The sequence below is a fragment of the Danio aesculapii genome, chromosome 10 (assembly GCF_903798145.1).
Source record: "Danio aesculapii chromosome 10, fDanAes4.1, whole genome shotgun sequence".
Taxonomy (NCBI): Eukaryota; Metazoa; Chordata; class Actinopteri; order Cypriniformes; family Danionidae; genus Danio; species Danio aesculapii.
Genome location: NC_079444.1, coordinates 33,455,793 through 33,598,912, shown reverse-complemented (window position 1 = coordinate 33,598,912; position 143,120 = coordinate 33,455,793). Strand labels below are relative to the sequence as shown.

General features: G+C 35.6%; 6 protein-coding genes across 9 annotated transcripts in view; 3 read left to right on the top strand and 3 right to left on the bottom strand.

Annotated features, from left to right (window-relative positions):
• Nucleotides 1-21,784: 21,784 nt before the first annotated feature.
• b3glctb (beta 3-glucosyltransferase b) lies at nucleotides 21,785-87,678 on the bottom strand. Its single transcript, XM_056466625.1, has 15 exons — nucleotides 87,556-87,678; nucleotides 87,269-87,306; nucleotides 83,873-83,915; nucleotides 82,057-82,166; nucleotides 71,100-71,176; nucleotides 70,878-70,989; nucleotides 60,774-60,910; nucleotides 60,625-60,688; nucleotides 54,305-54,436; nucleotides 53,748-53,817; nucleotides 49,155-49,268; nucleotides 38,068-38,167; nucleotides 29,541-29,660; nucleotides 25,755-25,899; nucleotides 21,785-22,342 (listed from the first exon to the last, which is right to left on the bottom strand). The coding sequence occupies exons 1-15, from the start codon at nucleotides 87,614-87,616 to the stop codon at nucleotides 22,184-22,186; spliced, it is 1,482 nt and encodes a 493-aa protein (XP_056322600.1). The 5' UTR covers nucleotides 87,617-87,678; the 3' UTR covers nucleotides 21,785-22,183.
• Nucleotides 87,679-91,518: 3,840 nt separating this feature from the next.
• hunk (hormonally up-regulated Neu-associated kinase) lies at nucleotides 91,519-100,950 on the top strand. The gene is made up of 9 exons (XM_056466624.1): nucleotides 91,519-92,076; nucleotides 94,915-95,207; nucleotides 95,379-95,434; nucleotides 95,763-95,898; nucleotides 95,983-96,110; nucleotides 97,014-97,140; nucleotides 97,219-97,387; nucleotides 97,466-97,622; nucleotides 98,774-100,950. Exons 1-9 carry the CDS (start codon nucleotides 91,855-91,857, stop codon nucleotides 99,415-99,417), a joined length of 1,932 nt encoding a protein of 643 aa, XP_056322599.1. The 5' UTR covers nucleotides 91,519-91,854; the 3' UTR covers nucleotides 99,418-100,950.
• Nucleotides 100,951-118,532: 17,582 nt separating this feature from the next.
• Nucleotides 118,533-123,194, bottom strand: mis18a (MIS18 kinetochore protein A). Its single transcript, XM_056466815.1, has 5 exons — nucleotides 122,534-123,194; nucleotides 122,168-122,234; nucleotides 120,894-121,016; nucleotides 120,682-120,784; nucleotides 118,533-119,151 (listed from the first exon to the last, which is right to left on the bottom strand). The coding sequence occupies exons 1-5, from the start codon at nucleotides 122,739-122,741 to the stop codon at nucleotides 119,074-119,076; spliced, it is 579 nt and encodes a 192-aa protein (XP_056322790.1). The 5' UTR covers nucleotides 122,742-123,194; the 3' UTR covers nucleotides 118,533-119,073.
• A 25-nt stretch (nucleotides 123,195-123,219) lies between these two features.
• Nucleotides 123,220-130,110, top strand: eva1c (eva-1 homolog C (C. elegans)). Of its 4 annotated transcripts, none has more exons than XM_056466809.1 (9): nucleotides 123,221-123,322; nucleotides 123,440-123,748; nucleotides 124,443-124,639; nucleotides 125,505-125,628; nucleotides 125,717-125,866; nucleotides 127,171-127,314; nucleotides 127,726-127,803; nucleotides 127,886-127,969; nucleotides 129,098-130,110. In XM_056466809.1, the coding sequence occupies exons 2-9, from the start codon at nucleotides 123,634-123,636 to the stop codon at nucleotides 129,523-129,525; spliced, it is 1,320 nt and encodes a 439-aa protein (XP_056322784.1). In that variant the 5' UTR covers nucleotides 123,221-123,322; nucleotides 123,440-123,633; the 3' UTR covers nucleotides 129,526-130,110. The 4 variants fall into 4 exon arrangements, with proteins under 4 accessions (XP_056322785.1, XP_056322784.1, XP_056322783.1 ...); XM_056466808.1 differs by having other exon boundaries at nucleotides 127,883-127,969; XM_056466810.1 differs by lacking the exon at nucleotides 127,171-127,314 and having other exon boundaries at nucleotides 123,220-123,322; nucleotides 127,883-127,969.
• A 247-nt stretch (nucleotides 130,111-130,357) lies between these two features.
• Nucleotides 130,358-135,985, bottom strand: cfap298 (cilia and flagella associated protein 298). Its single transcript, XM_056466814.1, has 8 exons — nucleotides 135,899-135,985; nucleotides 135,453-135,613; nucleotides 133,325-133,492; nucleotides 132,773-132,840; nucleotides 132,527-132,685; nucleotides 132,079-132,210; nucleotides 131,852-131,947; nucleotides 130,358-131,359 (listed from the first exon to the last, which is right to left on the bottom strand). Exons 2-8 carry the CDS (start codon nucleotides 135,589-135,591, stop codon nucleotides 131,249-131,251), a joined length of 873 nt encoding a protein of 290 aa, XP_056322789.1. The 5' UTR covers nucleotides 135,592-135,613; nucleotides 135,899-135,985; the 3' UTR covers nucleotides 130,358-131,248.
• Nucleotides 135,986-137,424: 1,439 nt separating this feature from the next.
• The window catches only part of si:dkey-18a10.3 (heat shock factor protein), an 11,674-nt gene continuing 5,978 nt past the window's right edge, over nucleotides 137,425-143,120 (top strand). Inside the window, exons 1-5 of the mRNA XM_056467299.1 lie at nucleotides 137,425-137,588; nucleotides 140,095-140,203; nucleotides 140,863-140,993; nucleotides 141,122-141,237; nucleotides 142,738-142,813. Of these exons, the coding sequence (XP_056323274.1) occupies nucleotides 137,505-137,588; nucleotides 140,095-140,203; nucleotides 140,863-140,993; nucleotides 141,122-141,237; nucleotides 142,738-142,813 (516 nt within the window). The 5' untranslated portion in view covers nucleotides 137,425-137,504. The remainder of the gene's footprint in view (nucleotides 137,589-140,094; nucleotides 140,204-140,862; nucleotides 140,994-141,121; nucleotides 141,238-142,737; nucleotides 142,814-143,120) is intronic.

Below are 143,120 nucleotides of genomic sequence, written 5' to 3'. Positions count from 1 at the left end.
TTTTGCTTACATGAATAATTGAATATTAATCAGATGATGTCATGACGCTACTGTGCTGTCAGCCAATAGTTGCATTGCTGATCATGAATCGATAGTTCTGTCCTTCACAACACGTGCAGCGATCTCAGATCAGTTCATCCAGACATCAGTTATCAAGAATAAAAAATGCAGGATCTGCCAAAATCATCTTAGATCATTTAAGCAAGGTACGAAGAACAGACCCCAGGGCACATTTTCCAATGAGCCTGGGTTGGAATTTTCTGTAAGGTATCATAGATAATGAAAGATTTATTTAGTTATTTCCTCTATAGCAAATAACTAATCCAAGGTCTTAAGGAAATGATTTTAAGGAAACCAATACTTAAAGGTATAGTTCACCCAAAAAAGAAAGTTCTGTCATCATTTATTCACCCTCTTTTAAAATCTTGAGGTTCTTTATTTTGTTTAAAACAAAAGAAGATATTTCGAAAAATGCTGGAACCTGTAACCATTGTATTTTTATTTGTTTTTCCTATGGAAGTCAATGCTACAGGTTTCAGCTTTCTTCAAAAAAATCTTATTTTGTCTTCAACAGAAGAAAGAAACTCAAAAAGTTTTGGAACCACTTGGGTGTGAGTAAATAGCAAGTAAATTTTCATTTTGGAGTGAACCATCACAGAGCTAGACATTAATCAGTTTTATGAGTTAAAATCAGAAAGACCTCTATTCCCCAAATATGCTTCAGCACATACGGGATTTATTCTCGGTAACAGAATCTTCCAGTACTTACAGACACATAACATCTGTAAAAGATAAAACTGAATAATAAAGACTGGCATCCTGAACCAAACTTACTCTACTGAAAACACCAAATTAGCCCCGTATTTCCATGCTGGAACTGGTTATTGCTGGATTTGTGCAGGTATAGTTTTTTCTGATGAGTGTAGCACAGCATATGGGTTGACATAGCGTTGCATTTTCACTGTCACACATGACAACAAGTAATATAATAATAGTCATCATTTAAAATGCAGTAAACGGTTAATCATTTGTCTTCCATGGACCTCTTGTTATAAGACCTGCTGTTTTAATTATATTTTTTACATATTACTGAGCAAAATCTTAAAACTCTCCTGTGGTGTGATGGTCTCAAGCATAGTTCAATTAATTACAGCTCTTATAAATTAAACAGAAAATCATCAAATCATTAAGAATTTTTTCCACCCATGTATTTGTGAAGAGATAGGAATTTGATCAATTTTGTCATTGAAACCCATGTTTTTCTCAGTTTAAATTGCACTAATTAAAACTAATTAGTTGAAAGAGGAAATTCGAGATCATGTGACTGAAGCCCCCTGGGAAGTTTATGATGTGCACCTGTTAAGCTTTTACCTCAGAAATTGTTCACATATTTATAAAATTAAGTTTTGTTGTCCTATTTGTTTAAAAATGTCATGGAGAAATGATTATATTATTCATAATTTCATATAAAATAAATAGAACCATATGAAGAGAAGTGTCCAACAATGAACATGCATATCACAGTCTGAGAGTGCAGGTAAACAAAAGATAACAGAGGATCTAAACGCAGCTATAATAATAGTCCCAACACAAAAACAAATCCAAAGACAGGAAGCACGCGGATATCAAAGAACGAGGCGTATAACCACTGACAATGAAAACTAAATATAACTGAATATACGAAGGGGAGCAAACAATTAACTTAATAAGATAATATAGAAAACAAGAGGAAGGAGAAAATAAAAACCACGGCAACCAATGAACTAATAAGGGCAACCAAGGTGACAGGGTAAAACTATTAAACAATGATAAACAAAACACAGGAACACAGACAGGGACTCATTCATTCATTTTCTTAGTGCCTTTATTAATCTGGGGTCACCACAGCGGAATGAACCGCCAACTTTTCCAGCATATGTTTTACGCAGCGGCTGACCTTTCCAGCCGCAACCCAGCACTGGGAAACACCCATACACTCTTGCATTCTCATACACTACAGCCAATTTAGCTTATTCAATTCACCTATAGCGCATGTCTTTGGACTGTGGGGGAAAGAGACAGGAACTGTTACAACACACTTCTCTCTTGCTCTTTGTATATTATAAAGTGCGAATTCACTGATATCCTTTCAACGACAGCTACAAATCTTTTCTGAGAGCACCTAAACTCTTGTGAATAAAACCAAGATCCTCTTCTGTCCCCACACGTTTTCTTAAATTGCAACATGTTAAGCTCTCGCTGTCACCGTACAGTTCAGTGTAAATGAAAGAATTATAAAAAGCTAAAAGATAAAGTGACCCCTTATATAGACTTCAAACTACATAAATATATAAATTATTTCTTCGAAAATTATGTTTTACCAAAAAAAAAACAGCCTATCAACTACCCAAATACTGATGAATGGATAAACTAGTTCACAGCACAAACCAAAATCCAAACACAACATTTACTTACTCATTTACTTCCAGAAGTAAATGAAGAACAGCTCAGTAAAAATACATGAATTATATAGAGTTAAGAGATAAAGTGACCCCTTATATAGACTTTAAAACACAAAAACATATAAATTATTACTTCAAAAAGTAAGTTTTACCAAAAAAAAAAAAAAGCTTGGATAAACTAGCTCACAGCACAAACCAGAATCCAAACACAACATTGATTTACTCATTTACTCCCAGAAGTAAATGCAGAACAGTTCAGTAAACATGCATGAATTATATAAATTTAAGAGATAAAGTGACCCCTTATATAGACTTTAAAACACAAAAATATATCAATTATTACTTACTTGGTAAGTTTTACAAAAAAAAAAAAAAGCTTGGATAAACTAGCTCACAGCACAAACCAATCCAAACACAACATTGATTTACTCATTTACTTCCAGAAGTAAATGTTCAGTAAAAATGCAAAAACTACAGTATATAAAGTTAAGGGATGAAGTGACTCCTTATATAGACTTTAAACTACAGAAATACATCAATTATTTCTTCAAGAATGACGTTTTACCAAAAAAAAGCTTATTTGTCAACAAATACTGATGAATGGATAAACTAGCTCACAGCCCAAACCAGCACGCAACACAACATTTATTTAGTCATTAACTTCCAGAAGTTCTGACAGTGAAGGTCTTGTTCTCGATTTTGTTGCATGTGTTGAGTTTCTACTGTATATCATACTCTATATCAAATATTCCAACCTTGAATCACGAATAGGAAAGAAATACTAAATCACTTTTTCTTTTAAACGCTCAGCCAGAAGCTGGCAGCAAACTTGAACCGCTTTTGTGGCTTCACTGACACTGGTTTAGTCAGGTCTAGTGAACAAAGTGCACTGCATCAATAGCTCTTTAGCCATCCAACTCAATAAAAATTCACATTAAAAGACTGGTAATGAGATTTTCACCTTGTCACTCCTGAACCTTTCACGGCACCTCATTAAACGCCACTTATTACTATGTCTTAATGAAGTGCATTAGCTTATGCATTTAGCCTGCATAGCAGAAGATGTAAATTCAAACCTGTGTTGTTTAGCAATATTGATCGTGCCCTCCACTTTAACTTGTGCCATGTTTAAGCACAGAGGGCATAAGTAATAAACCAACGACCACATAAAAATTCATTAATGGATCTTACGTCGCTTGAAACATGCCACAGATGCATGAGTCTGCCAATGTAATTAAAACTTCACCTGTAAACTGAGCACAGTAATGCTCAGCAAACCATTCAGAAGATGAATATGAAGCTACAGTACACAAATGTCATTTAGTAATAAGATTTTGCATTTAATAGACACTGATTTCTCTTCTCATTAAAGCCACAGCATATTAAAGGGAGAGTCTACTTTAAAATCAAAGTGTGCTGTTAATTTACCTACCCTAAAGACATTCACGATGTATTGAATCTGACTTTTTTTGCCCAGTTGAAGATTAAAGTATATTTTTAGCTGTTGTCAAGTGTGATAAAAATGCAAGGCAACAGCTACCAGTGCTGTTTTTTTATGAAAATACTTAGATGCCAAATAAAATTAATATCCATGGCTTCTGATGATTCATTGAGGTTTTATGAACTTAAGATTAAAATACCACTCGGCCCTTCTGGCATTTAGTTTTTTTTATTAGACTCCCCTGTTCAGGTTCAGTAATTTTACTTAAATGGCACGTTATTAGTCAGTTCTTGAAATGCCTTATTTTCAGTTATGCATTAAAGTCAAATTACTGAACCTAAATATTGGAGACTGATAAAAAAAAAAAATACATTTAAAAAGAAAAAAGAACAAGAGACAGAGAAAAAGAGATAACAATAATGATAATAGTAATAAAATAATAAAAAATACATCAACAATGTTTATAATCAAAAGAAAAACTTGTGCTGAAATAAGCAAGTTCAAGAAATTGTGCCAGAATAACAACTGCCAGAAGCAATTTTGTTCAGAAAATTGTTTGTTAAAAAGCTGTGCATATTTACCATACTCTTTGTTTTTATGTTAATGTATTTCTGTACGTTTTTGCGTTTTATAAATTTTAATTTTTATTATTAATATTTTTCAGCATACAATGTAAAATGCATAAATAAAATAAGTCTAAATAAAAGTAAAAAAATAAGTCTAATAAAATAATTAAACTAACAATTTCCCTGCAGAAAACTACCAGAACATTTTTTGTATATATATGAGCAATATCACACGAGTAGCAGTGCGATATGGCTGTAAATTGGCACTGGTGGGAGGCATGCGTTGTCCCTTAGTGTCCCACCAGTGACGATATACAGCCATATCGCACTGCTACGAGTGTGATAGTGCGTTTATACAATGGCATAATCTTGTGTATAAAAAGAAAATCAAACACGGAAAGTCTCAAAATCCTTTTTGTAAGAGGAACTACTTTCTTCCACCATTCATTCACATCTGCAGCTGAGATCAGAACAGCAGAAACCGATACTAATTCACCAACATCACTTTAGAGCTAGTATTTAAATGATTCTCAAGCGTAATTTCTAAAGTGATGACAAAACAGGTGATTTTGCTCACATTTTAAGATTATACAGCTGAACAGCATGAAATGCCATCAGTCTACAGAGATTTCCTAGTATTTCTCTGTTGCAATTGAGACATCACAAAAATTAACCCCGAAAAAATCCAAAGTAGTGCCAACACTACCAGATAACTGTTGTGTTTGCGATAAGCAAAAAAATGCCAAACACATGCAAGCATTTCTTCTTTCTTTCTGTTTACCGAACTAGTCTGCAGTAACGAAAACAGGAGACTCATTAGAAACAAACAGACGACCAACCAAAAAGTAACTCAGGGTTATACAAAAAGTGGCCAACACAATATACATACATTCCTGATATGCGAGTTCCATCTCACATTCAATACACTACGATTACAACTTTATAAATGCAGCACTACAATATACAGAGAGATCGACTTGGAATGTCATTTACCTGTTTAATAACGATTTGATCAGCTGTAGTTGGAAATTAAGCTGTATTTTTCCTCCTCTAAGGGCTTATTATGCGGTCTCTATCGCCATCTTGTGGATGAACAATGTCAACTGTCTTTGCTCTGCACAAAGACAGGCTAATGGCCACTGACGAGCTGTTTGTCAGAAATTATGATTGTTTAAAATAGGCACTATCTTTCTAAATAAACTGCATATTTGCAATCTAAATAACAACATTCTCGCCTAAAAAAAGCCTCAAAAGTACATTATGTTGCCCAACAGCAGCAATGTTTGTCAGATTGTAGAGTGTCCTCTGCTTGTTGCTGTACAGTATGTGGGTGGAGTAATACACAGTGGTGAAGGGTGAAGAGGCTAGAGGAGTGCTGATATATGCAGAATATTGCACGGCTATTAGTCAATAAGATTCAAGAACCAGACAGAACTGTTGTAGAAATGTATATATACACACTGTTTTGCAGTTTAGTAAATGTTTCTTTTGAAGTGTACTGTCAATCAATCAAATAATAAAACATCTCTTCATTAAGATCATTTGTTAATCAAGTTAATTTTTAAGATAAAATGTACAGGTTGTTTGTTTGGTAAATTGTTCACAATTATTTTATCAGTAGCACTTTACAATAAGGTTTCATTAGTTAATGTATTTACTAACATGAACTAAGAATGAACAATACTTGTACAGCATTCATTACTTACAACATTTAGCATTGCATTATTAAATCCAAATTAATGCTTGTTAACATTAGTTAATGCACCACGAGTAAACATGAACTATGAACAACTTCATTTCCATTAACTAACATGAACAAATACTCAAATATAATAAATGTATTGCTCATTTATGCTAGTAAATGCATTAAAATACAACCTTATTTTAATGTGTTACCATGTTATTTTACTCTTAAAGTTCTACTTATCATTGACTTGCATTTTATGCAACCACACATTGAGCTAAAAAGAATGTTAATGTTCTCCTAAAGAAAACTCGCATTTTGGAGTGCCTGAGGGTGACTAAATTAACAGCAAACTTAATTTTTTGGGATGAACCATCATTTAATGGCAGCTCACAGTGGTGGAGAATCGAGAAAGCATGACAAGGACTAAAATGGCATCTTAATTCCCTATAATTGGTGCTCTACTGTTTCCCGCAGTACAGCACATGACCAAGAAAGAGCTTGTTTTTGAAAGAATCATCATTTTTTATAAATGCAAAGACTGTAGATTTGCCATAGTGGAGGAAAATACCATTTTCCGATATTCATTTACACCTATGCAGGCTATTCCCGAGATTACACAGTGACAGACAGCAGGAGCACCTGCCAGGAACGTCCTCGTGAATTTTGCTCTAATGAACACTTCACAAATATCACCTGCTAACTGACGTAATTCACACCGGCTGAGAAACTTCACCAAAGAGGAAAAATGAATCAAAGCTGAACAACTGCTTTGATGTCAAGCCTACAAATTACAGGATAGAGGAGGATGAGATTCCACCCGCATCCAAGGCCAAAAATCAATATGAAACTGTTGACATCTCTGAGGTAAAAACAGCGTAAACCATACTCGTCCCAATGAGCTTCAGAGTAACTGCTGCAGTCCTGAATGACTCATCTGCCTGTCTTTTCGAGATGTTCTTTTAAAATGTGGCCATCTACAAAGTCAGCCGAGAAATCTGTTGATTTAGATGGGATTTAATCCCTCTGAAGAATAATAACTTTCGAGAAACTTAAAATGTATTCCCTCTTCAACTTTTGGGAGCAACTTGAATCTCTGTTTTTGAGATAACAAAGCTTACATTTATAGATAGCACAAAGCCATTTATCTGATACGGCTAAAGCACTTTAATCCTACAGGTATTAAATACAGGTATTTTCTATAAGTTATACTAATAGGAGTAAAGACTGCTGTTTAAATCGTATTCGCTGAGTTACATATATTCTGGAGCAGAGTAAAAGAAACAAATGAGATATCTGAAACAGTAGTTGTGATTTCTGGGACATTGCATCACTGACTCGTCCCCCCACAAAGGCTGATCGTCCACAAAAGACAAATACACGAGAGGACAGAATAATGCGGAGAATCTCAATCAGAAATCAGTTCAACACTGCAGCTGGAATTGATCATCCTGCTCTTTCTCACAAGCTTTAACTATTTTATGTGAGAAAATTCCAAATTAATACAATTTAATGGATCCTTTTCACATTTTCGGGTTTCTCTGTAGTGGACGTCATCATCGTCATCATAGAGCAATAAATGGGAGAGTACAACAAATACATTTTTTACAATACTATTTGCCATAATAATAAAAGAAAAACTCCACAATGGTGTTATTGAGACTTTCAGAAATATGAAAACAATTGTGTGAGACTGATAAAGGCAGCCAGAAGAGAGAATAAAGTCAAATTTACTGTCCTGCCCACAGTTCCTGGAGGGCCGGAGTTCCAAGCATAATTAAACACAACTGAACGAACTAATTGAGTCCTTCAGGCTTGTTTGAAACCTACAGGTGTTTTGAAGCAGGGTTGGAACTTAACTGTTCGGGGCTGCGGCCCTCTAGGAACTGAGTTTAACACCCCTGCCATAGACACTGCAGTAGAAGCGCCTTGCACAAGCGGTAATTTCTTTTTTGTAATTTATTTCAAAGATGATATAATACATACATAAATACATATAAATAAATCAACATAAAAAAAACTTTCAAGGATTTTAGGTGCTGATGACCGTCTTGTGAAAAGGGCTTATTTGTATGAAAAGTACAACTTTTTAAGTGTTCCCAAAACCCCAACCCTAATTCAGAGATGAACAAATCATACTAAAATGTACGAATGAGATCCTACAACGAATATGAAATAGCCACTGTATCAAAAAGTTACAAATTCCAGTCAGATTGCATTGGATCATTAGATCAGCTATGAACAAGTTAAAAATCTGTATCTCAGCATACAGCGTTTTCAGCTCATTCTATATTAACCAAATGTTCAGTAGCAATCAACAGAAAGAACAAGACAAGTGCTCTAAAGTTCACTTTAACAAAAGTTTGATGTATTTAGGTCTGATCCCCAAATGAACCTTCTAATCTTTTACTAGCCTGCTGTAGCTTTAATTTCTTTGCACAACTAAAAATTCCTTCAAATATTGAACAATGAACAATTACATTAATTAATATATATATATATATATATATATATATATATATATATATATATATATATATATATATATATATATATATATATATATATATATATTTGAAGTGAATAAACAAAGCAACAACTTGCAACAATACTTGGCTCAGCTCTCACATGTAGTATGACGCCTACAACTTATGTTCCTTTTTACAGGGGACATATTTTGGCCAAATATAGAATTACTTTGTGCTGTTCTTTGCACAACACCAAGTAAATAATACAAAACAACTTAATGGTGTCTTATTTGTAATGCAATCCATTTGCCTTATTTATTTCCATATGGACAACTTGTCTGGTATAATAATAATAATAATAATAATAATAATAATAATAATAATAATAATAATAATAATAATAATTCCTTACATTTATATTGCACTTTTCTAGACACTCAAAGTGCTTTACACATTTTTGAGGGGAATCTCCTCATCCACCACCAGTGTGCAGAATCCACCTGGATGATGCGACGGCAGCCATTTCGCACCAGATCTCATCCCACATACCAGCTCATTGGTAGAGAGGAGATGAAGCCAATTATGATATGGGATGGTTAGGAGACCATGATGAACAGAGGCCAGTGGGCAAATTTGGCCAGGATGCCAGGGTTAAACCCCCACTCTTTTTGAAGGACATCCTGGGATTTTTAACAACCACAGAGAGTCAGGACCTCGGTTAAACATCTCATCCAAAAGACGGCGCTCACTGAGCAGTAAAGAGTCCCCATCAATATACTGGGGCGTTAGGACCCACACAGACCGCAGGTTGAGCACCCCTGCTGGTCTCACTAACACCATTTCCGGCAGCAACCAAGCTTTCCCATGTGGTCTCCTATCCAGGTATCGACTGGGAGCAGCCCTGCTTAGCGTCAGTGTGTGACCATGTGAGAGTTGCAAGGAGTTGTACTCGTAATGCTGAGCACTCAGGTTCAGTGAAGCATGGTTCCACAAAAGGAATGTTATGTAATATCAAGGTAAAGCTACATGGTCGCAGTGCACTTTTTTTTCTAACATTTGCTTTTTAAAACATCTGGTTGGGTTTAGAGAAATGTTTAGGTCAGTGATTCGCTAGGTGATGTGTACAACAAGTGCTGCCTTCTTTTAGATGTGTACAATAACAACGTATATCTAAAACATACAACAAAATACCTAAGTACTGTATTTCAGATATGCAAAAATGTAAACACCACCCTCTAGTGGATTTGTCATCTAAAAGTGTAACAAAACGTACTCTAAGTAACACAGTTCAGATGTGTAAAAATGTAAACGGCGACCTCAAGTAGATTTGTCATCTAAAACACACAACAAAATGTACCCTAAGTAACGCATTTCAGACTCGCAAATACGTAAACAGCACCCTCTAGTGGATTTGTCATCTGAAACGTGCAACAAAATGTACTCCAAGCAACGTATTTAACTTTTCTCAAAAATGTACACTGTAAAAAATAAATCCGTAAAATGAACGGTAAAAAAACGGCAGCTGTGGTTGCCAGTATTTCACCATTAAAAATACGGTACAAACCGTAAAAGTAATTTCTCCTTTTTACAGTAAACTAACATATTTCATTAATTTATAGATGTAATATGTCTTTATTTTGAATTACCAACATCTACACAACTTTTGTTACACAGTTAGACACGTTAACACATCCATATGCAGGTAGTGATGAGGAAGTTACATAATGAACCAATGCTCATCACTAACAACTTTTCCCACAAGCAGAAAAGTGCATCAGTGTACAGAAGGTGCTCAGTGTCATTCACGCAGCTACTAAACACCAGTATGGTAACACGCATAAAATTAAAGTCACGAAATAAACATTGTTAATCAACATTAGATGTAGCATAAATCTCTAATGTACATAACTGATGGGGAAACAACTAAAAAGATCCATAGTAATGTCAACAAAAAAACCTAAAAAGTGATGAGAAAAGCAAATTCTGGGAAAGTCAATTAATGGTTATTCACTGTATATATTAAGGAAACTCACTGTTGAGCAGGTTACGTAATTTTACTGTAGCATTTTTGCTGATTTTTACCGTTGAAATCACTGCCATTTTTTACAGTATAGACCGAGGCACGTATTACCTGGGCTGAAATAAAAGTTCCATCAATCCTTCAAATATTGAACCATGAATGATTACATTTCAGACAAAGCATATAAAGTGGATAAAGGAAACTCCACATTAGACTATATTAGCACAGCGCACTGCAATAACTGATATCATCGCTTTATTAGTCAGGGTTTAATTGGAGCATTGAAAACTCTTTGAAAAGAACTTCTAAAGCACACATTAATTTTTTAAATGTATAAAAAACAGCCTAAAGGATTAGAAAACATTTTATGTCTTCAACTTAACAATGTTTAATCAGACATGTAAGGCCATTTAGTGAATTTAAGAACCCAAATATGCCTTTGTACCATACAAAAGCCAGGGATTAAACTTAAATAAAAACACATGAAAAGATTTGCTCTTTAAACGATAGGACTGATTCAATTACGCCAAGTTAAAACAGTTAAATCCTTGGGCCTTCTATTCGTGACAGTAAATCTACTCTGAAAATTTAAGTATTATCTATAGACAGCAGCAAGCGAGGAATGCAAAACATTTGAAAACAGGCAAAATCCCAAAGAGCCACTTGAACTAAATCAGCATTAGCATCTCAGCGAGAGCGCAGTTCTGCGAGTTATGCCTTGTAGTAAATGTTGTCATCTATCATACGATGGAAATGGAGTTCAGAACTCTTGCTGTGAGTCATTTTACACGTACAAGCTCAAATCTTGAATGATGCCCAAAACACAGCCTGTTTTCTTTACGCTTTTTTGTCCTATCTGAATGAATGGCTAAATAAAAATCCATTCCCAGAAGAAAAATGCTAAAACATCTACCCCCATCTCTTCTCAATTTCAAAACAAGCTGAATGCATGTATACAATATGCAATCAATGGGTAACACAATGTTCAACGAAAAGAAAAAGACACTGTCAACCCTTCTAAAGAGCATATCGAATCCTGCCAAGATATCTTTTGTCTTCAGGGGAAAGAGGAAAAAAGCGGCAATTGTTTAAATTTCCCTTCAACAAAATAACGCATATGCCATTCCTTGACAATTTAGCACCATGTTCCACAAAAACACAGATGGGGCATGCATTAAAGACATCACTGCATAAACGTTTGGTATGTTTGTGATGGGAATATAAATTAATGATCAGAGAATGAATTGCACTTAAATTAATCAAAATGCTGGTCTAGAATTCAGGAGTTGCTTTCTGCAGTATCAATTCTGTATGTGTGACGTGTTTCAAATGTGTTTGGTAATGTTCCAGCAGATTTTAATTTGATGATTACAAATCTATAACGCCCTAGGACATCTGTTTTATTCTCCCCTCAGTGTTTGCTTTCATCGGTTTTTCTTCTGTGTTTTCTATTATTTAATGGTTTAAATAATACTTAAATATTTTTGTGATGTTTTTTAAAAAACAAACATTCCTATTTTTATTACAATTAAGAGTTTAAACTTTAGAATTCATCTTAAGTAAAAGAGCAAGCAAAATAAGTATTGAATACGTCACAATTTTTCCTCAAAAAAAATTATTTCTAAAGGTGCTGTTGACTTGAAATTTTTCCAGATGTTGATTGCAACCAAAGAAATTCATATAAGCAAAGAAAACAAATCGAATTAGTTTACAAATGAAGATATGTGTAAAAAAAATGAAATGACACAGGGAACAAGTATTAAACACATGAAGAAAGAGAGGTGTAGAAAGGCAGTGAACGCCCAGACAGCAGCTGAAATCTCTCAGTAATTCTTCAGCAACCCTCTGCCCTTTATGATTGTAAATTAATATTCAATGTTTCAGTCCAATATTTACATTAGCAGGATGATGAAGATGAAATCAGGGTGGACATTTCAGCAAGACAATGATCCAAAACACAGCTAAGGAAACTCTCAAATGCTTTCAGAGAATGAAAATCAAGCTGTAGAATGGCCCAGCCCAGGGGCGTCGCTAGACCCAATTTACCGGGGCACGTGCCCCGCCAAAAAAAACTTGCTGCTCATGCGTTGTAAACCCTTTTTTTGTTTTGCAAGTCAACAAAACTAAAGTTTAAACAATATGATGTATGCTGGTGATCTTACTAAGCATGCCTCCTGATAGATTTTTTTGTATGAAGCAAAAAGGAGGGATGAGGAGTCAGGGAGGTAAGACTTAATAAACCTAATTATCTGCCATGTCTCAAGTCTAAGAGAACAAATAATTCTATGAAACATCTTTTATTGTATTCTATTGAATTGTCTATAGAATTTCATTCAAATGAAATTAATATTTATGCAAAAGCTTTTTTAATTGATCTTAGCATCACTCCAGTTGTGTCTTAATATTGTTTTCCAGTTACATTTAAAATTATTTTGAAAATAATTGTATAATAACAATAATACTTTTATTTATAAGAAATATTTGTTTGTATTTATAATGTATATACAATCTAAAAAAAGTTGGGTTATTTATTTAACCCAATGATTGAGTTAAAAATATTTGGTGCTTTTTAACTCTGCTAGATATAAAGCTCTACCAGGGCACGCACCATATATATATATATATATATATATATATATATATATATATATTTTATTTTTATTTTTATTTTTTTTGAGGGGGGTGGGGGGGAGGGGGTGCATGCCCCAGTAGAGCTTTATGTTTAGCAACGCCGCTGGCTCAGCCAATCACCTGACCTGAATCCAATAGAAAGTACAAATGAAAGATCAGATTTGCATATAGTCTTTAAGCTGCCATTACCAAAAAAGTCTTTTTTATAATGTATTGAATACGTTTCGGCAGTTCAGCACTTTTTCCTTGTGTAATTTATTGTTATTACACATAACTAGTTTTAGATTTGTTTGTTTTGTTTTAATGTTTGTATTGTTTGGGTTTTTACCAAAATCTGGTTCAATTCCATAACAACAGCTTCTTTACAAATATTATTCCCATTTCAGTACTTACAAGAGCATGTCTGATGCAATTCAACTTTATGTTCACATTTTTAGTTGTGAGCCCACCACACTAAAAAACAAAACAAACAAACAAACAAACAAACAAAAATATATATATACATTTTTTATGACAACAAATGTTTTTTAAGTTACTGTAACTTATTTTAATAAATTTATCAGGTTTCAATTTTTTTATGCTAACTTATAAACTTAATTTTAACTAAATATTTTAGTCAGTTTGATATAAGCTGAGATAACTAGAAAAGTCCAGAACCAAAATTAGAATTTGTCTTTATTTTAAAAAATAAAATAAAATAAAATAATAATAATAACGGAGAACACTGTATTGTCTGCAATGAAATACACATCAAAGTAAATTTAGAAATCACTTCTTTCTTTTTTTATTTGTGTATTCCATGCAGTCTCAACTTTTTCTGATTTGGCGTTGTATTATTTTAACAGTGTATAAGCTTTAAATCGATCATTTAGATGCTGAATTTTGTTCTTGCCCCTAATGAAAGTAGACTTAATTTTGGAGCAAAGCTTGTGTCTCTTCGACTCCAGAGCTTGTTAGCAGTCCAGGTGGGACATACATCATGCTTTAACAATAATAAATTCCAGAAGAAAAAAAAAATAGATGCGCCCTTAGAGGGTCTTTAAGCGTTTTACCAAGATATAATCTATTTCTTTTTGTTCTCCATCGTTTCCACAGGGCTTTAAAAGTTCACTATATTCTTCTCTTGATTGAAGCTGGCACTGACAAACACAACGAGGAGGATTTTATGTTGAGAAATTCTCCCTGACCAGCCAAATGATGATCTCTGAGCTATAAGACATCTTATTCAGCCCAGATGGAAGGTTCAGGATTAGCCTTAACATGCCTGACTTGGTTCTGGAAAGCAACATCATGTTGTCCTCCATCAGCTTAGTGGGTGATATAAAAGGTTTAAAAAGATGGACATGTGGGACAAAACATAAGATTCATTCCTACACAAATGATGGTTTAAATCCCTGACTCTGTCAATGTGTGCTCTTGAGTAAAAACCAGAAATAAAGTGAACCGCAAGCAAACAGAATGGCAAAAGTTATTAAGTTGCAAAATCTTGAAAGTTTAAATCATTCGACAGAGAAGCATGACCTAAAAAACAGGTTCAGAACGAACTCGTGCTTTTTCTGATGTCTATTCCAAATATTTAGGACAGGGCTATTCAATTAGTTTGCTATGGGAGCTAGTTCATGAAAAGCATCCCAAATGAGGGGGCGGAGAGATATGACTTGCAATATAAGTGATGACACAACAGCAATATAAGAGCCCATATGTTGTATTTTTGCTTCTTAGGACACCCACGTTGGCTTTTTCTACATTAAAACGGTAATATGCTCTATTTTTAAACAACATAACATCACTGCATTGTACAATGTGGCTTATTTACAAACATTCAAATGTTGTATTTCAAAGCACAACAAAACAAGTGCATTGATTGCACAAGTAGGCTTCTTCTACATTCGAACACATTCATATGTTATGTTTTATATTGCATAACAATTATGGATGCAACGATTATAGACTTTGGTGGTGCGATTATAGTCTGAGGAATAATCTTTCACGGTTATCACGATTATTATGCATTTATTAAATTCAAAACACTACTAATTTAGAAAATCACAAGAAAACTGCTTATATTTGTTATAAGTGTTGTTCATTGCTGCTCAGTAACCAAATACAGCACAAAATATTAATAAAAAACAAACAATAGTCCATTTCTCTCTTTAGACTTATGAATAAATGAAAAGATTTTGATTTAAATATGAGGGATAATTTCACAATGAAACTAAATGATAGAAAAATGAATAATAAATAAAAATAAGAATAAATAATTAGTATATGTCTAATGTTACTTTAAGCTATATATTGGCTAAGAATTTAAATGTATTGTTGTTGTTATCTGTGTTCATACATGCATACATAATCATTTTAATAATTTGTAATAATTCATCTAACTTATCTTTTATTTACATTGCACTGAAAGCCACGCAAAACTCTCACCACTACAGTTTGAGATCATTTCTACTCTGCACAGGCTTTAACTGCAGCTTGTGCTGTATTATTTGTAATTATTGTTCATTTGTAAGTCGCTTTGGATAAAAGCGTCTGCTAAATGACTAAATGTAAATGTAAATGTACTAAACTAAATATAAACTAAATTTATTTTTGATATATTGGTCACACTATTTGGAGGGGCGGGTACCAATTAAATAGCCCTGATTTAGGATAAAGAAAAAAAGTTAAAGTGGATATAGAGTTGGAAGTGCACATTTAGTGAATGTTTCTCATTTTTGAGCGCTTTTAATCACTTGTATTATGCATGCCAGGCAATGCCACTTAATTATTTTTGTAGATTACACAGAAACAATAACAGTATCAACGTCGTCTTGTAACCCATTTTAAAAAGCTAGCATTTTCAGCCCCCTAAGAGAATACATACACATTTGATGTTGAACATGAGCATGTGGTGTTAAATGTGTAATTAAAGGTGCAGTAGGTAAGTTTGACCCCCAGTGGTTGAACTAGGTATTGCATTTCAGGTTCAAAACAAACGTAAGCGCAGGTTGCCATCAGCTTGAGGACCAACAGGAGTGTGCCTGATGATCAAGCCGAAAGGCTGATTTAAATCATGCTCTAAATAATAGCAACAGCACACAATATAAGGAATATTCTCTATATTAAAAGGAGTTTTTGTTCTAACAAACACATGAAATGTATATTTTAGAAAAGGCTTCTATTTCTCACTGCTGAACAAGGGGATAATCTGACAATTTTTACTCCAGTTACACCTCATGTGCTTCATTCAGTCTTAAATGCTAATAATGTGAGTTTAAATGCCATTGTACATGACATTTATTGCCGTACTACTGAAAGCAGCAGCAGATAGTTCACCTCAGATCTTGAAAATAAAATAAACCATTTGAAATTGAAATTCAGAATTGTTGACTCAGTGCAAACCAACACACATCAGGGATTCAGCATGTACATGTAATAATGTTAAAGAGGTTTTTATATGTAATACTTGGATTATAAGCCCTACCATTTTGTTGAAGTGCAGTAAGTGCACTATTCTGTGCTTCTGAATGGCTGTATTTAAATTTGTGTTGCGTTTCATCTGGTGCAAACAACCAAACTGCTTGTCACTGCAAATCTCGTCACCTAGCGTGTTGTTAGTACACAGAGTTACAATGTAACCTGCTCACATAATGTTTATGTTTTTAATACTTGCTAATTAATAACCACCTCATGTGGAATTTCTGAATTTGCGTCTCATTTCGGAGGCTGCTACTGCTACCGGATGTCGCATTGTGGTCACAGACACATACTGTACTTTGAGAGCCTTCCTGACTGAATGAATGAAACCAACAAGGTTTTCAACAAGGCAACCCGGGCTACTGAAATATAATCGGCTAAACTGGCATTGGGCAGGTTAAAAGAACCAAAACAAAGATGTTCCGGCAAGAAAAGCACAATAACAGATTTTAGCATTGTTTTTTTTTTTAGAAAAACAAGAATGTTCACTTAGCATATTTCTAAAATATCTGCAAACATATTATGGTATTTTTATGCTTTAGAGAGGAGTCAAAACCTTACATACAGCACCTTTAAACATACTCTTAAAATTATTCCCTACATTGATTATACTCAGAATAAATGAGGAAAAGGTTTATTATTTTTTTTTTTTTTATTATTTCATTTTTTATTATTTCAATTTAATGAGGCTGTTTACACCTGGTCATTTCAGATGTTTTCTCGGATTAAATAGCTATCTGATTTGTGAAAACAGTTTCATTTACATTTTTCCACCTAAATGTGTCTCTGCTAAACGTGTATATATTCCAATCTTCAAACAGATATACAAATTTAACTATGCTATGTCAACTAAAGTGTTCGATATGTAGAAACATAAGCTATACTCAGCACACAAATGATTTTATATGTAGGCTCCAGTAAGCTTTGTACTTCAAGTGCACAAGGCAGGCTCGCGATTACGCAATTAATGACAAGATTACTGCCATTACAGGCTAAATTAAAGTATTATCTTATTATCTATTTTTGTCATACAGATACATGCAAGACATCATTCAAAACTGTAAAGAGATTAGATTAATTTGTGTATAACCTACTCTCCCAAATACAAAACACTACCTTTTTCAAATGAATTAATATTAAATATATATTTTTCTATACTTTTCTTGTCCATTCACATTTCTGTTGCTAAAGCTGCCATTTTAATTTAACATTCTAATTATGTCAAATAAAATTAAACAAAGGACACCTTATTGTCATCTGTGGCATTAATGATGAGTTTTGCATCAGTGCTGTAATATCTAACAACGTCAGATAGGCTACATTACACAGACATACAAAGGTCTCACGTGTTTATGAAAAATTTCATACTTCATGTAGTTTCAACACTGCAAAAAATGCATTTATTACTTACATTTTTGTATTGTTTCTATTTCAAATATCGAAAAATTCCTAAATCAAGAAGCATTTTCTAGACAAGGGAAACATATTATCTTGTCTTAAGAAATAATATGCCGAAATTAATGAGTTTATCCTTAAAGCACCTAAATAATCTGCCAATAGGGTAAGTAAAACAATCAAATTTTTGGGGTAAAAAATTAGAACAAGATTATTTTGAGTACCTCAAAGGCAGATTATTTAGCTTGTTTTAAGTGAAAAAACCCACTTTGTTTTGGCATTTTTTTTTTAAACAAGACGATTTTTTTTTTGCTTGTGTAGAAAACACTTAGAATTCTTAGATATTTGCACTTCACTCAAAAATAAGATTACTCCCCGTTTAAAATGAGCTGAAGCCAGACAATTCTTGTCATTTCTTTGGCAAATTTATTTGTTTTATGTAAAATCTACTTAAACATAAGGTTAAGGTTAACTTAAGCTCTTTGTGTTGGGTCAACATGAGGGAATTGTGTTGGTCCAACTACCTGGTTAGGAGATTAGTATTTTCCAGCATGCTTATAAGAGGGAAATGTTGACAATAAAAAGTAATCATAGGTGTTTAAAGTTAATAGAAAGCCTTGCTACAGTTTAATCTTCACTTTAGTTTGAAGATTAAGAAGAGTTTCATGTTATGCTTTAGGTTTTGAGATTAACACCTTGCAGATGCACCCATGCTTTGGGTGTTGGCAGCTTAATTAGCAAAAATGCAGTTTGTTGCTTTGCTCAGTGAGCAATAACTGTCCGAAAATGAGTTCTGAGATCAGTCTCAATCAACTGTATGTAACTCATGAAATATGCTTAAAATGGCTCTATTAGTTCATTTAAAACTTCAAATAAAACTAAGAAACTTTGAAATATAAAACACATTTAATAGACAAACATGATATTATCAGACATTTGAGTTTAAGTTAATAAAAAATATGAAAGTATTTAAACTTTTATTCAATAAAAAAATCATGCTGGACCAACTCAATTGCATTTAATTGTGTAAATACATATATTTTTAAGCTGGCGCTAAACAAATGTAATGGACGTAAATCCTGCCTTCAATTAAGTTCATTCAATGAGTTATTTGTTTGAGTGTAGAAACAAGACAATAAAATCTGTAAACATCCAGATGCCTTTAAATCTGTCCAGTTTCATCAGGAATCTTGAGGCTGTTTGAGCGATTGTATTATTTATCCATCTCAAATGCATTTTAAAGGACATTTAGACCTGTCCCTTTTACAGCTATCCGATCAGAAAAAAAATCGCATGAATTGACGAGGTGTAAACAGCCCCAATATGTAGAGACAACTATAAAAAAAAGTTCTAGACTCATTTCTTTCCAGCTGAAGAAAGACGACTGGAAAACCTGTTCAAAAACAAAACACTCAAAAACTTCAGCTTTAAATGATGAAACATTTGCTTATCGTTATACAAGTTTCATACATAAAGCCAATGGGAAAAAGAGATGAAAGGATAAAACCACAAAACAAAATCCCAAGATGCATAATTTGTCAAAACGGTATCTGTAATGCATCAAATAAAACTGACTGCTCTCCAAACCATGCATGGAAAATTGTGTCTCTGGGCATCCTGTTTATTGGATTGTGGCATGCCAATAAACGTTTTGTTCTGTCACAATAACACGCTGTCCAATAGGAGGTCACTTTTACTTTCAACTCCAACTTCCTTTAGTAGTTTTCACTTAGGATGAGGTTTTGTGAAATGTGCAGAGAGTTGGAATGTAAAACAGCTTCTTCTCTGCATGTACTGACAGCTACATCTCTGAGTTTTATTGTAGTCTAGATGGCCTGAAAGCCTAAACACAGGGTTGTTGAACATTTTAAATGTGAAATCTAAGGCTTTTAAAGACCTGTTTAATAAATGAAGAAGTAGAAATAAATACTAAACATAACAATTCTTCGATTTTTTCAAAGGTTTTGTTTTAATGTGCTTTTTTTTGTCACTACAATGCTTGCTGTGGAGAGCTGACTCACAAACATGCATATTCAATAATATTCACAATTCAAATTATTCAAATTGTATGCATGTTGTAGGGCTGCACGACATTGGAAATATCTAACATTGTGATATATTTCTATTTAGCGATATATATTGCAATATAATTTCATCGAATGACTTCATATCTCTATTTGGAAAGAATTTTTAATGCTAGATCAACTGGAATGATTCTGCAGTGGCAGTGCATCTCCATTAAATCGAATAAAAAATCTATACAATTTTTGACACAATTTCGTTGGGCTATTTGCACTGTATTTCTGTATTTGCATGTGTTGTGAGTATTTTCATGCACAACAATCTATAAATACATATAAATACAATCAAGAAAAAGATACAGTTGAAATAAAGTGTTTTATCATTTCCCGAGTCTAACAGTATTCAAGTACAGTAACTTAATTATAAAAATAAAAATAATTCAATAAAATTTAAATAGTTAAGGTCACAAATGTTACAATTTCTTATACCTGAATGCTTTTAAAATCATTATACAATCAAAAACACATGCAAATGATAAATTATAATAAAAACTCAACATTGCATATCCAGCGATGTGACAATTGCGAATGATCACATAGTGATATCGATGCTGAGATGATATATTGTGCAGCCCTAGTGTGTTGAGTTCATAGCAGTGATGTAAATGTACTTTTTTATAATGGTTAAACTGATTTGAGGAGCATTTTTACCTTCATAATTATTAGTATTTTATATACTTATTACATGCATGCACTTTTATGATTAATTCTGACATTTAAATTCAATTAATTTAGAACAGCATTTGGTTGTAATATATAGGGTATTTTCCAATGAGAATTTTAGAGTGCCTCATAGGCTTGATAAGAAGGTGCACATGTTATAAGCTGCTCTGATTCAATAATCAAATCAAAAACTAAATATTACATTACCTGCAATTATGAACTGAATTATAAAAACTCCCTCATGTTGTCTGAAATCCATAACGCTTCTTTTCACCCCAGGCTAATTTACTCTACATTTACTCTTTACTCTACATTTTTGCAAAAGTAACATTGATTGCTCTTGTTACGTTTTATTGTAGCTTCTGATGACACATCCATTAGAAGGCACTGTCTACATTTTTCAGAGTGCCCCACAGGCTTGATAAGAAAATGCACATGTTTTAAGCTGCTTTGATTCGATAATCAATTTAAAAAATGGGTGTAATACCAAAGTAAAAAGCACAGTAAAACAAAGTTAATTGAAGTTTTTCAAAATAAATTATTTTCTTTTATTCTAGTCTTTCTACTTAAAACTAAATCGTTATTAGCTCAAATTTTACAGGCAGTTTGGTGTAATTATTTGTGAAAATTACTATCAGTTTGTTAATGAAATTTCAAAGTAAATATAAAGTGTAAAAACTGATGGGTTGCAAACAATTCCTTCATGTTGCACCAACACTAATTGATTAAGTTAACCATTTTTACTAATTTAAGTGGATTGAACATAAAACAATTAAGCTGTACCCAAAAAGACCCTAAAAATTATGTTGCTTCAACTCATTTTAAGATAAGTAGTTTAAACAAGAAGCAAAAGTTATTTGAGTTTATTGAGTGTACACATTTCGGTGTAGAATATACTACACGGTGTAGAATATATGAACTACACTGTTCCTATGAACTACACTGTTCCTATTTACTATGACTTTTTATGCAAAGCTGCTTTGACACAATCTACATTGTATAAGCGCTATACAAATAAAGGTGAATTGAATTGAATAGAATATGAGTCAATCTAACCTAATTTACCCAATTTAACCTAATTTGCTCCAGAATAAAACATTCAACAGGAAAAACAAGGTCGAAAACATTTTTCATTATGAATGTTTTAAGAAACATAAACAAATATATAGCTGAAAGTAAGATAATGAATGTGTTGTAGTAAAATATACCAGGTACATTTTTATTTATGGTGCCTTTGAATTGAAGGATGTCAAATGAATGTTGAACACACACACACACACACACACACACACACACACACACACACACACACACTCACTCATATGCCTGGTCTACAGCTCTTCTCTGGTGTCTGTGAGCGAGTGTGGTCTCTGGTCAGGCTCTGAAAGCCAGCGCTGGTAAACGGCCACAGGCTTGATGTTCCAGTGTTTGTGGAAGGAGATTGGACTCTGCCGTGCCAGCAGCTCTTTCACATAATCATCTGGACGGGCCTGTGGTCAGAAAAGAACCCGTGTGATTATATCAACGGTTTCACACAGTTCAAAATACAGATGGGACCACATTTACCAAAGGCACGTGTGATCTTGTCCTAATTGTGAAAGTGTGAACATTATTCACGCCTCCCAAATGTTTTTCCAAAGCATTTACAGAACGGGGTGCATGCAAAATAATACATTACCTGTAATTACAAACTGAATTTTAAAAACTCCATGTTGTCTAAAATCCATAACACTTCTTTTCTGTGTGAAATACAAAAAGCAACCGAGGCTCATTGGAAATATGTGCCTTACTCTACATTGATTGCTCTGGTTACGTTTCGTTGTAGCTTCTGATGACAAATCCATCAGAGAGCGCTGTTTACATTTTTAAAAATCTGAAATGTGTTATTTAGGCCAGTGTTTCCCAACCCTGACTCCAAAACCTGAAATGAATGGTTCAGATAAGGGAGACATACAAAATATGTACTGTTGGTGTGCCTCTAGGAACAGGGTTGGGAAAAACCACCTTGAAACGCCTTATATATGTCATTTATACATCCTTCTTGTACATCTCCATTAAAAAGGTAGTGCTTGTCGTACATATCCCCTTATGATGAACTCACCTATGCCGACATATGCCGGAATAGTTAGCGATTCATTCCGCTGTGGCGACCCCTGATAATCAGGGACTATGCCAAATGAAAATAAATGAATGAATGTGACAGACCGGTGAGGCAAATGTATTCAATTACAAATCATACACACTTTTAAGTAGTTTTGTGGTATTCATCGGGTGTTGTGCAAAGGGCTGCACAAAAATAATCATTTATTTGTTGATAACATGTTCTTGTAAGTATAATTAGTGTAAAAACAAAAGTTGTTGCCGTCATATTGCCCCAAAGCGTTCATTTTACTTAGAAACTTGTGGTTTCACAAAAATGTAGGCTGAAGCACGAATTTCCTATGAGCCTGTGTTGACAAAAGGAGCAACTGGCAGAAAAAGCTGCTTTTTCCACATGGTGATTGACAGCTACACTGCAATTCAAAGACTTGGGGTCAGTAAAAATTAGTGTTTTTGAAAGAATGACAGTCAAGACATTTCTAATGTTACAAAAATATATACGGTCACCGGCCACTTTATTAGGAACACCTGTCTAACTGCTTGTTAACGAGAATTTCTTATCAGCCAATCACATGGCAGCAACTCAATGCATTTAGGCATGTAGACATGGCCAAGATGATCTGCTGCAGTTCAAACCAAGCACCAAAATGAGGAAGAAAGGGGATTTAAGTGACTTTGAACAAGGCATGGTTGTTGGTGCCAGACGGGTTGGTCTGAAAACTGCCAGAAACTGCCGATCTACTGGGATTTTCACGCACAACCATCTCTAGGGTTTACGGAGAATGGTGAGAAAAAGAGAGAATATCCAGTGATCTGTAGTTCTGTGGGCGCAAATGCCTTGTTGATGTCAGCAGTCAGAGGAGAAGGGCCAGACTGGTTCGAGCTAATAGAAAGGCAACAGTAACTCAAATAACCACTCTTACAACTGAGGTATCAGAATGAGTACAACAGAAAAGCATCTCTGAACACAAAACACGTCAGCGGACGTTGAGGCGGATGAGCTACAGCAGCAGAAGACCACACCGGGTGCCACTCCTGTCTGCTAAGAACAGGAAACTGAGGCTACAATTCACACAGGTTTACCAAAATTGGACAATAGAAGATTGGAAAAGCGTTGCCCGTTCTGATGAGTCTCGATTTATGCTGCGACATTTAGATGTTAGGGTCAGAATTTGGCGCCAACAACATGAAAGAATAGATCCATCCTGCCTTGTATCAACAGTTCAGGCTGCTGGTGGTGGTGTAATGGTGTGGGGGATATTTTCTTGGCACACTTTAGGTCCATAAGTACCACTTGAGCATCGTGTCAACGCCACAGCCTAGCTGAGTATTGTTGCTGACCATGTCCATCCCTTTTCGAGCACAGTGTACTCTTCTTCTGATGGTTACTTCCAGCAGGATAACGCACCATGTCATAAAGCGTGAATCATCTCAGACTGGTCTCTTAAACATGAGAATAAGTTCACTGCACACAAATGGCCTCCACAGTCACCAGAGCTCAATAGAGCACCTTTGGTATGTGGTGGAACGGAAGATTCCCATCATTGATGTGCAGCCGACAAATCTGCAGCAACTGCGAGATGGTATCAGGTATCATGTCAATATTGACCAAAATCTCTGAGGAATATTTATAGTACCTTGTTGAATCTATGTCATGAAGGATCAAGGCAGTTCTGATGGCAAAAGGGGGTCCAACCCCGTACTAGTAAGGTGTACCTAATAAAGTGGCCGGTGAGTGTTTTTCAAATAAACACTGCTACAATAAATTCCATATTTAAATACATAATCATTGTGCTTTGCATTCAACATAATTATTCCAATAAACATACTTTTCAAATAAAAAAAGAAAATATGCATGAAGGTTCAGAGTTTTTGCCCCTTATGTTGAATTTGTGAGGAATATTTGTTTGTTTTAACTTCTTTCTTCTATTTTTCTTTTTCTTTTGTTTTAACTTTTTCAATTTCCAACCATTGTGTATATAAAAAATGCTCTCTTATTCGCCACAAACTTTTGAATGAGATTGTAGGTCTGGCAGTACATACTGTTATTATTAAGTCAGTTATTAGTTTGAGTAAATTTTTCATATAAGCATTAATCATCCGGCTTCAAAAAACTTTGAATTTGTATGGAGATTTTAATAATGCTATCTATGGTGCTTTCTATGGTGGAGTTTATGATTTGAAACAGCATGAAGATGAGCAACTGATTACTCATTTCTTTAATAAGGGTGTAAACTATTCCTCAGATTTACGATCAAATCATACATAGATTTTATGAGTGAAGCTCCAAAAATGAAAATCGTCATCATTTACTCTCCCTCATATGGTTTAAAACCTTTATGAGTTTCTTCTGTTGAACACAAAAGAAGATATTTTGAAGAATGCTGATTAAAAACACATCAATTTTCATAGTAGGAAAAAAATTACCATGGAAGTCAATGTGTCCAAGCAACCGGCATTCTTCAAAACATCTCCTCAAATAGGTTTTAAACAAATGAATGGTGAGTAATTGTTTATTTTTGGAGTGAACTATCCCTTTAAATGCAAACTGAACCAGTATAAGGAGACAGATGAACCTGTAGCTCCCTGCACCCTCAATTCTGTTGTGAAATATACTCAAGATTGCTCTCTGCATTTGTACCAACAGGTTTCTGTTTATTTGTTGCTCTGCCTGGGTGCCAAAATATAGCAAACATGAAAAACCAGTCTCTGCCTCATTACTTGTGTTTTGGCTGCTGTAGAGCGGAACAGAAAAAGACAACATGTACTTTGAGGGTGTGTTTGTGTGTCTGAGTGTGTTACCTGATGGAAAAGTGGGCTGTGTGTGACTGGGAGCCCCAGTGTGGTCAGACACATCCCTAACACCATATCATCAGGGGCGTCTGAACTGCGGCAGCTGCAACCACCTGCCAGAATATTCTGAACAGCGACTCTACTGAACACCATCCTGTAGGAGTTTAGAAATAATAAAAGAGTTACCCAATGGAGCACGTTCTACAGCATTCGGCTCACACACACAGTCGCTGACAAGTTATCGACTAGCTTAAGGATTCAGGACAGCTAACAATGTGACAAAGTCCAGTCTAAAGTGGGAGTGGGAGATCCTAGCTTGTGTATATTGAATTATTTGTCCATAATCGAACTTTAATGTGCCCAAACATGAAAGATTGCTGTTAATGTTACGTTTGCTGGAATCTTAACATCTGTGTTCTTGGAAAAAACAAGACAGTCATATCAGTGGATAAAGGGTTTGACCTCTTGCCTTAGAAAAGATAATCTATTTGTTGAAAAACTAAATTAATATATTTTGGTCTATTTGGAAAGTATTCTTTGACTTTTTGGAGAGTCTAGATCAGAAATGGCCAAACTAGGGCCTGTTGATTTGGTCCACCATGCCATCTAAGAACAGATGGAGAATGATAGGGATTTGAGATTGTCAATTCAAATTTAATATAACCATTTGTTTGATTTATTGTTAAAAGCTAACTGAAATCAAATGTTTCAATTAAATGGTGTAAATTAATCAGATATGGTTTAAATGTACATACTGTCACCCGACAATGCAGAGACTTTGGTGAGTAAATCAAGTCAAAGGCAGTTTCTGCTTGACTAGTGTATTTAGTATTGAACTCCACTGTGTAATAAATGTGACTGTTTGTTTAAATTGCAAAAATGTATCATTTAAAATGTTATAATGCATTAGTTTATATGATTTAAAGCAGGGGTCACCAATCTTGTTCCTGGAGGGCCGGTGTCCTGCAGATTTTAGCTCCAACTTTAATCAAACACACCTGAACAAGCTAATCAAGGTCTTACTAGGAATCCTTGAAACAGCAGGCAGGTGTGTTGAGGCAAGTTAGAGGTAAACCCTGCAGGGACACCGGCCCTCCTGGACCGAGATTGGTGACCTCTGATTTAAAGTAATATTTTTTATTTACTTTGAAATACTATTAAATAAATTAGTAAATTACTTACGACAACTTTAATGTACTGTAGTTTGGTATATTTACCTTCGGCCCACGGCTCTCTGTATTTGGATTTTAGCCCTTCATATGAAAAAGTTTGGGCACCCCTGGTCTAGATGGTTACTCTATTGTTGACCTGATGGATATTGGAAGTATATAAATAAGACAAATATGTTATTATTTAATGTTATTATTATTTTATTTTTCTTTCTTTCAAAGTGTTGAGTAAAGTTATTATATAAGGATTTTGTACCTTCATTATATTTGTCCACTGAACTTTAAAGTTACTTTGAATTTATATATTATTCATGTTGTATTTTGTTTTATTTTGTGAAAAAGTGTGAAAGTCACCATTTTCCTCTCAGAAAGTACCAACATTTCAATGAGTAGTTACAGTAGCAGAGTTGGGTGTAACGCTTTCCACAGTAACGCATTACTGTATTCCAATTACATTTTTGGGGAATGCAGTAATGTAACAAATTACATTTTAAATTTATGTAATTTGATTACAGTTATTAAAGCCAATGTAATTGCATTACATGCATTACAAATAGAGTTTTTAGAAGAAAAACATATGCTTCTTTTATAATGTTTTCTACTGCAACGTCAGTTGATAAGCATGCGCTTTTAAATTTCTTGAGAACACAAGCTGAAATGGCTGCTGACAAGAGTGGTTGCTTCTTCAAGTGGAAATACAGACATTACTTTGATTTAATTGAGCGTAAAAACAAAAAATATTGCTGTAAAATGCAGTCTATGGTTAGTCTCTAAAGAATCTCCGACTGCTTTTAACCCAACCAGCAACTTGTTCATGCACTTGAATAGAGCATTCTAGTACAATACTCTTCACCAAATAGGACACCGGCGCCCAAAAACATGGTAGTCCAACTCAGCCAAAACAGGCTAAATTGAATTTTTGTGCAGGATCGAGGGTGAAGGTATCTTTTGAACATGAAGAGAAGCGTAGCAATTTCGTTATTTCCAATGGAGGAGCATGGCTTGCACACACATATTCGGAACGCATTTTGCGTGTGCTCGCATTTTCCAGGTGCACCAGTTGTAAAACGCGAGCCACACGACAAGAACTGACCAATCAGCTTCATGCTTTGTATGGAATATACACATTTCGGCAGACTATTACCTCAGCCAAACACAGAACACCCAAACACTGCAGTGCTTTTGCATATGATGTATGTCAATGGTTACAAGTAAAACAGGTTTGGAATAAGTGAACGACGAGAGAATTTTAGGTTTTGGGTAAACTCTTTAAGCCTTTTCAATCTGTGAAACTGCTGTGATCAACCCATTGTAACGTTTTTCAGTGAATATTAAATTACTGAAAGAGCTGCAGCTAATTTTGCATTTTTATAGGTGTATTTTACTTGTTTTAAAAGTAACCTCAAAGTAAAGTAATTAGTAATCTGATTACTTTTTACGTTACGTAATTAGTAATGTAATCAGATTACAATTTTCCAGTAATAGTCAGTAATCAGTAATCTATTACTTTTTTAAAGTAACTTACCCAACACTGGTAGTTAGTGTGTGCTAACTAGAAAGCTATAACAGAAACAACCCATGACCTACAGTCATGTGAAAAAGTTTGCACACCCTATGAATTGCATGCTTTTCAGTATATGGCCAGAACAAAGAAATAGAGCAGTTAACATTTAAGTGGTACAAAACTTTTCATCAAAGTTGTCCTCAAACTATTAAACAACACCCGTTTTGCCTTGGGACAATTTTGAAAAACATGTTTAATCCACTTGTTGGCTATACTGTAAATGGTACTTGGCAGGTCTTACAAATCAGAATATTAAAACCGCAGATGAACCAGTCATGTCATTATTTATTTATTTAACAACAATAAAGCCAAGATAGAAAAGCCACGGGTGACAAACATAGCAAACCCTCTGATTCAGAGGCTTGCGGTTCACCACTTTTAGCAGTAATTACTCAAAGTAACAATTTTCTGTATGACCTTCTCAGCCTTTCAGATCATTCTGGAGGAGTTTTAAAGTTATTTGCACAGTTTTCATCAACAGCATTTCAGCCATGATAAGATCTGGATTACTATTTTTCTTCAGCTGTTCTGTTGTAGATTTGCTGCTTTGCTGTGGGATCATTGTCTTGTTGTATGACACAATTTTGGCCACGCTTTAGCTGTTGGATAATCAGGAAGGATGTTAACCAATGACAGCAGTGAGTTTTATGTCAGTTTATGTTAAGTTTAGGCTTACGGTTAGGTTTATACTTCTATATGATTGTTTTCTAACTATAATTCCCTTCTGATTATGGAAATAATCTACAGTTATGGTTGGGTTTTGGGGTAGGGAATAGGTATTGATTGGATTTTTGACAAAAAATGATGTTCCAGGATCAACATAGATGTTAAACCAGGATCGCATCGTACTTGGTAAAATCATGATGTGGGGACATAAAGGGGAACTAAAACAGAAAATAGCCTATTACTCTGGAAATGCATTTTTTTATGTGAAAATCCTTATAACATTTGAAGTGGATTTCAGAAAACAGCAAAGAAATATGAAAAAGGCAGTTCCTGACTCCTACTGTATAAGCAATTATGAGCAATGGCAAATCTGAGCACACCGTATTCATAGCTTACCCTCCACCTCCTGTGATGTAGCTGTAGCCATCCCTGCTAAGCCCATAGCCGTAACGTTCTCCAACACTCACAGCTTCAGTTGGATCATAACAGCTCAGAAGCCTCCGCAGTCTGGGCAGACTGCAAATCAATGGTTATACAGGATTTTGTGAGAGAAATATGCATGTCATTCATGCCAAACAGGCATTGTCTGAATACTCTATAAACTGACAGCAGTAAATAGTAGAAGACAACATTTGCTGTGTTAATACAGACAAGCTTTCTGATCATATTAACAAAATCCAGTAATATATATTTTTTGCATTATCCTCAGACATGTTTTCCACTCTCCTTGTTGTGCCCAGCAAAACAATAAAATCTTATATATGAGCAATATCACACGAGTTGCAGTGCGATATGGCTGTATATCAGCACTGGTGGGAGGCGTGCATTGGCACAAGGCTGCAGGCTGAGTGTTGCGTTTATACAGTAGTTTGACGGCATAATTGTGAATCTAAAAAAGAAAATCAAACACGGAGAGTCTACAAACCCTTTCGTAAGAGGAACAACTTATTTTGCCATTCATTCACATCTGCAGAAACTGTTGCTACTTCACAAACGTCACTTTAGAGCTTGTATTTGAATGATTCTCCTGCATAATGTCTAAAGTGATGACAAAACAGGTTATTTTGCTTACATTTTAAGGTTATAAGGCTGAACAGCATGAAATGCCATCAGCCTACAGAGATTTCCCAGTATTTCTCAGCTGCAATCAGAATATTACAATAATTAACCCTGAAAAAGCCAAAGCAGCGCAAACACTACCAAATTACTATTGCGTTTGCAATAAGGAAAATTGTGGGCATTTCTTTCTTCTTTCTGTTTACTGAACTAGTATGCAGTAACGAAAACAGGAGACTCATTAGAAACAGATGACCAGCCAAAAAATCTCTGGGCTATACAAAGAGTGACCAACAGCAAATACATACATTCCTAATATGTGAGTCTCATCTCACACTCAACACACTACAATTACTATGGTATAATTACAGCACTACAACATACAAAAGAGAGATCTCGACGAGTTTTCACTTACGAGTTTTACAGTGATTTGATCAGCTCTAGTTTAAAATTACGCTGTGTTTTTCCTCCGCTAAGGGCTTATTATGCGGTCTCTGTCGTTCTCATGTGGATGGTACTGTATCTCCGAAACTATAAATATTTAAAATAGGCACTATCCTTTTAAAAAAACTGCATAGTTGCAATCTAATCGACTACATTCTTGCCTAAAAAAAGCCTCAAAAGTACATTATGTTGTCCAGAAGCTGCAATATATGTCAAACTGTAGTGAGTTTATTGATCTGCTGTCACTCTATGTGGGTGGAGTAAAACAGAAGGGTGAAGAGGCTGTAGGAGGTCTGATATTACAGAACTGTTGTATAAAAATGGTTATATAATATATAAATAAAAGCAATATATTTTTGTTGATTGTGTATTTTCTGAAAATGTGTAATCAAGTTTATCCATCAACCCAGCAACCATTATTTTATTTTCTAAATACTTTTCTACAAATCAAAAATGTCATGCTTTAAAAAGGTAAACGATGACACTCCTAACTTTGAAATTCAAATGATCCAAAGGATTCTTTGGCTATTAATCAGGACAAACAGAGCCAAGATCACTTCCCAAAGACACTGTAATCTGAAAGACATCTATGCTCATGTTAGGGCTCATAACACAGAATGTGTCTTTGCTTCTAAAAACGCAAGACGCTGAGCTCAGGAAAGGGTTTAAAAATAGCGTGAGGTCCACATGATGCGATCTTATGAGCATGATGTAATAACTGACGCATTAAAAAGGGAAACAATATGCCAATAATAAGCACTTTAGTATACATCCACATCACCCAGCTACAGCCATATCACCCTGCAGTCCAAGACCGGTTACTCACTGAAGCTAAGCAGTGTTGAGCCTGGTCAGTACCTGGATGGGAGACCACATGGGAAAACTAGGTTGATGTTGGAAGTGGTGTTAGTGAGACCAGCAGGGGGCGCTCAACCTGTGGTCTGTCCTGTGGAGTCCTAATGCCCTATTAAAGTGAAGGGGACACTATACTGTCAGTGGGCAGCATCTTTTGAATGAGACGTTAAACCGAGGTCCTGACTCAATGTGCCATTATAAATACCATGGTCTCGTAAAGAGTGTCCTGGCCATATTCCCTATCAAGCCTTAACCATCATGGCCTCCCAATCACCCCCATCTACCGAATTGGCTCTATCACTGTCTCTTCACTTCACCAATAGCTGGTGTGTGGTGAGGGCACTGGCGCAGTTGTTCTTTGGCTGACGTTGCATTCTCCAAGTGGATGCTGCACACTGGTGGTGGTGGTGTGGAGAACACCCGTCTCCATCATGATTGTGAAGCGCTTTGGGTGTTTGGCCATACACGATAAATGCGCTACTTAAAATACACACATTACATTACATCATATAACTCAGGATATCTGGACAAAGCCACAATGAGCACCTCCTCTGCCATGATATAACGTTAAATAAAACAGTTGTCGAGCCAACTTTCCACTATGAACAAAGTTTGCAACAGTTTCCTCTGAGTTATTCTGATTGGTCCACTGCTTTTGGACTTGACAGTGATGAGCTGCACTGCGTCTGAAAGTTTATGATCGTTCAACTTCACATGACATCTAAAAGTGGGCGACGCAGTGGCACAGTAGGTAGTGCTGTCGCCTCACAGCAAGAAGGTTGCTGGTTTGAGCCTCGGCTTGGTCAGTTGGCATTTCTGTGTAGAGTTTGCATGTTCTCCCTGCATTTGCGTTGGTTTCCTCTGGGTGCTCCGGTTTCCCCCACAGTCCAAAGACATGCGGTACAGGTGAATTGGGAAGGCTAAATTGTCCCTAGTGTATGAGTGTGGGTGAGTGAGTGTGTATGGATGTTTCCCAGTGATGGGTTGCGGCTGGAAGGGCATCCGCTGCTTAAAATGTGCTGGATAAGTTGGCGGTTCATTCCGCTGTGGTGACCCCGGATTAATAAAGGAACTAAGCCGAAAAGAAAATGAATGAATGAATGACATCTAAAAAACAGAGCACTTCAAAAGACATGTAACGATTACACACGTCTGTCCAGTGTATGTTTAAATTTAAAAAACAATAGAAATGTTGAGCGCTGAAGAGACAAAAATGCAATATGTGTGAATGGCCCCATTGTATGTTAATTTTACTTATCGCAAGTTTCACATAATCTTGGATCCGGACTGTATACAGGGCAGATGGTTATCATGGTTATTGAGGAGTCGAGAGATCAAGACTGATTCCTGCAAAGAATCAGTGATTCCCAGTGCCCTCCGTCAGCTATGCCCATTATATTTGTCCAGAGGAGAGCCTGGTCTCCTAAGGTTTGTTCTCCATTTCCATAAATTGGTGGAGTTTTTGTTCCTTGCCACTGTTGCCTCTGGCTTGCATGCTTGGGGCTGGCAAAGCTGTGCATCGGTGGAGCTGCCCTTCAGTGGATCAGTGATAGTTGTATTAAACTGAACTAAATTCAACTGAACTGAACTTCAGCTATTCTCCTGCCTGCCTGATATGCTAGAAAGTTACATAATCTGAAATATTGTTATGGCTTTTTTTCTTCATCCGATAAGCTGCTTTGACACAATCACGAAACTGCTTTTGACACATTGTAAAAAGTGACATGACAAGTTAAAGACTCGTTTTCAATACCTTTACATGATGTCACAGTAAAAACATCAACTCTTATTGTTAAGACGTTAACAATGTAAAACTGTCAACCCTGTTGCCATCCTGAAGTGTTTATTTAAGCTGAGGGGCTCAAATGCACATAACTGTGATATACACTGCAGATGCAAAACATTCTGACCAACTGCCTCATAAGCTGCTAGCCCTTTGCATGCTGCCAAAACTGATTCAGCAAGCAGCATGTGTCAAATTTATGTCTAGACCCAGGGTTTCCGACAGAGCATTTGCCTAGAGCTTCATACTTATTCCAATGGTTTGTTGTTACCTGACAGTAAATCCCAGTAGTATAAAATTATCAGGTAAATGAAGCACACTTACAGACCAAGACTGTCCATATGATGTAAAACAAAACAGTGACCTTCCTCATCTGCTACAAGGTCCAATTCTATTGTTTGCATGCCAATTTTAGGTGCTGATGGACATGACTCATCATAGGCAACATAGCAAAGTGTGATTAAAATTGCGTGACCTTCTGTCAGCTTGGCCCACACAAGATAGCCTTTGCTGCCCATGTGCATCGATGAGCCCTGGGCAGCCAACACCCTGTCACCGGTTTGTGATTCATCCCTTTTCCGACTGCCATCCCAAATTCTCGCCACTGCTGATTGGGAGTGACTGACAAGCCTCGCAGTTTCAGAGATGCTCTGACCCAGTCTGTCACCTTGCCATATTGTGGCACTTGTCAAAGTGGCTGAACTAATTACCCCTGCCTGTTTCCCTAGCATCTATCAAGTTGATTATGAGAACTGTTTGCTTACAATGACTATGTCTACATGGATATCAGTAATCAAATTATTTGCTTAATTAATTTGCTTAATTTTCTTAATTTGAATAAGACAATAATATGATTAAGGTGTTCATATGAGTTGCTTTTGGAATGTTCAGTTCATGATCCTGTTTGACATGTTATAGCACATAATTCGATTAACGTCATTGAATCACCAGGCTATCCACGTTTCCCTTAAATGTGGTTTAGTTTTGATATCGGTTGCTTATAAAAACTAATTATGGTTTTACTGTAGTAAAAGTATAGCAACCATGTTTTTGGCACATTAACTACCATTTATACAAATAAAGTAATCGTGAAGTGCTTTGAAATATGTTTGATGTAATCTCAAATAAAACACAAAGGGTCGATGCAACAGTGTAGCTCCTCCCCTTTTTAAAAACAGCCAATAGTGTTTTGTTTGAGTTCAAGAGGATCAAATGAAAAGCAAATAAGAAGCGTTTTGAAGGGGGCGGGCATGTCAGATGCTAAAGAGAATTTGATTGGTCAAGATTTGATGAGAAACTGAAGTTCACAGGTCTCATCCACTTGGATAATGCAATGGCAGCCACAGGACAACGGCGCCAGTGCGCTCACCACACACCAGCTATAGGTGGTGTGGAGATAGTGATGAAGCCAATTTGGTGGATGTGCATGATTGGGAGGCTATGATGGGTAAGGACTGATGAAGGGAATTTGGCCAGGGTTTTTCTTTATGAGAAGTGCTATGGGATTTTTTTAATGACCTCAGAGAGTCAGGACCTTGGGTTAATGTCTTTAAACCTTCTGTTTAATGCCCTGCTTAGCTTCAGTGAGTAACCAGTCTTGGGCTGCAGAGTGTATGGATGTGGCTAATTAGCCTAACGTAGTAAACATAGTAAAGCATTTTAATTGCACTACTCTAAATACCAGTAGCTTATGTATAATAATGAACATAAAAAACATTTACTCTGTTAAACATCATTTGGGAATATTTGGAGAAAAAAATTAAATGGCTAATAATTTTGCCTTCAACTAGAGTAGCAAAATCATGGTTGATTTGTAGTTGCCAAGGTTTAGCTACATTAACTGTGTTACCTGTTTGTTATTGTATTATTTGCAGTAAAACCAGGGTTATTTTAGGGTCACTGATAAAAAAAAACTCACCAGAGTAAATACAATAACCAAAAACAAATAAAAAGATGGATCCTGCCAAAAATAAGTATGTGATATGTGCTAGTCAGAACCAGATTAATGTTTTCGTTTTATGATTTATTGAAGTCTTTTAGAAATCTACACTACTATTAGGACTTCACAATATTGGAAAAATCGGACATTGTGATATTTAGTTTTGCTGCGATACATATTGTGATATGAAAACAATTTGATCAGCTGGCTTGAATAACTCAATTCGTGAAAAATCATACACTTACTTTGTTTGGGTTGATTTTGTGAGGGTATGAATCATGTATGAAAATAAAATTGCAAGAATAATTACAAAAGAGCAAAGAAAAAAGCAAAAAAAAAAAAAACAGTTCTTTATGATCTCCTGGAGAGTCAAATGATATTCAAATACAGAAATTTAGTAAAGTGAAATACCACTGTATAGTCTTCGTTGTATTAATGAATGAGTAATTTTTTCTTCATGAAAGTTACCATTTTTTTTATTTTATTGTGCCCGAATGCTTTACACTTTCTTGAATTGCCTTTAAAACTGATGCAAATGATAAAGTTTCACTCTGTTATGGTTATTCATTGCAATGACTCATCTCATGTATAATCATTTGTTGATCAATTATAATCCCAATTTAACATTGCATATATTGCGATGTGACAATTGCGAACACACATTGCAATATCAATGCCGAAACGAAGATTAATGCCATGAGCGAACCAGCTCGTATTTCTTAAGAGAAATTTCCCTTTTTATTCAAAAAAGGACACACCTGGATATTGACAAGCCTCTAAATTGCATGAAATGCCCCGATTTTCATCTCTTATTGAGGTCATATGAAGGCAGCAGTAATATCTAGGTGTGTAATTTGTAAAGGCATTTACCAGACTACACAGCCATGTGAATCCCAGTCCCAAATTTGCTCCGATTTCAGGAATGTGACCTTATGTGCTTTGCCACACAATGAGAGTATTTTCGTGTGGGTGTACCTATTTTTTTGGTCGGTGCCAGACTGCTGGATTATAATTCTGCAGATGCTACTAGAGATAGGGTCTTTTATATTCAAGATTACACGGGTTAGCGTATTTCCCATTAAGGATAAGCATCTTAATACTTTTTTCTCTGGCGTTTCTAATGCCTGAACGTGATTTGAAGTAGAGCATGATAAAAATACTAATCAAACAATCAGCTTTTAGCAATATTTTAGCAAAGTTGATGCCAAGTTTATACTCATAAGGAGAGTTTAGTTTTACACAATTATTATTCACCCTTTCAGTTTAGAATTAAAGCACGGTTGGGGTTAGGTCTGTCTATGGTTAAAGACAAGGTTCAAGGGATAGGTCACTCAAAAATAACACTTCTGTCATCATTTATTCACCCTTTACTTGTCACAAATCTGTTTAATCTACTCTCTAAACCACTCTCCATGATGTTTGTGAAAATATTATCTATCACTGTTGCACTGTGAGATGTGATTCTACTAGGTCTCGTAATAGTTATTGTATTAATATTGTATTGACGAAGTCTTCTGTTTTTTTGTGCCTTTTTGGATTAAGCAAATCAATATTGTAATCTCCACATACAAACATGTTTTTTGTGAGGATTTTGCAAACAATTTTTCCATCCATTCACTAAACAGTCCAACATCTGATCCAGGAGTTCTGTAAACACAACTCATTACAATATTCTTTGTCCTTTCCATACATATTTCCACAGTAATGCATTCCAATAGATCATCAATAGCAACAGTCATACTATCCAACACCTTATAATTCAGACTCTTATCCACATATATCATCACACCTCCTCCACTTCTGTTATCTCTATTTTTACAATTTAGTTCATACCCTTCTATCTCAAACTCTATGCCTTTATCATGAATCCATGTTTCTGATATCGCTATAATATTAAAATAATTCTTCAATTGTTTTACATATTCTTTTATACTATGGAAGTTGGCATATAAGCTTCTGCTATTAAAGTGGATAATTGAAATATTATTCTTTGATTGAAAAGTTGTGTTAAACTGTTGATCTGTATAATATTTACAATTATGTTTAATATTAATAAGAAAGTTATTATCTGGATCAATATTACCCTCCATGTCTTGCATTTTATGTTCTGTATATACAAAGTTATCTCTTTCTATCATAAACGACTGCTGGTGTTCAATAGGCATAATCGTAGTTGGCATACTGCATATTTGGTTGACATTTATATAATTTTTGTATTCTTATTGACTCATTACTAGTATTTGTCCAACTCCTCCAGGTCCCTGATAATAAGGATTTTAACTTGCTCTGGTGTTCCATTTAACTTGATAAATATTTTACAGTGTGCAGTTTATGTAGATTGAATCTTTTTCTCTCTTCTTAACATTCGTGCCTTCCTGGCAATGTCCGCATTTTTCTTAGTCAGGTGTTCATTCAAATACACATTGGTATCTTTCAATCGTCTGCCCTGCTTCAACAATTCTAATTTGCATCTTCCAATTGCGAAACGAATGATTATAGCTGGTTTGTGAATAAATGTTGAGAAAATCTTCATATTTTGGATGAACTATCCTTTTATGACTATATTTTTAGGAATGTTGTTTCAGGATCAAAAAAATATGTTGATTGAGAAACAGGGCTTACTTCAAGAGCACGGCAACTGTTTATAGTGGATATTGGTCATCGTTTAAGGACTTTCCATATGTCTATTGTATTCATTGTTTCTACGGGTTTCACCAAGTCAAATTTAAGACTTCTTAAGACCTTTTCAAGACGTATTGTTGGTGATTGAATGGGTGTTTGCCTGACTGCAAACTTTTTTTCACATCTAGTCAGGTCTGTATATAATATAAAGATATGATATTTACCTGATCAGTGTGTCGTCATCCACTATAAGCAGCCATGGTGCTTGTGTTACAGCTCCACTGGCAAACCTTCTCAGGATGGCAAATGTTTTTTCACAGTGCCCTGCAAATAAAGTGTAACAAGTCTGTAACTAATCTAGACAAGCCTCTGGACTGTGCTCCTGGAAAGGGAAAGAAAAATATTGGTAGAAAAATCAAAAGGAGCTACGCAATGAACTAATATGTCTTTTTCTTCCATCTAAGAATCCAAAATAGACATACAACAGACATACAAGCAGGCCAGGTGTCACTGCTTTTAATTCAGGGTGAAGAAATATCTAATAAAAGTAGGGAGGGGGGTCCTTATAAAACCTCATCATAATACTCATAATGAATATTAATAAAGATGATATAATGTTCACCCTATAGCACTAGCTGATTAAGCTGAATAATAGCCAGTAGGTATATTAGAATTACTCCTTACCACTTGGTGGTAATTCATTAGCCTTTAAGCATTATTTTTTGCATTTGCCAACAAGTTGTCATTCTTGATTTTGTAATATTCGCCTTATAGCAATGCGAATTTAGCAGAATAATAGCCGGTGGGTATGTCAGAATTACCACTTGGTAACACTTCAATAGACTTAAAGCAGTTTTGTGCATTCAACTACAGACCGGCACTAATACAGAGTTTAGATTTGACAGAAATAATGTTTAATCAAGGATGTTTCTTGATGATTTATAGTTTAGGGTCTGCAAAGTTTTTGTATTGTGGAATGTGTGTTAAATGTTTGTTACAGTTATGATGTGTGCAGATTAAACCCACAATTTGAATATTAATCCTAACTTCTCCAACTCAAAAAATTATAATAATAATTTGATATGTGAGGTTTTAACTATCTCCTGTGGGTATTACCATTTAAGGAGTGTTGGGTAAAGTTCCTTAATAAAATCTTTCTCTTAAAGGTGCAGTATGTAAGTTTGACACACAATAGTTTGACTAGGTATTGCACACCTGGATCAAAACACATGCAAGCACAGGTTGCCAGATTGACGACATCAACAGAAGTGTGCCTAACTATCGAGCCTAAAGGCTGATTTAAGTCATGTTATAAATAAAAGCAAAGGTACTGTATGCGATAGAAGAAATATTTTCCATATCAAATTGAGTTTTTGATCTAACCTACACCAGAAATTTATAATTTAAAAATGGTTTCTATTTCGTGCAGCTGAACAACAGAATAAACTGACAATTTTTACTTCAGGTACACCTCATGTGCTTTATTCAGTGTTAATGGCTAACTATGTGAATGTCAATTTACATGACATTTATTGCCATACTACTGAAAACAGCAGCAGATTCCATTTGAAATTAAACTTTAGAACTGTTCTCAGTGCAAGCCAACATATATCAGTGATTCAGCTTGTATATTTAATAATGTTAAAGAGGTTTAATGTGGATTAATTAGATTAGAAACCTTACCATTTTGTTTAAGTGCAGTAAGTGCACTATTCTGTGCTTCTGAATGGCTGTGTTTTGTCGTGTTTTGTATGGTGCGAACAGCCAAATTGCTTATCACTGCAAATCTCGTCACGTAGCTCACCTAATGTATACGTTTGTACTATTAGTGATGAACAATTTTATTGATTCTCAGACAAATTTCAGAATGGAATACAGAATACAACTCTGTAAAGAATTAACATTTCATCCTATTAACAAACCCAACCCAAACTAATCCCTAACTATGACTTTAATGTCCCAGCTTGACTTTCATTAAATACAGTTAAAACCTCCATCTTTATATAATGAACAGAAAATAAAAATAAAATACAATAAAAAAATTAGTAGGTAAGTTCAGTCAATAACATATCACATTAATACTGTCACAATCAGTATATTTCTCACACATTTGTTCCATTTCCAAACAGGATAAGTAGTTAGACCAACTATTTTAGTATAGGTTTAGCTTATTTGCTTATAAGACATTTTTTTCAAGTGTGGCCATTCTTGCAAGTTCTACTGCCCATTCTGAAAGCTAAGGGGCATCTTCTGATTACATTTGTACATTCGTACTATTGATATTGTTTGCTAATTAATAACCACCCCAGGTGGAACTCTGAATCTGTGCCTCATTTCGGAGGCTGCTACTGTCCACCGGAGGTCGTATTTCAGTCACAGACACATATTTTGAGAGCCTTCCTGACTGAATGAATGAAATATGCGACATGTAACGCCCATTTTTAAGCAGAATATCTGACTAGTTTTTCAGATAAACAAGAATGTCCACATGTTTTTTACATATCTGCAAACAAATTGTGGTATTTTTATGCTTTAGAAGAATAATTATGTACAGCACACTTGAAACAACACTTTTACGTTCACACATTTGGTTACTTTTAAAAAAAGGGACGTGAGATTTGAATGTATTAGTAGTACCTTTACACGACACTGCATTTAATCATTTAGCAGATACTTTTATCTAAAGGAATGTACACTTTTTTGCAGTGGTATGGTAATATTTAGCATGAAGTCAATCCCATGTTCTTGGTATTGCTGTCACCATGCTGTGCTGCTTGAGCTTCACGAAACACATGTGACAACTATTTTTACAATACTGTTTGTAATATTCATTTTTTTTATTAAAAAAAAGTTTTGTTCATAATATAATTTCTGGTGAAATGCATTGAATCCAATTGCCAATTTGACATGCACCACAAACCAGATCCAGAATTTGAACACCAAAGCATTCAAAGCAACAGCGAAACAAACTAATCATATGCAATGAATAAATAAAATTGATGAATTCTGGATGCAATCATAAACTTGGCCAACCCTGAGAGCCCTTAGGGACTATTAGAGCTTTAACCGGGCATGAACTACAAACGGCGGCAACAATACCAGTTTTGTAGTTCATTCCAAATATCTTCCTATAATTATACAGCTTTTTCCTGTTAAAAGATAAATGGTGGGAAACGACTAGGAGAACAGGGATGGTGGGGTGGGGACCTGTGCAAGATTCAAAACTCAAGTTGCCCACAATGCATCATGTCTGGCATTTCCGTCCCATCATGTGGCATTGGAACCATCTTGATCCCAAGGACTGAATATCAGCATAAAATTGCCAAGGAATGCATTGGAACACAAAAAACATCAATCATAATATCAATACAGAAGCTTCCATTAAACGTTTGCTGCTGTCAGTTGAAAACGTACCATTAAATAGCCACATTCCAGCATTCCTGTGGTCCATTAAAGGTTTAGAAGGGAACCACGGAGATTAGATTCAGTGTGGTTCATAAAGCCCTAACCTTCTGGCCATCACAAGGAGAGTGGCTACATCAGCAAAACTGCCTACGTGTACGATTTTCACCCAAGAACTAAGGAGGGAGATGATTCCCTCTGCTCAGGTTCAGGAGGTTAATAGTAGCTCAGTGGCACTGTGAGGATGAGAAAAAGAGCGGTATAACAGAGACAGAGGGAAAAAGAGGTGGCATAAAAGCTTTGCAGCAGCACCCATGAAGGGAAGCTCTTCTACAACAGCCCAATGAAAAGGTCAGCCAGCCACAGGCTGAGAGATGTGGAATGGACAGGAGAAAGATAGAACAAAACATACTGGGGAAAAAAATAGGCTCCAGAACACAGACTCTCTGGATCTGTGGGAGTAATGTCTGTTCAGAGCATTTCCACACCACAGCTGATAGAGCACTTCTCTCTCTCAAACGCGCACACACACACACACACACACACACACACACACACACACACGCGCACACACACACATGCACACGCACACGCACACACACACGCACACGCACACACACACACACACACACACACACACACACGCACACACGCACACACACACACACACACACACACACACACACACACACACACACACACACACACACACACACACACACACACACACACACACACTGATATTGGTGGTTTATGAGGCAGGGTTTCTGCAGGTTTCATCAAGTCAAATTTAAGACTTTTTAAGACATTTTTAAGACTTACACAGGGTTAAACAGTAAGGATTTTTTTTAATAGCCCGGTATTATCACGAGGAGTCATGTAATTGTTTTTATGCTGCTTTCTCTGATAGAAAATTTTATGGGGAATTTGTTGTAAAACTGTCTAACAGCTGTTGTGATTTGCATCTCTTACAAATAAAATTTTATTGAGATGTATTGTTGGTCGCTGGATGGTGTTGGGCTGATTGAGTAGCTTCACTTGGACAAAGCAAAATTAGGAGCTGTTTGAAATGATTCAGCGCCATATTTCAGTGAATTAAAGACTTTTTAAGGCCTAAAATTTAGTTTTTGAAATGAAGACATTTTAAGACCCAGCGGACACCCTGATAAGGACTCTCCATAGCTGAAAAGTACTCAGGGTTTCTACAGGTTTCACTAAGTCAAATTTAAGTCATTTTAAGACATTTTCAAGACCATTATGACTAAAATTTCAGACTTACATGGGGTTAAAGATTAAGAATTTTTTTCGAATGGCCCGGTATTATCATGAGGAATCATGTAATTGTTTTAGTTTGCTTTCCCTGATAGGAAATTTAATTGGGGAATTTGCTGTAAACCTGTCTAACAGCTGTTTTGGTTTCTATCTTTTTGCAATATAAAAACGTAAGTATTAAAAATGAGGTTTTATTGAGATTTATTGTTGGTCATAGGATGATGTCGGCCAGATTGAGTGGCTTTACTTGGTTAAAGCAAAATTAAACCCTGTTTAAAATTATTTAAGACATCCAACACCATATTTCAGTGATTTTAAGACTTTTTAAGACCCAGAGGACACCCTGATAAGGACTCTCCATAGATGTAACGCATTCAGGGTTTCAAGACTTTTTAAGCATTTTCAAGACCATTATGACTAAAATTTTAGACTTATACAGGGTTAAACACAATTTTTTTTTCTAACAGCCAGTGGAAAGGACCATTTTTAATGATCCCCTCCAAAAAAATCTAAATTTGTTATTTCTTAACCACGTATTTAAAAAAATGTGTCAAAACCAAGCAAAACTCCGGTTAAAATTAAGCTTAATAAAGTTAAATAAATGTAACTTTTGCTAAAGGTTTTATTGAGATGCATTGGATGAGAGTTTGCTTTATTGAAAAATAAAGACCTCTTTAATATAATTTAAGACCTAAAAAACAATATTTCAGTGAATTTAAGACTTTTTAAGAACCATCCTGTACAAGGACATCCTGTGTATTTTATACTGTAGAAAATGCTTGTTATATGGCCTTACCCTACTCCTAAACCCAACACTCTCAGGAAACCTGTTAAGACCTTGTTAAGTATGACTTTAAGTGAATTACAAGGAGACAAGGCATGTCCTCTTAAACACCTCAGTGTTTTACAAAAGGTGATATCCATGTCATGATACAAATTTCTGTCCTTGTAAACCACCAAAACCCTTACACACACACACGTTGGTTTTGGTGGTTTATCAGGATTTAGGGATTCCTAAATTTAATGTACAATCAAGCAAACGTCAGCCAATTTTGTTGATCTTACAAATTTTGCTGCAGCTTTTCAGCATATTTTGGGCAGCCAGGACACAAATACCTATGTTCAAGTTGCCCGTGCCACAGAGCGCCAATTGCATAAATTTATATTTAAAAAACATTGTAAAAAAGTGTTGCATGCAAAACTGTTGCAAACAATTTATTTGTGTTGAATTTAAACAAACAAATTAAAATTAATAATGTAACTTAATTTGTTTGTTTAAATTCAGCCCAAATAAATTGTTTACAACCACGTAACGTAAAAAAAATGAGTAAATCCAAGAAATCAACTTTGAATAATTTTTTTAGTGTAGTATTTGTGAATAAAATGTGCTTGTTTGGTATTCAGACCCTTGAGTTGTCAATATACACTTCTCGTCTGGTGGGTTATCAGCGTCATGTGTCATTATGCAAAATTGTTCCCTCGTAAACCACCAATACCAGTTCACACACATTCGCAGACTCAAGGCATGAATTTTCTTAGCTTCTCATTCTGGTGCAGAGACAAAAAAAGGGAGAGACAAAAAGGGGTGCAGAAGTCTAATTTGGGGCAAAGGTGTTGAGAGTCCTTCGAGACCACACTCGGCTCTTTCACCATTAGTGAAGATCCTGGAGATCGACACAGGATATATGAGGCTATTGAGTTTTATTCGCTAGCCTGAGGGGGTTGGGGAGTTTGTGAAGGGAGAAGAATGTCTCCAGACTGACACTGCAGCCAGGCACACTGTGTTTAAATCAGTGTCTTTAAGAATTAGGAATGTCCCGCTGTTAGAGAGTCGAGTATCTTGACAAACGGACACTCATTAAAACTACTGTAATGACTAACACAATGAGTTTAAATGTTCCTTGTAGACTTATTGCTAATAATAATGCACTGTCATGCTTCTACTAATTATGTCTGTCTCAGTCTAACTATCTAGCTATCTATACATCTATCCATCCATCCATCCATCCATCTGTCCATCCATCTAAAAATCCATCCATCCATCCATCCAACTATCTATCCATCCATTAACCTATCTATCGTCCTATCCATCGTCCACCCACCATCTATAGATCCATCTATTTATTGTTCTATCCATTCAACCATCCATTCATCTATGTAACAATCCATGCATCCTGCATACCTCCATCCAACTATCTATCCATCCATCTACCTATCTATTGTCCTATCCATCTATCCATCTATGGTTCTATCTATTTATTGTTCCATCCATCCAACCATCTATCTAACAATCCATGCATCATCCATCCATCCAACTACAGGTATATATCCATCCATTGATCAATCCATCAGTCCATCCATCCAACCATAATCCATCTATCTAACAGTCTATGCATCCATCTACCTATCTATTGCCTTGTCCTATCCATCCATCCATCCATCCATCAACAGTTCTATTTATTTTTTTATCCATCCAACCATCCATTCATCTGTGTAACAATACATGCATCCTGCATACATCCATCCATCTATCTATCTATTATCCTATCCATCTATAGTTCTATCTATTTATTGTTCCATCCATCCAACCATCTAACAATCCATGCATCATCCATCCATCCATCCATCCAACTACAGGTATATATCCATCCATTGATCAATCCATCAGTCCATCCATCTATAGTTCTTTCTTCCATCCAACCATCATCCATAACAGTCCATGCATCCATCTACCTATATATTGTCTTGTCCTATCCATCTAAAAATCCATGCCTCCATCCATTCAACTATCTTTCCATTCATCTACCTATCTATTGTCCTATCCATCCATCCATCTATCTATAGTTCTATCTAAATATTGTTTTATCCATCCAACCATCCATTCATCTAACAATCCATGCATCCTCCATCCTTCCATCTATACATCCATCCATCTATAGTTATATCTATTTATTGTTCCATCATCCATCAATCTACCTAACAATCCCTACATCATCCATCCATCCATCCATCCATCCAACTATCTATCCATCTATAGTTCTATTTATATGTTTCATCCATCCAACCATCCATCTATCTATCTAACAATCCATGCATCCATCCAACTATCTATCCATCCACCTATCTATTATCCAATCCATTCATGCATCCATCCATAGTTCTGTCTATTTATTGTTTCATCCATCCATCCAATCATCAATCCATCCATCTACCTATCTACTGTCCAATTCATCCATCATATTCATCTATCTATCCATCTACCTACCTATCATTTCACTCATCTATCTATCTATCTATCTATCTATCTATCTATCTATCTATCTATCTATCTATCTATCTATCTATCTATCTATCTATCTATCTATCACAAAAACCATACAAAATCAGCTTTTGCAGCAAAATTGTCGGTCAAAAATTGATGAACAAAGGTGTATAAACAGCAGATGAAAATGGCAAAGCATAAAAGAACATTTAACACGCCGACTAAACTCATGTCAGTCGACTAGAAGCAACCACTGCCCCATCCATTAAGCTTGCTGCAGTCAGGCCATGAATAAAACAAATTCTCAACCTTTGCAAAGTTTGACGTTGAACTGTTTTACATAAAAAAAAAACCTAGGCACATTTTGCACATCACAGCAAAACTGAAAAGACAAGTGGTAATATTCAGTCCATTTTAATGCCTGACATCAGAGACCTAGTTTTGCTTTGAGTCGCAGGTGTAGACTCAGAGGACACAGTTTGACTAAATAAAAAATATTTAAATAAACAATTAAATGTAAACAAATCTGTAAAAAAAAAACCTAATATAAATAACAACATTATATACTATATTATAATTTATTATTTACTTTTTATCCTTATTTTACAGTTTTTTCTCAGTCGCTTTGGTCCATTTCTCACAACACTATTTACATTTGCACAACAGTTAATGCATTTCTCAAAACAATTAGTAATTTCTCCACATCAGGGTAGCAGTTTCTCATTCCTTCCAACAAATTGTAAATGCTTTTGGACATGCATCAATTGCTTTCTTACAAAACTCTGCTCTTTAACAACATTATCATTTGCTTATGTCATGTCAGTCAAAATGAACTAAACTTGAGAATGCGGAATTGTCATTCCATATAAAACTAATAGTCCTCATTTCATTACTTGAGTCATTACATACAAAAATGTTGAACTAGTTGGCAAAATCTGTCAAGCAAATTTTATAAACTTAAAAAAAAAAGTTTTAATCTTTTTCTAAAATGAACAATTTTATGAATGATTTACAGACCTACAGTATGTATGATGTAGGTTCAGTTCCAATCTGTACTGCAATATTGTTTACAGTCATGCACAGCTCTACTCAAAGGGAATTTATGTTTGTTGTAAATAAGGGTGTATTTATTCTTTTGCAAAATGCTGTGAATAAATTAGAATTGCAAAGAGCATCTGCAGTAAAAATGTGAAACACACATGTTCAGGTGTCTTGTACTCAGATACCACACTAAATGCAGTGATGTCTAACTTTACTGTAGTTTTCAAATAGCTGTGCAAATAGTATCTAGTGGTGACTTGAGCATTTTCATGAAGTGTCATGAAAATCTGACTTTTTTTTGCAATGGAAAAAAATGTACAGAGTAAACTGTCATAATGAAAACATGACAAAGCCATTTGACTATCTTGTTCATAAACAATGGTGTCAGGACTTTTCATCTTGATGACACTGACTTTTTCATTGACATGAATACTTGCTTTTGAGGAATGAGCTATCCATTTTGAGCAAGTGACATGCTTTTGCAGGTTATCAACAAGGTTTTGCAGTTTGTACTAATTGTTTTGAGAAATGCATGAACTGTTGTGCAAATGTAAATAGTGTTGTGAGAAATGCACCAAAGTGACTGCGAAAAACTGTGTTATATATTTATTTACTTTTACATTTATTTATTTACCCTTTTATTGGTTTTCATTTATATATTTACATATTTCTTTCTTTCATTATTGTTTTTATATTTTCTTTGGTCATTTAACGTCATCTTTCCAACTAATAATAGTTTAATTAATGGCATGTAACTATGGAATGCCAAGTCTGACTAAATAAAAATTATATAAATAAATAGTTAAAAGTTCAAAGTAATGCCAAAAAAAAAAGTAAAAATTAATTTCAAAATATGTAAATAAATGCACAAAGAAAGGTTACAAATATATATTTGACATTTTATATCCATATTTATGTATTTCCCACCCACATTTATTAATTTTTCTTTTATTTGTTGCCTTCAGAACTGCCTAAATCCTTCGTGGCATAGATTCAACAAGATACTGCAAATATTCCTCAGAGATTTTGGTCCATATTGACATGATAGCATCACGCAGTTGATGCAGATGTCTCGGCTGCACAACTAAGATGCAAATCTCTCGTTCCACCACATCCCAAAGGTGCTCTGACTTCTGGTGACTGTGGAGGCCATTTGAGTACAGTGAAGTCATTGTTGTTTTTAAGAAAGCAGTCTGAGATGATTCACACTTTTTGTGTTATCCTGCTAGAAGTAGTTATCAGAAGATGGGTACACTGTGGTCATAAATGGATGGGCATGGTCAGCAACAATACTCAATTGGTGCTCAGTTGGCACTAATGGGTCCAAAGAATGCCAAGAAAATATCCCCCACACCATTACACCACAACCAGCAGCCTCAACCGTTGATACCAGGCAGAATGGATCCATGCTTTCACGTTGTTGACACCAAATTCTGACCCTAACATCTGAATGTCGCAGCAGAAATTGAGACTCATCAGACCAGGCAACGTTTTTTCATTTTTCTATTGTTCATTTTAGATGAGCCTGAGCGAATTGTAGCCTCAGTTTCCTGTTCTTATCTGACAAGAGTGGTACCCGGTGAGGTCTTCTGCTAATGTTGCCCATTTGTTTCAAGGTTCAATGTGTTGTGTGCTCAGAGATGCTCTTCTGCATTTTAAGGTTATGGTTATAACGAGTGGTTATTTGAGTTACTGTTGCCTTTCTATCAGCTTGAACCAATCTGGCCATTCTCCTCTGACCTATGGCATCAACAAGGCATTTGGCCCACAGAACTGCCACTCACTGGATATTTTGTCTTTTATGACCATCTCTGTAAACCCTAGAGATGGTTGTGTGTGAAAATCCTAGTAGATCAGCAGTTTCTGAAATAATCAGACCAGCCCGTCTGGCACCAACAACCATGCCATGTTCAAAGTCACTTAAATCACCTTTCTTCCCTATTCTGATGCTCGGTTTGAATTGCAGCAGATTGTCTTAATCTTGTCTACATACCTAAACTGCCATGTGATTGGCTGATTAGAAATTTGCGTTAACGAGCAGTTGGACAGGTGTACCTAATAAATTGGCCGGAGAGTGTATATTTTTTTATTTTACTATATTTGAACAATTAATTATTTATTTGCATATTTCTAACTCAGTCTTGACATTCCATATGTGATGTGTATGAGCTCAGACTGTGTATTTCAGTTTGACATGCCAATGCTTGCCTGAACATACTAATTGATTATAAATCCTACATTAAGGAGCGTCAGCATGTTCCTCACAGATTGTGATGAATAAACAGTGTACTCAACCTGCTGTCAGCCCAAAATACAAAAAAAGATGAGACAAACCTCTCTCTGTGTTAGTGACTCCCAAGTGGACTGTAGGGATAAATGAGTCTATGACGTCACTGTAGTATTCCAGCGAGGCAGCATCTTTTTCCCATGTCTGTTTAACTATAGGAACTAAAGATAAACACTGGATTAGACGTACTTAAAACTATAAGAGTGATGAATAAAAGATAAGCGGTGAATCACATTCAGCAAATACCTTTACTAAAATTGCATCCTGCATTAAATTAGCAGATGTTTAACCTGCACTGATATTTATGATCTTTTTCACCACACTCGAATGATGCAGCATTTAATACTACCTTGAGACTGTTTATAAAAGCAAACTCTAAACATAATCATGCAAATCGACGCAATTATGCCTGACCAGCTGCAAAAATGTAATTTCTCCTGGAATATAAAACAGCATTTATACCTGTCCTATTATACAGAAGAGGGAGACTAGAAGAGAGGAATGTTAAGAGAGCTGTCAATGTTTGTGAGTGCAAAGCCATGATGGGAACTTTCAATCAATATAATCAATTCGCTGTCACTTACGAACATTCTGTGTGGGCTGAGACGAGAAGCTACTATATACTGACAGCCACAATTATTCCCATTTATTAGTGTCTATTTGTAATCTTCTCGAGAGAGCATGGTTTGATGGGCTCTTTGTGCTCTACTGAATCACGTGCTTTACTTTTTAATTAAGGCTGAATGATCCAATCCATCTTAAACACAGTGTCTAATTTACATAAAAGCTAAGCTAACTAAAACCGACAGTTATACATATTTATAACAAGGAAATGCTAAATCTGTGTTTGCATTCATCTGAAATTGGAATATAATTTGATATGATGTTGCATTTTATGTTTACTCATTTAGCTGAAAAGCGACATACAAAGAAGATCAAAAACTACTTTACATTAGCAAGGAAAAAAACATACCGTGTGCGATAATAAAAGGATGATTGCGCACACAAGGTTAACGTTAGGCCCATTAATAATCTGTTCAAAATGGTTAAAGCAATAGTGGCAACCGATGCTGCTTAGAAAAAATCTTAGAAAGCAGCAGGACTGTGGGTGCACGAGCATTGCTTTTTTCCAGTCTATTTCAAAGAGAAACGATTGCACCACTTGCGTTTTCAGGCACGGTTTCTTCGCGCAAGGAAATGGTTCAAAGACACACTAAAGCCCTCGTCAGTGAGTGAGGATTGTGCGTCTCATTGTGAGCCTGATCATCCTCAAATTCGATATTCTCCTGCTTTCTTTTGTACGCGCAAACAATTATTAGGCAGAAAAGCTTATTCATGCTTTAATGACCTCTCGATTAGATTATTGTTATGCATTACTAGGCGGTTGCCCTGTTGGCCTAATTAACAAACTTCAGCTAGTTCAAAATGCAGCTGCTAGAGTGCTTTCTAGAACAAAGAAATATGATCATATTGCTCCAGTTCTTTCAGCATTGCATTGGCTTCCTATTCAATATCGAGAAAATTTCTCAACAAGCTCCTCATGTTGGAGGTCTGCATTCTGTAACTAGTCTGTGACCCGACTAGATTTCTTGCTGCGCGGGAATAAATTTCCGAATAAAGCGCGGGAGCGGTCGGTAACTGGTGTAATTTTGGAAGGGAGTGGGCGGTCTAACAATATAGCTCGCGACTCCCGAGCGAGCAAGCACGTGTATGTATGTGTGTGAATGAGAGAGCGGGATGCTGTGTTTAGCTTGTTTGTTGCTGTCTAACGTTGTGTGTGTGCGAATGAGAGAGAGAGCTTTGTGCTGTGTGTGTGGGTTTATACAGACAGCTTGTTATAGGCTGTCTGGACTCTGTATAGCTGGGTGGTTTTCGGTTTTGTTCTGTCCCCCGCCCGTTAGCGGGAACGGGTGCGGCGGGTAGAAAATGGGTCGGGTCGGGCAGCGGGACAACAAACGCTGAATATAAGCGGGAGCAGTCGGGTTCGGACTAAAACCTGGCAGGAGCGGGATTCAAAATTTAGTCCCGCGCAGATTTCTACCTCATGTCCACTATGCTCAATTAATACTGGACAATTGATTATTCCCAGAATATCAAAATCAACTGTAGGCGGTAGATCTTTCTCATATCTGGCACCTAAACTCTGGAACAGCCTTCCTAGCACAGTTCGGGAAGCAGACACTCTCTGTCAGTTTAAAACTAGATTAAAGACACATCTTTTTGCATTAGCATACACATAAAACACAAATCTTTTTGAAATCCAAATCCTCTAAAGGTTTGTTAGTCTGCATTATTTAGAGCAACCAGAGCCGGGAACACTTCCCAAAACGACATAATAATTTGAACGGCATCTGAGCTTATGTTAGTGGGGGTTTTTTTTACTATTCCCAAGGCTGCCATAATGCTGGACCAGGCTGTATTCTCAGCAGCTGCTGTGGTGGTCATGGAGGAGTGGAGAGTTTGAGACTGATTCCTGTAAGACCCCAGTGACAGATGGGAGTCTTCGCATTGATCCTGAAGGGCCAGCCTGTACACCAGCCGGTGACCTCTCCCAACCTGCAGAAGAAGTTTGGCTATAGGAGAAATGGTCGTGCCCAACTGAGCCTGGTTTCTCTCGAGGCATTTTTCCTTCACTTTTCGCAAATTAGTTTGTTCCTCGCCGCTGACGCCACTGGCTTGCATGGTTTGGGACTTGTGGAGCTGCGAATCTATGGATTTGCTCTTCAGTGTTTGGACTCTCAGCAGTGAATATTGAACCTCACTGAACTGAACTAAACTGAACTGAACACTGAAAACTGGATTGACACCGTTTCAACTTACTGTAATCTTCTATGTGAAGCTGCTTTGACGCATTGTAATAGAGCTATAGAAATAAAGATGAATTGAATTGAATCCGTTGTGCTGCTTCTCGATTCTAAGATCACATTTGCACAAATATTGACAAACGGTCATGAACTAAAATTCTAGTCTTTAGTGACGAGCCAGCGCTGGCAATTTATACATTATTTTCAACCAGCCAAAGTGGAGTTGAAGTTGCAGTTATTCGCCTCATTTTCTATTTATTTATGAGATTTAAATACTGCATTTGAGTGACATTTGAAGCAATCAGAATTTAACCTTCATAATTTGAGCTTCATGATTTGAGCTTCATGATCTGAGCTTCACGATTTAAGCTTTATAATTTGAGCTTCATGATTTGAGCTTTATGATTTGGCCTTCATTTGAGTTTCATGATTTAAGCTTCATGATTTGAGCTTCATGATCTGAGCTTCATGATCTGAGCTTTATGATCTGAGCTTCATGATCTGAGCTTCATGATCTGAGCTTCATGATCTGAGCTTCATGATCTGAGCTTCATGATCTGAGCTTTATGATCTGAGCTTCATGATCTGAGCTTCATGATCTGAGCTTCATGATCTGAGCTTCATGATCTGAGCTTCGTGATTTGAGCTTCGTGATCTGAGCTTCGTGATCTGAGCTTCGTGATTTGAGCTTCATGATCTGAGCTTCATGATCTGAGCTTCATGATCTGAGCTTCATGATCTGAGCTTCATGATTTGAGCTTCATGATCTGAGCTTCATGATCTGAGCTTCATGATCTGAGCTTCATGATCTGAGCTTCATGATCTGAGCTTCGTGATTTGAGCTTCATGATCTGAGCTTCACGATTTAAGCTTCATAATTTGAGCTTCATGATTTGAGCTTTATGATTTGGCCTTCATTTGAGTTTCATGATTTAAGCTTCATAATTTGAGCTTCATGATCTTAGCTTCATGATCTGAGCTTCATGATCTGAGCTTCATGATTTGAGCTTCATAATTTGAGATTCATGATTTGAGCTTTATAATTTGAGCTTTATAATTTGAGCTTTATGATTTGAGCTTTATGATTTGAGCTTCATGATTTGAGATTCATGATTTGATTGAAAATTCATGAATAACAAAAGCCAAATTAGTTTTCAAATTAATTGTAATATGGGCCGCTTTTGGTGCTTCACACCTTTTTATTGGTCATTTTTTGTTTCAAGAATAAGGGCCAAAATTTAGAATAAAAGTTACTTGTAAAATGTTTCCTCCATTTAACAACATTACAGTAGCAAAAGATGACTTCACTTACATTCGATTGTATGTTTTTAGCACAACTGGATGTTGGACTGGAAAAATAATAGTTTGCATTGGCCAAAACTGATTACCTGAAGTGACAGTCAACAGATGATTCGGCTTGGTCTTAAAACCTTTTTCAATGGGTTATTTTTACAATTTATAATGGTGTAACAGTCAAAATAGGACAAATGAGCTCATGTATGGGACAAATTCTAGACGTTTGTCATTGAGGGGTGGGTCTTTCGAACCACCCGAACCACCTCTGGCTACAGGTCTGAGACTATTCAAATTAATAAAATTAAATAACAGAACACATAGAAATGCATTATATGTAAAATGCAGTTTTTATTGTTATGCTACAAACATTTCATTCATTGATGTTTGTCACTGCATCCCCAGTGCCTAGTTTTCTTTGGTTACTCCAAGCCAATAAATAATGCTGTTTTCCTCTACCTTTCACTGATATACAGTTTATACAGTTCATAAATTGACCATTCGATTTTAATCTTTTTTGAAATATGGTCTGACCTCACTCACCTCTATCTCTGTGAAATTTTTGGCATGTTTTAACAGCAACAAAGACGCCCTCCTTCAGCACAGGCTTTCCCTGTGAAAAAGAGACATTTCAAGCAATTCATTGTCTGCGAGCATCAAAAGCCTGTGAGTTACAGTATTTGGGTTAAAACCTGAGTACCTCCTGTTCCTACTTTAAGACGTAGCAGGACTTCCATTAAGTTATTACAGAATGTCTGTGTGTCAGCTCTGAGAGGACACATTGTAAAGGTGGCTCATTTTGAGAAATATGAACTCATAGGCCTTTGATTTTCATTCGAACTCAGAAAAGAACAGCAAATGCGAAAAGCCACAAGCTGGAATTTGGCGTACACTTTTGAAGACTGTCATTTATTAAGGCATTAGAGGGGGGAATGCAATGACAACTGACTGTGCAATATTAATCCGACCCGGCTTTCTCTTTAGGCAGCTTCTTCTGTACAGAACAGTTTGTCATAGTTTCATTAATTCACAAGGCTGAGAGCTTGTATAAATCTTTTTGAACAATAGCAGGAGGTGCCGCTCGTGTTTATAGTACTTACACAAGCCGATAAGTAGGTGTTGACGGCTGTAGCGCAGCGTTTTGCGGAGGACGAGCCGTGAAGCTCTGAACAAAACTCATTCACTGCAGTCAAAGTAGGACCTCTGCCTTCCTCCCAAATGTAGAGGGCAATCTAGAACATCAATAAGAGGAGCAAAGAATAACTTATAATCAATCAAAAAAATCTATATCTGTTAAAAGAGTGGAGAAAAGAGACAAGGTGTAATGAAAACACTCCAGTGTAAAGAACTAAGCATTTCAGATATCAGAGAAAGAAAACTTCTCTTTCTTTTATTTTAAAGAAGAATTTAACATTACTATAATTATTTGCTCACTCTTTATTTATGGAATATAAACGTGACATTTAAAACAATACTGACACTGCACTTTTCAATATAATATTAACTCTTTTGTGCTATCGGGGATGTTTTCATCCACTCTGGGGTGATTTTGTGTCTTAATTTGGCCATAACTTGTTCTGTGTTTGAGCTAGCAGAATTTTTTTTGGTGACAAATCTTATTTTGAGAAAATGTTTTGACATTTTTAAAGAACTCAACCATAAACTCTGGACAAATTGACTACCCTTTTGTTATGTTAAGGATGAAAACATCCCCTGAATTTAACTGCTGTAAAAATGCATCAGTGTTATGTTTGATGTTAGTTTTCTTTGCGTATTTTTTTTCACCCTCCTCTCCGCCTGCTCAGCCCTTAGGTTTCTTATTAGTTTACCATCTGTCCATCATCATTATGACGGTGTCGGTTCCACCAATCCCCCGACAAGCCGCAAGGATTTAAAGCCTCGACAGACCAGTGTGTGGTGTGCGCTCTGCCTCGGCGTACCATTTGTGCTCCACGCAATTTGTTTGTGCTATGCTTCAGCTGTTTAGTGATTTATTATCTCAGTTTACTGTGGTAATTCGAGTTTGCTTGTTAAACTTTGTTGGCTTTAAGTAAAATAATGTGATGATTGTTGTGTGATTCTAAACTGAGCTTTGACCGTCTTATCCGGTTTGTTTTAGCTTAGATTAATGTTTTGTTAGACTAGTATAAGTGTTTTGCCACCTGTGTATTTTGAGTTTAGTAGTTTAATTGGTTTAGTTCGGGTGTCGTGTACGCTGAAGACTTTGGTTTTTATTTGTTTTTCTTTTTGTTGCCTAGTTCACACTTTAGATTTAAGGTTTGCTTTGTTTTGTTAATTTCTTTGATTTGGCTTACACTCATTGTTTTTGTTTAAAGATAATAATTGTAAATGTTTATTTCTTTTTTTCATTTATTATTGTTACCTATTGTTTCAACCATTGAGTAAAAAAGCTTAAATAGAGAATTGATTCCTGCCTCATCCTTGATCTGTCACACACATTACATCTGTCTCACCTAAATGTTACAGCATCCCACTTAAACACATAACAATCAGATAAATATTATTTTCAAAATTGTATGCAAAATCTGTTAATCAACCTCAGTTCTGATTAAAATTAATATATTGTTTAGAGAATTACAGGATTTTAACTCTTTAATTGCCAAATTCACAAATAATGTCACTGATTTGGCAAAAAAAAACACACACAAAATGACATTTTTCAATATAAACAGTAATTGTGGACTGAATTTTTTTTTTACCTTTTATCGAAGTCTTCTATATGTGAAGCAACATTGGCTTTGATGCATTGTTATATTTTCATTTTTTTCTCCCTAATTTACTGTTGGTGGCTGTTTTTGCCCCATTGACTTCCATTATAACCACATTTTTTAATTGCAAAGCCTTGACACCATCTAATCATGTATTTTTGATTGTTGGTGGTTTTCCCTGTTGGGATGAGGTAAAATTTGTCATTTTACTGTTGATCATCAGTTGGCACCCTTAACCCTTTAGATAGGCCTGTATAAGCTTAGTTTCTGGATATTATATAAAATATAACAGCAAATTATAGTGTGTGTCTGTGTGTCTGTGAGTGTGTGAAAGTGACTTTTGCGCAATTACCTTGATGTGTCTGAGAAAATCTAAATATGCATCTCAGCTCTCAGAACTACATGGAGTAAACAAAAACAAAGACTGTGTATTTATGCATCATCAAATGTGGTTCTAATGTAAGTCAATGGGGCAAAAACAGCCACCAACAGTAAATTCGGGAGAAAAAATGAAAATCTAACAATGCATCAAAGCCAATGTTGTTACTAATTGTTTACGTCCAAGACTCTGATAAAAGGTAAAAAAAAAAATATCCAGTCCACAATTACTGTTTATATTGAAAATATGTCATTTTGTGCGTTTTTTTTTTGTTCAACAAATCAGTGAAATAATTTGTGAATTTTGCAATTAAAGAGTTAAAATGCTGTCATTTTCTAAAAACATTTAGTAGTTTTGATCAGAAATGAGATTGATGTCGGTGCCAATAGCCTAGTGCAGGCATGGACAAACTCGATCCTGGAGGGCCGGTGTCCCTGCAGAGTTTTGCTCCAACACTAATCAAACACACCTGAACACCCTAATTAGTGTCTTCAAGATCACTAGAAAGCTACAAGCAGGTGTGTTTGATTAGGGTTGGTGCAAAACTATGCAGGGACACCGGCCCTCCAGGATCGAATTTGCCCATCCCTGGCCTAGTGGTTAAGTGAGGTGTTCACGAAGTTCGATTCTCGGTTCGAGGTCCTATGCTGCTGCTCCCCCTTTCTCTGTTACCAATGCTTTCATATCTGTCCTTCACTGTCCTATAACATTAAAGGTGAAAACCCCTAAAAAATTATCATAAAAAAAAAGAAATGAGGTTGATTAAAAGATTTCTGCAAAGAAAAAAAATATCTGATGCATTTTTACAGCAGTTTAATTCAGTGGATGTTTTCATCCCTCACATAACAAAGGGGTAGTAAATTTACACAGTGCACAAGGGTTAAAGGGTTAGTTCACCCAAAAATGAAAAATTTGCTCACCATTTACTCACACTCAAGTGATTCTAAAATTTAATGGTTTTCTTTTTCTTCTGTTGAATACCAAACAAAACAAGAATTTTAGACAAAAAACAGCCGTTGACAACCATAGTAGATAATAAATAAGTATTATGGAAATCAATGGTTGCTTTTTTCCTTTATTTGTTGGTATATCTTCCTCTGTGTTCAAAATCAATGTGGTTTGGATCAATTGGTTTGATGACATAATTTTCATTTTGGGGTGAACTAGTTTTTTAAAGTTGGTGTGAAATCAAATTTAAAATTTATATTTTGCTAGAACACATTGGTAATGTTTAGGTGAAAAATTCAAGTGTTTTGATTAAAGTAATTTTCAATTAAAATCTGACCATGCTTCTGCGTTTGGATTGATATTTTTCTGTGGACGGCTTTAGCCATAAAATTTATAATACTTTTTTTTTTTTTACTTTAAACATGGATTTGACTTTAAACTGGTTAAAACATCTTTAAAACTGCATATAATGTTGTTTATAACAAATTCTTACCATTAGTTTGCTACAAGGCAATGATGTGTAAAAAAAGCCCCTTCCCTACTCAATATTCCATTTCTGATGGAAGTAAATCCACATACTGAAACAAACATCTCAACAACAACTGGTTCACACTGACTTTAATGAAAGGTGGCCAATGGGTTTCAAAAAGCACCATAAAAGTAATGCACTTTGCACATTCTAATGACCAGATATACAGCTTCTGGCAGAATTTCTGGATAATTTTAGTTATTTGAGGAAGTTTCTCATTCAGACACCAAATTAAAGAAAGAAAATTATTTAAATTGAACCATGCAACGTGATTTACACAGACCTGTGGACAATTTGCTAGTATTTGCACAATTACTTCATACCCAAAAAGGCACGTCCTAGCTCACTTTGCTCCTGCCATGCTGTGAGAGTTGCTAAGAGGAGGAAAACAGAGAACAAACAGAGCGTTGTAGAAAGTAGAGACAATTTTCACCACTTTTGCTCATTAGGAATGCCAGATGTTACCCAAACATATTGATTATCATCAGCTCAGCTTATTTGTGAACCTACCCTAATTAGTCCTATTTTTGGTAGATTATCATTATGGAAATGAGTTGCAATGTCTGTGCTCTTTAAATCACGTCACTATAACCCACAGAACTTTCCACTCCCATTGGCGGTTTCATGGGATTCCGGTCTCATGCTAATTTGCCATATTTTAGTAAAATCTGAAGAAAAATATAGTTCCTCAGGATTGATTTCAGAGACACCAAATGACTAAGAAGCTTGTTTGACTCTCAACCAGTCGAATAGTGTTCAAAATGCATTGCATGGTCACCGTTTACTTCCATTGTATGAAATGAACACACAGAACATTCCACTCCCGTTGGCGTTTTCATAGAATTGTGGTCTCATGCTAATTTGCCCTATTTAGTAAAGTTTGAAGACACATATAGCTCCTCAGGATTGATTTTGGTGATACCAAATGATAATGGACCTTGTTTGACTATCAACCAATCAAATAGTGTTTAAAATGCATTGCATGGTCACCGTTAATGTCCATTGTATGAAATGAACACACAGAACTTTCCACTCCCATTGGCGCTTCCATGAGATTGTGGTCTCATGCTAATTTGCCCTATTTAGTAAACTCTGAAGACAAATAAAGCACCTTAGGACTGATTTCAGAGATATCGAGTGAAAATGGATCTTGTTTGCCTCTCAACCAGTCGAAGTGTTTAAAATCCATTATATACCACCATTTTATAAAATAAGGAGCTTGAACATTCTGATAAACCACTCATTTTGTGGTCTACAGAAAATAAGAAGTCATACAGGCTTAAAAAATATTAATTTTGGGGTGCGCAGACGCCAGTCAAGTAAGACCAGAGAGAGTTTTGAACAGACTCCTTGAGAACTGCATCAATAGAGATCACAAAAGTAGCACTGAGAGTTCCCTCTGGAACATACAGTCTCATTTTTATCAGCGATGGGAGAAAAGTGATGGAGAGGGAAAAAAAAGAGGGAGAGAGCGTCTTTCAGTGTCACACAATTCCAAACCCTTTAATGATGACAGTTCTGCCATAAAAATATCAGGGAGAATTAATATACACACATTTATTTCCGCATCTAGGCAGACGGCAGATCATTTCAACAAAAGATGCCAGACACCTTGATTTGCGGCGAGACACCAAAGGGAGTGTAGAGAAAGTGCATTATACAAGCTGAGATGAGAGATGTGAAGAGAAGGGGGGACATAAAGTCTATTATCTGCGTCTGGGTCATTCTGGAAAATAATGTCTTTTGTTAAGAAGCTTTCAGAAAGATTTATAGCTGATGCATTAAAGCAACTTCCACTGCAAGTTATTCATATTTATTACAAACAAGTAAGTGCTTCCGATGCAAAATAATAAATGTTCAATAAACAAAGAAAATTATTAATAATAATAAAATACAACTGACATACAGATGAAGTCAAAATTATTAGCCCTCCTGTTAGCTCTCCTGTTTAATTCTTATTCAAATATTTCTCAAATGACGTTTGACAGAGCAAGGATTTTTCTCAGTATTTCCTTTAATATTTTTTTCTTCTGGAGAAAGTCTTATTTTTTTTATTTCAGCTAGAATAAAAGCAGGTCAATAACATTAGTCCCCCCCCCCCCCCTTATTAATGTTATTCACTATATTATAATGTACACCTGTCCAATACTTATTAATGTAATTCATAAGTTACATTATTATGAATTTGGCCATAAAAGAGTTAAAATCCTGTAATTTTCTAAGCAATTTAGTAGTTTTGATCAGGACTGAGGTTGATTATTAGATTTACACAAAAAAAAAAAAAAAAGATATTAATCTGATGCAATTTTACAGCAGTTTATTCAGTGGACGTTTTCATCCTCAACATAACAAAAGGGTAGTCAATTTGCCCAGAGTGTATCGTTGCGTTTTTGTAAAAAAAATTTAAGCAATTTTCTCAAAAAATGTGTCAAATTATTCTGCTAGCTGCAACAGAAAAAGTCAATGGCCAAATTAAGACTTAAAATCACCAGAGAGGATAAAAATATCCTCAACAGTACATAAGAGTTAAGCAATATTTATTATACAATGATTTGCATAATTACCCTAACCTCATTAAGCCTTTAAATTGCACTTTAAGCTGAATTCTGGTATCTTGAAAAATATCTAGTAAAAAATTATGTACTGTCATCATGACAAAGATAAAAGAATTCAGTTATTAGAAATGAGTTATTAAAACTATTATGTTTAGAAATGTGTTGGAAAAAATATCTCCGTTAAACAGAAATTGGGGGAAAAATATACAGGATTGCTAATAATTAATTCCGACATCAACTGTCCATGATGTCCATTTACACATTTTGTGATCCTTCTCACCTCATGTTGAAGGTCAATCGTGAAATCCGATTTGGGAGGCTCATAATTCACACGTTCTGCAGTTCTGAGACACCAAACCAAATGGATTCTGTATTAAAAGAGTACATTTGCAGTTGAAGCACGTAAGAAACACAGAGGTGAAATCTGACCGCTTAGCCAAGGGGCAGCTGATGGCCCAGCCAGCCATGAAGTCAGGGTAAGCGAAGCTGTAGGGGTCTTCTGAGAAAGCATAGTGGTGGATGATTGTTGGTTCATCATCATGGAGGGATCTGCCCAGAAACCACTCCTACAGAGAAAAGACACATGAGGCTTTGGATTAATCTGCCAAGTCTTGTTTCAGGCTGCTCTTTCATTACCTCAAGTCAGCAGGAGATGGTTTTATGTACTGTGTTGACATATCTTCTGTTTCTCCGGGGAATGTTAAGTTAAAAAGCTAGTTCACTCTAAAGTTAAACTTTTATCATCACTTACTCTCTTCACATGAACTTCTAAAACTGAAAAGACCTAAAACTTTCAATGTACAAATAAAAAACAAAAATGCACTCACTGGCCACTTTATTAGGTACACCTGTCCAACTGCTCATTAACACTAATTTCTAATCAGCCAATCACATGGCAGCAACTGGGATGTGGTAGAACGGGAGATTCGCATTATGGATGTGCAGTCAACAAATCTGTAGCCACTGCTTGATGCTATCCTGTCAATATGGACCAAAATCTCCGAGGAATATATCTAGTAACTTGTTGAATCTATGCCATGAAGGATTAAAGCAGTTTTGAAGGCAAAAGGGGGTCCAACCCGTGCTAGTAATGTGTACCTAATAAAGTGGGTGTGTATACGGATATGAATGTGTATGTATATGTATATATGTTTTTTACATTATTTTACTTTTATACTCTGGCTACTGTAACAACTAATTATATGATGCAAAACACTTACTAAACAAGGGCAAATCAGAGCATAAGCTAAACAAGATAAAAATGCTAAAAATCTATTTTATCATTTCCAATGTAAACATAAATCAGCGTAAATCAGGTAGCATACTATTGCAATAACATACAACAGAATAAGAATTCTGTGTATAGCTCTGAACACATTTAATTATTGACATATGTATATACAATACCTGACAAAAGTCTTGTCGCCTATCCAAGTTTTAGGAACAACAAATAAAAACTTGACTTCTAGTTGATCATTTGGTATCAGAAGTGGCTTATAAAAGCCACATATCAGAAAGGCAAAGGCCTCTAGATTACGCTTATTTTACCAAAATAAAATATGATCATGCCTTGATTTTTAATTATTTAATTAGGACAGCAAGGTCTGACTTTGCTTAGGCAAAAGTCTTGTCACGTAACAGAAATAATGTACAGTTTAGAATATTAAGTCATGGTGCAGTGGAGAAAGAAATAATATTGTTTTTGAGTCCCATGAGCTTGGAGGACTGCATTCATACATCTCTACAATGACTCGAATCACTTAATAAAGTCATCTGGAATGACAAAGAAAAAGATCTTGCAGGACTCCCAGAGTTCATTAAGATTTGTTGGATGAATCCGCCATCTTACTCCACACATATTCAATAATGTTCTTGTCTGGTAACTGGGCTGGCCAATCCTAGAGCACCTTGACCTTGTTTGCTTTCAGGAACTTTGAGGTGGAGACTGCAGTATGAGAAGGAGCGCTATCCTGCTGAAGAATTTGCCCTCTCCTGTGGTTTGTAATGTAATGGGCAGCACAAATGTCTTGATACCTCAGGCTGTGGATGTTGCCGTCCACTCTGCAGATCTCTCGCACGCCCCCATACTGAATGTAACCCTAAACCATGATTTTTCATTCACCAAACTTGACTGAATTCTATGAGAATCTTGGGTCCATGCGGGTTCCAATAGGTCTTCTGCAGTATTTGTGATGATTGGGATGCTGTTCAATAGATGATTCATTGGAAAATCTACCTTCTGCCACTTTTACAAATGATCAACTAGAAGTCATAATTTGTTGCTTTTACAACTGGGATCGACGACAAGACTTCTGTTTTTGGTAAACTATCCATTTAATACGTTTTAGACTCAAAACTCATTTTACTAAACTCATTTCTACCCTCATTTTAGACTTTGTAGACTGGTAGGGCCACTTATCGTAACTGAATTAATAGCTGGCATGTTTTTTTTTTACAACACAAGAAAAGAAATATATTCTGAACAACTTCACATATCTTGAGAAAGTCTCAGTTCACACTCAACATCCATAAACAACCAAATACATTGTTCTTTTTAAGTTTTGGGATTTGAGTTCAATGTTTCAAGAAATCAAAAAGAGGATAAAAGCTCAAATAAATAAATGAATGAAGTCTCAATAGTCTGTCAGCGTAAAGACCTTTTGTGTTCCTTTCTGTAGTGTGTTTGTATGAAACTTCAGCTTAGCTGTAAAAAGCAGTGAAATACTTCAATCACAATGACTTTAGAGTCATAGATCAAGGGTCTGGCTCTCAATACAGACAGTAGACACTCAAGTAGAATCAGCAAACAAAAAAACAATCAGAGTTCTTGTAACAGAAAGCCACTAATCAAACGCATTGACCTTTCCTTCCTCATTTACAGAGTAATTCAGCAACCTTGATATTTGATTATCAGTGCATTCCATTTTGAAGGGCTCATCTCTATGACCCAATTCATTTGAAGAGTTTACCCTCCAGAGTGACAAAGTCAAAGGAATGAAGGGTGTAGGGGTCAAAAAAGCTATTTTTTTGTGTGCAAGTTTGAGTCATCTTAATGAGATGATCAAGAAGATGTGCCTTTGTCTCACTTTTTGTCTGCTATTTGACACTTAAAAACACACACTCAGAATGATGAGTTCATTGTGCAGGCTGTGCCTTTCCTACTTGCTTATTTAATACAATTTATTTTATAATTATTTTATTTAGAATTCATATAAATGTTACAGTAGTAGCCTACAGACTATACTATACTACCTATAGACTATACTATACAAACATTTTTAGGTAAAGTTGTGAGCATGGAAAGTCTGAGCAGGGACGTTGTTTGGTGTCACACACATCACTTAAATCAGAAGGGCTCATCCCTATATGCTTCAATTCCTTCAGAGGGACCCTCCAAGAATCAAGGCCTAGGGATAAGGCCTTGCGAATGGAACGCTGTGCCCATATGCTTATTTCATGCGGCCGCAATTTTAGAAACGAAAGTGAGGCTGCGGTGAGAAGAAACCCAGAAGTAGAGGACCAGCACTGTAAACATTGCAACAACATGCCGTGGACTACAAACCTCCAGCTGTTGCTGCGATTTCAAAATGCAGATATGGTGTAAACATCACTTTAATACCCTTCAGCTAAGTTTAATTTAAACAATTAAAAGCATATAAGGCATCAAACAAAATCATAATCTCTTTAAGAGTAATAATGCTTAAGTGTCCTCCTAGGCTTCAGTCCATGGCATCGGATAAACGCCACGCTTCCCTGCTTCAGCCTATGTAACCCGGTGAGCGATAAAACCATGCAGTCCTGTGTAAAATGTTTGGAGCACACCCTCGTGTTGTCTGTAATAGTGTTATCATGATACTGAATTTCAGTACTAATCGGTACTGATGTTTTAAAAATGTAAATTTCACGTTCTTAAACGTCACCGATTTGCCATTGTGTTCACGTGCTCAACAGAAATGACTGTAATTAGCCATGAAGGTCATCAGTTCACCACTTTTCACCAAGTGCAAACACGGTTTAAACGTTTAAGAACTTGGAATTTTAAAACTCACTCAAATTTTAGTGAGAAATTGATGATTGGTGCCAAAATTCAGTATCGTGACAAGTCTAATATAGCAAAAGAATCAGTTCATTAACTTGAGTTTGATAAATGGCATCTAAAATGTGTGTTTGGGAAAGATAACGTCAGCTAACCATTTCCCTTAGCTGAAAATGATGTCTGATTAAATTTTTCACTATCCAATCAGAACGGACCTTTGGGTCACTCAGAAAGCAGTAAAATTATTAATTTGTGTCACTTTCTTTTCGCTGATAAGATATACAGCCAGGTACTCAACAATACGCCACAGCGGACACCGTTCCTGTGGGACTCAAGGCTAGAGCTGAAGATCTATGGGTTCGGGCTTAATTTCTATAGTTTTAGATGGAGTCGGGCCAGCCTCCGACTAGCATAGTAAACGAATGGTCATGTGATGCATTTCAATTAGTGCGAAAAAGTAATCAAATCATTTGTTACAACATCAAAACCCATCCCTGCAAAGGTGAAACAAATAATGACAACAAATATAGGCAACAAATTGGAATTGGACAACAAGACCTGACAGTGTAAACGGGGCCTTAGTCTCCATCTAATAGTGGCAAATCATTGTACCCAAATACAATAGCTTTTTTATAGAATCACAAATTAAAGAAAAATTGATTAATAACCAAACTAATTATATTAGCAATTTAAGGAGGTTACACTACCATAAACAATGACTATAATCTGCATGTAACCTGGAAACTGACTCTAAATATATTTTTCTTATTTTGAGTAAAGGACTGGAGGATAAACACAATAATAACTGTGATGTAATTTTCCCTCAATAAAAAGATAACACTGTTGAATAAACGTTCTATATGAAGTTTATGCTTCAAAGTGGAAACACTGTAAATGGTGCTGCTTGTTTGGACCACACAGAGTGTTAGGCTGTGTGCGTAAATTGTACCCAACAGCAGCACAGCATGAGTTTAGGTTTGTTTTCATGCCGACAGATAGTTCTCAAATCAAACAAGCGACCGGGCAGCTACAAGCAGAAGCACTTGAATTTAGTGAGGGGCACAAAAGTCTTGGTGATTTAGTTCAAAGCCAGCTGAAACAGAGCTGACTTTCTCAGCAGCACTACAAACAGGAGAAACACAATGCCATGAACCATCCAGTTAGAAGGCTATTTTACTGATTTACTGTAGTACCAGTAATTGCACCATGGTATTGTTCCTGGACTGGTAGATATATGTAGGAAGGAATTTTATTATATTGATGACGCAGACATAAAGAGAAAATGGATTTTAATTGCACCCACGGACCGGCTCCAAACAAGCAGAAGAAAATGGATGGATGAATGTTGTTACGAAATTTATATTTACAATAAAAAATAACTATGGTGGCTTGAGAAAGTTTACTACATAAACTTATTCTTCTTCTGTCTTCTTCTTCTTAGACTATTTTATGAATGCATCACCTCCTAGACTGTTCAAACTAACTGCAGACCTTCAAACTATACTGAATTAAGTTGCTATATCTTTTCCAACTGAGCCGACTTACGGTTTTCCCAAAACTGACCCGGAAAATTTGGAAAGTCCCCTTGACTTAACATTGGACCAAACTTTCTGACCTTATAACTCTGCACCAGACTTACACCACAGACTTAAGTCATACAGACTTATGGTTGGGCTCATTTAACTCAAGACTACTAATCTGACAATCACTGATGACCTTTCAACATACTAGCCACACCCTAGCAACCACTTACAGCACCCTAGCAACTGTCCCGTAGACTTCCGTTGTAAAAAAACGCCATTGACTTTACATTGGACATACTAACAACATACCAATCCATACTAGCAACAAACTGATCCATACTAGAAACATACTTACGACATGCTAATTCATACTAAATTCATGCTAATAACATGCTAGTTAATACTAGAAACATGCAATATGTTAATTCTTATTAGAATCATGCTAACAACATGCTAATTTATGCTAGCAACATGCTGGCAACATGCTAAATCATACTAGAATCATGCTAATTTATGTTAAAAACAGCCTAGCAACTACTCAGAACACCTTAGCAACTGCCTAGCAACATCTCATCAACCACCTAGAAACACCTTAGCAACTGCCTAACAACCAGTCAAATCACCCTAACAACCGCCTAGCAACACCTTAGCAACTACCTACCAACGCCTTAGCAACCACCAAACCACCACTCAGAATACCCTAGCAACCACTTAACGACACTTTAGCAATGACCTAGAACACCTTAGCAACCACCTAGCAACACCTTAGTAACCACCGAGAACACCTTAGCAACCACCTAGCAATGTCTTAGCAACCACTCAGAAGCCCCTTACCATCTAGAAAGAAACATGCCAATCTATACTAGGAACATACTGACATATATGTAGTTATCTGTCTATGCCAACTGTTTCAAACTTCTTAAAAACTACTTTAATTGTTTGAACTTTAAAACTATTTCAAACTTTCAGACTAAGCTTTCTCAAGACACCATAAAGTCTGTCTACGAACTTTACTTTTCTAGTTTAAATTAAATATTAATTGTCAGTTAATAACAAACCGCTGTTTCATTCAAGGCAAATTTATAAAACGGTTTGATATTATTATTATCATAATAAGTCTTGTATGCAATAAATGTCTTCTAGTAAATAGATCTTATTAAATTTGATCTTTAAATGACCTTTACCAATTTTATATCCTATAATTATATAATTATGGTATGCTTAAGCTAATTATATAGATTTATAACCTTAAACTGTTTGCCATCTCCAGGTTGGAGGAAAGTCCTTACCCCAGGTGGAGGAGTTCAAGTATCTTGAGGTTTTGTTCATGAGTGAGGGAAGGATGGAACATGAGATTGACAGGCGGATTGGTGCAGCGGTACAAGATGTATCAGTCCATTGTGGTAAAGAAGGAGCCGAAAGACAAAGCCTTCGATTTACCAGTCAATCTACGTTCCTACTCTCACCTATGGTCATGGGTTTTGGGTCATGACAGATAGGACAAGATCTCGGATACATGCGGCCTAAATGAGTTTCCTTCGCAGGGTGGCTTGGCGCACCCTTATGGATAGGGTGAGGAGCTCTGTCACACGGGAGGAGCTCGGAGTAGAGCCGCTGCTCCTCCACATCGAGAGAAGTCAGCTGAGGTGGCTCGGGCATCTGTTTCAGATGCCTCCTGGACGCCTACCTAGGGAGGTGTTCCAGGCATGTCCCACAGGGACGCGGCCTCAAGGAAGACCCAGGACACGCTGGAGAGACTATGTCTCTAAGCTGGCCTTGAAACACCTCAGAAAGTGTCTTGGTAGAGGGAAATCTGGGGTTCTCTCATAAGACTGCTGCCCCCACGACCCAGCCCCGGAAAAGCGGATAAAAATGAGTGAATGAATGAATCGATTTTTTAAGTGCGTATGAAAAGGTCATATTGCCCTGCCCTAACTGGTTCCGGTTCCTTTAAACTTGAATGAAACTGATATTTGACATTTATTGTAACAATTAGATAGCAACAGATTATAACATTGCTATTGTCATAACGTTTTGGCCCAGGCCTATTTATAAACCCATAAAGTGTTTAAAAAATAACAAAAAAAAGTCAACTGCATCGTCACAAGAATGCAAATAAACTTTAACATACAAGAAGAAGATCTGATGTAAGGAGAAGCATTTAAAAAGCCTGTTTTGAACAGCAAAGGGCAGAAACAAAAAAAAGACAAGAATGCATGAGTAGGGAGGGTCACAGTTAAGTTGGTTTAGATGTGTCTGGTCTGTGCTGCATTTTTTTTCCAGTTGAGCGACACCAGAATTCATTTCAAGGTAAAAACTATCTTTTCAGTAGTCCCGCTCCACTTGTTGGCTCGCACATGGCAGCATTCAACCTTATTGAGTTGAGGCATACTAAACCAAGCCTTTCACACCAGAGTTCATATCAATCAAACTCCCTAAATTAAATCTGTTCATCTTATAAAGGAATCACGTCTCACTCATATTAAACCACTACCTCCATATTGATTTGTATTTTATTTATCTCTTCATGAAGATCTAAATGAACAGACGTTCAGCAGAAGGCCAGAAATCTCTCAGATTTAATTAAAATCTTTATTTGTGTTCCAAAGATGACTGAAAGGCTTATAGATGGGCATGAGGATGAGTAAACGATGACTGAATATTAATTTCGAGGTGAACCAACACTTTAATAAAGCAGTAGGACCTACGATGCTTCAATTTGAAGATTAAATCGGCATGGCCTAAAAAACATTATCCGACAGAATGCGGTACTTTGTTTTCAGTTCAGTTGCAGTTAGTGTCAAGAGGATATCATTGTGTGTGTGCCCCCACAGGGAAAAAACAGTACAGGTGACATTTCGCACAATCAAGAAACAATTTATGAGTGGATAGACCCCAGAGGGCTTCCTCGCAGCTGCTGATGATTGGAAAGTCTGAAATTAAAACGACGGAGCATTTCAAGAGTGGTGTGTCCACAGAAAGGAAAGTGGACACAATGTGCTTGCTTACTTCAAATTTGTACTTGGGTTATTGGCGTGACGTTGAATTTTTACTGTCACATATTACTAAAATGAATATAATTAGTATTGTCATTCATTCATTCATTTTCTTTTCGGCTTAGTCCCTTTATTAATCAGGGGTCGCCACAGCGGAATGAACCGCCAACTTATCCAGCATAAGTTTTACGCAGCGGATGCCCTTCCAGCTGCAACCCACCACTGGGAAACACCCATACACTCCCATTTACACACAAAAACTATATGGACAATCTAGCCTATCCAATTCACCTATACCACATGTTTTTGGACTGTCTGGGCTACCGGAGCACCCGGAGGAAACCCACACCAACACAGGGAGAACATGCAAACTCCACACAGAAATGCCAACTGACCCAGCCAGGGCTCGAACCAGCGACCTTCTTGCTGTGAGGCGAACGTGCTATCCACTGCGCCACCGTGCTGCCTATAATTAGTATTGAGATGATTGAAAATGCAGTAAATGGTTAAATGTTTCTTTATCTTTATCATTTTTGCTAAATCTCAAAACTGTGATTTGGTCTGACAGTCTCAAGCATAGTTTAATAAATAAACCACAGCTCTTATTAATTAAAACGAACATAAATTATTAATTAATGCATCAGGTCTAAATATTCTATGACTTTATGGAGAATCTAGACGGGGACTCTTTTCTTGAACTGATGGACATTGTTTATTTATTTTTCTTTTTTTCTGTCAAAGTGTATTAAGTTATTTTGAATCATTATTATCCTTTTGTATTTTTGTTTTTATATTTTATTTAGTTTTATTTTTTGCTAAACTGAAAAATTAAACCGTCGTCAATTTGTGTGGAATGTTTAAAATAAAACTGTTGTTTAAAAAAAATGGCACCAGGTCTAATTTTGACCTGCATATATTTCTATAAACAAAGGAACTTGGTCTATTTTGGTATGACCTACTAATTTAAATCTGGCAATTCCACAGAAAACAGAGGTTCCCTTAAAGATCATCTCATTGAAGCCCCCTGTGAAGCCCATGATGTGCACCTAAGTTTTGTTAGGGCTGCACGATATTGAAAAAAATCTGGCATTGCGTTACTAAACCACACAAGAGGGCAAATTCTTCAGCAGGATAGCGTTCCTTCTTATACTTCAGCCTCCACATCAAAGTTCCTGAAGGCAAAGAAGGTCAAGGTGCTCCAGGATTGATCAGCCCAGTCACCAGATATGAATTTTATTGAGCATGTGTGGAGTAAAATGGAAGAGGAGGCATTGAAGATTAATCCAAAGAATCTTGATGATCTCCGTGAGTCCTGCAAGAACGCTTTCTTTGCCATTCCAGATGACTTTATCAATACGTTATTTGAGTTATTTGAAGCTCATGGAAGTCATACACAATATTCCTTCTTTTTCCACTGCACCATGACTTTATATTCTATACTGTACATTATTTCTGTTAAGTGACAAGATTTTTGTCTAAGCAAAATCAGACCTTACTGTCCTAATTAAATAATTCAAATTTGAGGCATGATCAAATTTTATTTAGGTAAAATAAGTGTAATCTATAGGCCTTTGCCTGTCATATAAGCCACTTTTGATACCAAACAATCAACTAGAAGTCAAGTTATTATTTGTTGTTTCTAAAACTTGGATAGGCAACAAGACTTTTGTCAGGTAGTGTATATAAAAATCCTTAAATATAAATTATATGTTCTCAATATTCCAAACTACTTAAATATATCAATTTTTTTCTTCAAAAAAATTCTGTTTTACAACAAGAAAATGCACTGCCTATTTGTCAACGACCCACTTCTAGTTTCAATGACATGATTTATGTTCTGCATCTCAACCAATGACATGCTCTGTCAGTTTTACATACAACTATTGATGCTGTAAAATGGCAAAGTAAACCAGGCATGGAGTCCTGAAATGACACTTTTGCAGTAACAAATGCTGAAGGACAAAAACCTTCTGCTCACCTTTCTTGGGCTGAATCTGCTCAGCACCTGCAGAAGGTTGTGCAAGTTCACGATAGTCTCTTCTTGCAGGAACATAATCCACAAAGATGTTTGACAGTACTGCGAGGCAAGGCTGAAGACAAAAAAACAAGCATACAGCTGCAAAAAATGTGATTAAGGCGAACTTGTGAATAAATATTCATAATAAGTGGAGTATTCTCTGTGTTTTGAGTGTTTTTTTACCGTGGCAGTGCCGGAAGAATGCTCCAGTTTCCATCATAGTCTGACAGCTTGTGAAGGAGCACAACATCTGGTGAACTCTGCAATACAGCACAAAAAACATTTCAAACAAACACCACCCATTTAATGGAGTTCTGCACAACGTTATTCATTCTGACAGATGATACAGACTAAAGAAGGCAGGTCCCCAGTACTTAACAGAATTAACACTGAAAGCTGCCAGTTACTGAAGCATTTCTGTGTTTTGATATGCATCAGAGCTAATCCTATTTTAAGACATTGCATAAGCAGAGCCTAATTTAAGCTGCAGTGTCCACATGATTGATGCAGTATAATCTGAAATTATATTTACATATTTAATATATGTTAATAAGTCTTGAGTTATTAAATATTAAATGTTTAATGCTAAATATTTAGAACATTTCTGCATCAAAAGTAATTAATTTTAGGGTTAAGAGTTGTACTTTCTCCCAGTGTTGGCATGGGTTTCCCCTGGGTGCTCCGATTTCCTCCACAGTCCAAAGACATGCACTATAGGGAAATTGAATAAGCTAAATTGGCCGTAGTGTATGTGTGGGTGTGAATGCAGGAGTGTGTGGGTGTTTCCCGGTGCAGGGTTGCAGACTGCATAAAACATATGCTGGATATTTGGCGGTTCATTCCGTTGTGGCGACCCCTGATTAAAAAAGGGACTAACATAAAAATAAAATGAATGAATGAATAACTTGTACTTTATTAATGAATATTGCACGAAAACGGTATAGTTCTGTGCTACTGGGATTATGACTAGGGGCTCTTCAAAACTTCAGAACTGACCTTTACTGAAAAAGGTCAAGAAATGCAAAAATGAAATGAAAACAGGTAGAAGTTATCGAGTGCTGAGGGGTATTTGTATGCACAAAATGTGCTTAGAAGGCTGAAACAGTGGCTTATTTAGATGGAGAACGCGATAGCAGAAAATCTGAGGTCATTCAGAATATGATGGAAAATTGAGCAGATGAAAGATCAAGACGACAGCGTTCATGTAAATGTGGATAAGGAATTATTACAGACTGATTGACAGAAGAAAATGAAAACAAGCCACATGACTCACAGTTCTATTTTAAAATCAGCTTTGTTCTACTAAAGGCGTATTTTTAAAAGTATTTGAACAAATCGTCTTTTTTTCAGACTACTTTTCATAATTTATGGGCAAGGTTGTAAACTCCCTTAATAACTAAATCGGTAAATCCACAATATAATAGCACAGCCAGGATTTAAAGGAGATAATGCTTCCTTTATGAATACAATTTCTCATCACATATGCATGAAAGGTTAATTGTGAAGTGTGTGTGTTTTCTTTCCTAACAGCACCACAGGAATTGCAAAAAGAATGTCTCTCATTTGCTAACAAACCGAAGAAAAACTCATGTAAAATGACTTACTTTTTTTGCACATTTTACTGTATAGGGTATTATACTGGATGTACAGATTATTGAATGAGAAATCAAGCATGTGGATACAACTTATATGCAGTGGTGTAAAGTAACAAATTACAAATACTCAAATCACTGTAATTGAGTAGTTTTTCTCAAAAAAAGTACTTTTACTTTCCCTTGAGTACATTTTTAGTGCTGTATCGGTACTTTTACTCCACTCTTTCCTTTGACCTGCAGTCACTACTTTATTTTTTCTTGTCTATGGGGATTTTAAAAAAATCAGTCCTGTGATTCCTGTCCAATCAAATCACACATAGAAGGTAAATCGCCTCATAATGAACAACCTCAAGACATTGATTTATAATTGCAGCAAACTGTTTGGAAGCATTAAGTGTCCAAGAAGATGTCCAAAATCTACACGCATTGTTTGCATGATGTTTACTTTGTGATGATCGAAATGGCCTTAAACACTCAGCAGGCACAAGACATCAACGTGACGTCAGATTGACGTTGTACCCCAACGTTGCATTTTGTTTGGAAATCAAAATCGGGTTGACACCAGAACCCAATGTCAGGTCTACGTCAATGTCCAACGTTAAACCTAAAATCAACCAAATATCAACGTCTAATGATGTTACAGCATTTGATGTCAATATGATGTTGGTTTAAGATTTTGGCTTGACATTGGATTTTGGTCACTTTCTAACAACCTAAAATCAATGTCATTGGACACCATTATCGGACCTCAAAATATAGTCTTTAAACACTGGCTAGACTTGAATTTTGGTCACCTGAGATCCCAACCTAAATCCAACCTAATATTAACGTCTTATGACGTTGTGTGCTTGCTCGGCAATAACTAAATGCACTACAGAATGTTACGTTTAAAAACATCAACAAATTACATGTAAATGCATCAGATTTGTATAGTGTAATACTCACTATTCTTGAGTACTTTTTACTCATACTTTGAGTAATATTTACAACAGATAATTTTACTCTACTTGTCTACATTTTTAGGCAAGTAATGGTACTTTTACTTCAGTATAATTTTTCAGTACCCTCTCCACCATTGCTGGTAACACTTTATAATGACTACACACTGTGAATCATCTATTAAGCATTAGCAAATAGTGAATTCATTATTTGTTAAGCATTAACAGTACATTAATAAACGTTAGTAAGCAGTTTATAACTGCAGATACAAATTCGTAACTTATAAGCATTTATTTATAATGTGATAAATAATTGTACTTTCATACTTTATTACTGATTATTTTTTCATAACTAAAAGTATTGCATTATTTACAAATCATTTGTATTCATAAGTAGTTGTTTTTTTTAAGATCATTCAGAATGAGTTAGTAAATGATTAATAAACTATTCAAATCAACATTTATATATTTTTATTCAGGCATATAGTAATAGTTACTTTGTATGTTAGCAAATGCTTTATTAACTTCATTCAATTGTGTGACCTAATCTAAAGTAAGGAATATTTATGCTTTATATATCCCTTATAAATGACAATTACAAGCTCTTTCAAATGAACAATACATCTTTGCAATCTTATCTAAAAAGCAAAAATACTGTAAAGTTTAAACATTACTATTGTATTGTATAACATCATTTTACTTGATAGTTTCATTTGTGTATCTTTAAATGAACAGAATTGAATAAATTTGTTTATTTTCTTTTTCCCGTTTAGAATATAAACTAACCTTTAATTTTCATTTAAAAGGGATTTATAAAGCATACAGTCCTCACTAGATTAGGTCACAAAACTGGATGAAGTTGAGTTAATAAGCATTTATTAACATGCAAAGTTCCTATTACTATATGCCTGAATAATAAGATATATAAATGTTAATTTATTAATAATTTACTCATGCACTCTGAATAATCTTTAAAACCAGCAGCTTTTTTTAATAACCTGGTTAGTAAATAATGCAATACTTTTTAGTAATGAAAAAATAATAATTAACAAAGTATGAAAACAATTATTAAGCGCATTATATATGTGTTTATGAGTCAAGAATAGAGCATTTGTATCTGCAGTTATAAACTGCTTACTAACATCTGTTAACGTAGAGTTAATGCTTAACAGATAATGAATTCACTATTAGCTAATGCTTAATAAATGATTCATAGTGTGTAGTTATTATAAAGTGTTACCAACTGTTTACAACTCTGTTTTCAGAATGATATTTTGCATGAAATGAAAAGTCAATGGACTTTCCCACCTTTTATATCCAGATGGCTTACTAATAGTTTTCTCTGCATATTATACAAAAGAGGTATTTTAATATAAAATGTGGATAGTTCACCTTTGTAATTATATTAATTTACACAGCCTTCACTTTTGCCAAACAAAAACACAAGTGAGTTTCTTTCTTTCTGTGGAACACAAGGGAAAATATTTTGAAGAATGTCTTGGGAAAAACTGCCATTGACTTTAATAGTATTTTTTTTCCTACAATGGATGTCAAAGGCTGCTTTGTTCCAACATTCTTCAGAATGTCTTGTTTTGTTTTCAAGAGAAAAAAGAAATTCATAAAAGTTCAGAACACTTGAGTGTGAGTAAATGGCGAGGAAATTTATACACTGAATACTCAAAAAATCCAAGAATCTACCTCCTGAAGATTGGGGTTAATGACCGATACCCAAATGTTACAGTAACATGGTGGGCTGACTTTTAAAGACTTCCAGACAGCTGCACTTTTCTAGGAGTGACAAAAGCTGTGAGACTGGCCAACCTGAATGCCAGTTATACTGCCAACAATGAGAGGCTGAATGATGATTAGGACAGAATCTGGAGAGGATGAAAACAGCGAGGTGGAAGAAAATCCGAATCCATGCAATGAAAACTCCCCAGAAGAGCCAGTTCATGGCCAGTCATCAGCTCTCTTCATCCCACGAAATGGTGGTTAATGAGCAAGCCTCATGTGTTGATGCTCTGGAAACCTTCCCTTCATGCCAAAGTCCTGTCCATCACCAGGAGGTCAAGATGCCGACTGGAGCGTTCGCACCTTCAGCTCAACAACCCCAATCTTCCCATCCTTCCCAACACCCCTACTGTGAAAATGGTCTTCTAATGAGCCTGACTACTAAAAATATGCCTCTCATCTCTCAAAAATCAGCCAAAACTCATAGGGAAGTGTGTGCACTGATAAAACAGGTGTGCTAAAGAAAAGAGCTTGTCTAGAGCCTTATTACCTGGTATGACTTACTGAAGGAAACTTCTGCTTCTGGCTACTTTAAAAAAGAGATGGCAGAGCTGAGAAAGGTAATTTAAAAAAATCTGAATATAAAATATAGATCAGCAAGAGAATGAAGACAGTAAAAGCAAGAGCCTTAGAAGCAGATGCCGTGATGGGAAAAAAATGTCAGGCCCGGTAAAACCTCACCTGAGAAAATAAAAGGTTTCAAAGATCTTCACCTAAGGGGCTGAGCAACTTGCTCGTGTTTTTATGCACTTTTTGCAAAGCCTGCACAATTGTCTTGCTAGAAAACAAACAGATGCCTGGAGTCATTTTCAAATGGTAGTTGTTGTGGAAAAACACAAATCGACTAATTACTGCATTTACAAAACAGACAGAAGTGAATCATCTGTTCGTTCTCTGCTATGCTTGCTTAATTGCACCTCATTTTGGGCAGTAATGTTTGACCAAATACATTATAAATAATAAAATATCTCTACAGTTGAAGTCAGAATTATTAGCCCCTCTTTTTTTTCCCCCCCAAATGATGTTTAACAGAGCAAGGAAATTTTCACAGTATGTCTTATAATATTTTTTCTTCTGGAGAAAGTCTTATTTGTTTTATTTCAGCTAGAATAAAAGCAGTTTTAAACTTATGAACCATTTTAAGGTCAAAATTATTAGCCCCTTTAAGCTAACTTTTTTCAACTTTTTTTTTTTTCTACAGAACAAATTATCATTATACAATAACTTGCTTATTTACCCTAACCTGCCTATATAACCTAATTAACCTAGTTAAGCCTTTAAATGTCACTTTAAGCTGTATAGAAGTGTCTTGAAAAATATCTAGTCAAATATTATGTGTTGTCATTATGGCAAAGGTAAAATAAATCAGTTATTAGAAATGAGTTATTAAAACTATTATGTTTAGAAATGTGTTGAGAAAATCTTCTCTCCGTTAAACAGAAATTAGGGGGAAAAAAATAAACAGGGGGGCTAATACTTTTGACTTCAACTGTTTCTATCTTTCTATCTATCTATCTTTATGCAACAGTTCTGTCTGGTTCTTGAATCTGACTGGCTGATAGCCATGCGATATTCTGCAAATAACAGCACTCGTCCAGCCTCTTCACCCTTCACCCTTGTGTATTACTCCACCCACATACAGCGACAAGCTGAGGACACTACAGTTTGTCAAATATTGCTGCTGTTGAAGAACACAATGTACTTTTGAGGCTTTTTTAGGCAAGAATGTAGTTGTTTCGATTGAAACTATGCAGTTTATTCATAAGGATAGTAATATTTAAATATTTAAAATATTTATAAATTCTGAGAGACAGCACGTCAGCAGTCAATAGTGTGCCTGAGCAGAGCAAAGACGGTTGACGTTGTTGAGCCACAAGATGACGACAGAGACCGCATAATAAGCCCTTAGAGAATAAAAACAGAGTAATTTCCAACTACAGCTGATCAAATCATTATTAAACAGGTAAATGACTTTCTAAGTCGATCTCTCTCTTTTGTATGTTCTAGTGCTGTATTTATACCATAGTAATGCCCGCATGTGTTTAGTCGTTTTCCTTATCGCAAACACAAAAGTAATCTGGTGATTGTGCTGCTTTGGATATTTTGGGGGTAATTATTGTGATCTCCCAATTGCAACAAAGCAATACTGGGAAATCTCTGTAGCCTGATGGCATTTCATGTTGTTCAGCCTTATAATCTTAAAATGTGAGCAAAATCACCTATTTTGTCATCACTTTAGACATTACGCTAGAGAATCATTGAAATACTAGCTCAAAAGTGACGTAAGTAAAGTAGCAACGGTTTCTGCTCTTCTGATGTCAGCTGCAGATGTGAATGAATGGTGGAAGGAAGTAGTTCCTCTTACAAAAGGATTTTTAGACTCTTTTTTTTAATTACACAATTATGCTGTCAAACTGTTGTGTATGGCTGTATATCGTGACTGGAGTGACACTAAGGCACTCGGCTGCACGCCTCCCACCTGTGCCAATATATAGCCATCTATCCATCCATCCATCTGTTTCAATTCAAACTTAAACGCACTACACCTCTCAGTTGAATATTACAGCTATACATTCATGTGGTTTGCATAAAGTTTTACATTTTTATATTCAAGACAACATTCAACCACTGTCTTGATTAACCTTTTATTTTTTCATTTAGGACATAACTTATAAATATTAATAAATATTAACTTATATTGTTTTCATATATATTATATTGTATTTATTGACTAACTAATGTGAAACTGATCAAGAAAGTATATTCATTAATGTAACGTTTTCTTGTAATGTGATACTTCATATATGCAGTACTATGCAAAAATCTTAAGCCACTAGTATTTTCACCAAAAAAAAAAACATATGAAGTATGTCGGTTGGAAATATCAATTTACATTTCCAAACATTATTTTTGCCATTAATTGTAATTATAAAGTGAGACAATCGTCTGCACGAGGAGTCGGCCAAAAGCCAGTGCTTCACACAGAGATCTGATCTGATCATTATCCAGTCTGTCTGGAATGACATGAAGAAACAGAACAAACCGAGACAAACTAAATCCAGAAACACTCTGGCAACATCTCTAAGATTAGGGCACAATATATCATTTGAGCATCGATATAGCAATGTGTGCGTAAGCAATAGTGACATCACAGGATATGCAATGTTGAGTTGGAATTATATTTGACCAGAAACAACAGGTAAAAACATGAGATTTGTGGAGACACTGCAGAGATTAATCATAATAGAGTGAATATTTATCATCTGCAAAGTATTTTAAGGCCTGTACTGGGAAATTAATAAAGATTCATTTTATTGAATAGTTTATATGATGAAGCCTATGGCATGTTATTTTACATTTGATTATTCAGTTTCTGAAAACCACAGAGCACTGTTTATTTCACTTTAATATTTGCTCCATTGCATTTATTTATGACTGTATTTTGCTTATTATATGTATACAACAACTTACATTAAAAATTATTTATAATTCAATCCCTTCAAAATCATCCCAATAAATCTAAATGAATGACTTTCCAAAAAGAGCTATTTGAGTCATCTGGGGAAAATGTATTTATATCGCAACATATAATCGCAGAGAAAAAAAAATGTATTTTGATGGTCCATTTGAGCATTAGTGGACTGTCTGCTTAATATCTGTTGATACTGCTCCTTTAACAGACATTTAACTGACTATTAGAAACTGTAAGTACATATCAATTAACCCTAATCTAACAGTCTACTTATAATTTAATGAGAATTAGTTGCAATGTAACCTAAATTCAACAAATGGACCATCAAAATAAAGTGTGACCAAAGAAAATATTGCAATGTCAAATTTTTCCAATATAGTGCAGCCCTATCTAAGATTATTAAAAAAAAACCTACCTGCAAAGCTACAGTACTGTTCAAAGTTTTAGGCACTTGTGTAAAAAGACTGTAAAATGAGGATACCTGCAAATATATTGCATAAATACATTTTATTTATTAATTAACTTAACTTTATCAAATGAAAACCCATGGCTTTTCAGGTAGCTTTGCGGGTAGGTTTTTTGAAGCATCTTAAAGATCTTGCCAAAGTTCTTTTTACCTGTCTATCTATCTGTCTGTCTGTCTGTCTGTCTGTCTATCTATCTATCTATCTATCTATCTATACACACACACACACACACACACACACACACACACATTTTGTATAACTAGAATGTATTTAACAGGTGTATTCTGTATATTCTGTACAGCAAATGTGTCTCTAAAACCAGGAATTCAGGATTGGGCACATGAAGATGCAAACATATGCGCAATCCTGCTTGTATTGGCAGACATAGAAACAAACGGCACATAAATCATATAACAGACACATGCTGTGTGTTTCCACCCATCAGTTTTAGTGATCACACTGCCGAAAAAATGCAGAATTGGATACTGCTGATTGAACTGATGAAACCCAAGAGATTTATCACCACACGTATGCGTCACACAGACTGAAATGAACACTGACATGCATGCACTTGCCTTTAACGGTATGTAATCAAAAATCAAACGCAAATACCAACACCTAAGTCGAAATCCAATGCACGTTTCAAATAAACTTATTAAAATGGACATGTTTTTTTCCTAAGACAACAGTGCCATCTTGTGGTTAATCATGTAAATAACGGCTATACGTTTTTAATTTTGACTGAGGTGCCCACAACTCACTAAGAATCTACAATTTATTTGATTATAAATCAAGGAAATAAAATTCAAACTAATTTTCAGTTATCTAAAAATGTGGAAGAGAGTACTTTAAGTGACTTGGCATGATAACAATATGGTACCCTTTATGAACAAGAAGTATACTTCTTGTAATAAGTACTAAGTAATAACAATAATAATAATAATAATAAGTAATATTAATAAGTAATAATAAGTAAATATAATATACTTAGTAATAGGTGTCACAGTGGCGTAGTGGGTAGCACAATTGCCTCACAGCAAGAAAGTCGCTGGTTTGAGCCTGGGTTGAGCCAGTAGGCATTTTTGTGTGGAGTTTGCATGTTCTCCCCATCTTCGTGTGGGTTTCCTCCGGGTGCTCTGGTTTCCCCCACAGTCCAAAGACAAGCGGGGAGGGGTAAATTGAATAAGCTAAATTGGCCGTAGTGTATGTGTGTGATTGAGTGTGTGTGTCTGTTTCCCAGTGTTGGGTTGCAGCTGGAAGGGCATCCGCTGCGTGAAACATACGCTGGATAAGTTGGGGCTTTATTCCGCTGTGGCGACCCCTGATTAGTAAAGGGACTAAGCTAAATAGAAAATGAATGAATGAATGAATAATATATATAAGTATATATTTAAGTATACTTCATCTAGTAGGTATACTAAAATCTATGTACTATTAGTAAACCTGTCACTTTACTACTACATCCTGGGACTAAATTGGCCCCCTTTAAAGTATGTATACTTTTAAGTGTAACGTTAGAATACTTGAAGTGCACAAGTAGTCCACAATTGAGTTTTTCAATTGAACTTATGAGTATATTAGCAGTTTTCTAATGTGTTACACTGAAAGTATACTTAGATTTTTTTAGTTTGTTTTATTTTTCTCTAAGGTAGGCCTTACACAATTATTTTTGCTGCTTGGTCAAACTACTTGTTTAAAATCAGTTCTTGATGTTTTTTGGGGGACAGCTTAATGTTCAATCCACTTAAATTTGTAAAAGCTATTAAGCTATTGTAAAAGCTATTAAGTTAACTTAATCGATTTGTGTTGGGACAACATGAAGGAATGTAGTAAAGTGTAGTAAAATGAAGGTATTAAAACAGCTTTAAAAAACATTTGAGAAACATATTACCCACTCTTGTGCGTCTTGAGACAAAATAATGGCACTGAGCCACTGACATATTTGAATATCCATCACTGTGAGTTATTTTCAGTAGAGACAGATATGCTGTTTAGTCTCAGACTAACCTTAAGCCTCGTCTTTGACAGCGTAATATTATTTGAAAAATATTTAATAGGTCACTCAATCAAAAGAGTAAACACAACTACGAGTGCTTTGAATACACAATTAATCTTTTTAAGTTCAGTATATATCAGTCAACATGGCCTAATATACTAAGGCTTGTCGGTCAGCTTGTCTGTCAAGTACACTTACTGTACATTTACTTACATTTCAAGTCCTTAAAAAGCAGACTGGAAGTACTTAATTTTTTTGTTTAAAAGAAATAATAGGGCATTTGAATAAACTTCTTTTTCATAAGACATAGTTGTTGGTTTTTTATGTTCATCTCCTGAGAATTTTTACTCACAACTATATGAATTACAGACAAAGAATGATCCTGCTATAGGTCAGATGAGAATGACCAGACTGGTACACTTGATAAAAATGTAACAGAAACTCAAAATAACACTCAATAACACAAAGATCTGCAGAAGAGAATATCTGAAGATATAAAATGTGCTACAGCTAAAGAACAGCACAACAGCGCCACTCCACAAAGCTAAAAACAAAAATCTAAGGTTATATTTTGCTACAAAAAGGTTACAAATCAATAAAAAAAGTCTATAAATTGTATTATAATAATTTTTTACACCTGTGATATTGTGCACATTGTGTGTGTTACTGTATTTTGTTTAGGGTGCATATACATGTTATCAATCATTTTATAATTATTCCTTTTTTTATGCATCTGTATTTGTAATTGTGAATCCTGCTGAGTTGAAGAAAAAGAAAATAAAAAGGTGTGCCTGGTCTGATGTGTTTTTTACTGCAACATTTAGATGGTAAGGTAGGGTAATAGTTTGGCATAAACAACATGAAACAGGTTGTAAAAGTACCTGGTTTACAGTCTGAGCCTGGGCCAGAATTTCTTTTCTTCTTCGTTCCGCCCTCTGGGTGTGATATGAGTTTCTCTGACTCTGTATCACAAATACCACATCCCGCAGATCTTCCATATAGACAAAGAGGAAAAAGAAAATTAATGATTATATATTCTCTATCATAAGTAAAATTTTAAGTTAGCTCAAATTAGGGATGTCCAGATCCGATCACATGATCAAAAATTGGGCCCGATCACGCAGTTTTCAGACTCGATCAGAATCAGACGTTACGTCCCGATCAGGACCATATATGTATGTGTATATATTTTTTTTTTTTAAGTTGAGGTGCTATTTTTTTATATTTGATTTCCAAAAGTGAATATTTTTTTGCTATTTATTACTTGATTGTTCAAGCTACCTGACAGAAGTGCTCTGTTTGTTAACAGAGTTGTTAAATGTTAAAATAAGGTGAATAAAATAAAAATAAGGAACATCCTGGATCTGTTTCTTCTCTCTTATTTATTGTTTTTTTTAAGTATTATAGAAGTAATCAGATTTCGGCATCAGTAGACACCCAAAATCAAATGACTTGGACTCTGGGGCAAAAAGTCCTGATCGGGTTGCCGCAATAGCCTAGTAGTTAGCGCGCCGACATATGGTGCAGTAGCACATCAGGGCGTCCCGAGTTTGAATCCCGGCTCAAGGACATTTCCCTACCCTACCACCTTTCTCTCTGCAACTTCACTTCCTGTCACAATACTGTCCTATCTAATAAAGGCAAAAAGTCCAAAAATAAATCTTAAAAAAAAAAAACCTGATCGGGACATCCCTAGCTCAAATACATTCAAACTGGACATTTTGTAAGACTTTCTCTAAACCACAGGTGTCAAACTCAGTTCCTGGAGGGCTGCAGCTCTGCACAGTTTAGTTTCAACCCTAATTAAACACACCTGATCAAACTGACTGAGTCCTTCAGACTTGTTTGAAACCTACAGGTACGTGTGTTGAAGCAGGGTTGGAGCTAAACTGTGTAGGGCTGAGTTTGACACCCCTGCTCTAAACGCATATAAAGGCATCTCACCATAGTTGTAAATAGTTACTTAAGTAGCAATTACTGCAATAATGACAATATAACCTACAATCAGTCTGTGCAATGATATTTTTTTATTACTATTATCACAGTTGTGCCATACAGTTTTGCATTTATAAGCCTTTTTACAGATTCACTGGCACACTTTTACATAGGTTCACTTCAAAACATCAGTCAAGTGTTCGAAGTCACTCCTTTTTGTGACCAGACCAAAATAAATATTTATTATATCATATATTTAAGAAATGGACTTCGTGGTGGCGCAGTGGATAGCGCTGTCGCCTCACAGCAAGAAGGTTTTGGTTCGAGCCTCGGCAGGGTCAGTTGGCATTTCTGTGTGGAGTTCTCCCCCGGTTGGTGTGGGTTTCCTCTGGGTGCTTCGGTTTCCCCCACAGTCCAAAGACATGTGATATAGGTGAACTGAATAAACTAAATTGGCCGTACTGTATGAGTTTGTATATGAATTCGAGTGTAAGGGTGTTTCCCAGTACTAGGTTGCGGCTGGAAAGGCATCCACCGCGTAAAACATTTTGCTGGAATAGTTAGCGGTTCATTCCACTGTGGCAAACCCTGATAATAATGAAATATATATGCAAATAATAGTTTTCTCTAAAGACATAATATTGTCATTAATTTTGTTACTGCAATGCATGTCCAGAACATATTGCGATTTATTTTTAAACTCATGTCGCATCCCCAGTTGTAATTTTGCCTAATTACACTTATTTTACATGTGCAACTCACCAACATATCGGCCATACGTTTCTGTGCCACTTCTTGGAGGTTTCTGCGAGAGTGATAAAATAAAGTGGTTACTGTAAACTTTTATGCAAATGAGCCATTAAATATGTACAGTTTGTTTTAAAATGACACTTAGCACTCGCTTTTTGGAAAAGAAAAAAGGTTAATAATGTCATCTGCCTAAAATAGAAAGTGGACAGTGTCCTTGTTTATCAGAGAGGACAGAATAAGCATTTAAAGGTTAAACAGTTAATGCGAATTTCCTTTTAACATGTTCAACGTGAATTATTGTCAGCTATATACAAGATGACTTAAGTGCATTAAATGCGGGTGCGTTTAATATGGGCTCTAAATCAGACGTCTGCCAAAGCTGTGGCTATAATATATGAGTTTGCTCTGCTCTGCTGGACAAGGTGGCCTTGAGTTTGAGCCAAGAAGTGAAGCTCAGGAATCCTCATAATAACACCTACACATACCTTACTGATAAGCATTTCATTTAAAGGCTCATTCACACCAGGAACAATATTTATTAAAGAGTCTGTATTAGCATAGACAACAATAAACAATAATGATCTATTGCAGTTTGGTTGTCTATCATTTTAAATCATTGCTCTCAGCTTGAATTATTGGCAGTGAATTGTACACCTGAGGGAAAGACCTTATTAAACTGATTCCAGAAATATTTTTTCTTAATTTCATTATCAGTATATTTGTATACTATAATTATTTTTATTATGAATTATTTTCTGAATATTTTTAGAAGTACATTTATATCTTTGTAGTTGATGTTTTTGGTGTGAACAGCCCTTTATTTACCACTGCATCTGTAATTTTCACCCATAAGGCCTTACTACAAGTGAAAATGTAGAAGTTTTTTATAGCAATTGTTTAAGAATCACACATGCAAAATTTAGGTGAACTTGCTCCAATTTCTAACTTCAGAATCTGCTCGTACTGACTGAGGATGTAAAAAGGTATGAAACCCCATTATGACCCTATTATATATACTGCAAATGAGGAGGGAAATAGGTATATAATACGGCCACAAATTGACATTCATTCCCATTATCTAATATTATTAATTTCCTCATTTTACAAAAAAAATGTATTCACGTTATAATAATCCATTTGCGTTTTACTAAATGTTTTAAAGGGCACCTATCATTGTTTGGAAGCTGCTTAGACAGAACTGTGTGTAGGTATAGTGTGTCCACAGTCCTATTGGAGTGATAGAAACACAATAAGTCTCTTTTTTAAATTGCCTGATGTTAAAATAGGACCCAAATCCCTGCCATTTTGAGGCCGACCGCAATGTGGCGCAGTGTGGTTTTCCCGCCCACCGAATTGATTGACAGCCGCATAATAACATGGCTTTGTAGTAACGCTTATAATCATATGAACACGACAGGACGTGTGGAAAGCAACTGGGATTCAAAGATCTGTTCAGCTCTCTGTGATCATCAATCATCATCAAATGTGATCAAGAATGAGTTTTACAAGTTTAAACCGTTTTTAAAACAGTGCATGTTTGAATGAATTACAGCGATTTTACCGTCTTTATTTTACAGGGTTTTTGCAGATATCATAATTTCACATTTAAGACTTTTTAAGACCTTTTTAAGACCATTAAGTATTAAACTTAAGACCTATATCAAAATATCAAAAGCACACAAACACATAAAGAGAAACTGCAAAATCACTAAATGAGTGGTAAAATAAATGTATTCAAATTGAACAGGATTGAACAGGACTAAAAGATAGGTTAGATGCACCAAGGTTGATTTGAACCAAGGTTGATTTATACTTTCGCCTTACGCTGCATCACGCACCTCACGAAACAGACGAGGCTTTTATACTTGACGCGTTCTCCATCAAGATATTCTTTAGAACGAAATGGGGTGATCAAAAGAAACCCACTGTAAAGTCAAACAGATAAACAGGAAAGTAGTAAGTTTTCCGGAACTAGGTCATATCATTAATATCATTGAAGATTTTTAAACCTATTATTTTTATTAATTACTTGAATGTTTATGGCGACACAGTGGCGCAGTAGGTAGTGCTGTCGCCTCACAGCAAGAAGGTCGCTGGTTCAAACCTCGGCTGGGTCAGTTGGCGTTTCTGTGTGGAGTTTGCTTGTTCTCCCTGTGTTCGCGTGGGTTTCCTCCGGGTGCTCCGGTTTCCCCCACAGTCTTAAGACATGCGGTACAGGTGAATTGGGTAGGCTAAATTGTCCGTAGTGTATGTTTGTGAATGCAAGTGTGTATGGGTGTTTTTCACAGAGATGGGTTGCAGCTAGAAGTGCATCCGCTGCATAAAACATACGCTGGATAAGTTGGCGGTTCATTCCGCTGTGGCGACCCCAGATTAATAAAGGGACTAGGCCGAAAAGAAAATGAATGAATGAATGAATTTTAATGATTATAAAGATTTTTATGACCATTCAAGTTTTTTTTTTAAATAAAACTTTGATGCATCACTTGTATTTGTTCATATCTTGGACAGTTCTACCAATTAAAGTTTAAATTTTTTTTATTTTGCCCACTCCACAATTCACACAGGTTTATTTTGTATTTTAACATAATGGACATCCATACAGCAGTGGATATTAAAGTGTATCCTGTCACGTTTGCTGTGCAAAAACAGTGCATAGTTAAACACGCACGCTGTGTGTGTGCGAATGTGAACGTTGTAACGACATTGTGTGTGACCCATAGCTGCAGAAAGGCTTGAATTAACTCCACAACAAATACATCAAATAACTACTGGGAAAGCTCTTACTGGAGTATTTCTCACCATGGGAGCGGTGGGCAGGGAGAACTAGCTACATTGTGTTCAGAGCAGAAAATTCTAATATTCTGAAAGCTATCATAAATAATCTGATGGGCGTTTTGACCTGAAACTTTACAGACAAACTCTGGAGACACAAAAGACTTATCTTAAATCTTGAAAAAGAAGTAAAAGGTGCCCTTTAAAAGTTTGCTGTTCCCTATCTGTAATTAAATTAAAACGAGGAAGCAAATTCATTTAAAATGGCCAGAATTGACTAAAATTGTTGATTACATTTGTGGGAATGAATCATTCTTGGCACAAATGCTCCAGAAAGCATTTAAGATTTGATTGTACATAATAAAATAACACTGGACTACAAATATTAATTAGGCTAGGAGCTCATTTTATTCTGGTTTTTATTTATGAATAACACTGGGCGCTTCTCAAGATATATTTAAAGATTATGACAAAGGAAAGAAGGCAACAGTTCCTAAAGTACCTCGTTATGGCGTATTTAAGACGAGGACTGTCCCAAATCTAATATATAAATACACACAATAATTATAAATCTAACTAAATGGAATTATGTTATGCATTGTGTGCAGAAATACAAAGAGTTGTTTTCCTTACTTCACAGCTATCGTCGTTTAAAGCATTGCAAGAAGGCACTGTAAGGGGGAAAATAAGGTTTAGCTGTGAGCATTTGCAAAATAACAAAAGGCTTGAGGAGTACGTCATATTTGTTCTATTTTAATTAATTAAACTGGAGATATGAAATTAAACCATTATTCATAACATTATTGATACAATTTCGTGTTATCGGTGTGTGTTTACAGTCATCAACAGAGATGCTCTCGTTTGGCTAACACGCCAGCGTTGTTTTAGTAATATTGAGAATATGTATGTCGCCGACTCACCAAAGGAGAGCAGAGAGCAGCAGAAATATATGACATTGTGTCCAGCAGTGTATCTAGACATGTCTTTCTGGGGCTCAGTCTGTCAGTATCACGCCAGATGCAGAAACATGGAGCACATGTGAATTCGTCACATTCCAGAAATACATCTGATACGGCGCGCCACCTGGTGGTCAGTGGTGGCATAACACCATTACGTCTGCTTTATCAATATGCTCCTGCACAAGGGGACAGGCTTGAATGCGTTTCTAGGACCCTATTTATCCCCGAGTTGTTTCTGTTCCATCTAGAAGTGGGTGAAAGATATACATAATATATTTGATGTTAAAGCTTACCTTCCTCATTCATATTAACTGTGTATTTTGACATTTTGTTTATCTAACCAACCTTCTGTCTTGCTACACTCAAACCCGTTCTTTAAGATCTCAAAACTCAGGGCTTCTGGTAGTACCCTGGATAGCAAAATCCCCTAAAGGAGGTCGGGCCTTCTCATTTATGGCCCCTAAACTCTGAAATAACCTTCCTGATAATGCCAGAGGCTCAGACAAACTCTTTCAATTCAAAACTAGATTAAAGACATATCTTTTTAATAAAGCACACAGTGCACCACATAACAGCATGATGCATGAGTGTGCTCCATGCAGGTGAGTGAACTTGACAAACCATCTGTAGGACACACTCCTCCTGTTTTGCACCAGATACTTCATTAGAAATAACCCTATGCTTTACATGTTTGGCATTTCAATTTACAGTATTTCAATTTACTAGAACTTCTATGTAAAGCAGCTTTGACATATAATCTATTGTAAAAGTGCTATAGAAATAAAAATGAATTGATTTGAACATTCAAAGTTCGCCACATTTCCTATGAGGGTTAAACTCAAGGGTTTTGCTCACGTTTATGCCATTGATCGTTTGAACCGGTTTGAACTGGGTAAACATTTATTCAATTAAGTCAGACAATGAGATGTCCAGGACCTTACAATTTATTGACATTTCATTGTAACGCCTCATGCATAATGCATCCAAAACAGAGGTCTCGTGGCATACAAAAGACTAACACAATAATTGAAAAACATTATGTGCCTCTTTGAGCAAGTAATATGATGTTGGAGAACAAATGACAGACATTTGGCATCTCTTAAAAAATTAAACAGTTTTGAATAACACAAATTATATCATGTTAGGTCTAAAAAAGAATGCGTGTATGTGTATTTGGTGAAATGACTCCCAATATACCTATTTTTGACTGTCTCACTTGTAGTTTCCTATCAAAAATAATTAAGTTAAAATTTATTTGCTTACTAAGTTAAATTCAAAAGTATTTGCATTAAACATTTACTTTGTAGTCAGAGTTATTAGCACAAAATTATTAGTTTAATGGAGAGAACATTTTTTCAACACATTTCTAAACATAATGGTTTTAATAACTCATTTCTAATAACTGATTTATTTTATCCATGATGACAGTAAATAATATTTCACTAGATATTTTTCAAGACACTTCTATACAGCTTAAAGTGACATTTAAAGGCTTAACTAAGTTAATTAGATTATCTAGGCAGGTTAGGATAATTAGGCAAGTTATTGTATAACGATGGTTTGTTCTGTAGACTATCAAAAAATATAAAGCTTAAAGGGGCTAATAATTTTGACCTTAAAATGGTTTTTAAAAAATTAAAAACTGCTTTTATTCTAGCTGAAATAAAACAAATAAGACTTTCTCCAGAAGAAAAAAATATTATTAGACACACTCTGAAAATTTCCTTGCTCTGTTCAACATCATTTGGGAAATATTTAAAAACGAAAAAGAAATTCAAAGGGGGATAATAATTCTGACTTCAACTGTATGTAATTTAATTGATGTAAAAAATAAATAAATGTTGTGTCTGTCTGTTACGCCATTAATAAAATGAACAACAATCTATGACTTGCTACAATTGACTGCACTTTCTCTGGCAGAAAATTCTGGAAGGCACTGAAGCATGTCATTGTGTGTAAGCACAATTTCTCACCACACGATTTTGGAATGTGTTTAGAATTCTCTAATTGTCCAAAAGGTTTGTGGTGATTTTTCTTTAAGCTGCATATTATTTTTGGTGTTTTACATTAAATGAAAAAAATCCTTAATTCAACTTTTTGTATAAACCTCATATCATTTATTGGAATCTTTTAACATAAATGTAAATATACTCAATGTAAACCAAATTTTCAGTTTTTTTTAACAAGAATTGGATCTGTACATGAAAATCATTACAGACTCTCATAATAAGTAAGCAGTTAAAACTTATAAAAACATGTGCTTTATTTAATATTCTGCATTATTCTTTAATTCTTTAACATATTTCTTCACATTTGTCATGTCTCTTGTTGCAAAAAAGTAATATCTATATTGTTTGTTGTACTATATTTCTATCTGTTGTATTTGCCTGTTGTTAATACAATAAAAAAAAGACATGTCATTGTGCTTTATTCGTTAATTTATACAAAATATTTGGGATACACCAAAAGTAAATTAATTATTTGTCAACTGGGTTAATAAGATATATCAGTGAAATAATTTACTTTGAAAATAACAATGATAAATATATAAAATAAAATATAAAATTCAGTTTTTATATGCCATGTGGTATCTGGTTTGAGGTTAGCATGTTGAGCTATACCACAAAATGGTGGAACATGTCAACACTGTTACTGTCAATTCATTTAGTGACTTAAGTAAATTACACAAGTGGTTTGCCATTCTAGTTCAAGGAAAATGAATGAGAAATATCTGAAACGCACACAAAATTCCAGAATGAGTCATATACGTAGTATAAAACTCCCAATAGAGGGCGCAGTATACCTACTTTACCCTCATTTTTCTCTGTACATCGCCCGTCTCACGACCGCATGGTAACGTAAACAAGCCGCCGGCTAGCCGTAGTGTGATGATGACGCAAGAGTCTTATTAAAAAACAGTCCGACCTTCCATTGTTGTGAAGGTCTATTAATCATTTCAGGATAGTCATTGATGATAGATCATACTTTAATTACTGAATGAAAACCCCGGAATTTCACACACAAAAAACACGATGTGTGTCAAGATACAAATATAACTCATACAATTTATAATTTAATTTAATTATTTGAAATAATTAGCTCACATAAGTGGCATCACGATATTTTTATGGATTATATTTAACTGTGTCTTCATGTACACTTGAGATATTTGTTCCTCTTTCATTGCATGGCTAAGACTATTGGCAATACAGAAAACAATAAGGATACGTAAGATAGTAATTAGATTTATGGACTGTCAACAATTTAAATTACATTAAACTCATATTGTGATAGATTTGAAGAATTTATGACAGCCTGCATTTGAAATAGGCTACAAATATTAGTAATACTAATACTTATGAGAAAACATACCATTAACGGGGAAACGAAAAGGAACATAGCGTGAAAGCATGTAGATATAATAAAAAAAAAACATATGTTTTATAATAATATACCTGCATTTATAGCTGATTTGTCCGAATTAATTCGCAAATACTTAGATAAATAGATTTTAAAAATAAAATCAATGCTCTACTACAATATACGCATGACATCAATGAATTAAACGTGTTTGTTTGCATTCGCATGTCGGTCTCATTTGAATGAATAATCAATAGTTAATTTAGTCGTGACCAATAGGTCAGCCAACGCGGTCTACGTATACCATCACCGGGGAAAGCGGATAGATATCAGGAATCACGGTTATCCTGACCCCTCAGCAACATGCTCTTTGTTGTCTAGGTAAGCATGGGTAATAGGCGTGGTCACTTTTACAACTCGCTGATGGGCGGAGCTTCTACATCCGACGCGGCTTCTGATTGGATTAGATTTTAACCCGGTGACTGAGAAGGGATTTTCTAGCAAATAAGAAACGCCCCCACCCCGTGCCGGGAAATAACTTAAAACAACAAATGTGCACGACTTGCCTGTCAGACACTCACTTATTTCGATACAGAGAGGTACTGGTAGCTTTATCTTAAAAACCAGCGGTCGTGTATATTGAATAAGACGTTTTGATTCTTACATTCAGATTAGGTCAGAGTGGATTTATTAATTATCCCATGACGAATGCAATAGTTACGTAAAACTATTACAATCTTATAGTTCTGCATTGACTGCCAGCTGACTGAGGCGAACAGGTGGCACTAAGCGTTTAGTATTAGGGCCAGGGATTCAGATGTCCATTTCTCACAGAGATCTTCTTAGTAAGCAGTAACAGCAGATTTATAGCACAACAGGTTTGGCTCAACAGGCGCGAGGATGATAGACGCTGAAACGGACACGGGGATGGACGGCGGAAGGATGATTACTGAAGATAAAGAAATCTTGAGACGTGCTGATGTGCTCAAAATTCTTCCTCCTGACGCTGACAAAAACTTTTACTTCAAGAAGAAAGTTTCCCACTATCTGATCGGGAGGAAGCTGGGAGAAGGGTCTTTCGCCATAGTGCGAGAGGGGCTTCATATCATCACCGGCGAGAAGGTGAGAAGATGCCACACTGTTAGAAACGTTTAACGCTCCTGACATGTTGTGCACGACAATACATTTGGCATATTAAACTGAAAGTTCACCCTAAAATGACAATTTTGTCATTATTTACTCACTTGTTATAAACCCGTTTGACTTTCATCCTTCTTGTGAACACGAGAGAAGATATTTTGAAGAAAGATGGAAACCTGTAACCATTGACTTCCATAGTATTTATTTTTTTTACAAATGGAAGTCAATTGGTTTTCAGCTCTCTTCAAAATATCTTTGGTGTTCAACAGAAGAAAGAAAATGCTTGGAACCACTTGAGGCTGAGTAAATGGTATTTTTGTTTTATTTTGGGTTGAACTATTGCTTTAATAGTGTTTCCTGATTATATTTAGTTGATTTAATTGTGTATCATTCTCTAAGCACGTTGAAAACAGAGGTAAAACATTATATCAAATGTAAACTAGACAAAACAGGATAGTTCACCTTAAAATGACAATTTTGTCATTATTTACTCACTTGTTTTAAACCCGTTTGACTTTCTTCCTTCTGTTGAACACGAAAGAAGATATTTTGAAGAAAGATGGAAACCTGTAACCTGGAAGTCGATTGTTACAGGTTTTCAGCTTTCTTCAAAATATCTTATTATAAAGAAACTCATAAAGGCTTGGAACCACTTGAGGCTGAGCAACTGGTATTTTGTTTAATTTTTGGTTGAACTATCCCTTTAATAGTGTTTCCTGATTATATTTAGTTGATTTTATTGTGTGTCAAAACAGAAGTAAAACATATTTAATGTAAACTAGACAAAATAAAGACCTGCTGTTTCTTTATCTAGCCTGTATCATGGTCTGATTATGAAAATTGTTCCACACTGTTGTTTTGAAAGGATATATATACACATGTTTGCACTGAGTAGTGAGATGCACTTAATCTAATCGCACATATTGTACATTGTATACATGTACAGTGACAATAAAAGGCAATCTATTCTATTCTATTCTATTGATCCATGCATGACATGACATATTTATTACAGTTCATTAACTGATATGTCTGATCATATATTCTCAAGCTATTTAAATATGAAAACAGTACTTGTCAAACTCTAATCATTTGAAGACAGTCAATGTCTATAGTATTCAGTAGAAGTGTTCTGCTGTAATTGATTAGCTATTCGGGGCATGTATGTATGCATGTCTTACAATACAGATTTAATGTTAATATGTAGTTAGATGCTTCATTTTACCTAAAAACTACATAGATTTCAGTTTATATCAGTGGTATTTGGGGGAAGAATGCCAGAACCATCATGCCCTGATCATCAGGTCGCATATTGAGATGTTTTTCCCTAGTCTCATGTTCCCAATCTTGAAGATTAAATTAGGTGACAGAGGCAATCCTGTTTGCATTCAGGTGTCTGTGTTAACCTTAGATTACTCCACAGAAATCATGCAGCCTTTTAGAATGAACAGAGAAACATGCTTTACTGATTTACAAATAATGTCTGGTTCCTAGTGCAAGTTGAAAATGTATAGCAATGAATTACTGTTTGTGGATTGTGTATCTATGGACTAGGGTGTGATTTTCCTCATAACTAGCTGCTGTCTGCCTTTGTATAGTTCTACTGGGTGCAGCTCTGTTTGCAGATTTAAAACAAATAGTTTGCTCTTCCAATAGCATGACCTGAAATACCTTCTTAGCATATCAGGGATTTGTTCAGCCCTCTTGCCCACTTTCACTGTTGCTGTGGAAAGGAGAAGAGGTCTGTCCCGAATGATGATGCAAACGCTAGCAATCACAAAGAGAAGCCAGGCTGCCTCGTGCTCCTCTCGCCTCGCTCTCGTTCTCTGACATCACCTAGAAAAACAGACAGGGTGGGGCGGGGCTGGCGGACGGTGGGCGACAGCACATGCTTTCCTCATGTATGTTGTGAGCATATCTAACCCACTTTCGCCCCTCGCCGCCTTTGTCTGCCGGAGAGAAAAACAACATGTTAGTCTGAAGCTCTGGGGGGTCCCCCCATCACCCCCCTTTAACCATCGACCACCAATAAGCCTCTTCAACAATGCTGGCGGTGGAGATCCAGTAATATTGCGTTAGCAATTTAGGGGATTGTTTTGGAAGGGGGTTCAGCCCCGTTTTCCACAATACCTCATTTTACTTGGACCTTCGTTGGAGTAATTGATCCAATTATCTGCTCAATTGGCCATGTATGAGAATGACAGTTCTGCTAAACACTCTGTTTTTTTGTGCCTCATGATCAATGGTGTCACGGCAGGTCACCCCTAGAACATGCTTGGGTTTTTTTAAAAGGGTGGCTATTGTTAAAGCAGACATGGGGACTTCAAACCCAGGACAAATAAATCTTGTTTGATAGAGAGCAAAGACCCTCCCCTCTCATCTAAATTGAAAGAGTAAATGAAATGAGATCATTCACTTAGTTTTAGATATATATGGCATATTACCTTGAATGTCCCTGAGCGTTTTTTTTTTACGGCATAGAGTTCTGTTTGACCCAACGTTTATTCAGCATTAGTGGTTTACGACATGTTGGTGACAAATGGGTGGCATTAACAAACCATTTGGAGATTGCTCCTTCAACTGGAGGCATTTGGAGGGCTACACAGCGGTCATTTGTCCTTATCCGTCCCCCATTGAATCCTCAATAGCATCTCAGGGTCAAACATTCAACCCTAGAGACGTGAGGAGAAAGGCAAATGTGAAATAAGTGTTCTGTCTGACTTTGTCTGGCTCCCCTCACCTGTTCCCGGCTGCTCGATTTATTAGGAAAGCATTAAGCACTCCTGTTGACAAAATGTCCTTTTTATTTCCTCCCCACAGGTGGCGGTGAAAATAATTGACAAGAAGAAGGCCAGAAAGGATTCATATGTCTTAAAGAACCTGCGGCGTGAAGGAAATATTCAGCAGATGATCCGGCACCCACACATCGCCCAACTGCTGGACATAATGGAGACGGACAACAGATACTACCTCGTCACGGAGCTCTGTCCTGGAGGAAATCTCATGAACTACATTTACGAGAACAAAAGGTTGGAAGAAAGAGAAGTCAACAAATATGTCCGGCAGCTAGTGATGGCGGTGGAGCACCTGCACAGGGCAGGAGTTGTTCACAGGTGAGTTTTAAATTAGACGTTCGCAAGCTCAAACATTAAATCTGAAAACTAAGAAACAATGTGTAGATACTCCATAGTGTATTTAAGATACAACTTTCTATTTTAAAGTACAATATCTTTGAGTACAGTGAAAATTGTATGATTAAATGCAATATTGCTCTACTTTAACAGAGACTTGAAGATTGAAAATCTCCTCCTTGATGACCATGACAACCTAAAACTGATCGGTATGTATTTATATTATGTTTTTTAAAAATGTTCCCAACAGTCCTAATGACCTAAAGAGAAGTGACATGGAAATGTTCATCTTTAGAACGCAGTGTAGACCGATTGAGTAATCAGGATCTCATTAAAACCAAACGGCCTCTCACCTTACTGCGAGAGGCCTGGCAAATAGGCATAGCTTTTATTTAGCAGATGTGTGTGACAGACAGGGTTAGTGTTGGGCAGCAATAAACCCTTTACACCCTCCCTCCTCCTCCAGTAGGAAGGTCTATCCCTCCTTGAGCCAGTACACATAACTGTTATCTTACGCACAATTCTTTCTGTTTACAGATTTTGGCCTAAGTAACTCTGCGGGAATTCTGGGATACTCGGATCCCTTCAGCACACAGTGTGGCAGTCCAGCATACGCCGCCCCTGAGCTTCTTTCAAGAAAAAAATACGGCCCCAAAGTTGATGTTTGGTCAATGTGAGTTTTAAAAACACACCGTCTTCGAAGTTTGCATTGGCTGTGTATTTCTGAGTTTAACTCTATGTATGCATTTTATTGCAGAGGGGTGAACATGTACGCTATGCTGACTGGTACGCTGCCATTTACAGTGGAGCCATTTAGCCTGAATGCTTTGTATCAGAAGATGGTGGACAAGGAAATGAACCCCCTTCCTTCAAATATCAGCTCAGGTATTGGCAAAACTCAATCTTTTGATATTTTAAAGATCTTGAAGATCCCAAAGGTCACATTCAAACAGTAACGAGCAACTATTACATGCTTAAAATAAGATCATGTGCTCCTACTAATTACATCCTAATGGACATCATGCTCCAAAAGTTGAACATGAATGCAGTCTTTGTGTCAGTCTCCTGGTTTAGTAATGCTTTTGAATGCTAAAATAAAACAATAGGGAGGGTATTTAGCCCACTGGTGTTTTAAATCTCATCGCAGGAGATCTAAGATCCAGGTTTCCGAGCCAAATGCCAGCTATGTAAAACAAGCCCACATGCCAACACAGTCAAACTCTCAAAACATTAAGTGTGGAACCATCAGGTCATAAACACCATGTTTACCGCAAATATGCCAGACAAATGGCTGCTTATTATTTCAACAGGAAAATCCGGTTTTAGTCAGAAGAAGAAATTATAGGATGCGCTTTGCATTGATTTCACAACTCCATGTCAGCTTTCCATCAAAGGGAATTTCCATAGTATGTAATTTAGCAATCGTCTTACCATTGTATTTCACCTATGGTGCAAGCAGAATCCCAGATAAAATACTCTTACGGAGAAGTAAGTTAGTCAGCTAATGACATTCTGTGGACTTTTCCATTTGCGTATATTTACCTGAAAATTCTCAATAACAGGTGATTCATTCACTACTAAATCTGTGATGGGATATGATACAACAAGATGATGCAGTTCAAATAAGATTAGCCTCATTATATAACAGATATTGAGCATCTCGAGTACGTAAGACTGTGCCCTCAATCATTGAAAAGTCTGAATCATCAACATGATGCGTCTGCTCTAATTAATCTGATAAACCTAGTGACTGACCAAGAACGTACCATTTCCTGTCTATGTTCACAGATGCTAAAGATTTGCTGGAAATACTTCTAGAGCCTAACCCTGAATTGAGACCCAACATCCATCAAGTGTTGACCCACCCGTGGATTCAGTTGGGCAACCCTCACACTGGAGCTCCTTTCTTTAATAGGTAAGTCATCTGATAGTCTCACACTTAGTTCACTTTTTATGTTCCAGTCAACTAAAAGTATCTGCATATAATTCTCAGGATTCACATTACGGAAATCAACCAGTCTGTTTTGCGCCACATGACTGAGAAAATGGGCTACTCACACAGTGCTGTACTGAATGCATTGCTCACCAACAAAGCTTCCAGCACACTAGCAGTGTACTTCCTCCTCAACAACAAGATGAACAGACTCTCAAACGAGTACAAGGTAGGGATGAGGAACCAATCTTCATAATTATCATTCATACAGTGTTCTTGAGAGTGTAACATTCTCTATTTCTTGCAGGACAAACAGCTGCAAAACTTGGATAATAGAGAGAATAAGCCTGAGATCTTTCAAACCCAGTGGAGGAAACACATTGATACGGTCACGATTCCCCCTAAAGAGACACCCGTCTATCTGGCTTCGGGTAAAGACCCCATAAAGAAGAAACAGAAAACTGGTGAGCACCTAAAGCTAAAATATATACATGTGTGAACCAACCTTGTGGTTCAATTGTTATCTGGCACATGATTCATGCGTGACTTAGGCAAACGTGACAATAATTAACTGACAGAATCAGGACAATTGGAATGTATTCAATGGTACAAATAAAACCTTCTTTAATATATCTCTCTGTTGAAGGCACGTTTAATAAGCTCTGTCACCTGAGGCATAATTCCAACCTTTATGTTTGGCAAATGGTTTGACAGTAAATCAAACTGAGGTGAACATAAAGCCTTCAGGGATGTTCAGGTTGTTATCACATAGAAAGATCATCCAAGTCTTAAGATTAAAGATGACTTCATAAGTCAAGTGTATAGAAAACCTTGCTGGTTTGCATTTTCAGAACCTCAGATGAATATCCTGTGGAACGCAGACCTGTATAGTTGATTGAAATTTGGCTTCTTTTTGTCTTGTATTATTTCAGCAAATAGGATCTTGAAAACTGTTTGTTGTACTCTCCCATTGATTCCGCTCTAAGTTTACCCAACTATGATGACTTCCGCTACTAGAAACCTGGAAATGTGAAAAGGATCCATTTTCCAGACTAGAAAGATAACCTCAAAATCATACCTGCCAACATTTGTCTTTAAAAATCTTGGAGACCGGAGGGGCAGGGGGGGGTTGTTCAGGGGTGAGGTGTCTGAATAACACACTTGAGAACCGGGTAACTGTACTGTGGTGTAGGTCACTGTACTATGGGGTGGGTTTGGCTGATCGTTGCGATCGAATACTATACCAAAGTTGGCAACCCGAGGGTGTTAGACTGTACCAAAAAGCTGAGGATCGAGGGGGGCTTTCGGGGTGAGGTGTCTGAATAACACACTTGAGAACTGGGTAACTGTGATGTTAGTCACTGTACTATGGAGCGGGTTTTGGGCAGCCACTGCAATCAAATACTATACCAAAGTTGGTGACATGGGGTTGTTTACGGGAGTTTTCCGGGAGAAATAATAAAACGGGAGGGTAGCGGGAGATGGGTCTGAAAAAAGGGAGACTACCGGGAAAAACAGAAGTGTTGGCAGATATGCTGAATACACATTTTAGGAACTACTTGTACAAATAAAGCTGGAACTGCTCTGCATGAAACTCTTCTCCTCTCGATCGCAGGTCTTCTGAAAGCCGTAAAAGGAGGATTTAAAGATGCTTACTCAGGAAATGGCGGTTGTATCACCTCGTCCTCCCTAGAGTACCTGAAGATCCACCGCCTACACCCAACCCCAGAGCCAATCCTTCCTACACCCGAGACTCAACCACCACAACAATGCAGCGCCAAAAATCACCCAAAAGCGGAGAAAATTCCCGCTCGTCCACCTTCCTCCCTCGGCTCTCATTCCTGGACGTCCGAGAGCAAGGAACCGAGCAAAGACTCTCCTCCATCACCATGGTACAAGCTGACCAATGGAGCGCTCTCTCCACCAAAACATGTGTCTGCTTTCCAACCTGAGAGCTCCTACTTGAAGAAAGCTACAATCCCTAGCCCACCTGTTCTCGTTGTCAGACCTCAGCCCAGGAAAAATGCTCCCAGTTCAGACTCTCTAAGCTCCTCAGACTCGAACGGTAGCCCGCCCAGCAGCAGGGGAAGCGAAGAACCAGAGATTCCTCCAATCAGAAGCAATAAGCTCAGTCCAAAAGACTTTAAGCAGATTTTGAGGGCAAGGTTTCCTTTGCGGATGCAGAACTTCCCGTTCAAACCAGAGTCTGGGTTGAGAATGAAGAGCTTCTTCCCGGGGGATTTTAAAACCCGGAGTTGAGGATGAGAACTTTTAGATCATACAAAGTCAGATGTATGCAGTATCATGTTATCTCACAAATAATGCTCACAGTTTGTACATATGTGACCATGGACCACAAAAACAGTCATTTTTAAAACTGAGATGTATACAATTATTGAAAATGGGATAAGCTTTACATTGGTGTATGATTTGTTACAATATGACAATATTTGACTGAAATACAACTATTTGAAAATCTGGAATCAGGTCCTTGGCATTGCACATTACTAAATCATTTACAGTAAGAAGCTTACAAAATGTCTTCATGGAACATGAATTTTAACAAATATCTGGTTGATTTTTGGCACGAAAGAATCATTTTGACCTGTACAATGTATTTTTGGCTATTGCTAAAAATATTCCTTTACAACACGAAACTGGTTTTGTGGTCCAGGATCACATTCACAGGGTTCCCACACGTAGACAAAGCCCTCAAGGAGTTACATACAGAACATACAGGCTCTGAACACTGTGTAAAGCTAGATCTTTAGGTAACATAGCCCCAGGACAGCAGACACTGAAAGTTGAGTCCACATGCCGCAGCATGTTCAACACGCTTCTAGTGCAATGGCCATGTCGTAGCTGAGCCTTTAACGCACAATTCTTCTGGGAAACAAAGCTGTCACTGCCCACAATAATGTATGTACTTTGCTGTTCACATAATGTACTACAACTGAGACTGTTATTGAACGATTGGAGGAGTTGTTTTGATAGCGTGCATTTATTATAGCGTGCTTACTTTATTCAACCTCAAATTGTAATGGCACTCAGGTCAGCAATGCTGATTACTTTTCCAAAAGCCTCACTTTTACACCTGTAGTGAAAGTGTGAGTGTTTTGCGGAAAGACGACGACATTCCTCGTGTTTTTTCTCTCTAGGGGGATTGCTGGCATTTTGTATAGCCTTAAACATCTTGCATTCGGCCTTTAAGCTGCGATGGAAGATTTTCGGTATTATTTGAACTCTTAGTGTTTAAGATTCATCGCATCATGTTGGGTGAATTGTGAATTGTGCAATAGTGTGTATATATTTGATGGGTGACCTGTGTTTTCTCTCCATCGTTCGAAAGAGATTCTGTACATAGAACACAAGTGTCTTTCATTCCATATGTTTAATGATGGTTCATCATTCTGTCTCTTCACGTTAGACTCACAAAGCAGACCTCTTTCACAGTCTTCACATGCACAGAAGACTATGAGCTGTGAAAAACATTTTTCTGATCTCGATTACACTTTTGCATGCACACTAGGAGTTTTAAAAAAAAACGTGCTGTCAGTTTTTTGGTGACAAGTCTTTGTACTTTTGTTACGGTGAAGATGAATTTGAAGGTCTTTTTGTACGTTTTGTACTGATTTGCTTTTTTTGCCAAGATCAAGGAGATTTTTAAACTGTAAAAAAAGATTTTAAATATTTATATCGAAAGTTTATTATTTGTGGGTGGGATTTTCTATTTTATCGCGGCATGTATTACTTTTTTGACACGCAAATAAAATGCACAAACCTAAATGCTGATTTTGAGTTTTGTTTTTTGTTTGGTTGATTCAATTCAGTTCATCATTATTTCTATAGCGCTTTTACAGTGTAGATTGTGTCAAAGCAGTGTAACATAGAAGTTCTAGTAAATTAAAACTGTTTCTGTCCAGTTTTCAGAGTTGAAGTTCAGTTCAGTGTGGTTTAATTTTTATTGCTGAAAGTCCAAACACTGAAGAGCAAATCAATCGATGCGCAGCTACACAAGTCCCAAACCAAGCAAGCCAGTGGCGAGGAACCAACTTCACCAATTGACGAAAGTGAAGGAAAAAACCTAGAGAGAAACCAGGCTCAGTTAGGGAGGCCCTTTTCTCCTCTTGCCAACTTCCTGTGCAGCGCTTCAGTCTAGACACCGGAGGCTGAAGAACGCTGGACGTCCAATGCATAAAGAGGCTTAAAATAAAAGCGTTTATGATGGTAACTAAACGATTTGTCACAGAAGCAGGTGACTTAGTGAAACACTGTACGCTTTTCCCATGAGAACTCTGCAATGGCCATTAAATGAGTGACAGCTGAAAGATAATCCAGTCAGCTGCACCCTCACATCCACAAACACTCATATTATACACCCTCCCGTGCCCCCGTATAGGAGACGCAGAAGGGGGGATGACCCACAGACACAAACACACACACACACACTCTATCCCAGATAAGTCTGTGTGGTTAATCTGATAAAAGCTGAAGGACACAACAGTCTCCAAAGTATATTAAAGCAAAACTCTTTGTTTACAAAGGATGACACTGATTGAAAATCCTTAACCGCTCAAGTGGTGAAAAACAAGGAATAATAAAAAATCCATGGCTTACCAAATCATCTAATGTGACAACAACAACTTGAGCTAGGGATGTATTAGCTGTAAGATCTACACTGTAAAAAAATGCTGGGTCCACACAATTAATTTGTGTTGGCACAACATAAAGGAATAAGGTTACCTTTTTTTATTTTTACAAATTTAAGTAGATTGAATATAAGTTGCCCCCCCCCCTCAAAAAAAACTAAATAAATGTGTTGATTCAGCTTATTTTAAATAAGCCTGAACAAACAGCAAATGTTTTAAGTACAGAAATGTGGAAGTACATTTAAATGAAATTACTAATTTTAGACAAACATCTGATTTAACAGTTTACCTTTATAACCGGATCCTGGCCTTACGAAGAAGTACTGACAGTTCTATATCTTAGTATTCCTGTTTGCACTGAATTATATCGCTAAGTCAGTTAATCAGTGCTTGCTACTAGGTAAAAATATTTCAATTCTGGTTTCAACAATGTAATGTGTATTTATATAGCGCATTTATTGTGTATGGCCGTACACCCAAAGCGCTTTACACTCATGAGAGGGGGTCTCTCCACACCACCACCAGTGTGCAGCATCCACTTGAATGATGCGACGCAGCCACAGGACAGCACTAGTGCGCTCACCAAACACCAGCTATTGGTGGAGTGGAGAGACAGTAGCTATGTTTCCATCCAAAAATGCAAATTAACTTTATGCGCAAAACTGGATTATTGCATAAAAGTCGTGCAAATAAATCATCGGACTTGGAAATGGAAGCTGCATGAATCTTTTCTTTATTTAATAAATGACTTGCGCCTCAGAAGACGATGTAGATGCGCAATGAACGCTTGAAGGTGTGAGACGCAGAGCACACATGCTTTGACAGTTCTGGAGGTAATTAATAATATAATAACACTAATAATGAAATGGTGAAGGGATTATAGAATGACCAAAACAACATTTCAGATGTTTTACAGTAGGCTCAGCCTGCTCGTTTGTCCATTCACACATTATGATCATCTCGATCTCTTATAACAAAATCACATGACCTTTTTTAATGCACATACTGGAATTTGTTAGGTAAAAGTGTTTCCATAGTAGTTTATGCGCATCTTTTCTTATCGAATAAAAAGTTTATCCTACTCAGTTATGCACATGTTTTTGTTGCGCATTTTCAAAATCTTTGCGCTGCTTGCCGCTTCCATCAACCGAATTTTATGTGCATATCCAAAATAAAAATAGGTGGATGGAAACGTACCTAGTGATAGAGCCAATTCAGTGGATGGGGATGATTGGGAGGCCATAATGGGTAAGGGTCCATGGAGGGAATTTGGCCAGGACACTGGGGTTACTGGGATTTTTAATGACCACAGAGAGCCAGGACCTCGGTTTAATATCTCACCTGAAAGATGGCGCCCACTGACAGTATAGTGTGTCCGTCACTATACTGGGGCATCAGGACTCACACAGACCACAGGTTGAGCGCTCCCTGCTGGCCTCACTAACACCAATTCAAACAAAAGCTTAATCAGCTGTAAATATGAAAGCAACCCTCAGAGTTGCGGGTTACAGTGAAACACTATCACAGAAAATGATTCAGACTAATCAACATTATACATAATACTTAACTAAGGTAAATCTGAATTAAAGGCAGATTATTGTTGTGCCAAAGCCAGTACTAATTTTGGACCATTTTCGCAAGTTATTTTTTTTAGATAAGCTCCAGATTTGGCTTCAGTACTGTCTAATCTAATGTATATGCACAAATGTAATATTGTTAAGCTTCCTATGGAAAATATTAATGTTGTACTCATGTTGAGCTCTCTATTTTTTCTGACGTTCTGTTGAAGATTTGCAGGTGTGCTTGGGATCATTGTCCTGTTGGATGACGCAATTTTGAGCAAGATTTAGCTGTCAGATGAACAGCCTCACATTTGACTGATTGATGGTGGATTCAATCCTGGTTCTGAGGCTACAGAACCCGCCCAATATCATCAGCCCTCCACCAGCATACTTCACTATTGGTGTGAGGTGTTGTCTGTTCAAAAGACATCGTTCTAGAAATATTATGGTTTAATCCGACTATTTACTGAACATCAGGTGCGAGTAGACCATCTCCTTAAATGCATGTTGATTTATAAAATACATGACAGTGCAATAAGAATAAGACATGGCAAGTGTGGGATGTCTGGATTCAGAATTGTTAAAGAAACCTCTTTTCTCTCTAAAAAAAAACATGTCAGGATGGTTTAGGTCTGCAAATTTAGATCAGAAAAAAACCACAAGACTTTAGAACAATTTCCTTTGAACAGACAAGACCAAAATGGAGATGTTTAGGGAGTATCATAGCCAAAACCTTAATATATTAAATAAAAAGTAATACCTTTTTAACTTTTATTTAATGTTTAAAACGCAAATCCAATTAGATTCACTTTATTTGGTAAACAAAGCAGGTCTCTCATATAATATCTCTACTAAAAGACAGAAAATATTACTGTACAAACTGCATTGTACATTGAGATTTTCATATTAGTAAATAATATCACTGTGAGTAATTAAAAAAATAAATAAATATATATATTTACACACATTTACACAAGTAAAAAAACTGAATTAATGATGGGCTAAAAATCTGCGGAATTCTCCGTGCTCAGATTCCGTGTGGGCCTAGTCATGATGCACAATGTTCCATTTGGTGAAAGACAAAAGAGCATATCGGCAAAGACACCTCCAGACAAAAGTTGAGCATGCTGGTGCAGGACTGATTAATTTGTGTTCGGTTTATAGCCACAAGACCTGAACACCTCACAGTCATTGAGTTGACCATCCATCATAAAGTCAAATGTGAGGCCATCCATCTCACAGCTAAAGCTTAACTCAAATTGGGTCATCCAACAGGACAACAATGCCAAGCACACCTGCGGATCTACAATAGAACCGCTAAACATTTTCTTAGGAACTATCTACCCTTTTAATTCATATATTAACAGTAAGTCTATTCTAAGTTTGTCACTTATGGATTTTCCACACACAATATTGTTGTTCCTCTCAGGTTTTAATTTGCCAGTTGTAAAACCTGCATAGGACCATATAAATGTTGACGTCCTGATACGAAAAACCATGGAATGTAATAGGGCGTACTAACTTTCTCACAAGTCTGGAATTCCATTGAATGTAATTACTGTACCAGAGAACTCCATTTAAACCAAGTGACTGATTTCAAACAACATCCGATGGTTTAGTTTTATAACTTGATCTTGCCCCTACAGAAAAGTGAAAGTTCTGTGGCTCAGTAATTAAATCGAATAGAAATCCATGTGAACATCAATAGTTTTCATATCTACTTTATGTAAAAATCAATCACACTTTAAAGATTACTTTCAAGAAGTATTTTCTAACTTTTTTGTAGAACACGGTCCTGAGTTCAGTTTACCTTAATTGACCATATTTTCACATAATGCTGACTACCACAAAAAAATTAGACAGTGGAAAGTTTCTCATTCAGAATCTTGCTCATTTCTTGCTTTCTTTTTAAAAGAAAAATAGGGTCAAGTAGAAATCAACATTCATGTTTCAACAAGCACTGTTGATTAAATCAAGAACTGAATTATTTTTTACCTACTAACCACTAGATTGACTGACTCCGAGAATTAATACAGCAAAAACAGGAAGGCTAACATGGATGCCAAAATAAATTTAAGCCAAACGACTGGTTTTAAGCAAACAACTGATTTAATGGTTTAGCTTTAAATGTTGATCCTGCCCTAACCTGAATGGATTTTGCTTTATAACTTGATCTTTCCCCTACAGAAAAGTGATTTCTGTGGCTCAGTAATTAAATCGAATGGAAATCCATGTGAACGTCAATATTTATAATATCTACTTCATGTAAAAATCAATCATACTTCAAAGATTACTTAAGTATTTTCTAACTTTTCTGACCACTGCTTCAATGGCTTTTGAAGAACATTGTTCTGAGTTCATCTTACCTATATTGATCTTATTCTCACATTATGCTGATTACCACAAAATTGGACGTTATTTAGAATTTTGATCTCTTTTAAAAAAAGAAAAAATAGGGTAAAGTGGAAATTAATGTTTGTGTTCCAGTAAGTACTGTTGATTTACTCTAGAATTGAGATATTTTACCAGCTAACTACTAGACTGACTGATTCAGAGAATTAATACAGCAAAAACAGGAAGGCTAACCAGGACGCCGAACTACATTTAAACCAAAGGACTGGTTTTAAACAAACAACTGATTTATCCAGAATGGTTTAGCTTTAAATAATGATCCTGCCCTAACCTGAATGGATTTTGCTTTATAACTTGATCTTTCCCCTACAGAAAAGTGAAAGTAGTTAAATCGAATGGAAATCCATGTGAACGTCAATACTTTATGTAAAAATCAATAAAAAGTAAAAATCAGTAAAAATCATACTTTAAAGATTACTTAAGTACTTTCTAACTTCTCTGACCCCTGTACACTGCTTCAACGGCTTTTGAAGAATACTCTGCTGAATTCAACTTACCTAAATTGACCGTATTATCACATTATACTGATTACTCCCAAAAAAATAAAATAAAATTGGACAAGTGCCTTATTCAGAATTTTGCTCTTTTCTTTTGTTTTGTTTTTTAAGAAAAATGGGGTCAAGTTGAAATTAAGGTTTGTGTTTCAACAAGTACTGTTGATTAAATCTAGAATTGAAATATTTGTACCAACTAACCACTAGATTGACTGACTCTGAGAATTAATACAGCAAAAACAGGAAGGCTAACATGGATGCAGAAATAAATTTGAACCAGACTGGTTCTAAACAAACAACTGATTTATCCAGAATGGCTAACCTTTACGAGTTGATCTTGCCCTTACATCGAATCACTGACAGCTCTGCGGTTGTTCTGCATTACAGCAATTACACTGAATAGAATTCCACATCAATCAATGCACTCCATGGAAGTTAAAATGATCATATCTACTGTATGTACAAAGGAATCTCAATACTTTCTTTTTTTTACCAGTGTAAATACCGAAAATACCGGCTTTGAACAATACGCTGTGTTAAATAAGAATTTACCTCACCTTGATTACCGTAAAAAACACTTTCCACTTAACTGCCTCACCCAGATGTTTACTTTCTTTCTTTCCTATGAATGGGAGGGACAAGTCAAATTAAAAGTGCAACTGGAGATCTTGGAAAATGCTAAAATTAGCACTGAAGGCCCACGTCCCACCCTGAAAAGAGAAAAAATAAATGAATAAATCAACATTTAACACACACTAGACAATAGTACATCCCTACATCACCAGAAAAACTATTTAGTGCAGTTAATAATTAAAGTACCAAACTTATAAACAAAAGTTAGGTTGTTAATGTTTGCCTGCCATTCACAGTCTGAACTGTGTCCGTGTCCCTACCGATAATGTAATCTTTTCTGTGCAAATAGGGTGCATAGAGATATGCAATTACACTTTCTTACAGGCAGGCAGGCCAACCTATCATAATGTTCGGACTGAACATTTTGATTGGACAAACTTTTCTTACACGGCATGTTAAAATATATATATAAATACAACCAACTGTTTAAACAATCACCTACTTCACCTTTAAGTCTTGTGTTTCCAACATTTTTACCTACTACTTGGATAAATCTGATAATTTTACAATATATTGATAACAGCACAATTCGTCCCTCTCTACAGGTCAGGAGTTTGGGTGTCATTTTGAATAGTAAACTCTTGTTTGAAAGCCATGTCAATAATATTAAACGTACTGCATATCTCAACCTGCTTAATATTACTCGTCTTTGTTCTTCTCTTACAACCAGTAATACAGCAATTCTCATCCATGCATTAGTTACTTCACGTCTTGACTACTGTAATGCACTTCTTACTTGGCTTCCTTCTAAACTTCTTAATAAACTCCAACTGGTTCAGAGACATGCAGTTCATGTCATTTCTAGGAGTCCATCTTACGATGTCCCACCACTTCTCTATCAGCTTCACTGGCTTCCGGTAAAGTATCATATTGACTTTAAAATATTACTTCTCACCTTCAAGGTACTTCACAATATTGCTCCTCAATGTCTCGCTGAACTTCTCTATATTTATACCCCTTCTCGCACTCTTAGATCAGCCAACTCTTTCTCCCTGGTGCCACCTCGCACTCGATTAAGCACAATGGGAGCCAGATCTTTTAGCTCTATGGCTCCTTGGCTATGGAACTCGCTTCCCCTGGACCTAAGCAGCAGTTTCACAGTTTAAATCTCATCTTAAGACCCATCTTTTTAAGAAGGCTTTTCTATGACTCTCCTTTACCATGTTATTTTATACTTTGATGTGTTAGTACTTCAACTCCTCTCATGTATTTAACATTTTGTATGGCATTGTTGTATTTTTTTCTTAATTGTTTTGGTATGTCTGTTGATGCTTGTTGTTCGGCGACCTTGGGTGTCCAGAAAGGCACCATTTATAAATAAAATTAATTATTATTATTATTATTATTATTATTAGTACACACTGATTGAATTTAGGAACGAATTTACTGGTATATTTAAAAAACACACTGTGCAAACAGGCAATTTGTCCAGGAAAAAAGGACTACAGGCTATATGCACAGCTTGTGTTTTTCAGCCAATGATAAACTTCCAGTGAAAGCTTAATGTGACTATTGTCAATTTGAGGGTCCTTTTACAGCATCAATGTTAATGTTGTAATGTAATTAAAATACATTCAGTTAAATAGACTTAATCATTCATTTAGTTGTTCAAGTTTAAAATGAGATGAAAAACTGTGTAGCACCGTCAGAATCAGCAGGCGAGTTCAGAAACTCCATTGAAAATACTGGAGTAAAATAAACTGTCATATTTAAAGACATGGCAGAGGAGAATGGAACTTAATGCAGTGCTTCTTGTCCGGTCTGAGACCCACTTTATATCGTATATCTAACAGGCAGTGAAGATCGCTGATTTATAATGAAATCAGACCTTAAACGTTACAATTTTTAAATGGAAAGACAGTTCACCGAAAGCGCTGAGGCTGGCTGGCTGAAATTAAAAGTCCGTCCATTCTAAAATAGACACATCCACTCCAAAATACTGGTAAATTGCACTTGTATTTGTAAAAAAAAATTAAAAGTGGTCCATTTTTGTAAAATTGTTGGTTTAATTTTTTATATAAATTCAGCAGCAGCTAAATGTGTCTGGACTAGACACAAAAATTCTGACCGTTTGATAACCTTGGATGAAAATATCACAATTTCACGATATGTTTTTAATGTCTGGGTAAAAAACTACTTTTTTCCTCTGCTAGACACAATATATTTTATTTTAAGAAACATTTCAAATATTTTTAACCAGTGGCTTATGATGTGAGGTACCTTTGCTGCTAGAGATACTGTTGCCCTAAAAAACTAAATAAAATAGTTGTGAAAAACATATTTAAAAAAAACAAAAAAAAATCTAACATATACCTTTTCCAAACTGCGGTATACCTTGAAAACAGTTATCATCCCATGCCTAGTCTGGATATAGGATTCAAAGCTTTTTTCCATAAACAATGCAGATGTGAAAATCACATCAAGTGTAATTAAGTCTGATTACGCCTGATAGACATCTCACTTCAGTGCGTTCTAAACGTAAAAAACTTATTGGTAATGTTACTTCTCATCCCATCTTATCTCATTTTCCTCTGCTTTTCCCGGGCCGGGTCACAGGAGCAACAGTCTTAGGAGAGAACCCCAGACTTCCCTCTCCCCAGACATTTTCTCCAGCTCCTCCAGGGGGATCCCGAGGCGTTCCCAGTCCAGCCGAGAGACATAGTGCCTACAGCCTGTCCTGGGTTTTCCCCGAGGGCTCCTGGACATGCCTGGAACACCTCCCTAGGTAGATGCCAGGAGGCATCCAAAACAGATGCCCGAGCCACCTCAGCTGAATTCTCTCGATGTGGAGGTGCAGCGGCTCTACTCTGAGCTCCTCCCGGGTGACAGAGCTCCTCACCCTATCCATAACGGTGCGCCCTGCCACCCTGCGAAGGAAACTCATTTCAGCAACTTGTATCCAAGATCTTGTCTTTTAGGTCATGACCCAAAGATTAATTCTCCTTTGACTTAGTCCCTTATTTATCAAAGGTCGCCACAGCGGAATGAACTGCCAACTATTCCAGCATGTTTTACGCAGCGGATGCCTTTTCAGCTGCAACCCAGTACTGGAAAACACCCATACACACTATGACCAATTTAGCTCATCCAAGTCACCTATAGCGCATGTCTTTGGACTGTGGGGGAAACCGGAGCACCCAGAGTAAACCCACGCCAACAAAGGGAGAACATGCAAACTCAATACAGAAATGCCAACTAGCGCAGCCAGGACTTGAACCAGCGACTTTCTTGCTGTAATGCGACCACTACAAATTCATACAACTTAACTCGTGTGCAAACGTATGACTTTCAAAATGAGACACACCATCAAACCCCATCCCTAAACCGAACTGTCATTGGGGGATAAGTGAATCATGCTAAAATGTATGAATGAGGTCATACAAATTAAATTAGTCACTAAATCAAAGCTAAGAATTGCCGTGACATTGCGCTGGCAGAACTGCGTCCTCCATTAAGAAAAAGACATTTGTGTTTGGAGGATGTCATTGTTCTTTACGGCTGTCTAAGCTTGACACAAGAATAGAAAGGGCTGTAGGAATATCTAGTTAGTCTGCTGACATCATAACCTGGGCAAAAGGAAGTATAAAGAAATCACGGACATCCTTGAGTGCCATCAACATTAAACTGCCAGGACATGCTAATAGGGCATTGTCACGATTTAAAACTCCATGACCAGGGCTTGCAAATCCCTGTTTACTGTTTGTTACACAGCTAAAACCATCAATAGAGTCAGAGTCAAATAAAGGCCCTCTTGGTGCGCTTAGACCTCTCAATCTCTCAATCTGTTCAGGCTTAGACTCTGATTGAGACTAATCCTGTTTTCAAATATATTTTTTTTCAGCTGAGAAGCATTTTCTTTGTGTCTGGAAAAAAAAAACATCAACAACTGACAATTAATTTACAGTTCTCACAGATCAATGCAGAACAAGTTATCGATTAAAACTGTTTTATGCAATAAATCATTTATTTACACAATATAAAATATCTAAATTCAGCTTTTGTGATTTATATTGTGATCCATGTTTTTTTTCCTTCATTTATTTAATTTTTTTGAATTACATTATGAGACCTTTATCTTTTCTCCAGCAACATTTGATGTTGAAACATTTGAAAGGTGACTTTTATTGAGATTTTTAACAGTTTGAAGTGGTATATTGTCCAGGTTGGTGTTGTTAAATATGGCACAATAACCTAGTAATAAACAGCCCATATATTTTTTTGTTATTGCAGTTCTATATATCCACACTGGCCACTTTATTAACTACACCTTACTAGTACTGTATTGCCCCCCTTTTGCCATCAGAACTGTCTTAATCCTTCGTGGCATAGATTCAACAAGGTACTGGAAATATTCCTCAGAGATTTTGGTCCATTTTGACATGATAGCATCATGCAGTTGCTGCAGATTTGTTGGCTGCACATCCATGATGTGAATCTCTGATTCCTCCACATCCCAAAGGTGCTCTATTGGATTGAGGATCTGGTGACTGTGGAGGCCATTTGAGTACAGTGAACTCATTGTCATGTCCAAGAAACCAGTCTGAGATGATTTATGCTTTGACATGGCAGTACACTGTGGTCATAAAGGGATGGACATGGTCAGCAACAATACTCAGGCTGTGGCGTTGACACCATGCTTAATTGGTATTAATGGGCCCAAAGGGTGCCAAGAAAATATCCCCTACACAATTACACCACCACCAGCTTGAACACAAGGCAGGATGGATCCAAGCTGATTAGAGTGGCACCCGGTGTGGTCTTCTGCTGTTGTAGCCCATCCACGTCAAGGTTGACGTGTTGTGCGTTCAAAGAAGCTCTTCTGCATACCTCAGTTGTAACGAGTGCTTATGAGTTACTATTGCCTTTCTATTAGCTGGAACCAGTCTGGCCTTTCTCCTCTGACCTCTGGCATCAACAAGGAATTTGCGCCCACAGAACTGCTGCTTACTGGATATTTTCTCTTTTTCAAACCATTCTCTGTAAACCCTAGAGATGGTTCTGTGTGAAAATCCCAGTAGATCAGCAGTTTCTGAAATACTCAGACCAGCCCGTCTGGCACCACAACCATGCCACATTCAAAGACACTTAAATCACCTTTCTTCCCCATTCTGATGCTCGGTTTGAACAGCAGCAGATCATCTTGACCACATCTACCACGAGTTGTTGCCATGTGATTGGGTGAGTGAATATTATTTCTTATACAATATGTTATTTAAAACTACTAAAATGTCAATAAAAGTCACTTTGATAATCCGTACTGTTAAATGTTATTCATTTAATTCATTTGTTATTCATTGTTTTAATAATTTGTATGTGTTGTGAGAAAATGCAGCACATTTTATTCATTTATTTGCATTGAGAACATGCAGTAAGTTTTTTTAAAAATGTGTTTGCATTGTGAGAATTTGCAGAAAATGGCGTGGCGTCAAATGTATAAAGATCTTTTCTCAATTTGCTGACGTTTCTTGTAATTGCACGCATTTTCTTAAATTGCAGCACGTTAAGCTCTCTCGGCCACTGTAAAACAGTGATATTATGGACATACGTATTATGCATCCAGTTTATAGTCATGTTCAAATACTTAACCAACAATGGCTGACTACTAGACTGTATTGCAGATATATTGATATTGCAGATTGCATGATATTGGGAAAAAAACTAGCATTGAACAAGATATGAATCTCATCAGATGGCTCGAGTAGCTATATTTAGAAAGAATTCATCATTTTAAATTGATTGGGGTGAATTTGTAAGAAAGAGAATGCACAAAAATATAATAAAGAAATAAGAAGTATAGATAAACAAGACATTCTACCAGAAACATACATTTTCACTTATAAAAAAATGTGACAGGGCCTGACATTTAAGCTTGCCATCCTCAAAAAAAAAAAAAAAAATCCAAAAACAAGCATAAAACCATACAGTTCAATGATAGAACGCATCCAAGATCACTGTCAGCTTCTCCTCCATCAATTGATGGCACTTCCAAGTCATAGACTTAAAAGGTTGCACGCATTTTATGTTAAATGTAATGCAGGACTGACAGAAACATGGGGACAATTGTTAATTTACTTTTATTAGATATTTGTAGTATTTATTTGTAGTCATGTTTTTAAAGAATTGTTGTGAATGATAACAACTTAAACTTGCTCTTTCTGAAGTTTTTTTTCATCTAAATAGCAGTTTTTAGCATAACAAAACTATTAAAGCTGTAGGTTAATTTGGGTTGAGGACAAGGACAATGAAAGGGTTTGTACATTTGTAAAAGGTTTTTAATAAAGGACAAAAATTAGAGAACCAAATGATTTTACAGACCAAATTCCTTTACAGAACAACTTACAGAAATCAACCATCAGGCCATTTAAAAAAATTTGGTCACACATTTTACAATAAGGTTCATTATTTAATGTTAATTAATGCATTTACTAACATGAACAATCCATTTACTGCAGTATTTGTTCATGTTAGTTAACATTAGTTAATGAAAATACAGTTGTTCATTGTTAGGCCATGTTAACTCACGATGCATCAACTAATGTTAACAAGCATGGACTTGGATGTTAATAATGCATTAGTAAATGTTCAATTATGATTAATAAATGCTGTACAAGTGTTGTTCATGATTAGATCCTGTTAGTAATTGCATTAACTAATTAACCTTATTGTAAAGTGTTACCAAAGATTTTGGGATGAAATACTTTTTGATGAAATACTTTTTCTGAAATATGTTTTTATTTCAGGGACAGATAATGTACGATTCTGGTAGAATGTCCCAAATACAACATAGCAAAGAAGCAAATGAAATAAACAGTGAGTTGTGGTGTTCTGGGGAGTATTCAGGTCCAGGCATCGAATATTCATAATATAAACGACAGAATACTCTTAAAATAACTAAACAATTCATTTTTGTTAAAGCCACATATGCTATAATAATAATAATAATAGCAAGGCTTTAAACTTGCTTAACATGCCTTGAAAACACATTCAGAGTTACAATTTATTTGCAATGACAGCAGTCCATTTATGCAAATCTGTGTGAACATGACACATTTTGGCATTTTTCCTTTGCGTTTCTGTATAATAAAAATTATATAAAAAAACAAAAACATTCACGGACTTGTTTCAGCAAACGATTACGAAATTATTTTAAGTATGCTTTTGAATTAGAGGTTTGAAACCAGTCCCAAGTAAGATACACAATAAAATTTGAATACTGCACTTCCAGAGAACATGTTCTGTTGTGAAACGACAGGTAGTTCATAACTCTTTCAGTCGTCACTCCAAGCAATGTTGAAGCTTACACGCAAATGCAAGCAGCTGTTCCGCCCAACAGACCATTTGCATATTAGCTAGAACAAACGGGCAAATCCTGTTTTCAGCTGCTCTGCTATTGGAGGGTTTGTCTCTACAGCGTTCACTGTGCTGTTTCCAAAGAAGTAACCTTCACTTAATCAGACTGTCTACATTATTGATTACCATCTCGCCAGTCCTCCAGGACAAAGTGTGTACGTGTGTGTGTTTACGTCTGGACACTGAGATGGAGGTGGATGGTGTGGCTAAGATCATACAGAAAGTGCAGAGCATCAGCACTTCAGTTCAAGTGAGATGCACTCTGAGATTGCAGCCAGCGTCCATTAATCAAAATGACAGCGGCTGGCGGAGAAAGGAAAAAAAAAAAAAAGGAACAGTCCAGGGGAGAAAAATACTTGAATTAAAAATTCAGTAGACCAGAACAAAGACTGCAACGTTTATACAATTATTGAAGGCATGTTTATGGCTCATTCGCATTCATATTATTTTTATTTTATTTATTATTAATGTCCTTATGAAATAAGAAGCTGATTTCCAATGAAAACTATGCAACTAGCATATCTTTCTGAATGCAAGCTGTCATTGCTTTGGCGTTTGAACAAATTCGATGAATGAGTTGTTTGTTTTTGAGAATTTCAGGTGCTTTTAACCAGAACACCGTGTACACAAATAGCAAGGCCTTTCATTTTTGGAATTCTTTTCTGGAGAGTTAATAAAGGATCCTCAAAAAAGGATTAAAACTTTTATTAGCGCACATGAAATGCTGATGAACAAATTGGTTAAGTGATGATTCAAGGAATACAGATAAATCATCTTTTGCCAAAAATGTGACAAGAAGGAAAATGAAACTGGTGTATTTTGTGTTTCATTCTAAAGGCATTTAGTGAATGCAATAAATTTCATTTACACCCATGTATGTCTGAAAAGTAAAAACCAAAGTGGAAAGTGAAGCCAATTTATTTATTTTTTTATTATTGTGTCTCTGATTTTCTTACTTTTTTTATTTTATGCAACAGGACACTGGTAGAACTCTATTGGCAGAATTGATATTTTAATGATCTTGGTGCAAAGTGCATGTCCAAATCCACTTCTGCCATTTTAAAGACGGAAAAATACAATTTGCGCCGCAGTGGATAGTCTAACAGGGTTGTGCTTATACTCTTAATGAGTTATAGGAGTGTTTTGAGCATAACGTGCATTAAACCAATCAGAGTCTCATTTGCTATTCCCTTTAAGAGTCAGTTGCATGACATTTCCATGGCAGAGTTTGTAAGTATATAGTACAGTTATAAGTACTTTATAACTGAACGCTTCACTAGCGAGAAAACAGTTAAACAGACCATCTGCAGCATGAGGATAAAGAACGAGCCTCCTCCCTTCGGCCTCTTTCTCTTTACTTTACTCCTTTACTTTCGTGGATGAGGAAACGATGTTGTGCACACTCCACTGAAGACATCCATTAGCCTACATATTTAATTTTGTTTGTTAAACGCAAAGACTTGTTTTAAAATTATTTCTAAATTCAGCTCTAATTTCCAGCAAAAGAATTAATGAATAATAATAACGAAGTGTGGTCAAAAAACTGAGTTATTTCTAAGCACACGTCCTATTCTTATGCCCCATATAGTGATGCATACGTCTCCAAAACCCGACAAGTGGACAAATCTAAACCTGTTTTTAATAAAACAAATATAAATATTAATACAATAAATAATACTAATACTAATACTACTAATACTAATAATAACAACATTATACAAACACACATTGTCATGAATAAGCTGAAAAAGCCCCCGACATGAGACATGGAGGTAGTGGTTTTTATATTTTTGCAGAAAATAATTTTTGCAACATTTTAATCCTTTAATTTTTTTATATGTAAAGATATTTGTGTATTGCTGTACATCCTGTCTGTATTAAGCAATGTGTAAGTATCTGAAAACACATAGGTGCATAACAAACGTGCTCTGCGCTAAACTTCAGACCTGCTTTTATTTGGTCATGGCGTGGTCTATTTCAGTTCTTCGAAATAGCAACGTGCCAACAATGCGCCTTAACACACCTCTTTTTTAGACTGGAACACCCATGAGTCCACAAAGTGGGGCAAATGGATTCGCTATTTAACAACGTGGCAGAAAACGTGGAAATTAGGGTTGCGCTGGTCTGCAAATAGCAACAAATAGTGCCAAACATGTCTTGCGCCTTATTGGGAAATGTATTATTTAGAAGTAGTTAACAAAATAAAACAAACATTTACTCAAACACATAACTACATTCTTAAAGCATTTTTATGCATAAAATAACAAAAAGATGTTGCATGTATTTAGGCATTTTTAATTTAGAAACAATACCAATGTGTTAACTTCAAAAAAATAAGGAAAACAATATTTGGTTTATATACAAACATGCTAGTAATCAGATAATATTAATGTGCATTTATCATATAATTTAGATTTTAAACACCTTTAAACACACACACACACACACACGGTATCACTTGGTTTTGATGGTCCCTTTAAAGCATTTTGTTGAACTTAGGTTACATTGCATCTGCATGCTCAAATCTCAGATTATAAGTAGACTGTTAGGTTGGGGTTAAGGTTGGGTTAGGGTTAGTGTAAGTTGACATGTAGTTGCAAAGTTTCTTATAATCAGTTAAATGTCTGTTGAAGGACCAGTATCAGCAGATATTAAGCAGAAAGTCTACTAATACTCAAATGTGAATAAATTGGTGCCATAGGGACCATCAAAATAAAGTCTTACCGAATTACTGAATTATTAGCCTACCTGTGAAATTTTAATTCTTTTATATTTTCCCCCTATTTCTGTTTAACTAATAACAATAACTAATTTCTAGGATTTCTTTTTCTTCGCCATGATGACAGTACATAATATTTTACTAGATATTTTTCAAGATACTAGTGTAGTATTTCACTTATATATAGTTGTGTGTGTGTGTGTGTGTGTATATATATATATATAGTATTTATATATAATTGTATTTATAATTTATATAAAATCTATTTGTTAATAATATTAACTAAATTAAGAAATAACCCATAACAACTTTAATGTAATAAACACTCACAATTATTTTGCTGCTTGTTCAACCTATATGCAAAATGAGCTTAACTCGATTCTTGGGACAACTTAACTAATTTATTTTTCATCCACTTAAATGTGTTAACTTTATTAATTACTTAAAAATTATTAATTGTGTGGAAACCTTCATTTTTTATAGTCCAGATTCAGTATATTTACCTTCGGCCCATAGCCCTCAATCAAGTTAGGGAAACAAGTTCCCTGTTATAGGAGCACTTGATTTATATAGTAAATGAGAATATGAGCACGGACTGATTAATAATTTATAACACAACACTACAATAAAGAAATAAAAATGGATGGTTTTGATTTCATTTAGATGAACCAACCAACTATGCAGCAAACACTGAATGTTCCCGACGTTCTCATATGGTTGCAGTTCGGTTATTTTTGGGGGAAACATCCTAGTATAAGTGTTTTAAAATCCGAAAACTTCCAAGACGGTGCAGGGATTTTCTTTTTTAAAACGAGGGAGATTTAGTGGGAGCTTCCCAATAACGTAAAGAAAACTTTCCTTGCTAATCAAGAGAGAACATACAACAAAATTGATTGTCTGGATGTCTGAGCTAGAAATTGTGCATGTTTTCCCTTCATACAGAGTGATGTTTCCCTCTGCTGGACACAAACAGTAAACATGATGCAATAAGCATGTTTTACCTCGTTCCTATTTTTAACTCCGCCGGGTTTAGAGGCAGTCCGGAGGAGGAGTTCAGAAAGACGCCAGAATGAAGAGGTTAGGTCTCCGCGGGCGCGGGAGATGGAGACCACGCCTCTTTCGAGCGACTGAAGCGCGACGTCATCACACTGACAGACCGCCTCACCAGCTGGTTGGCTGAAGGGCGAATAAGGAAACGACGGATGCTATAGCAACAGGCTCTAGCAAAAGCGTGCGGGCTTTGTTTTAGACCTTGGATACAGCTCTCTGGTTGGTCCGAGGCGCGCGCTTCTGTCTGTTGTTATGCTACCCCAGCATTCGGAGTTGGGGTGCGCGCCTTCAGGGGTCTCTACGCCTCGTTTCCACCCTCCCGGTGGAGAGTGTTGCTAGGCACATTAGACAGGAACTGTAAACAACTAAAAGCTCGAGACCACCCTGCCCCCCGTTCACATCCACTTGTTTTGAACCGGTTTCTCAGAGGGTTGGGATGTTTTGATGTAAAGGATGTGATATCAAAAACAAACAAGTGGAGGGAAAAAAACAACAACAACACGTGTGGTGTTTTAGCATTACGTTTATTGTACATATAGCCATCGTGTAAATACAGGCATTACTCGACAATAACAACAACAACCAAGATCGCTCCTGAAAATATAGATGAACACAAACATATTTACATTTTTAAAGAACAATATATGGTTACAATATCTAATATATTGATCTATCTACAGCCATAGGGATATACTTGGGAAAAACAATTAGTTTCTAAGGATTTAATATGTATGGGTTTGAGTACAATTTAAATATTTGGTTTATTCCATAAAAGGTCTGATTATTTTCTCAAATTTATTTAGTAATAAAAAAGTAATATCAATAATAATAATAATAATATACTTATTACTATAATAATATTAAGGATTTGCTTCATGTTGTTAAGGAAAAGATATTATAAAATGTATGTTTGTCACTTGCATACATTTATATAGCATCAACGTATAAATCCATTACTGTATAGACAAAACTATCTTACACCAAAACCTCATTCATGACGTGTGATTTTCACCCTAAACAAGACATTCCCCTTGCAAAAGCGTCCATCATTTTTCTGAACTGCACTGGAGGTTATTTTCAATCTCCAGTAGGCGTTGTCCTATTATCACTGCTAGAGATGTTATCTGAAAGGCACATTAAAGAATAGGAAGTCAGACAGAGAGCAGGGAACGTGACTATGAAATTTAATATGATAAAACATAATTGGCAGAACACAAAGTACTAATACATATCTGTAAAATCACTAAAGCATTCGTTCACACAATGCTGAAGACATTTCATCACCACCCACAGGAATCTTCTTATCAGAAGTTTCCATTTGATTTATTTGCCATACACATCGACGTGAAAGATGTAATTAAAACATAACATTAAAATATAGCAAACAGACACAGCTGTCAACACCCTTTTCTAGAGCAAATTCTTTACCAGCTCCTAATATCTATTGTTTGCTGGACTCAGTGACCAAACAAAGAGCTCCAGCAGCGCCACAACAGCGCCATCTGCTGTTCACTTGAGCACTTTAAAAAACAGTGGTTCCCAAAGTGGGGGTCTTTTGGTGATTTAAAAAAAATATCACATACGTTATTAAACTATTAGAATTATCATGTTTTATCTATAAACTACATGCAAATAAAAAGCATTCACCCTTTTAATTCTTATTCCATTGGATTGAGACCAATTGGATGATACTCAACACATGCTCAAGAGACATGCTTTGATAATGTATAGTATGTACATATATAATACCATTCCTTTGAAATATTCCATGAGGGCTTAGGTTAGTTGCATGTAATTACGCATAATTAATTAATTACTGTACACAGAACATATGTAACAAGTACTCTTTAAAATAAAGCTTTTTTTTTGTTAACTAAAATTTATACCTGTGATTAAAATGCTTCAGTATTAGAATTGATTTAATAAAGCTAAAATATTTCATGTTTAACTAAACAAATTTCTTATTATGCAAATAACAATTCAGACTTGGGCTGCACGATTTTTTGTTTTTCTGCGATAAAACTTCAGATTATATACACAGTTTGACCAGATGACTTAAAAACTGCTATTTAGAAAGAATTTATTCATTTAGAATTACTGATGATACTGTAGGGAAGGGAATCATGCATAACATGTAAAACAAATTACAAGCGAATACAAAAAAAGAAAACCATGATTTATGTTTTTTCGTGGCAGTTCAATAGTATTCAGGTAGAGAATTTAAAAAAATCAAATGTAAAATAACACTGAAAAAGCCTTTACTATATAACTAATTCAATAAAATTATTCTTAATTAAAGATGCAAACTGTAAAATGCCTCAATACTCTGTCAGGGCTTAAAAACATGTGCAAATAAAAACATTTCGCTCCATTTTGATTCAACTTTGCAGACGTGCACATTGCGATATCGATGCTGAAACGATATATTGTGCAGCCCTACTAAAAAGTCATTTAAATACATCTTTAAATATGTAATTAGTAATTAATTCCTTTTTTTGATGCAACTTAATACTGTTCTACACATGCCAAATATGATCAAAAATATCTCCACGTGTAAAGATAACGAAATTGCTTACTTTAGAGCAGAGAAGGCGATTTACGTTGGTTTGCATCATGCTCACATATCAATAATTTAAACAGATGAACTGCTTTACCTCCGTCATCTGCTGATGCACAGTGTCCTGGTACTCCAGGGTCACTGGTTTGTCTTCTCTGTCTAATTGTGGCATTTGCTGGCCCGGACTTCCCACTACATAGCTAGACACACAATCGTGACATGGTACACATGCATTGACAAGAAAAATAAATCCAGAAAATACAAAAAATAATAAAAACAATACAAGCTTATGTGTAACAGGTTACATACCTTTCAATATTTTCCACATTAAAGCAGAAAAGAGATCTCTTGCAATCCAGCTTTTTCGGGGTTGATATGTACATGATTCCTAATTCTGAGCAACAGCCACGGCAGGTGAGATTCACAACAAGGCTGAATGTGAGAGACACATTTACAGAGACTTTGATCTAGACAATGAAGGTATACACTGTAAAAAGTAACTAGGTACTTAACTAGAGTAAACCTGCTGCCTTAAAAGCGATAAGTTGAATTTACTTAAAAATAGTGAGTAAACTGTTTATAGCTTGGATCTGCTGAATTAACTTAATAATCATGAACACAGTTCATTCATTTATCTTCCTTCAGCTTAGTCCCTTTATTAATCAGGGGTTCCAAACAGTGTAAAACACATTTTTTTCCAGATAAATTTTTAAAGAAAATATTAATGACATATTTAAAAAGGTAATCCCTACTTCTTTAAATGTCATTACTATTTTCTTACTAATTTTAAAATAAAGATGTAGCTGTATCTATTTAGTCAGTGCAGCCATAAAAAGTGTTTGTCATTTTAAAACTTCATATTAATTTGTCAGAGAATATATGCAGTTAAAGTCAGAATTATTACCCCCCCCCCCCTTGAATTTTTTCTTCTTTTTTAAATATTTCCCAAATGATGTTGAACAGAGCAAGGACATTTTCACAGTATGTCTGATAATATTTTTTCTTCTGGAGAAAGTCTTATTTGTTTTATTTTGGCTAGAATAAAAGCAGTTTTTAATTTTTTAAAAATCATTTTAGGGTAAATATTATTAGCCCCTTTAAGCTATATATTTTTTAGATAGTCTACAGAACAAACCATCGTTATACAATAACTTGCCTAATTACCCTAACCTGCCTAGTTAACCTAATTAACCTAGTTAAGCCTTTAAATGTTACTTTAAGCTGTATAGAAGTGTCTTGAAAAATATCTAGTCAAATATTATTTACTGTCATCATGGCAAAGATGAAATAAATCAGTTATTAGAAATGAGTTATTAAAACTATTGTGTTTAGAAATGTGTTGAAAAAAATCTCTCTGTTAAACAGAAATTGGGGAAAAAATAAACAGGAGGGCAACAAATTCTGACTTCAATATGTGTATATATATATATATATATATATATATATATATATATATATATATATATATATATATATATATATATATATATATATATATATAAACAAAATAACTAGCTCTTTTGCATATATAACAATAACAAAGATGTGTGTATGACAGTAAATTATGAAAAATGATTTCTCACCATCCAAGCTCCTTTCGGGTCCCAGAAACAAATGGCTCTTTGCTTACAACAATGTTGTCAGTAATGCCTAAAAATCCACATGTAAAGGTCAAGACACATTTTCAAGTTCTAAGAAATATTACTGTAATTCTTCATGTGTTATATTCTCGTGAATTAATATACATTTAAAACCTAAAATACAATTTCAGAACTGAACTACTCAAACAAATGTATGCAAATATTACTAAGTTACATATTATTTCTATCACACTATCTTACAGCTAATATTACGAAATTCTTCAGCAACAAAAGTAGTATGTTGGACAAAAACAGGGTTATAAGTAGCATTTTACACAAGAAAAGATAATTAAATTGGAGAATAATTACGTTTGAGCATGATTTGGTTGTTCTCATCATCACTGCCAGCCCAGGACAAACTGTCTCCGATTGGCAGCTTGCATTTGCCGCACATAAACACCGCCGGACCGTCGCTTTCTCCATCTTCCTCCACTCTACTCCTGCTGTCAGCGGTACTCTCGCAAACAGAGTATGTCTTATAACTACATTCATCGGGAATTTTAATTTTGCCTGCCATCTCAAAAGCCACACAGAAGTGTTTTCAAACGTACGCGGGAGCAGTTCTTCTGTTTAACTCGCAACTAAATTACCCACCGCGCAGCGCCCTCTGTTGCAACGGAGTAACACTTTCACTTCATTCTCAACGTCTTTATAATAATCTAAAGATAACCGAACTCACAAACACACACTAGTTACAATACTTTGTTTATCAAGGCAAACAAACATATGACTATAATAATGACTTTTTCCATCTCTTAAACCATATGTTGTTGACTTGATAAAGTTTTGCTTCAGAAACACTCGGTTTACTGACTATAAGCCAATTTATTAATTATTAAATCAATCAATGATTATTCAATAAATATAATAAATACACACTTAAATCAGATTGGTTATAAAATTCAAGCCAGTGCCTCTCAACTCCTACCCACTGCCTATTTGAGGCATTTACCGCCACGCCCCGTCCAAAATTGTTATTCATCTTCCTCAAAAATCACTTTCTGGGTGTCAAAACACGTCCTGGTACCATAAGAAGTCTCACAGGCGACCACAAAACCATCAACAACCGAATAAACAATGCGAAGTCGCTGGTTTCAGGTACCACTGACTTGTTGCGCACTTGCTATTTCCCCATTCAGGCTTCAACACAGTGACTGCGTCGCTTACAAATGTTTTCATTCCGCCTTAAATCTTCTGACTGTATTTTAATTAAAGGAGAAAGTCTACAGAGGAGTTCGCTTTGGCTCTTGAGGACTGGGATGTCCGAGTCGCGGTATGAGGACAGACTTAACCGGGTGAGAGTAACCGCAGGTGGGAGAGGAACACGGGAGTTTGTGACAGCGAGCGTTTCTCCAGCACGCGCTTGAATGCACGCGGATTTGATGCAGAAATAATTGCAGATTGTGACTATGATCTCAGCGCAGCACCTGAGAAGCTGCCGTGCACCTGGGCTCTGTGTTCAAATACTTTACGGTGTCCTCATACTGTGGACCAAAGAAATGGACGGACTCTCGGATTTCTCAAGTAAGTAATGTATGTAATAAAAGTATGCAAGTATGTAATAGCTATTCATGATGGTTAAATGTACAAAATAGGTTTAACATATACAGAGAAAGCATGTTAGTGTTTACATTAGTTTGCCAAATAACCTGTCAAAATAAAATATCAAAATATGTTCCACTGTCATTTATGTAGGCTGCATTCACGTACAGTATTAAATAACAAAACTCTTCTGATATGTTATAAAAGAAAAACTAATGCTATATTGTATTATGTTTTTAAATAATTTTTTTTTTTAAATAATTAAAAACAACTTATTTCTGACAAATGAGAAAACCCAAGTAATTAGTAATTAGTCTTTTAGGCCTGTGTTTTAAGATTCTTCTTCAAAATATACCTGATGGATGGATGGATGGATGGATGGATGGTATAGATAGATAGATAGATAGATAGATAGATAGATAGAAAGATAGATAGATAGATAGATAGATAGATAGATAGATGGATAGATGGATAGATGGATAGATGGACAGATGGATAGACGGTTAGACAGATAGACAGATAGACAGACAGACAGACAGATAGATAGATAGATAGATAGATAGATAGATAGATAGATAGATAGATAGATAATTCTAATTAGTTCTGAGCTGCATTTCTTAGTACATTTTAGATTTCCAGTACATAAATAGAGCAATGTAATGTTATATTTTGTTAGATTATCTGTTTAGGATCATCAGAAGTCAATCAGCTCAAGCCTGTGATGGAGATCTGCTGATCCTCAAGTGTCCACGACACTCCACCATAACTATTCAGTCTGCATTTTACGGACAGAGTAGATCCCTGCTCGGGTTTGAGCCAGGAATGACATGCCAATGGCATAACCACAGCTGTTCTGCTTCCACAGCACTGCAGGTGAGAAGCACAAGACAAGAGTTTTTTTAAAGTGGCTGCATTTAGAATTTGATAAAGTTTATTATTATTATTAGCTGTTAAGTAAACTGCAAACAAAAATGTACAGCTCTTGCATGCACTCGTACAATATGCTGTAGTAAAAACTAAACATGATTCAGTGCCGAGATACATATTTTTATTTCAAATTAAAGAATGAACAGGTTTAGTTGGAAATACCCCAGCAGCGATATACTAAAAACTAACCTCCAGATGCCGCCATACTACTAGGATGACATTAAGATTAATCTTATCTTGCACATTGTATAAAGACGTTCTCATGAACATGTGTAAACATCACATCCTTTTGATTTTCTTAGCAAAAAACAACAAAACTTTTAAGTTGCCTTTTCATTAAAATCAGTCTACAGGACAAAGGAACTCTGCAAACATCTTGTATTTTAATTCAATTGAATTCAAGTTTATTTGTATAGCGCTTTTCACATTCAAACCAGCTTGTTTCAAAGCAGCTTTGCAAAAGGTGCACATTATTGCAGTACAATCAAATTCAGAAACGTTTATTAGTTACTAATAACCTTAACCAATTAATGTTTCAATCATATTTGGAAATAAATAAGCATATGATATATGAAAAATATGCACATAGAGCCCCTTTAATTGTGCTTGCACTAATAAACCTGTTTTAGAAGCTTTGATGTAGTCCCACAGCAAAAACAATCCCAAGAGGGTTTTGTTGTAAGACAAGACTCCTGTGGGAGCCGATCATGTTCATTTCTGGCTTACAAAAGTAACACGTTTTCCAGAATTAGGACGAGGGAGGCTACTGTACTTATTCCTGCTTATAACTCAGTCTATCCCTCCCTATTAGAAAGTGCTTTCTGAATGCCAAGGTCACAGAGATTGCCAGTTTCTGGTTAATCATCAAGTCTTTGGCAAAGATCCATGTCCAGGAACCCCTAAATACATCCATGTGTCATACAGGTGTAAACCTAGTGAGTATTTCCTCTTTTAAAGCCTTAATTGATTATTTCCTGTTCAAATATGTACTCCTCTTCATTAGAAATAATATTTGTTTAACAGCTGAGCACAAGAGGAAAGTAACATGCGAGGGAGATCGACTTCTGCTGCACTGCAAGTATCCAAAAGTGCTGAATATCTACTCTGCTGTTTATGGCAGACTGTTGGAGGACGAAGACTTGTGTTCATCTGAGGATCAAAAACCTCCGTATGGTATGTTTTTTGGGGTTATGATTTATATTGAATAATATACACTTACTGGCCACTTTATTAGGTACATTTCTGATCAGCCGATCACATGGCAGCGGCTCAGTGCATTTCGGCATATAGATAAGTTCAAGATGATCAGGGGTCTCGTTTATAAATGTGGCATACACACAAAATGGGGGTGAAAAGTGTGTACACCACTTCCCATGCAAAACAAACTTGATGTGACAATGTGCCTAATGTAAGTAAACTCCAAGTAAACACACTTTACTTAAATATTACCTTAATTAAACCACTTTAAACCATTGTATATTGAATCATCAACTATTGATGAATAAATTCAAATGATTCTGGTGTTTGTTCACTTTTAGAAGGTTTCTACACCGAGTTTTATAAATGAGACCCCTGGTGAAGTTCAAATCGGAGAGGTGATTTAAATGACTTTGAACCTGGCATGGTTATTGGATCTATTTTTTCTAGAAACTCTACTGTTTAAAGAAAGTTGTCTGACAAAGTAGTATCCAGAGACATGAAAGGATAATGACCTGGGGTGCGTTTCTGAAAACCACTGTTAGCCGACTAAGGTTGCAAGTTCCATAGTTACAAGCATAGTTAGTTGATTTGGCGTTCCCTAATCCGTCGTTCCAATGAACATTCACAAACTGAATCGCAAAGTTGTACGCTTGCAACTACACCCCAAGAGCTGTAGTTTGAAGCATAGTCCCTGGTTGTGTTCTATTCCCAGTTGTCCCCCCTATGCCTTATTCATTTACAACATTCTAACATTTAAACTTGAAATGATAAAAAAAAACATTACAGTCATCTCTCATAGGTGTAATTTGCTTTCAAAGTATTATTTACAGTTCAGTTTTAGTGATCTTCATTTTGACAATTGTTTTCCCTTCGCAATGCACTTATAAAAACATTTTTACCATTTTGAACACAGCCGTGGCTCTTAACGAAAGCTATAGGGGAATTGTACTTCCAGCAGAATAAAGTAAAATGTTGCAAAGCTCAAATCCCATCAAACTGCTTTCTTGAACAAGACAGTATCTATGTTTCCATCTACCGATGCAAATTAGACGTATGATCAAAACTGGAATGTGTATATAGATACCGTTTATATCTGATCTAAAATTCTATTTAACAAAATCGTCAAACCCAGAAGTCAGTTCAGCCCAGTACTAACAAGATCCATCTAATAAACTGGCCAGGATTGATTTCTGCAATGATTTAAATGCCATGTTGTACTACTGCTTTAGTAGTGGGTGATAAGATAATAATTTTGCTTTTTTTTATTGTTATGACAGAATGTCTTTATCATGGAGCTGTGGATGTGGTCTCCAACATCTGCTATGGCAAACAGAGGTGTTTGTTTACTGTGGATCAGAAACATTTCAAAAACCCCTGCCCTCCTGGAACAAAAAAGTATATCACCGTCCTCTATGCATGCGGTATGCAGTATTTGCATTAAAATCTTCCTCAAGTAAAACTTATTAGAATGTGTCAAACTAGGTCACTATACAACATGCCATCTTCACATCATGGCATATCTTTGATCAGTTTCCCAATGACTGAAAGTGTGGGAAAAGACTAGCAATCTCAGATTGTTGATTTACCCATGTATTTTTTCCTGTCTCATAAATTACAATGAAGACAAAACTTGTTTTGGAATAAAACTAGGGAATGAGCCTGGCATTTTTAGACCTCGGGGCTTCCTGTAAAACTTCCTGTGATTGCTTTGAATGCCAATCTTTTGTTACTGATTGGAAAGCTGAATCAGTTAACAGGAAAAATAGAGATTACCCATCAGCCTTGCACAGAAAAATACAGGGAGATACTGTTAACTGTTCGTCCTGTTTCAGTTCCACAGAGTTTACTCAAGGAGGCTGATCCCAGCAGTTTCCTGACTACCTCAATGCCTAGCCAAAGCACAAAAGAAGGTAAAAGCACAGCACATTAAGTAAAATCTGTGCAATTGAGGTAAATAACTTACTAAATTATCTTCATCTTTATTTGTTGCAGAACGTCCAGTTATCAGAAGCTCAAAGATTCCAGCGCACAGGATTATTTTGAGCAATGCTTTAATGGCATTTGGCTACATCACAGGTAAACCGATGTCTTGAACTTATGTTCACCCAAAAATAAAAATGTACTCCCCATTTACTCAAGTTGAACACAAAAGAAGCTATTTTGAAGAATGTTAGACAGCAGTAGACATTGACATCCATAATAGACAAAATTTTAAATTACTATGGAAGTTAATGGCTACGGGTTCCCATCTTGATGTCAAAACAAAATAAACCAATTGTCAAAAATGCAAATTGATTTGTTGCCAATTGACTGCATTGAAGTCAAAATGAACTAAAATTGTCTTCTAACATTGGAGTCAAAAAACACAACAAAAATCGATTATGGGACTGTCCTAAAATGATTTTTGACATGTTATTTTTTTACGCCAATGTTACACTCATCCGCCTCAAGGTTGGAGGTGTTGTGTGTTCGGAGATGCTCTTCTGCATACCTCGGTTGTAACGAGTGGTTATTTCAACAGTAGAGTTACTGTTGCCTTACTATTAGCTTGAACCAGTCTGGCCATTCTCTTCTGACCTCTGGCATCAACAAGGTATTTGCGCCCACAGAACTGCCCTAGAGGTGGTTCTGCATGAAAATTTCTGAAATACTCAGACCAGTCCATCTGGCACCAACAACCATGCCACGTTCAAAGGCACTTAAATCACCTTTCGTCCCCATTCTGATGCTCGGTTTGAACTGCAGCAAATCGTCTTGACCATGTCTACATGCCTAAATGCATTGAGTTACTGCCATGTGATTGGCTGATTAGAATTCTGCATTAAAGAGCAGTCGAATAGGTGTACCTAATAAAGTGGCCATTGACTATAGATGTCAATTTTATGCCATTTTGACATCATGGTACTTTACATGCATTGTAGGGATACAAAATCCAATGTAAGTTTGTCATTTGGAATTGAAAAGAAAACACTTATAATACTTTTTCTATAAGTGGGCGTCTATATGTGGATGTCAAATGGATGCCAAGCTTTCACATCAAATCAGTTTAAACTTTTGAGATTTTTTGTGACATTAATGTCAATGTGATGTAATTTTGACATCAAGGCAAACCGCTGGGTTTACAAGTTTTGGGTGAAATATCGTTTTAAGCCTTAGTTATTATTATTCATCCGACTTAATACTCATCCTCACTCTTTCTCTTAGAGCATCCAGAGATGGCAGGACTCCTCTTCACGTCAAGTGTTTGTGTGGGCCTTCTTATTGTTCTAATAGCCGTTTCAACACAATTAACATGCAGTAGACATCTAAATACACCTAGAACGTTTAGAAAGAAGAGTAGAACTAACGTGGAAGAGGAAGAGCCAATGAACCAGGATAACAGTGAGGAGGAGGAAGATGAAGAAGATGATAAAGGGTCACTGGTGGACAGCTCTAACCTGTCAGAGATCGGCAGGAAGGTGTACTGCTGGGAAGATGTGACGTACACCACAGAGGCAGCTGAGCTGATGGAGAGGATTGAGCGGCGAGAGCTAGTGATTCAGGAGATCAGGATGAATGCATACCTCAATGGAAACACATGCATCCTGCATTCAAACATGCCAACTGTTACACAGAACGTACACTTGCTGTGATTTCAACCAAACTGAGTCAACTTTTGTGAAAGTTTTATTTTACCAAAACACTGAAATTAAAGGTGATGTGTAAAACTTCAAATAGAACAAAACAAACAGGTTTTCTAAATAACCTTTGCATTAATACTCAATTATATTTTAGCAGGGCTGGTTCCAGAAATATTTCTCCTATAGCATTTTTTTTATATAGTTTTTATTTATTTGTCAAAGTGTGATAATAAGCCATTAACCAAACTAACCAGCTATGAAGTAAAGAAAAATAAGTGTATTAAAATCAGACAAAAAGATAAGGGTGAATGAATGTGTATTTGATGACTATGAGGGAAAAACCCTCAATTTTATGAAGCATTGTGAATTACACAGTTGATCTGAAAGCAACATAGAAACTCAAAACTATTTAATGTTTTATCTACAGAAACAGAAATGTTCAGTACAGCATTATTGGTAATGTAGTTTTAAAAATAAGTTGAATTAATGTGAATAGATGCATTTAACAAGCACATGTATGACCTCAAAAGACCTCTGTGCTCATGACAGGTCTGTCTTTAAAGGGATAGCTCATTCAAAAATAAAAATGACTTCATTTATTCTTCCTCATGTGGGTTTAAACCTTCATGGTTTTCTTTCTTCTGCTGAAAGCAAAATAAGATATTTTGAAGAATATTGGTAGCTGGCACCCATTGACTTCTATAGTAGGAAACAAATGAGAAAAAACTGAATTTTTTACAAATATCTTCTTTTGCGTTTACAGAAGATATAAACTCAAATAGGTTTGAACAAGTGAGGGGTGAGTAAATGATGACAGGATTTTCGTTCTTGAATGAACTATCCCTTTAAAACTTTACCAGTTATTTTTAAATATCAATTTCCAACTGGAGAAAATGAATGGAGTTTCATTTCTGGAACCAGACCAATGCACTTATGTTGCTTATGTCGAGTCGTTCAAATACACTAGTCAGCTAATAAATACCAACTTTAAGCCATGAAAGAAGTATTCTAACTTAAACTGCACATATCGCCTTTAAAGACACTATCATTCACTGATGTGATTTTATGTCTGAATTAAGAAAGTTAGTGACTTAAATTATCCTATTAATTTGATAAATTGCTGTTGTGTTACATTGTACAAGCCATGTAAACAGAGAAGTATTTCATAAATTATTGCTTTTACTAAACACTGAATGAATGAATGAATTAATGAAAAAGTCTGTGGTTTTAAAAAGATGGAAAAATATTTTTAATTAAAAATGAATTATATTTAAATGTCATAAAATTAAAAAATAAACAGAATGTTCTTCTATTACATAACTTCACCCTCAACTTTCCTCTCTTCCCAGTGAAACCATACCTCTTAATACTTTAAGCTCTTTTTTGCCTTGAGGATACACAAATGTTCTGTGACTCCTTCACTGTGCTCTTCAAATGTGCCACAGCGATCCTGAGAGCAACATCCTGTCTTTGAACGGCATCAAGTTTCAATTGAGTAACAGCCAGAGGCACAGACAAAGAGAGGAAAGGTGTTGCATCCTTCTACCAATAAATCAGAACAGAGAAAACTGATGTCTCGCACTTTGCAAGACATTCATTTGCATACAGTCACATAAATACCTTTCATATGTAAAGAAGGGACCAAACTGCATAAAAACAAAAGCAGGAGAATCTAAAGGAACTGATGTGCAAGATGGAAAGTAACTGTAGTCCAGTTGTTTACCTGTCTGTTTATCTATCTTGGGCCCCATTTGATATTTGTAAGTCCCTGAAATTGTCTCTTTAGGGCCTGTCTGTCCGACCACTCTGACTGAAGGTGTGTGTCATCATCTGCTTCCTCTAGCTTCTGTGACCAAGAAAAAAGAAATAAATAATCAATGAATGCTCAACGTTGAAATTATTTACAGTTAAATGTATGTCATTTGTAACGTGCAGCCGTGTAAAAAAAAAACCTTGAAAATGGTTTCTCTGGATTTACGCATTTGAGTAAAATACAATTCTTGTTTTATTCCACAAACTACCAAATTTTAAATGAAAACAAGAGTTATGAGAGTTAAGAAATCAATATTTAATGCAATAAACCTGATTTTCAATCACCAAAAAAACATTTAGGGGAAACAATCAAAATTACAATTAATTTGACATTTGGAGCCCATTTTAATTAAAATAAATGCAATAAACCTAAAGAAACAGAATCATCAAGTGGTCTCATAGATTGTTTTTCTATAGCTAGTGAATATATAGGTGAAATTTGGAGTTTGTATTAAAAAAAATTGGCAAAAAATATTTTATATAGATGTACAGCATATTAAATGTCTGAAATAACTCATACACTCACTTTCAGTTCTTCCTGTCTCTTGTAATAGTGCAGCATCATCTGTTTTTGTTCATCTTCACTCACTACTGGTTCTCTGGCAGGTGCGCCCTGGCCCCGCTAATATGAACACGCAAACAAAGGTGATCAGTTTTCAGATTAGGTCGCAAAAAATAAATAAATAAATAAAAATCAATGTAACATGTTTGCAGTCACCAAAAATCTAAGTAAATCTCATACTGAACACATACTTTTTGAATTTTCATTATAATTTTTGTTTTTTCATTTTTCCCAACATAATCCTGCAGCTTTTTGCCCTTGTGCAGTTCCTTGGATGCCCACCACAGCTGAGCCTCTTCATTGGTGATCACCTGTAATGAGGCCTGCAATGAAGAGTGTTCATATCAGTATTTATCAGGCGGAGTTACGCTCATCAAACAAATAAAGAACATTCATTTTGGTCTACAGTGTGTGCACAGTTACTTAAAAGCATAATCCACCCAAAGATTAAACCTTGCGTTTACATACTTGCATGTAAATTCAAACCAGTATGACTGCCTTCCTTTTCTCACAAAAGAAGATATTTTGAAAAATGTTGGGAACCAAACACTAGCATCCAATATATGTTCATCAAAATGTCAAAGAGTTTAGAACAATATGTGGAATTTGAATTATTCTGTTAAGGAAGATCTCCGACACCTGCGTTCCAGTAAGATCTTCTTGATTTTCAATCTCCATTCTTATTGGATCATGTGGAGGGAGTCCCATTGGGTAAACTATCATCACAGCTCCTCTCAGCTGGTCCAGAGCTTCTTTCACCATTTCCATGGTAACACAGACGTTTGCTTGCAGTTGTTTCTGGACAGAGAAGAAAACAGTATATATACACATATTTTACAATATATGAAGGGTTAGAATTATTCTATGTTAAAAAGAGCTTCATACTTTTGAAATTAAAGCCTTGGCTTCCTCCATTGTTCTTCGCAAAACATCTTTCATCTTCTCGTTTGGGGCTAAATGAAAAGACAGTGTTTAGGTATAGCAATTAATGTGGAAATTCAAATTTAATCATTAACTCTCATAACACAGTCAGGTTAGATTTGTCTGAAGAAATAGATTTTTAAAAAATTGAAAAAAAAACCCACTTAATATGGCAACATTATTTTGCTGATGAATTAAGACCCTTTACAGTTACTTTTTATATTGTATTTTACATTTTCTTTATTATATTTATTTATAAAATTTTTATACATTTTATTTTTAAACTTTTTTTTAAATTTGTAAATATTTATGTCTTTCAAAAATACTAGAAAAAAATATTTCCCTTTTAATACATCATTGTAAACAATGTATAAAATATATGTAATTGCTGAAATATATATATATATATATATATATATATATATATATATATATATATATATATATATATATATATATATATATACATACAAGAAAAAAATATAGTATTAAACAGATAAATTGACAGATTATTACCGTGTCCATTTCGACGTCCGATCTCATCCTTCTTAAACTCGGCACCACCGCTGGGAATGCATCGCTCTTCCCATTCATCCTTCAGTTTGAGCTCCACGATCTGATCATCGGTCAGGCCTTGCATATTTGGTGGAAGAGAGATGCCATGATCTGCCAGCTCTGGGATTTCTATGGGAAAAGAAATGAAAAGTAGCATGGATGAACTTGAAGAGATAAAATTCTTCGTTTTGGGTGAACTATCACCATCAACTCACACTTGATCCCAATTTAAGTTTCTTTATACATATGACCACAAAACAAGATATGAAAAGCGTAGGAAACCAGTAAATGTTTATGTCAATAGTGCTTTTTTCCTACAATGGATGTCAATGGCAAACAAAATATATATTTTTTGTGTTCAATAGAAGTAAACAAAGTGAAACCACTTGAGGAGGAGTAAATGAGTCACTTTTCCATTTCAGGGTGAACTGTCACTCAAGCGATTCCAGACCTTAATGCGTTTCTTTATTCTGTTGCACACTAAAACAGATATTTTGAAGAAAGCTGAAACTACAAACAATTGACTTCCACAGAAGAAAAAACATATACTTTGGAAATCAATGGTTACAGGTTTCCAGCTTTTTTCAAAATATCTTATTTTTTGTGTTCAACAGAAGTAAAAAAAAAAATATTAAAATAAAAAAAAGAGAACCCCTTAAAGTTGAGTAATTCATGAGTAGATTTTCACTTGTGGGTGAACTGTCCCTTTAAGACTTAGTAATGAACATTTTTATTATTCTATAATATTTCACCCCTTAACCATCACCCCTTTGAGTTCAGACACATGCATATAAATTATAAAACTCAGAACATCCCGTTTGGACAGATAAAAAAAACCTGAATTGATAGATGCATTGATTATTATATATATACTGAAATATTGTGGATTAACAATAAAGAAAACTTAAAATACAAACAAACTAACACCTCATTTCCATTTTGAAAATGACTTTTTGAAGGTTAATTCCAACACAGTGACCAAAGTAATAATTGTATGAAGCTACACAAATGCAGAGTTCATCTATACCAGGGGTGTCTTATCTCAGTCCTGGAGGGCTGGTGTCCTGCAAGGTTTAGTTCCAACCTCAAGCAGACACACCTGGGCTAGCTAATCAAGCTCTTAGTAGGTTTTCTAGAAACATCCATGCAGGTGTATTGGGGCAAGTTGGAGCTAAAATCTGCAGGACACCGGCCCTCCAGGACTGAGTTTGGACACCCCTGCTTTAAGAGTAAAATTACAAACCAAAAGCACTGCATTTGTTTTAAAGAAATAAGAGATTACGAGTTTCTTTATTCTGTTGAACACTAAAGATATTTTGATGAAAGCTGAAAACTGGTAACCATTGACTTCCATAGAAAGAAAACATATAACGTTACTTTGGAAATTGATGGTTACAGGTTTCCAGCTTTCTTAAATATATTTTGTGTACAACAGAAAAGAGAAAGACAAACAGGTTTGGAACAAGTGAAGGGAGAGTAAATGATGACAGAATTTTCGGTTTCGGGTAAACTAACGTTAACGCAACCCACTAAATACTTAATTTCTACTACACTGTAAAACCCAATAAGTTAAGGTAACTCAAACCGTTTGAGGAAACCGATTGCAACAAATCATTAGAGTTCAATAACTAATCCTAATGAGTACTGTGAACTTAATCCATTTGAGTAAATGAAGCAATTTAAGCACAGTAAAACCCGATAAATGAAGAGAACTCAAACCAACTGAGTACTGTACAACCCAATAAGTTAAGGCAATTCAAACCATTTGAGGAAACCGATTGCTACAAACCATTTGAGTTTAAAAAAACTAATCTATATGAGTACTGTGAACTTACTCCATTTAAGTTAAAGTAATTGGGTATTTAATTAATTCATTACCTTCAACACCGAGTTCAAAACTTTTTATATGACTAGAATTAACTTTCAGTCAATTTTAAGTTAACTACACTCATTTGATAAAATGGACTGTTGTGTTTTACAGTATAATAACGTTAAATTTTACCTAATACAACGGTTAAACCAAAACAAAGAGATGCATTTATACTGTTTAACACTATTAAAATGCATAACACGTAAAGGTCAGTCATACCAGAGCAGATTCTGTCCACTTTCAGTCTTGCATTGTAGATCTCGCAGATCTGCTGGGTCAGCGTCTCAATCTGCACATCCACTGTAGTGTTGAAGAGAAACTGGCTCTCGTCTCCTCGTTTGACGTGCAGCTGAACCATCGCTTACTTGCTGATTCGGTCCAGTGTGCGAGTGTTTTATAAATATGAGACTTTAACAGAAAGTAAAACCTGAAGACAACGGAGAAGTTCCAGTGTCGCCAACTCGCTCCTTACTGTGTTTGAGCCTGTTGCCATGGTACCCACAACATCGTGTTCAAGAATATTCTAGCATGCTGAGCGAGCACGAAGCAGACAACGTGTATTTGAGGAGTGACACTGATAATACTAATAATAATAAGGCAATGATTTTGATGAATAACTACAGTAAAATAATGTATACTGTCTAGGTATAGAAATAATACTTACCTTTGGTTTAGTGTATCAACAAGAACGTGATTAAAGCTACAGTAGTGCGTCCACAGGAAGTAGAGTCGCTGGCGTATTCAAAATAAAAGCCTTCCTTCGGCATTGCAAAAAAATGCTTTACTTATTTAGATTTTTTTTGTCTCGTTTCTAGTCCAAATATCTAAATATTCTTAAATCAAGAAGAATTTTCTAGACAAGCAAAACATATTGTTTTGTTTTAAGAAATAATAAGCCAAAATTAAGCGAGTTTCTCCTTAAAACAAGCTAAATAATATGCCAATGGGGAAGACAAATAATCTTATGCCAAAAAGAAAAAGAATATTATTTTTCTTATCCAATTGGCAGATTATTAAGCTTGTTTTAAGGAAAACCTCACTTAATATTGGCTTATTATTTCTTAAAACAAGACAATATGTTTTGCTTACTTAGAAAATGCTTCTTGATATAAGAATTTTGAGATATTTGAACTGTAAACAAGACAAAAAAATCTAAGAAAAGCATTTTTTGCATTGTGTGTGACAAACGCTGTCTGAACATTATATAAAACTATGCTTATATTTAAAAGAAGCGTACATTATTATAATATACATTTTGTTTTATATAATTGTGCCATCAATGATATAAGATAAATAGATGATGAATATTACATAACAATTGCTTAAATTGGCATGTTTAACAAAATTAAATTTAAATTATTCGTAAAAGTAATATAAACACAATGTTTATAATGAGATATTAGTCAAAGTCACCTTTTAAAGTACAAATATGAAATAAATATTAAGAAATATTTGATGTATTCTTCATTTTGTTTGAAATAATTATATTTTATGCAATTTTATAGGTTAGTAAGTATGCTAAACTCTCTCAGACACACACACATTACAATTTACTAAGTACTGCTCATTGATTAAATGTTTATGTTTTAAATGGTGTTGTATTATGTACAAGTTTTTATTTTAGTCTTTATTTTGTTACTTGGATATGGAGTAAAAAGAATTGGATATGGAAAAAAAAAAGAATAATTATGTGTTAATATGACATCTGTACTGAAGTTTGTAACCAGCATTTTTAAATTATTCCCTGTATTGTGTTTTGGTAGCAGGAAATGTCCATAAACAAATGTTTTGGCGTACAATTACCAGTATTTTATTTATTTTTGTCTACACAAGTTATCAACAATTAGTACACGTTAATAAACGTATGACCTGCTGCTTATCAGCTTGCCTCCTTTTTTGTTTGTGTTATTATACCAAGTAATAATTTAAAGGTGGATGTCTTTTAATCGTTTGAGTTATTATGACATGTAAGTTACTTGGCTACATTTGTTTCCTTATGAAAAAAAGCAGCTTAGAAAGTGTTAAAAGCTACTAAATCTAACTTTAAAAATCGACAACTCTGGAAAAATACAAGTACTTACGTGCGGGAGTTATGTATACTACAGGGATGAGTGTCCGTGATTGGCGGACAGAGGGAGAAGGGGGTGTGTCGCAGCGGGACAATTCACGTGTAGGACTTTATTTACCTCCTCACAGCCTGCGAATCTGGAGCAGTGTGACGATCTCCACACAACACACAAAGTTTCTTCATCTTATCTTTATATAAAAAAGATGAAAAACGTCCCAGCGTTTGTCAGCAAACTTTGGACACTTGTAGAGGCTCAGGCAACAAATCACCTGATCTGCTGGAGCCAAGTAAGTAATGTTGTTATTATCATTTTTATATTTATAAAGTTTATTTATAAATAGTTTTATTTTAAATTTAATTTAATTTAACCTTTTTCTTATTTATAAAGTGCTGTTCGTGTGATATATTAAGTATTATACAATTGCTCTTTATTTACATTGTCATTAACTGCAAGTGTATTTGAATATAAACAATATTACCATTTTAAATTAACAGACCTAATAATAAACTATAATAATACATTACAATTAATAATTCAGTCATTTTCCTTCGGCTTAGTCCCTTATTTAACAGGGGTCACAACAAGGAATGAGCTCATTACTACTATATAAATCATAATTATAAATAATAAACGTAATAATAAACCATATTAATAAATATGCAAATAAGTTACAGTTTATCCTTCCAGATGACGTTTGTTCTGGGGTCCTCAGATGGCATATACTGTAGTGCGCTGTCTGACACGGTTTACAAAACACATCCACGTGTAATACTCTGTCGCAGGTGAAGGACGCGCGCTATTGGTCTACTGTGTGTCCAATCCTGATCAGTATATTATTAGAATGTACTTGAGTTTGGAACAGCGCGCTCTTGGCTTAAAACGCATCATGTGACATCACGTACTGCTTCCTCCATAAAAATAGACGGTTCCTCATAGACAAGGGATTGGAACAAGGTAATGTCAAATATAATTTTGTGTAATACCCCCCTCAGGCATATTTAAAACAGATATAATTGAATGACTTATTAAATTAAACTATTTTCTAAAGATTTTATATTCAACTTTTTTAAATATGGCACATTCTACCAGAATCGTACATCATCTGTCCCTGAAATAAAGACATAAATACATTGAATAAAAAGTAATTTATACCAAAAATGTCTAAAATGGCCTGATGGTTGATTTCTGTGAGTTGTTCTCTAGAGGAATATGTCATTCATTTGGTTTTCTGATTTTTGTTCTTTATTAAAAACACTTCACAAATGTACAAACCCTGTCATTGTCCTCAGCCCAACTGAACCTACAGATTTAATAGTTTTGTTATGCTAAAAACTGTTATTTAGAAAATAAATACTTCAGAAAGAGCAAGTTTTAAGATGTAATCATTCACATCAATTGATTAAAAACATGACATTATAAATAAATTCTACAAATAAATACTACAAATATATAACACAAATAAATGTACAATTGTCCCCATGTTTCTGTCAGTCCTGCATTAAATTTAACATAAAATGTGTGCAACCTTTAAGGCTTTGACTCGGAAGTGACATCATTTGATGGAGGGGAAGCTGACAGTGATCATGGATGCATTCTATAATTAAACTGTATGAGTTTGTGTTTGTTTTTGTATGATTTTTTTAAGGACAAAAAAGCTAAAGTGGGCCCTGTCACATTTTTTATAAGTGAAAATGTACATTTCTGGCAGAATGTCCCTCATATTGTTTGGAATTTATTTTTTATTCATACATACATAAAAATGCATGGCTTCAATCTCTACTTTTTCCTGTCTGTAACAACAACAAAATGTGTACTGTTATCTATTAACTCTGATTGGATTTAGAAAGCTGTCCTATAATGCTTTTAATTAGTTTATTTATTTTCATTCACTTCTAAACTAATGTAACTTAATTACCTCTTCCTTTGTTTGTTTTCTTATTTTTCTCTCAGTAAGAATGCAGTTAATGTAACTTGTATTTCCCTTCTTTTATATTGATCTGTGTTTGTATATTTTAATTCATGGAAAAAATAGGTTTCCATATAAGAGCATAATAAGAACAAATTAATATCAAATATAATTTCTGTAATTCAGCGTACTTTACACAAAAAGTACTCATCAGGAATAATTAAAACTAAAATGACTGAATGACTTATCAAAATACTCAATTTAAAGGTTACTGTGGATTTTTGAGAATAAATTTTTATATTTGTCTCATTCTATAAAAAGATAATAGAATATTTCATCCAAATTTACAATAATATACTTTCATTTAAAGCCTTTTTGAAATGACAATTGGTCAATATAACACAGTTTTTCAATTATTAACTTTCTGAAGTTAAACACTGGTATTGTGGTGAATAAATGAACATATAATCTGTATGAAAAACACAAACTATAAATCTCAACTTTAAACTGTAAATCCATAGAAACCAAGAATTAATGATCCGTTTTTCTCTATAGCTTTAGTTACATATTATATTCGAAACATTATTTTACAAAATGTTTACATACTTATTTTAAGCAAACATTTAATAAAAGATTCACGTTTCATCTGATTATTTGATTTTGAGTTTCTACATGTCGAGCTTATACATTTAAGCTACCTGAAACATTTACAAAGAACTCAGAAACTAGATTAGAGAGATTTTAGAAACCTGTGTTGAGGCCCTTTGAGAGAGAAAAAAAAAGTGTTTCCTGCTAGACCAAATGGTCTCTTCTTTAGAATGAGCCTGACATATATACTTAGTCATGCAAGTCTAACCACATCCTCCAACTGTTTCCTGTCTGTTAGGATGGCTGTAGCTTTCTTGTCCAAGATGAGCAGCGGTTCAGCAAAGAAGTCCTGCCCTTTTACTTTAAACACAGCAACATGACCAGCTTTGTGCGCCAACTCAACATGTGTAAGCGTTCAGTTGATGATGAAGACAGGCATACAGGCATACAGACAGACAGACAGACACAGACAGACAGACAGACAGACAGACAGACAGACAGACAGACAGACAGACAGACAGACAGACAGACAGATAGATAGATAGATAGATAGATAGATAGATAGATAGATAGATAGATAGATAGATAGATAGATAGATAGATGGATAGATGGATAGACAGACAGACAGACAGACAGACAGACAGACAGACAGACAGACAGACAGACAGACAGACAGATAGATAGATAGATAGATAGATAGATAGATAGATAGATAGATAGATAGATAGATAGATAGATAGATAGATAGATAGATAGATAGATGGATAGATGGATAGACAGACAGACAGACAGACACACAGACAGACAGAGAGACAGACAGACAGACAGACAGACAGACAGACAGACAGATAGATAAATAGATAGACAGACAGACAGACAGACAGACAGATAGATAAATAGATAGACAGACAGACAGACAGACAGACAGACAGGCAGACAGACAGACAGACAGACAGACAGAACAATGAATGGATGAACTGATAGACAGACAGACTAAATATAAAATGTTTTAAATAAATAAATAAATAATCTGTTAATCCCCTCTCAAATCTGACCCTAACATAGATGGCTTCCACAAAGTGTTGCATGTAGACTCCGGCTTGCCTAAAACTGACAGTCAACTTAACTGCGTTGAGTTTCAGCACGAGGACTTCCAGAGAGATCAGCCTCATCTGCTGGGCCTCATCCGCAGGAAGGTGAAGCTGATAAACGTTATCACATACTGTTTGCGCAGCTCTGAAACACACACGGTTGATTACAATCATATTCCCTCATGAAGATGTGCCTGCAAATATGTTGTTGTATGTGTGATTTTATGACTTAGGTTTCTGTTAGCCGTGGGGTTGAGGAAGGAGGCCAAATGTCTCAGGTAATCGTTCAGGTTAGACATTTCAGAGGTTGGCAAGACTCCTCAGACCTCAAACTCAAGGCTTTGTGCAGGTGAAACTTTTTTTGAAATGAATAAACTATTAATCAGTGTAAAACTACACTTTAGCCACTTAGCTATCATGGTAAAATAAGAAGTTAAGGTCTGTGTGAGCTGGAAGTTGCTGAGACCTTTAGTTTAGTTAACTTCTTCTTCTAAGACTACTTTAAGAACGCATCTTCTCCTTGACCTTTCATACCACCAAACTAACTCTAAAGTATACCGAACGAAGTTGCTATATCTTTTCCAACTAATCCGACTTACGGTTTTCCGAAAACTATCCCGGAAACTTCGAAAAAGTCCCATTGACTTTATATTGGACTAAACTTTGTGACCTCATAACTTTGCGCCAAACGGTCATACAGTCTTAAGGTTGGGCTCATTTAACTCAGACTACCAATCTGCCAATCACTGATGACCTTTCAACGTACTAGCCACAACTTAGCAACCACTTATGGCACCCTAGAAACTGTCCCATAGACTTTCATTGTAAAAAAAACTGCTATTGACTTTACATTAGACATACTGATAACATACCAATTCATACTAACAATATACTAATCCATACTAGAAACATACTAACGACATACCAATCCATACTAGAAACGTACTAACAATATATTAATCCATACTAGAAACATACTAACGACATACCAATCCATACTAGAAACATACTAACAATATACCATCCATACTAGAAACATACTAACAATATATTAATCCATACTAGAAACATACTAACAATATACCATCCATACTAGAAACATACTAACAATATATTAATCCATACTAGAAAGATACAACATACCAGTCCATACTAGAAACATACTAACAATATACCATCCATACTAGAAACATACTAACAATATACCATCCATACTAGAAACATACTAACAATATACCATCCATACTAGAAACATACTAACAATATACCATCCATACTAGAAACATACTAACAATATATTAATCCATACTAGAAAGATACAACATACCAGTCCATACTAGAAACATACTAACAATATATTAATCCATACTAGAAACATACAACATACCAGTCCATACTAGAAACATACTAACAATATACCAAGCCATACTAGAAACATACTAACAAACATACTAACAACCACTAGCAACAACTCGGAACAGCCTAGCAACTGTCTAGCAAGAAACATGGCAATTCATTCTAGAAACATGCTAATATATACATAGTTATCTATCTATGACAACTTTTGTAAACTTCCTAAAACTATATGAAATATTTAGACTTTTAAACTACTTCAAACTTTCAGACTAGGCTTTCTCAAGCCACCATAAAGTTTGTCTGTGAACATTACTTTTCTAGTTTAATATGTGACTTAATATTTTTGTGGAAGCCAAGTTTTGATTTCTCTCAGGATTCACCTGGAGTAGAAATCCTTTGTAACCTTAAAGATGTCTTTACTGTCACTTTTGATTAATGTAATGCATCCTTGTTGCTCTGCCATGGCTAAAAATGCTTTTATCCCTTCATTAAGGGATAACGAGAGCTTATGGAGAGAATTGGACACATTAAGACAGAACTACCAGCAGCAGCACAAAATCATACGCAAGGTAAATTAAAGCACATTTAAAAATAATTATATAATTCCCAATATCTACAACAGGGGAAATTAGTATTGACATTGTCAAACAACATTGTCATGTTTTTTTCCTGGGAATAATATTTGTAAAGGAGCTGTTGACATGAAATTGAACCAGATTTTGGTAAAAACCCAAACAATACAAGCATTAAAAAATAAACAAATAAAAATAAAAAAATCTGAAAAATGAGTTATGTGTAATAACTACTGAAATGTATTTAATACTTTATATAAAAGGCTTTTTAGGTGCTGGCAGCTTAAAAATGCCTTTCATATGG

Excerpts from the sequence above, each read along its gene's own strand:
- b3glctb (XM_056466625.1), bottom strand. The coding sequence starts at position 87,616 with ATGTCTAGATACACTGCTGGACACAATGTCATATATTTCTGCTGCTCT. Across the intron at positions 25,900-29,540 it reads TACATCACAGGAGGTGGAGG|GATGGTGTTCAGTAGAGTCG; the intron begins GTAAGCTATGAA and ends AAACTCCTACAG. Across the intron at positions 22,343-25,754 it reads ACAGCCCACTTTTCCATCAG|GCCCGTCCAGATGATTATGT; the intron begins GTAACACACTCA and ends TTCTGACCACAG.
- hunk (XM_056466624.1), top strand. The coding sequence starts at position 91,855 with ATGATAGACGCTGAAACGGACACGGGGATGGACGGCGGAAGGATGATT. Across the intron at positions 95,208-95,378 it reads AGGGCAGGAGTTGTTCACAG|AGACTTGAAGATTGAAAATC; the intron begins GTGAGTTTTAAA and ends CTACTTTAACAG. Across the intron at positions 97,623-98,773 it reads AAAGAAGAAACAGAAAACTG|GTCTTCTGAAAGCCGTAAAA; the intron begins GTGAGCACCTAA and ends TCTCGATCGCAG.
- mis18a (XM_056466815.1), bottom strand. The coding sequence starts at position 122,741 with ATGGCAGGCAAAATTAAAATTCCCGATGAATGTAGTTATAAGACATAC. Across the intron at positions 121,017-122,167 it reads ACCCGAAAGGAGCTTGGATG|CCTTGTTGTGAATCTCACCT; the intron begins GTGAGAAATCAT and ends TCTCACATTCAG. Across the intron at positions 119,152-120,681 it reads TGCATCAGCAGATGACGGAG|ATAACATCTCTAGCAGTGAT; the intron begins GTAAAGCAGTTC and ends TGTGCCTTTCAG.
- eva1c (XM_056466808.1), top strand. The coding sequence starts at position 123,634 with ATGATCTCAGCGCAGCACCTGAGAAGCTGCCGTGCACCTGGGCTCTGT. Across the intron at positions 123,749-124,442 it reads CGGACTCTCGGATTTCTCAA|ATTATCTGTTTAGGATCATC; the intron begins GTAAGTAATGTA and ends ATATTTTGTTAG. Across the intron at positions 127,804-127,882 it reads TAGCCAAAGCACAAAAGAAG|CAGAACGTCCAGTTATCAGA; the intron begins GTAAAAGCACAG and ends CTTTATTTGTTG.
- cfap298 (XM_056466814.1), bottom strand. The coding sequence starts at position 135,591 with ATGGTTCAGCTGCACGTCAAACGAGGAGACGAGAGCCAGTTTCTCTTC. Across the intron at positions 132,211-132,526 it reads AAGATCTTACTGGAACGCAG|GCCTCATTACAGGTGATCAC; the intron begins GTGTCGGAGATC and ends TCTTCATTGCAG. Across the intron at positions 131,948-132,078 it reads TTATAATGAAAATTCAAAAA|CGGGGCCAGGGCGCACCTGC; the intron begins GTATGTGTTCAG and ends TGTTCATATTAG.